The sequence below is a fragment of the Spea bombifrons genome, chromosome 9, assembly GCF_027358695.1.
Source record: "Spea bombifrons isolate aSpeBom1 chromosome 9, aSpeBom1.2.pri, whole genome shotgun sequence".
NCBI classification, from domain to species: Eukaryota; Metazoa; Chordata; class Amphibia; order Anura; family Pelobatidae; genus Spea; species Spea bombifrons.
In genome coordinates this window covers 27911726-28054599 of record NC_071095.1, presented here as the reverse complement: position 1 = coordinate 28054599, position 142874 = coordinate 27911726, and the positions used below count along the sequence as shown (strand labels likewise).

The following is a 142874-nucleotide window of genomic DNA, read 5'->3' as shown; positions in this document are numbered from 1 at the left end:
CAGGATCAAGCTTCTGACAGGACTGGCGTCCCAAACATCTTAGAAATTCAATTAGAGGGTTTCTCATTAACAGTCAAGGGGCTAAGCCGTCTACCCCTGAGAAAGAGCCAACCGGATCATTTTGGGCAGGCAACCATATCATTTCATCCAACAGCTTCTGAAGGAAAGGACTTCAGCGCCAAAAAGAAACAAAAAAGATTATTTTTAATACCTTAAAAAAAGGCATAGTACGAAATTTATTGGCTCATTAAACTTTAGAGGTTGCTAATAATAAAACCTTGCGAGAAAGTGGTATTAGGCATCCATAAAGAGGCTTTATTGTACAGATGAAAGCCAATAGCAGCTCAGATCAACCCCCCCTCGAGTAACAAGTAACCACAATAAATTAACATGTGACAAGACAAAAATGGAGATACTCAATCCACACACACACGTACACACACACACGCATACATTAGAGAATTGGTTCCCATAGTAAATTAGTTGGATGTAATTTGGAGGTTTAAAGGCAACAGCTATAAATTATTTTAGCCCCTGGGTGTCTTGGCATGTATGAGGGTGGTTCAGCGATCCAGGCGTGCCGGGACACCCTCTTAATCCGGATTAGGAAAAATGTATGTTGTTTAGAGATGTGATCATTTCTACGGCAAGAACGGCCATTTTGGGCTGTAACATTGTGAAGAAAGGTTTACTGTACCCCCTTGATATCCTAGCTGTGGCCATCCCACCCTAGGAAACATTATCTTTAAATGTATTAACCCTTGCATATCTGTATAACTTCCCAGCAAGCCCCTGGAGCTTCTCCCTGATTGGCTGATCGATTTCAAATTTAAGACAAGTTTTCACATTTTAGTTAAATCTAAAGGTTTATATAGTCATAGCGGGAAACATTCAGCTTGTTACTACAGACTAATAAGTCACAGAAACATAGAATCTGCAGGCAGATCAGCCTCGTTCGGCCCACCCGGTCTATCCACCCGGTCTATCCACTCGGTCTATCCACTTTTCCCACCCTCTCAGTAAAGTAAAAATTCCTTCCATTCCATCTCACTCTCTGACCCCCTAGATTTTGGCCCTTTGTTGTAACTTTTCTCCTTTTCTTTTCTCCATCCTGTCCTTTATTAAATCCCTTTATGTATTTAAATTTCTCTCCTCTCCCATCCCCTCTTTTCTCTTCTCTCCCATCCCCTCTTCTCGCTCTCTCCTCTCCCATCCCCTCTTCTCGCTCTCTCCTCTCCCATCCCCTCTTCTTGCTCTCTCCTCTCCCATCCCCTCTTCTTGCTCTCTCCTCTCCCATCCCCTCTTCTCGCTCTCTCCTCTCCCATCCCCTCTTCTCTCTCTCTCCTCTTCCCATCCCCTCTTCTCTCCGGTAGTCATTGTGTTATGAAGTGGTTTTGTCAGTAGCAGAATGCCTTTCCATCTATTTTTTCTGAGATGTATGCCCTTTAAGTTCATGCTGGGATGGAGGTCACCTTTAATAAACTGGAATCTGATGGATATTCTAAAAGATTAGGGCGAGGCTGCTTAACGAAGGATATCTTTTTTATTTTTTTCTGAATAATTCTTTGCAGTTGCTTTTTCCTGCTCTGGCGAGCCGTAGAGAGAGCCGAGGCCAGTATAAATAAACACCCGTTAAGTGTTTTGTTATTCGCCTTTACAATCCTGCCACGAATGCGGCTTTTATTTTTTAAGGGGGTCTGAAGAGGTTTAAAGAGCATTTCTGCTTTAAAAAAGCTTCAGCACTCTTTGTTGGCCAAAGAAGTTTATTGCAGAAATAAAGGTGTGGAAAAGGCATGAATAGGTTAAGGAAATGTTCAGAGAGCTGGATAATGGGACAATTAGAGGGTAGGGATAATGTCTTGAAGGAATTGAGAAATGTTTGGGGCGGGCGGGCGTGCTGCGCATACAATTAGAATATTTTTAATGGGTTACCTGGTTGTTGAGAGCCGACTGGCCCCTGAGTAACACTTAAACCCCCCAACGTGCCAAAGAGGGGCACTTATATGTCAAGGGGCTTGGTTAGATGCAGGGCATTTCACATCCCCATGTCTTTCTGTCCCATTGCTGGGTATTTGGGTAACTGAGTTGGGCATTTAGAAGAAGAATAATGGGTTTTATTTATAAATCTGTTTCCTGCTGTTTCTATACACATTATTGGGGCTTTTAGGGCTGTAGGACCCTGCGATACCCTCATACCCAGCAAACATTCTCAGCTCCTAGAAAAGAGGGGCATCGGGTTAGGAAAGAGGGGCTTTGGGATTCGTTCGCATCTTGTATGGTAACTCATGGTTTAGTGAATAAACACGTATGTCTCTGTACCGTGTCCTGTCCTTGGAGACAAATCTTGATTTGCAGAGAACAGAGCAGCCTGGGTGCCAGTTTCTTATCCGCCTGGACATTAGGTTGAGAAAATCCGTTTCTGGATTATTACTCGGGGCATCAGAGTCCTTGTAATAGTAACGTCGGTGAGTCTTTAGGACGTCTCTAGTATGTTAACTCAATATGTTGCGAATGTTTCCGTGTTAGACGTATAATAATGGATTGTGAATCGAATATGCAGCTGCTCCAAAAATAAACTTCAAATCTAATTTTAGTATGCATTGAAGACCCCTTGGAGGGGGAAATAGGTATAAATTCCAAGAAAGAGACCCCCTGCTGTCTGGCCTTATCCCCTTCCCTCTCACAATCCCACCCTTCTCCCCTCCTGTCCGCTCTATTGAATAATTTCCAAGGAGAAACCCATTCATTGCGTCTCAGTCTGAGGAGGGTGTTAAGCCAACAATCACATACAAAAAGCCTCATTGTGCCCCACAGAGGGAAACCCCCACACCTTATCTCAAAGTAAAACACTTTCTTTGCATCTTTAAACAGACCGGGAGGAGATTAACTCAAAACCCTACACAATGTATGGAAACGAGCCCGACACCGGTACATACAGGCATATATATATATATAATATATATATATATATATATATATTACGCATTCTAACCCAGGACGGATCCTACAGAATATGGCCCCATTTGCCAAAGCCCACGCACCTGCGCTCCCTCTGAGGTGGTGAGCGGCCAGCTCTGAAACTGTTAAGAATAGACTTGTGCGCTAACCGCACCCTGACGTTCACACAGAAACGGACAATACTCCACCAAACACAACACACCGGGCTGTATTAAGAAATACCCATTCCAGGGCAAGGTCCAAAATGCGCAGCAGTCACTGTGGAAACCAACGCAATGTTTCTGCTGATTCCCCGGCACTTAGATTGCCCCAGAACAACATAATGCAACATTTTATTCATACGCTTTATTCAAACTGTATTTAAATCCTGGAGAGCTTGGTTAAGACCAGCAGCGCAGACAAGCGCCAAGACGTTTGCAGATGGCGTCCAACACGTAAACACGTATGTGCTAATGTGGCCCTTCGACAGGACAAAGCCAGATGCGCGCATGCAAAGTATACGTAAGGCTAACGTCCTGTTTAATAATTATGTTCTGTATATTGACACGCGCTCTGGGACCGAGTCTCCATCAATAATTCACCTATTGGGAGAAAGCGAACGCCAAGGGCTCACGGGGCGGCCGCCATGATAATGCTTAGAGCTGCTAGATGGGGATAAATAAATTCCCTGACCCCATTCGGACGTTAGCCCTTTATTTACACATCACACAGACCCTATTGCACTGACGCGCTGGTGGCGGCAGCCAAATGCTTCTAATAAATGTGACTTGTCATGGATGCATCTGTGTTCAAGCAGGGCTTCCAGCCATGAGACAGCATCACGATTGGGATTCTCAGGCATTAATAATTAATCTAGGATACCAATCCCATTCAAAACCTCAATGACTTACTACATGGAACATTTTGACTTTTTTTCCAGAAAGGGAAAAAAAACCGTACTGGGTGGCTGAGGGTGTTCGGTGGTGTAGTAGCAGCCAGCCATTTTCTATGTAGGATGACTGGTGTGTCGTATGATATAAGGGTGGGATAAGGTGTAGCTTATTCTGGAGAAACCCTTTCCCTTTATAGTTTATATACTCAAAACACAGGGGGCAGCGGAACCAATCACCCTCTTAATGATAACAAAACCCCCCCTTTAGGTTTCCTTGGAAATGTAAAAGAGTCACGGTTGCCGTTTAATTTAGCATTGTCTCATTTTTAGTAATCCAACGTATGAATATTCCTGAACATCCCGCCCTATCCGCCATTGGCCTCTGTCCCAAAATCAGATGTGAGAATTGTTTGCCGTCTTAGCAGGGAGGCTGATAACTTGGCCGGGGGCCGGAGACAGCCTGACAACCGAGCAACAGTGCAGACGAAGACCCAGCTGGATCTAACCGTGTAAATCCTACTTTAATACAGACTGCCGGCCGTGTCTAACCACTGTATCAATGAACTTTTCCCTGTCGTATTCTGCCATAAAACCATCGTCTCAGTTGGTTCAAGGACACGTTATACAGTTCCACGAGCCTCGCCCTTATAGGTCCTTATAGCCTTCTGTAGCCCCCCCCCCCCCGCAGAGATTATTGGGTCAAAGCCTGATACGCAGGGAAGATTAGAAGGGAGCCTCACCAAACATGCAATCGCCGCCCGAAATATGGGGTTATATATCTGGGGTTATTACGCAACATGGCCATTGGCTCGTAATATAAGACAGATAAAGCATGCGTTCTATACAGAACCTTATCATAGTAACCGTTAGTGATCCTAAATTCTAACCCCTACTGGAAAAAAAAGAGAGATCCAAAAAATCTCTCTTTTCAGGATTAAGGGGGAGGAGATGGCTGTTGGCCACCATGTGTACGCACATTCCAAAAATACCTACGTAACGGCATGGGGGTGTTTCAGACCCTGATAAGACTGTGATAAACATCCCGCATACACCCGTCTCACAAAAGCATTCTCACTGTAATTACTACCTTCTATATACATAGCACCAACCGACTCACGAGAGCTTACAATCCAAGACCCCAATCCTTGCCAAAAAGCAGTATCTTTTCAATCATTCAATAGACCGAGGGATATACATAATGCCTGTATTCAGACATAGCACTGTGTAGAGTGTGCACAGTGCTGTACCCGGAACACCTCACCCTGCCCTGAAGGAAGTCTGCTAGCTACTTAACACTCTGTGAATTCAGGTGACTCTCCCCAGGTTATACCCAAGAATCGAACCTTCAGCCGAAGCATCACCCTGATGGGGTTAGGATCCCTGATCACCCTGACGGGGTTGGGATCCCTGATCACCCTGACGGGGTTGGGATCCCTGATCACCCTGACGGGGTTGGGATCCCTGATCACCCTGATGGGGTTAGGATCCCTGATCATCCTGACGGGGTTAGGATCCCTGATCACTCTGATGGGGTTAGGTTCCTGTACTGGAGAGCTTCTTAACCCGCAGCCAACAGAAGCCTTCAAAGGGTGAAGAAGAACTCCAGTACCTATTCAATATCAGAAGATTCTGGTGTCCTCTATATTAACCACGTCTCGTCGGAGGGCACGCAAGTCCTTGGCATTAGGGGTATTAGGGGTACATGCTGGAGAAACCTGCTACTGGAGCTGTTTGCTTAGTGAATACACCAGGGCTCACGGGTGAAAAGTAATCTCCCTCGTGTCTTTTCGTTGAGTAAATGCATAGGCCAGGCGTTTGCACAATCGTGGCTGGAAACATGAAAGTCATCTACGCTCACATTAACCAAGAGGACTTTGACTTACTTAGTGGAAGACGCCTTTAAGTTATTTAAACAGCTGGAATAATGGATGGAAACAAAGTAACCGAGCAGATTGTACGTTTCTGCTGTGACGGTGAAAGCTGTACAGAGTAAAATGTCAGAGCGGGATAAAGTCTTACCTTATTCAGTGCGGAGCTGCAGGAAGCAAGACTGGAGCGGCTCTCTCTCTCTGACTGTCTCTACTCTCTCAGTCCTGCCCCCAAAAGAAACATGAAGTAATGATGTCATTCTAATCAAAAGGGTGTGGGTGGACACACACACTCACACACACACACACACACGAGCGCGCACACAAAGGACAAGAATTCCTTCCTGTGATTCCACCTCTCTGACGTCTCCGTCTCTGCAGATGTTCATTTGTCAAGTCTCCTCTATTAGAATTTTTGTTAAAAAGAAAGTATTTTTAGCACGGTGTACATTCCGCCCAGGAATGAATGGAACACAATGTGTGTTTTGTATCATTTTGATTAACTTTTTTTTTTACATTTCACCCGCATTTGTCGGAGTGGTTTGTAACTGGATTTAAGAGAGAGGAGCACTGAACCTGGTTAAAACATTCCTGCCAGACACTTTATTTTTTTTTAGGTTGATGCCCAGGGATGGCTTACGTTCCAAGCCCCATAGGGGTATTTTCCTAGGACTTGATCCAGGGGGTAGAGATGTAGCCAGTTCTCCAGGGAATGCTTAATTGTCATGTGACACAAAGGCATGCACCTATAGGCTGTTGCCATAGACAATGAAACATTTGTGCCCAATTGCTGGGTATTTGTGTAACCGAGTGGGGCATTTAGAAGAAGATTAATGGGGTTTTATTTAGGGCTGAAACAACGAATCGATAAAATCGATAATAATCGATAACGGAAATCGTTGTCGACGATTTCCGTTATCGATTAATCGAGTGATCGATTCGTTGTTGGAGCACTCGGCTCCTTTTACTTACCTCCGCGAGCGTTCCCCGCTTCTGCTACACGCTCTGCAGTCTCCGCCTTCTTTTAACTACGTGACGGATGTGACGCGTTCCGGAGGTAAGTATTCTTCATGTCTATGTGCACAGATCGCACAGAGCCACTCGCACAGAGCGAATCGCTCTGTGCGAATGGAGCCACTCGCACAGAGCGATTCGCTCTGTGCGAATGGAGCCACTCGCACAGAGCGATTCGCTCTGTGCGAGTGGCTCCACTCGCACAGAGCGGTTCGCTCTGTGCGAGTGGCTCCATTCGCACAGAGCGGTTCGCTCTGTGCGAGTGGCTCCATTCGCACAGAGCGATTCGCGGGGGTGGGGGTCCACGGCGGGGTGGGGGTGGGGTTTCAGGGGATGCAGGGCAGGGTGTGAGTGGGGGTGCAGGGCAGGAGACTGGGTGCAGGGCAGAGTGGGGGTGGGGATGCAGGGTGTGAGTGTGGGTGCAGGGCAGAGTGGGAGACTGGGTGCAGGGCAGAGTGGGGGTGGGGATGCAGGGCAGGGTGTGAGTGTGGGTGCAGGGCAGAGTGGGTGCAGGGCAGAGTGTGGGGGCAGGGCTGGGTGCAGGGCAGAGTTGGAGACTGGGTGCAGGGGCAGAGTGGGGGTGGGGATGCAGGGCAGGGTGTGAGTGTGGGTGCAGGGCAGAGTGGGTGCAGGGCAGAGTGTGGGGGCAGGGCTGGGTGCAGGGCAGAGTTGGAGACTGGGTGCAGGGGCAGAGTGGGGGTGGGGATGCAGGGCAGGGTGTGAGTGTGGGTGCAGGGCAGAGTGGGTGCAGGGCAGAGTGTGGGGGCAGGGCTGGGTGCAGGGCAGAGTTGGAGACTGGGTGCAGGGGCACAGTGCAAAGTGCTGGGTGCAAAGTGCCAGTGCTGGGTGCAAAGTGCCAGGGCTGGCTGCAAAGTGCCAGGGCTGGGTGCAAAGTGCTGGGTGCAAAGTGCCAGGGCTGGGGCAAAGTGCTGGGTGCAAAGTGCTGAGTACAAAGTGCTGGGTGCAAAGTGCCAGGGCTGGGTGCAAAGTGCTGGTGCAAAGTGCTGAGTGCTGGGTGCAAAGTGCTGGATGCAAAGTGCCAGGGCTGGGGCAAAGTGCTGGGTGCAAAGTGCTGGGTGCAAAGTGCCAGGGCTGGGTGCAAAGTGCTGGGGGCAAAGTGCTGGGTGGAAAGTGCAAAGTGCTGGGGCAAAGTGCTGGGTGCAAAGTGCTGGGTGCAAAGTGCCAGGGCTGGGGCAAAGTTTCTTGAACAGTAATAGTCCACCTCTTTTCAGAATGTTTGGGGTTATTTTGTTTCATAAATATTGTGTTTGGGTTCTTGTACTTTGAAAATATTGTTTTTTATTACATCATAACAAAATAAGAATGTTAATGTAAATTTTAAGTTGTTTTTTAACATCCAGTTCATTAAATTATTTTAAATAAACGAAAAATTTGCATATTGTTTTTTTTTTATCCGATTAATCGATTAATCGAAAAAATAATCGGCCAACTAATCGATTATTAAAATAATCGTTAGTTGCAGCCCTAGTTTTATTAAGCCGTTTCCTGCCTTTTATATACATTATCGGGGTCTTTAGGGCCGTAGAACCCCGCGATACCCTCATACCCAGCAAACATTCTGACCTCCTAGAAAAGAGGGGCATTGGAGGAGGAATAAGGGGCATCAGGGGTTTGGGAGAGAGGGGCACTGGGATTTGGATTAAACAATAAATGACCATTTTTGCATTTTTATATGATTATCCTTTACCTTTTGCTAAAATCCACTCTTAAGAAGAGGCATCTGTTTTCTGGTTCGAGAAATGGCTGTAATTTCCTCTCCAGGAAATCATTAGACTCAGATTCCTAACGAGATGTCCATAATGTCATTATAAAGTCAGTACTGGACATAAAGTCATTATATTGCCTGCACGGGCGATTACTTGTGACATGCGATCCTGAAGGAGCAATAAATGAGAAATAATTCAGAATCGGAACTAGATGCTCAATGCTGCTTTTAGAAAGTAGGACTCGTACATTTGTGTAAGCGATGATCTCGCCATGACTGGCCCCTAAATTCTGGGAGCACAGGTTCTCTGCCCCGCTGTAACTTACGTCTGGACCTAGTGTATACCTACCAGGTTCTAGGAGGTCAGAATGTTTGCAGGGTATGAGGGTATCACAGGGCTCTGCAGCCCTAAAAGCCCCGATAATGTGTATAGAAACAGCAGGGAAAGAAACTATGTAAATAAGACTTGTAACTATCTCGGTAAAGCCCCATCCCTAGCCATGTCTGTAAGACAAGAGCACCCGTCATTAGCCATTTGGCATTTTGGTGGGCTGCTGTGGTCTGGTGGTGAGGCAGACTATCTTTTCCCTTGTGCAGTGTTATTGGGAACTCAAGGTTCCTAGGGCTGACATCATCATTTTGTCTCCCTGCCCCCCTCCCCCAATCTCCTGGGACAAGGCATCACTGGATCCCTCCGCCCTGTCATTTACAAGGCCTCAGGGGATTGGCAGGGGCAGAGACCCTAAGATTCTTTGGAAAATGACCTCATCGATGAAGTCCTTTCTTGGTGACATTAAGGGCAAGATGGCGTGACAGCCCAGGGAAAAGCAGCCATTGGCGGAGACTTGTCGTGCCGTTGAATCGTATTTTACAGTCCTTTCTAAACACATGTAGGCTCATGGGCTGATTATTAGCAGGGCTGCTCAGAGCAAGCGTTGGTTGAGGCTGCGGATGTCCGTACAGGAGTCCAAATAGCATTCAGGAAGTAGGAAGTTACATGTTTCATACAGATAACACATGGGCTTGGAGAAGAGCCGAGTCTCGAGGCGTCTGAAAACGCAGATTCTTAAACCCAACTGTTAGAGAGCCGCTGGGCCATGAAAGATCACCCGCTGAGACCACTCTGGGGTTTATCAGTAAAGGGGTCCCGTGTTTATAACAGGTACATGCTTCAAGTCACGCTTGCCGCATGATCTTATGTAGAAATGGAGTTGGCCGCCTTTGGAAAGATATATCTGGGGCGCTTACCACGCCAAGATCCTACAGATATGCATATATTAGATATGCATACATTAAATACATTCCTGCCTTGTAGTAGCATTAAGTGGAAGTTTTTATTTCTATTCCTTGTATTCACAATGTACCGTCTTCTTGTTGACCACCACCCCCACCCCGGAGCCATTTCCTCCTAGGGTTAGTCCTAAAACCTTCCGTAAAATTAGAAAGTCACAGGAGACAATAACTGAAATAGCAGGAAATAATGCCGTAAAACTCTTGGAGCAGTTGGAGTTTTTTGTGTCGAAGGTCACGCGGTTTTGACTTTTATATTCCGTCTCATATTGTTTAACTTTTGGTTCCGTCTCATGAATTTATGTTATTAAACTTTCACAACTTATACAACGAATATTTTATAAACCTATTGTTTAGTTTTTCCATTCCAAAGTAAATGGAACATGGCAGACGCAGGACTCCAGCATGTACCTGACGCTGCTCTCTGATTGGCTGCGTAGTCTTTACGCTTTAATTTTTTTGTAGAACTTGATCTTTAACTGGTGCGGGAAATGTCTTTTTTATATCTTTTATATCGGAGATATTTGCTCTCTGTGTCTCTAGTGTGAGGCTCTCTAAGCATTTTAGCTTGAGTTTTTTTTTTTTATTAATAAGAGCAATTAAGAATAAATTAATTCTGTTTATTCTTGCTGAATTACGTTGTTGTAGTTGGCATCAAAACCTAAAATATTTTATAAGCTTTTTTTTTTTTTTTTTTTTTTAAATGGCTTAAATGCTAGGGTTTTGGTCTGGTCCTTCTCCAGAATAAAAAAAGGTTTCAACCGTCTCCATGTCCCTAGTGCTCTCAAAACAAGTCTAAACAGTAACACAGCCTCTCCAAATCGTGTGAAAATCTCTCATTTTTTGGCCGGAGGGGGGTGGAAGCTCTTCAGAAAAAATATATTTTTTTTAGGAGCCAGAACAAGAACTTTCCGTATAGTTTAGCCAGGAACCGGTGTTTTTAAAGTGTGTTCTGAGCCGAACAGTTCTTGTTCATTAAGCGTTAGACCTGCCAGGGAGAAAATACATTGAATTTATCCCAACACTCCTTAAATATTCTCATTATGTAAAAAGTTATTTTATGGATTCCACATACTGCTTAATGGGAATGGGAAGAAATATTTAGGAATAACGAGTCCCTTTTAATATGATATATATTTATCGAGATCGTATTATATTCATCGAGAGTAACAATGCACAGAGAATGGTTCGTATTAAATATAGTTGCAGTCCCGATATTGTTGGATGTGAAGGCAAATAAGGAACTCGGGGAGAGGAAGTAGGAAATATTTTTGCCAACTTGACTGGGACATGGTGTTGATGAAGGATAATAAAGCCGACTCGATCGTTGTTGATCGGGGTCGGTAGAAGCTTTGTTCGTCCTATCTGCTAGCAGTTTGGCGTATATCTTTACATCTGTATTCAACAACTGGATAGTAACGATCTGTCGTGGGAAAGAGACTGTAGACACAGAATGAGAGAACGGGCTACAGAGGTGAGGGGTAATATATATATATATATATATATATATATATATATATATATATATATACACACACACACAAAGTTTCTTTTGGATTGTAGATTTTGCATCCACTCGGGGTTTGTAGATCGTGTGACACACTCTGCGCTGAAATTCATCTCGGTTTCTTAGCTAGGAGAGAATCTGCTCCGTTGCCCTTGGCGACGTGTGTCGGGTGGAGGTTACGTAGCATAACTGTAGGGTGTTCTACACAAATTCATACATTTCCAGCTTGATATCCCTCAGCTGTTAAGTGTGATCAGTCAAGGTAGCTTTGTTCTTCAGTCCCAGGGCTGTGAGATGGAATCATAGGCCGGGCTCTTTTCTTTTGTGAGGCTATTTGGATAAACTTCCCTCTAATGTCTGCTTTATGAGCGAGCCAAACAGTAATTGGGGTGATCTCTAGAGTATTTTTTATTTTAAATATTCTGTAATTGCTTCCGCGATACTTGGACTTATGTCCGCTCTGTTGGAGAAGGCTCTCATTGAGTCTCTATCTCGGGGCTGATGCAGGTTCTAATTAGGGGTTGGAGTTGGGTTAAAGTCTTCTCCCACACCAAGGTCCCCTACCCTAACTTTCTGTAACCTTTCAACCACCTGATCCAGAAAGGAAATGTGATTGGTGTTGGGTGGATAGAGTTAAGTAGCATAAGGGGATATCTGTTCAGGTTGCCCGGGAGGATCAGCTATCATGTAGAGTAGTTGAAATTGGACATCCCTGCTAAAGTCTTTTCTGAGAAGACATTGCACGACATTCTGCGTGGAAATGCTTGTGGTTGAGCTGTGTGGTTTTCCAAAGATGGGTGTCTTGCACCATAACAATCAGCGCTTTATGGGATTTGGCTTCTTGTATAAGCATTTTTCTTTTATGAGGCGTATTTAGGCCCTTAGTGTTAGTGGAGAGGAGACTAAATTTCATCTTGACCAAGATTAGGGTTAGTTCACGTCGTCTGATGAGGTGAGAGTCTGGTGGTTAATGGATAAGATCCAAAATGGCGGCCGCAATTTGAAGTGGGAAGAAAAAGTGTGGAAAAATAATACAAGAGAAGATGAAGAGAAATATTGTTTCCTTTTTGTCATACTGACCGTTGATTAAGTAAATTTAAATGTTGAGATGGCCTCTGATTTAGAAAGTGTACGTTTTTAATTCACTGATATTATTTTAATCATCTAATTTCTTTTATGTTGGAAAAAAACATGTTTTTATTACCCTTGGCTAGTAACTCTGGAGAGAGGCAGAATATTTATGTTCAGTAACTGTCCTTGTTAATTACATTGGTGCCATTTTATTTTATTTGTTTTATTTTTTATAAACAAAATCTACTGACTACCGCCAGCTTTGTTGCGTTTTTTGGGGGTTTTTTTGTATCATTGTGACTGAAACCACCAGTTTTACATTGTGATGAAATAAGTAAGACACAAAGACATCTGTAATGGAAGGAGACACGTTTATTCCATTACACACAGACTCTGGAGGACCGAGCGTTAAAGCTGTGACTTCATGCTATCAATAAACCAATTCATAAATTGTTCTGCTGTTTCTCCAGACTACCAGACCCTGCATGCTTACGTTTATTGGGACAACTCTATCCAGAAGTGACTTCTCATATGATTTAGCGTAGATTCACAGAGACTTGTCTGCTTAGGCCACGAGTCCTTGAAAATTCTCTATCCTATGTGTCCGAGTCCCCTATGCGGGATGTAGACACAAAATACCTTTTCGTTATTCTGTATTTATGTCTCTGGACTCCCATTTGATGCTGTAAATTATGTTTCCATGGCAACTTTCCAAATGTTTGAATTCTCAATCTAAAAACTAAAAAGCATTAGCGTCCCTAGAGTCAAATTACTTATCTTAACTCATTCTTAAAGAGAACTACGCAAAGTATTTATTGAGCGTTTTCAAACTATTTTTTTTAGTGTTTTCTTTAGTTGGTACAGTTCTTTTGATCTGTTTGTAAATTCATCTTTTTTTTTAGATTTCATCGTAAATAAAAAAGTGATTTTTTTTCCTGTATATCTTCAATAAACAGCATAATTCATTTCAGCAGAATCCGGGACTGCCTCCCACTAGTAAATTTGTACCACATGCCTATACGTTTCAGTAATTCCTAGCCAATACAAACAGTAATTCAAATAAATTGTGACATTCTTTAAAAGGTTTCCAAAAAAGGAAGCAGATGTATGTTATTGAGAAATAAAAATATATATCGGGGAGGTTATAGAGGCATGGGTTAAAACAAACCAATGAAGCAAAGACTTTTTGGGACTTCTAGGTTCAGCTCCTGGCTGGGGTGTCACTAAAATTCAGGCGGTCCTATTCCCCAAGCGTTGAGTTGCTATCTGAAAACCATCTCGACTGATTTGACGTGAAGTGTCTACAGCACTGATCGTACCCAACGTGAGCAGCCACTTGACTATTCCACTAAGAGTCTCTAAACTTTGTCAAGGTGCCATAGCCGTAATCTGCTGTTGAATTGGTCGTAATTTTATTATAAGATTGTTTGTCGTCTTGTTTATGTGAGCCAGTAGTCAAGTTTGTTGGCCAAGACTTCTGGTTGCATTAACTGTTGAATTGTTCATTAAAATCCTGTTGGGTGAAATGGATGAACTGTTCCCAAAGAAGTCGAGTTTGAAGACCTTTTTGACTACAACTTGGATCTTTGACATGCTGTCCATCTTTGAAAGCCCCCCACCCCTCATTTGACTGTGGTCACTTTAGAGACTAAACAAGATGATCCCAGTTCAGTCAACACAGTTGAGTTGGTCTTAGCACCTTGGCTGAAACCACAACGCATTATAGGGTGACCATTATCGACCTGATATGAAGGCCAGACTTCTTCAGAGTACTTTTAAAAGCTCAACACAAGTTACATTTCTATGTATAACTCTTTCTTGCTGAAAAAAACATTAATAAAATAAGACAAGTGAAGTTTTTGGACATTTTAACTAACACCATAGTTATTTATCACACTTAAATAAAAAGAATGATCTACTTCCCAACTCCAGTCGCTGTCTTCACAAGCAGCCATGAGTAATGCAAATGTTACGGAGTTCTGTCTTCTACATGAAATAGCCACGATCCTTCTTGGCTTGGCAGCCTCTTCACACAGGGAGGGATGTCTTCCCCAGAGACGTTTCACCTGCACGGAGTGAAATTTATATTGAAACACCAGCTTATGCATTGTTACATTTTTTATTTGTGCGTAATCTGTTCTCTATACAGGTGGACTTTTTTATTGTCCTGTCAACGAGCAGCATGCCTGCCAAGAATAAAGGCCCGTGATAGCACACGGCGGTCCGTAACGGCTGCAATGATTTGCGTAAAATAAGCAAACACGATGCCTGTGAGGGCAGCAGATGTTTAGGTTCTCTAATCAAGCCTTCCTTACCTAGTTGTTTTTAATTCAGCTAACTAAACCGTTGAGACTTTTGCAGTAGGATCCATTCCTTACAGTAACTTGCCATTTTACAATTAACTGCGGCGTTAAGAAAAAAAACACCATTTCTACTGGTGTCCAATGACCAAACCCGTCACAGAAATAGTTCCTTAACGGTAAAAAGATTGCCTCCTTCAGAAAGCTTTCTGCGTTGCTGCCTGCAAGTAAACCTTCGCAGGATTAAGCTGCAGATCTGCTGAGGTTTATTTACTTGGCGTATTAGAGAGGGCAGTTAACGTTTTGTCTAAGTGGATCCGCACCTCTCGCGTGGTAAGATGCATTCTTATAAGGGTGTGGAGCCGCTTGCAATTCAAACATTGGAGAAGGTTCCGGCAACGATGGTCCAAGCTCGATACAATCAGCTAACAAATGCTTGGGTGGAGGTGAAGGAGAAGTTTCCATGGAGCACTGATTAACGAAGACGTTTGTAATTTGATGGCAGATAAGAGCCGTTCGGTTCCTGGTCCGCCCAATCATTTAAGCTACTAAAAGAATAATATCTTATATTATATCTATTATTCAGCTCCCGATTCGTTAATCGGTTAATTCCAAGGGCGCTACAGAAATAGTAATTATTATATTACTATAAGCCCATAAACCCTCTTCACCCTTGCGCTCTTTTTTTTTTGTTTGGAGCATCTTTATTCACATTACGTTTGGCTCTAACCGAGAAAACTGGTGTTTTTTTAGCCATGCGCGGTAAATATAATGTAAACGGTACTGGTTGGGTTCAGAGTGAATTAGCAATGTTCTCGCTGGATTCATTGCAAGCGAAGCCAAGCAAGGGGGTACAGGGGGGCAGGAATAAACCACACAAAAATGTTCTAGAAGTTGTAAGAATTGTTTCAGCTAATCCAGATGTGGCTGGGAGCCTGGCTCAGCTGGGAAACATTGGGCCGACATGCCAGGGAATTCTGGGATAGTAATCAGGAGAGCTTGGCTTCGTCGCGGTAACCCTCTCTGTACCAGCCGGCCGAACCGCTAGTCTCAGAGACACCTGGCTGCGTTATCACACGTTATTAGCGTCTCTGTGACTGCTCGTCTATACAAATATTTAGATAATATTACCGTGTATCTGATTTCTTTGATCCATACATCATTTAAGGGAGCAGGCGCATAGACCAAATATATACACTTGTCACCGGTTGATAAAAGTTTAATTCTTCAGTATATTTTCTCCCCAACCAACGCGTCTGTGAAATTGCTCAAGCAGCTTAGTGCATACACGCTACTCATATGTAGCGTTGCACATTTGTTTTCCCGAACGACTGGATGGCTTCAGGCAGCCTATTCTTTTCTAAATGACTGTTGCATTTGGAATCCCCGGGCCGGCGCGTTTCCCTGCACGCCGACACGCTTATGTCATAGTGCCAGGAGGCAGCCTTATCGCGTCTTGCAGACGGCCCCACGGCAGGCTTTGGTCTAATGGATTCACTCGCTTGTTGGGTCCCAGTAAAAGCCGACGGCTTCCAGGTCAAAGATTTTTTTTTTATTATGGTTACGTGCCAAGTTCCTTAGCGACCGTCCCAAACAGTGAAACAAACATGGCTTTTGTGTGACCATACATCTTGGCCTCCACACTTCCTGTGTTTGTGCGACGGAGTCTGGGAATGAGATTTCCTCCTTAAATATCAATCCTTTTTTTCTGCTGATTTGTGATGACTATCGTCTTTTTTTCTTTCTTTCCTTTTTCATGCAACCAGGCTTGTAAAATTATTACCAGGTTTTCGCGCCCCTCTTCGCGGTAGCACTGATCCTCCCCAGAGCCCCGTACAGAACAGACTCCTTTTTTTGGTTACATTTCCCCTCGATAAGATTTATTTGTGCAATGTATAGAGCTTGGCAGCAGAGCAGGGTCAATTTGCTGGGAATTTTCACATACGTTAAAAGGATTTAGCAGAGTACAAGGGGACGCGTGTTTCATACACGGCGATTTCTGGTCGAGGACGCAGATGGTGGAAGGGCCTGGGCTTGGGAAGGAAGGAAGTGTTTTTACAGACGGCACTGGGTTTTTGTGGCGCTGCCTTTCAGCAGAGGTGGTAGATGTTAGAGGAGTTTAGAGAGAAGAGGGTAAAGCAGCAGAGCCATGTGGTCAGCTGTCTTCCGGCGGTTTAACACTTTCATGGGCAGGGCAGTTGCTCACACGTTTGGTCTAAGGGTTAACCGGAGGCAGAATCATACATTTTGGGCTAGAAGTGCTGAGTTATGACACCTAGGGGCAAACACGAGGCACCCCATTTCTGCATACGTTACAGATGTTCTCAATAAACGGCCAAGCAGCCATGTGACGGTGGGATATTGGAGTGAAGAAGTCGCCTCCAGACTGTGGGACACCACGGATCAGCCGCGTTAACAATATTTATTTAAAAATGTTTTGAAGAATAAATTGAGATTTGTCTGGTTTTCAAGCAATACAGTTACATGCGTAGAGTAAAAGAGTAACAATCAGAGCTGCTGCATTTGTGGCACAAAATGTCGTCTTACCTGTGGATTTAAGAAAAAAATTTCTGTTCTAGAGCCATATTTTGGGAACATGTTAAGCCTATATAGGGTCTGATGACACGCCAAGAAATGTATAAGAACTAACAGGGTCAGTTTATAATCTGACTTTGGTTTCATACCCAGCTGGAGATTGTTTAGTTTTCGTTATTTTTGTCTTGTTCCAAAAACCACTAAGACTTTTTTTTATCAGCCTTTCGGAATCTGTGGCATCCCCCCAAAGAATCCACCTCATTCACCCTCGTAATTTGCCCATTTACCATGAGAATCTGCCCTTTCACCTGCTAGTTACCCCCTCTGTCTCTGGCTCCTGTTGCCCCCCTCCTTCCCAGACCCCGTTACATTCCTGCTCCCCCTTCTGTGGCTTGTAGAGTGACGGCAGACAGCTGAATATGCCCAAATATGGAAAGTGAGGAAGTGAATGTCATTGTGATGAGGCACTGGGAGACGAAGCCTTCAGATGAGAGTGGGGTGGGGTGGGATTGGGGGGAGCGACCACGTCAGCCACCCCACCCTCTCTCCTCAGCTCCAGACAGACTGATCCCAGTCAAATACCAGTACTCTCACTTTCCACTGGATCTTTAACCCCTTCCTCACACAGCTGTCATTTATATGCTGCAAATTGAGCACCGGTTCTGCTAACCCCTTTTGCCCAAGTAGTTGTTTTAGGAGATAAGATTTGTTTAGTTTTTTTATACCCTACATAAAAAAATTCTAGGTCCACATTGTTACAGGGTCACCGTACCCAAGGCTGGATACCCCTGTTTAAGGGCTGAGGAATCAGCAGTCAGGACCCTCATACGGATAGCTCCTGCTACCCAAGGAACAGACAGACCACAATTTGTATGGTAAAATCAGAACAGCCTTTATTGGGATAGACATCGACTTATATAGTTCCCTAACTTCATTAACACAGCTAACAGAGGCATGTAGCAAATAGGTACACAACCCAAGCCCAAATCCTTTTAACTCTGGGAGAGGCAATAGTCCAGGAAAGGGGCTTTATCTTGCACAATAGAGTTCCTCACCTGTGTTATCTCCCTTTAGCTGCAAGCCTTTCTTGGATACCCAGTGGAGAGGACTCTGTTTTAGTAAATAGGTGGCACAGTGGGGTTCAGGGAAGGCTGCACTGGGCGACTCTTCAGTTCCAGACCTTACCAGAAATGTCAGGGGCTGGAAGGGTAGGCGGCTGATGTTAGTCCATGGGTGGATAAAAACTTGAAAGAAGTCCAAAAGCTAAACGGTGCATGGAGCCTGCCAATGGACACAAACGTGCTCCATGGCTTGGATAAACTGCACCAGATGGAGCCAACAAGTGTGCCGTAGTATTTTCAGATGAGAAGTTTATATACCGGTAAAAGTCACCAGGCTGCCCACATTGGCGTTCCGTATGAGGGATACCTTTTGGTGGTAGCTAGGTCCCAATGGTATTCCTGGCAGCCTGGCCATGTGGCACCCACATAATTCTGGGTGGAATGAATCCAAAGGAATGTAGAAATCCCAAATCCCTGGTGCATAATCCCCTCTGCAACCCACCATGTCATACATTTCTTATGTCCTCTTAAAAATAACCTCTATGTCTTCTATGGTACATATGACATAGATTGCTAGCTTGTGAGCCGGGCTCTCTCCACCTAATGTATCGGTTTGTCTTAGTCTGTCAATTTTCGTCTTGTCAGACCCCTTGAATTTATGTATTGTATTAAGCGCTGCGTAAACTGATGGCGCTATATAAATAAAAGAATATATAATTTACTTTATTAAAATAGTTTGCATGCCGAGTTGGATTGTATTTCTAAATAGGCTAAAGCATCTTTCAGTAATGACTGTATGATCCGTCATGGGAAGCGCTAGAGCCTTAGGGTTTTTTTTTTATCCCAGTCTCTGAGTGAATGGGCAGGTTGTGGGGGTCACACCGTTTGTATTGGAACGATTTGGCGACCATTACTGACCCCTATAGAATCCCAATGGTGGGTTAGAAGAGTCTCAGAACAATGAACCCCAATGTGCAACAAAGCAGAGGTAGACTGCTAGGACCCAGGGACTTAAGAGATAAAAGCCTTGTGCTATATCTACTCACTCCCAGCATTCCCTGCTCCAGGGGTTGGGGTCCCCGTTATTCACACTCGGATAAGATCTTTACTCTATCTGGACACTATTTTACCGCTGTGAAATTGTCGCTTGCTTTATTTTGAAAGCTAAGCACCTACTGTAATTGGCATCCCAGAAGAATTAGAACTATTTATGTTACACAGCAACACATTCTTACATCCCCTCTTACAAAAAAACCTACAATTTGTACATTAAAAATTCTACTCTATTTTTGGAGCCAATCAGTATGTCTAGAACAGAAGGAAAAAAAACATCGTGAGAAAATAGTTGGTGTGAATATTTGTGAAGAACAGCAGGACAGGAAATTCTAGCTCTCCATAGGGATAACATGAGAACTAAAGCAGCGAGAGAGCTTAAAAGTTATAAAACATTTTAAAATGTATAAATTATGTGTGGGATATTTGCCTATGCACACGGCCCAAGCTTTGTCGTGGAACGAACGGAAAGACATGACAGATCCCCCGGAAGGATTTTCTGAAGACGTCCTCGAGGTAGGAAACGCGCGTGCTGGACTCCTGGCTACCGTCTTCCAGCAAGAGTAAGATTTGAGAAGCTCCTTAGAGAGTGGATAAATATTCAGCCATCATGGCTCAGCCTCCTGCTCAGGTAAAAGAGGCCATGTGACATGGAACCATCAAGCTGGACCTCTGAGAAGCAGAAGACAGGAGGCCCGTTCCTTCACTGCACCTCTGTTCTCAGGATGGAAAAGCTCTCAGCAAGCACGTGAAATCAGAGCAGACAACCGGTATAAACTGAGAAATAAGGCTGTGTCTCCTCATCTGGGCAGCCTGCTGAAGATCCCACATCAGAAATCATGAGATTATAAACCCAAATATTCCTTCTGCAATCTGGAGCCAAAGTACTAAGCGTAAATAAAATCATGAACAAACATTACTGAAGACTTTTTTTTTTCTTTAATTTTCTTACAGAACCACAGAAATTTCCCAAAATAGCAAAAGTTTTGTCCTATAAAAATATTTTGAATTTTATTTCTATACATACATTGCATTTGTACAATACCACAAAATGTTCATTGGTATCAGAGAAATCCAAACGTCAGTTAAAAAAAAAAACATTGTCACAACTTTTTGTTTAACAGAAAATAATCAGCAACAGTTGAAATTAAAGTAGGATATGTCCTGACCCAAATTCTTTGGATTTTGTCTATTGATGCTTTTTTTTTTTATACATTTTTAACAAATAATTTGACATTGTTTGGAAAGATTATATTTTTAACGTTTATTATCAGCATCTCAAGTTGTTTATGGGTTGCATGTACATGTACACACGTGTTTAGCGGTTTTGTACAAACCCTGTGACAATCTAAACTTGGCGCACGCTCGGCGCTGTACGAATGTACGAAGGATATGCAACCCATAAACAAACTTTGTTAAAACAAAACTGTTGCTTTGCAAACGGTCTTTATATTAAGGGCACAGCGGCCAGATTTTTTTTTTTCAAGCTTCCACGAACAGGACAGGAAGTTCTTCTGAACGATTCGGGTTTATACAGCAAAAGGCCTCCGGCAGATTCCATCTTCCAAACAAAAAACTTCGGCTATAAAAATAAGTCAAACGTGTTCTAAAGGATCGGCTATCGTAAGCACGCTATAGGAAACATGTAACAAGCTGTAGAAAATACTCTTCCCTTCATCACGGATTTAAGGGAAGGGGAAATTAGGCTACATGAGCAACGTAATCTTTTTGGGCTTAAATGTGCTTCGGTACACAACATTGGGTGCCTGCTAGAGGCAAGCGTTCTTGGCCTGGACTGCATCGCAGACAACTACCAAGAATAACAGGATTTTTACAGTCAAGTTCTCAGCACGTCAGCCATGATTCCCCCCCCTTACATGAAGAAAGTACAGCACCGAGGTCTCCCAGAGGCAAGCATCCGGAAGTGGCAACGTACTCGGCCAGCCACCATCCGATGGCCAAGCATCAATGGGTATCCGTTACGGACAGCTACTTGCTGGATTCCTACCTAGTAAAAGCCACTAGTTACTACCCAGGAACAAAACTGGATTGACAGTACCTCCTGCCCCTAAAATACTCCATGGGGTACAAATACCAGATCTTACCACCAAGATGACAGATCTGTATACTATGTGGCCTTTTTAGCACTCCAAAAAAATCAAATGACTTTGCAGCTTGCTTTAAAAGCCACCTTTAGTGCAAACGGCAGTAGGATTGCGCATGGTTGACATCACCCAAGCACAAGTCTAGATTGGACACGCACAACATAATTGCTCTTCGGGGCGACGTATTGAGTGGAGACATAATGAAAGGCAGGGCACTCTGCAATTACAGCAAATCAAGCTGTCTGCTTAGACTATTGTACCAAAAAGCGTTTCGCGGGGTAAGTGAAACATGGCTAAGCTTGGGATAATTAGGTGGAATAAACACTGAAGGGGACAAAAGCATGTCCGTGGGGTTGGGTGTGGATGGAGTAGGTGTGCCGTGGCGTACACACCGGTAAAATGAATCCGAATGTAGGGATGTCGTAAGCAATGATTAGTAGTGGCAGAGATTGATTCAATCACAGAGCTGTATTCTAAACCTTTTAAAGGGGATATCTCGGCCAATGACATCACAATGTCAGTATATAGTTTATAACACTATTTGTGCTATTATAATGCAAGCAAATGTGCAGTTCAAAGAATAGCAGACTTGTTATCGCTCTGCAGCCCCATTTGCAAATTAGCTGATTTGCATATAAAGATGCAAGGCAAAACATTTTTTTATAGGTTTACAAGCAACACCTATGGATTCATATTCTTTATGGCTGCCCAGATACCCACGTTGACATTACAAAACTCAAAGGGTAACGGACCGGACGTGTTCAGATGTCCTAGGGGCTGAAAGATGATTTTCAGAGTTCTGGGGATGTCGGGCGCGCTGCGGATCATGGAACTTATGTGGCCTTCAAAGGGGCTCACATTAAAAATGCACCAACTCAAAATATTCGTTTTGATGGTGCACCAAGAAGGGAACTCAGTGTTTAATTGGCTGATATTAAAACCCTGATGTGTAATTGGCAGGTCTTTCATAAACCTGATGTTGGGGATAGTGGATAGGATCCACCCAATAATGCCCAGGCGGTTACAGTGTCCTTTCCGGTCTTGTGGTGCATGCCTCGTCCCCTCTTGCAGTGGGGTCATAAGAGCGTCGCTTGCTCGTAACACCCTGCGTAGTGTTTGTTCCTCGTGTGTCCTTTGAGCTCTGCCCGCCGGCGTCTCTGGTACTCCATGAACTCCTCTTTCAGAGCGGCGCAGCGTTCCTCAGGGCTAGACAGAGCCTGCAGGTGCCGGCAGTCCATGGGATCCGTTGACCCCGAACCAGCCGGGGAAAGTCCCGTCTCTAAAGGGAGCTTCATACCTATTAATATGAAATAAAAGGGATGAGCGAGCGTACTGCACACACGGAAAGAACATTTTAGATAAGCAACGAGATTCGTACTGCAACATTTCGAATGGCCAAAGTAGGATGCTTGTGTTTTAGGGTGGTCAGTGGTGGGGCTTTACATAGACTGACACCAATATCTACCAATAGGGCGTAAAAATTTATTTTTAAATGTAATCTCATCTGACCAGATGCTGGCTCTTGTATTGTGATTGCGGCTTTTTTTGTATATCATATATATATATTTTTCCATCGTTTTCTTTTAAGTAGATCCAGCCGTGTAACAGAAGCTTTAGAACTATTTTAGTCTCTCCAGGGAGAAAGATTCACTAAGTGCACCATTTTACCCAAGGGCTAATCACAGTAATTAGAGAAATCACAATAGATTGTTATTTTTTTTCCCCTCCCATCCCTGAGGAGGCTTTTCTGCTTTTACCCTCTTACCTGTGATAACACAGTACAACGCTTTCACGCCATGGGGCAAGCGAAACTGATCCGTCACCACGGGAAGCACCTTGACCACCCGCTAAGTTGTAAAATCAATGAATGTCTGCGCTTTTGCAGAAGGGAGTCGCAGGTCCCATGTGACCACCTCGTAATGTACTAAAGCTGAGAGCCACGATATTACATCGTATCCCAGGCTTCAGCTTCAATACATGTCAAATTAGGCCTAACCTAACCATATCCACTACGCCTAACCACCTCTTACTACATCCCACCCATCCTTGCTACATACTGCCATGCGAAAGGGCTGGCCCCATAAACAGTTGGGACCTATGCTACAGGGCAAGTAACCATCCCAGTCAAAACATGGACAGTGGAATATCCTTGGGAAGCTTTGTACTAGACCACAGAACAATCTGATGGCTCGTAAAAAGCAACTTCCCTGCCTTCTGGATTGTTACCCCATTGCTGACTCCTCTTGAGATAAGCATCTTGAGTAGAATACGAAGCAGATTGTCCCATGACTTAATTTTCTTGAAGTTCCAGGATAAGAGAGGGCCCCATACAGGATTTCCTTGAAGTCCCCTGTTTTTGTCTTCCAGGAATCCTTGGAGTGAGGGCTGTTATTCCCATCACTGGAGTCTGGGCCACTTCACACATTCCCTAGACCTTTCAAAAGGCTGAGGGACTGTGGGCATGACCCCTGTAAGAACTACGGGGAATTTTCCTATCCGTCTTTGTTCCTGTGTGAAAACTTCCCTTCCTGTCACACAAGACACGTGACAGATGGCTAAAAGGTCCTACTCATTAAATTTTCTTGTGTGAAATTGTGGACCAATTAAATGAACACAGATTTAGTATTTTTTAAGACAAACTTTAAATATGTCAAACATGGCTTTGGAATAGGGAAAAAAGCTTGTGTTGGCAAACATTTGAGGCTTAGGAATTAGGTGATACACAACTCACTCTGTCGTTCCACATCTCCAGTGGCAATGGTGGATATGGGTGGTCCGCTGTTACTGCCCCGGAAGACCTGCAGGGAGTCCATGAGATCTGCCTCCAGATTAAAGTCAGAGTCCCACTCATAATTCTCATCCACTGAGGTGTTTCTTCTAATTTAAGGACAACATCACATTAGTCGATACGTCAAAGAAAATTCTTTAATATGTGTATGGCCTTCATTTAGGGAAATTTAATTTTGCAAGAGTATTTTGAACATTTTGTGCATGTACAGAACCATAAGAATCGCCAATGCTTATCCTAAGCTCGACCCCCCCCCCCCCGAGTACAACAGAAAAATCAATTTCTCCAGAACATTATAATACTATGCAAAGTGTGCTATGGAGGACATGTTTTTAAAGGTGTATATATTTATATTATAACAGAACTGGACTATCATGTTTGCAAACCCTGAAAGACTCTTGCAGCAGTAGAGGGTTGTCTCCATGGACAGTGACCAGCATCAACTCACCTGTTGCTTATGGTGGCCAGTGGGGAATCCTTTCTGTGCCTGTAGTCTTCAGCACTAGAGCCCTGGGACCCCCCGCCGCTGTGCCAGCTGGAGGTTTCACCAAAAGGTGAATTGAGGTAGCTGCCTCCCACAGATTGTGCCAGAGACGGGGGCCTTAAGAACGAGACACTTCCTCTGCCACTGCTCTGGCTGGTGAGACTGCTCCTCATCACCTTCTCTGAGCCATGCAGAAAGAGAGATCTGTCCACTGGCGGTCTCTGCTTTTCTAGGACCTGGAAGTCCGTGAAAACTGAGAAAGGCTGGTCCTTCAAGGGGCATTTGCAGTGAGAGGATAGAGGCTGCTCAGCTCTGCTGTCCATTGGAACCTCACCCAGACCCCAGGGAGCTCTTTGACCTACTTTTAAACGTTCAGTGTTTTCTGGAGGGTGCATCCATAGCAGACTTCCTGGCAGAACTGCCTTTGTATGTCCCAGATTGGGCTCTGGAGGTTTCAGGAAAGACTTTACAGGCACAGACTGCTCTTTACTGTTCGTGTAGTCAAGAGAGAACAGTGTGTGGGGAACACAGGGGATCTCCTCCTTTCGAGCCCCACTCGTTCCATCCACATCCATCAACGTCCTGTCCTCCATGCTCAATGCATTTGTGGCTTCCTGCTCTGTACCCCCTGAAGATCCGCTCTCTGAGGTTCTAGCTTGTTCGTCCTCAGCTAGCCACTCGCCATCCACACTCATCTCCTTAAAGAAAGGAAGGCTGAGATATTGGAGAATGCCACTCTGAGTTGACAAGCTATGCCTCATTTGGCTTTCTTGGTCACTGACTCCCAGAGGTTTCTGCAGCAACGAGGATGGTGCTTCAGCCTCGCCACCCAATGCTGAATAAACGTCGTTTTCTGAACCCCTGAGTGTAGATATAGTCCTCTCCAACTCCCCTTTAGTGTGAGTGGGATCTCCGCACCGTGCCTCCTCCACCTTACTGTAAGGCAGAGTCACAGAGGAGGTTACTGGGCTGATGTCTGGGATTCTAAAAGGTTTGGCCTCATCCAGGGGGCTGCTACTGCAGCCAAAGTACTTTCCTTGGCGGTAGCCTGAATCCCGAGCCTCTTTGCGGGCCTGACCTGTGGCCTTCGGTCTCATCTTTACCTCCTCCCTCCATGGATCAGCAGCCCTCTCTGGTAGTTGGCTAACTTGCAGGTATGACTTGGCCTGTGAGCATAGGCTGAGGTCAGAAGAATCCCTTGCATTGAATTCTGGGTAGAGGTCTGTCTCCGTCACATAAGGGAAGCCTCTAATGCTCCCTCTGGAAGGCCTTGTCTCGGTTTCCACCACAAACCGTCCGTCGGGCCCACGGCTGATCCTCTCCAGGGGTAAAGACTCGCCAACGTTACTTTCATAAATGGTGTACCTGCCGCTCGTGCTGTTCCTGTGGCTTGTGCCCACGTTCCCAGACTTTTCTCCTAATTGTACACATCTTCGAAAACTCTCGTAAGGGGACACTTGAAGCTTGATCCTCATGAGGCTGTCAGGGCTGCCAGAGCCATTAGTATTTCTGAGGAACAAGAGAAAGGGTGCATCAATTGAGATTTTTGTAAAACAAAACTTCAAAATATAAACAATGGTGGACATGCGTTATCTTTAAGAAATAAGCCATATCATTGTGTTCAAACTGCTTTTGAGGTCAAGAACTCGTTTGGAGATCCTAGAGCTATGATTTTAGGTTATGAGCGGAAGCCATTTTATTTGTTTTTTGAAACCTTAAATTCTTCTGAAACATATAGACAAGAAAATCTACTAAATTTTGAACATATATCAGGATACAGCTGTAGGATACAACGTGGCAGTTTTGTTTCCCTTCTGCATATCTCTAGAAAAGTCAGCTTTTCACTGTCCCATAGCTCTGGTATTACATTTTTGTCATTTTATAGCATTGCTGCCCATTCAACTTTATCCTTAAGTTCTTCTCCATTTGATTTACAATGCCATGCTATTTAAGCGGTAACAGCCCCGCCTAACACCCCTGCTGATATGCTCCAATGGAAATTGGATCCAACTACCCATTGTCAGGTCAACTGGGCCTGCATTTGATTTATGTTAAAATCGAGGTGTGTTTGGCAGACAGGACAGACAATCATGGACCAGTGGATTCTGGAAATTTAAGTAATTGAAACCATACAAGGATGTGATACCTTGTGCATACAGAAAAGCCAATCAAATTACGATCTGGCAACTCTGTTGTGTGGTTGGATCCAAAGACATGAAGCCAAAAAGGTCATGATGTGAAGGTGCAGGGACACTCATGGAAAAAGCTACAGACACAGCATGATATGCGTGGACAGAAAGTGGCATCATGGGCATGGAGACACTTACTGTGAAGGAGAAGCGTTCTTGGGTTGTGAGAAGACCATTGGTGCATCTGGAAGGTTATGAGAACACAACAGGGATCAAATGACGGAAAAAAACTGGTGGCAATGTGACCTTTGTCTTCTAGCAACCAACATATGTATGCAACTACAGCCACCACCCCATGCAGAAGCCCACACTTCTCAAAAACAAACGCTGGATACTCCAGATCAGGGAAACACAAAGCAGCCACAGTAGCTACTGAGATGTCCACTGACTCCACTCGAGTTTTTTTCCCCCTAACTTTCTTGGTGATCTCGGCCTTTCTCCCTTGCCACACTACGGTACTGCCTTTATAATAACGCCTGTGGGTTTATAACAATTCAATCAAAACAAATATTCCCAACGCTTTCGGTAGACCAGAGTCAAGATGGACAAATTCTATTTATAGGGACAGGAACATTATAACAAATCCATGTAATTCTGATCGGTTTCACAGCTATTTTAACATAGTAAACAAGTTATGGAAACTGGCACAGACTTCAAACAAAACCAAACACATGTATAGCAGGCATTTTAATAAGACTAATGGGTAGGTGTGTGTCTAGATACAAAAATACTTATTTTGTATGGTGGGTCAAATGTTATTTTGTTTGAAAGCACCAATGTGATTGGGTACAGAGCAGACAGGATTGTTAAGCTGTTTAGTGCCTGCTGCCCTGTCTCCATTATACCCAGACAGCTTTCCAAAGACAAATGCCTGTTAAAGAACTAAAGTCATTGCTTGTTCTCAAAATATTACATCTAATGTTTAAATTGGAGTGGTCAACGTGCTGTAACAATGTATAAAGGTGGATAAATTACATTTATTCTTGTGTTTAGCGCATGCACCATGTTTTTCTAAATACTTGCTTTGTTACTAGTGCAGGACAGGAGATACTGACTTTTAAGGAAAAGTAAGCAGTTTCTGTAATTCCTCAAAATATACCATCAGAAATAAAATACGAGTGATTTTTTTTGTTATTTTTCAGATTGATCATATTTAAGATAAGCATGCCGAACTGCGTCCCCCGGTGCATTTGGGCAGCAAGACAGATTGCCATGTAAGATGCACACAGGCAGGATCAAAACGGAGACATCAGCAGGAAAATGGGGGCGAGAAGCAGCGGAGAAGTCAACAAAAGGGTTTGTACAAAATTCACGCTAATTTTAATGCTGATTTTTGGTGGGATGGGATTGCTACCTGTGACCATGTGTTATAGTAATGGCTATTATGGAACAGTTATATTTGATTGTGGAACTATTAAAAAAAAAAGGTCTGCACAATAATTAACAGACTCAAAAGACCAAACCAGATTTCATTGCACCGCTGCCTTCTGTCCCAGTGCGCAGGGTCTGTCGCCAACAGCCGCCAGAGTCCGTAACCCCGTCAGATACTGACTGCTGATAGGCTCTGGCTGTATGGACGCTGCTGGTAATCGCCTTACTCTTAGGAGTTAAAAAGTATCCTTGAGCTCTATATTCTACTGTTACCAGTAAGGTTCTTTACAGATTTGGGGAACTTACATTTTATTGGGCGCCTGCCCAGTTTGGTTTTCCTGGCAACAATGATAAAAAGAAAGCAATTTTTTGTGTATTCATTTTGACTTTGTGCAGGGAATGGTGGCTGTATGGCTACAGAGTTGGGTTTTTAGACAGAGGTTAATGCGATGAATTAGGAGGCAAATACTTTCACCAAAGCAAAAGTTTACAGGAGACTCAAATTCCTCCACTCTCAACTTCATTCTGCTTTATAGAGGGCTGACCCTGGGAAGCATCTCCCATAAGAAGCCTCCCAAGGTTGGTCCTCCATTACACAAAGTGAACATGGCAAATTCATGGTGACAAGTGATGTCCGATAGAGGACCAGGCAGCATTTTAGGCCTCATCACTGTCAGCGAAGGATGTGCCAAAAACATTTGTTAAACGGCAGTTATGTCTAGACAAACCCTGGAATTCTCCCCTGCCCCCATATCATTCATACATGCCAACCCCTAAGCCCACATCTTGAAGCCAGCCATACCTTGCTGTCTGCGCTTCTGGCGTCTCCTTGCACGCCGCCGGTTCATCATGCAGGCCGCTACAATGCCAAGGATAACTGCCAAACTCAGGAAGCAAGCGCCTCCCACCACACCAGCCAGAAGAGGCTTTTGCTGGACGTCTGGGTGCTCTGTGTGTGACGGGTATACCTTCATCCCTGTACAACAATCACAAAACCCTAGATCAGGAAGCCTGCCAGCAGTGCCCTCGCATTAACCAAGTGAAACTGCAGATTGCGACAGTTCCAAACACTTCTAAATTTCTGTACCTAAAAAATACACCCCATCCGCTTCCATTCCACATAAGTTCCTTTGATAGAATTTACAGGACCAACTACGTTAGTTCCATTCTAGTTGACCCGTTACTAGTCTTAGCCATCAAATCTTTGGCACTCCGCCTAAAGCATAATCATAGCGACCTCTAGGTTCAAGAACATGAGATCTAGTCATCGCACTTACCTGCCGTAGAGATGTTTACAGAGTTACTGGGGTTACTGATATAATCTCCGGCGAATGCCACAAGACGGAACTCATACAAAGCGTCCTGCAAAAGAACCTTATTAAAACTCAGCCGATTCATCTAAATGAGCTACCTGGTGCAACCGGCAAAGTTAAACCGGTACTCTCTGGTGTGTGAATGAGTCCTCAATGACACTATTATATTATATAGATATATATATATATTTAGGAGTTGTAATACATGGTACAAAATGCTACTTTTATTGACCTATAAATTGGTACCTGCCAAGTCTTTGAACGCACCGTTATTTGAGCAAGCAATTTTTCACTATTTCACAGCACCACCTAGTGGCTGACTGCCATATGTGCCATCAGGACCCTGAAAAAACTTCCTTACCTTGACCAGGCCAGGAACAAGTATCTGGGTTTGAGACGGAGGTATAGACTCATCCAGTAACTCCCATGCCCCTTCATCCCGTCTGCCTTCCAAGCCGTACCCGCGAAGGGGCAGGGAAGAGCGAAGAGGGGGAGCCCACTGTAGCAGTACCCCAAGGGCAGTTTCATTGGCAGATAGAGAACATGGCGCGGATAAGATATCTTGAGGGTCTGTGGTAGGGACAGGAGGGGGTAAGGTGGTTGGTGGGGTACCTGAGAGAGGTCAAAAGTACTGATTAGTCAGATTATAGCACAGAGGAAGAACACAATACGTACAGAATTAAAGGGACCATATCAGAAACAGGGCGTTTTGAATAATTTGCGTAGGCTTTCTGGTATATTATGTTGCTATGACCTGCGCCACTGCTTCATATCACCTTCAATAAAAGCAAAGTTTTTATAAATATAATAGGGATATGTTTTAAATAGTGTCAGTAAATTTCCATGATAGTGTCCCTTTAACCCCTTCGAGACAAAGGCTGATTTTACTTTTTGTACCCTTTGTGACAATGGCCTTTTTAACATTTCTGCGCTGCTTGTGTTTAGCTGTAATTTTCTTCTTTCCCGTTTACTGAACCCACACACATTAGATATTGTTTTTTTCAGGACAAGAAGGGCTTTCTTTAGATGACATTGTTTTGATTGTATCATATTATTTACTATTAAAAAAATTATAAAATATGGTGAAAAATTTAGAAAAAAATGACTGTTTCTAACTTTTAGTTGAAAAATCTTTTACTCATCTATAAAAGGTAATGAAAAAACCTGCTAAATAGATTCTACTATTTGTCCTGAGTTTAGAAATACCCAATGTTTTTATGTTTTTTTGCTTTTTTCTACCCATTATGGGGCAATAAGTACAGGTAGCGTTTTGCTATTTCAAAGCCATTTTTTCCAAATCTGGTAATTCTTCCCCCCTTGTGCCATTTCAGGTATCTTTGAACCCGGCCAATGCAATTTACCCCATCAAGTCATATATTTTTGAAAACTAGACAGCCCAGGGTATTCCAAATGCTAGTATTTTAACTCTTTCCATGCACCATATCTACCACCAGTCTTTGTCAAACTTTATGGTAGTCATTTTTTTGCATTTGTTTTGTCATACACATTTTACTTGAGGTATGAATTAAAATGTTCTCGTTTATGTCACTATCACAAAACACCCCAATATGTGTTCAGCAACATCTCCTGAGCGCAGCGATACCACACATGAATGATTTTGCCTGGCTGTTTGGGGGCAAAAGGGCCACATTTGGGGCATGCGCATTTTTCAATGTTGAACTTTGGCATTTGGGGATCCACTGCCCATGCCCTATTTGGTACATCTTTGAGCCGGGCCATTTCAGTGTGCCCAACAAAACCATATATTTTTGAAAACTAGACACCCCAGGGTATTTCAAATGCTAGTATTTTAACTCTTTCCATGCACCATATCTACCACCAGTCTTTGTCAATCTTTGTGGTAGTCATTTTTTTGCATTTGGTTTTCCACACACATTTTAATTCAGGTATGAATTAAAATGTTCTCGTATATGTCACTATCACAAAACACCCCAATATGTGTTCAGCAACATCTCCTGAGTACAGCGATACCTCACATGAATGATTTTGCCTGGCTGTTTTGGGGCAAAAGGGCCACATTTGGGGCATGCGCTTTTTTCAATGTTGAACTTTGGCATTTGGGATCCACTGCCCATGCCCTATTTGGTACATCTTTGAGCCAGGCCATTTCAGTGTGCCCAACAAAACCATATATTTTTCAAAACTAGACACCACAGGGTATTTTAAATGCTGGTATTTTAACTCTTTGCATGCACACATTTTACCACCAGCATTTTTTCAAAGTTTGCAGTAATATTTTTGTGTGTGTATTTTTCCCACACACACCTACTTTATGTATGAATTTACAGCTCCTGGTATATGCCGCTGTCACACGACACCCCATAATGTGTTCAGCAACATCTCCTGAGTGCAGTGATACCCCACATGCATGGGTGTGTCATTTTTTGGGGGAACTAAAAGGCCACATTTGGTACGTGTGCATTTTTCTAATTGGAAATTAGATGTGTGGCCATCCTTCCCCCCGTGTTAATTGGGACGTTGTTGAACCTGGCCCATTCAATTTACCCCATCAAATCATACATTTTTTAAAAGTAGACACCCCACGGGCATTTAATATGCCAGTATTTTAACTCTTTCCATGCGAGAATTGTTTTAAGCTAATATGCTTATTTTAGGACTTGCTCACAAAAATATATTTTTTATATATATATATTTATTTTTTTTATTATTTTTTTTAAAAAAATTTTTTACATTTTTTTTCAACTTGGAGGTTCCCCTGATAGTGACATCAGTGGGAAATGATTTTTACATTTTACTGTTTTTTTACTATTTTTTTCTAATTATTATTAATTTTATTTTATTTTTTAATTTATTTTTACTAATCACACTGTGATTAGAAAGCTGGGCTCCATTGACTTGCATGGTGAATGCAGTACCTGTATTCAACCTGCAAGTGGAGCCAAAGTTCTCTAGATGGTCTGGACCATCTAGCGAAGTTTTAAAATTTGTGGTTCCTGTTACAGGACGGCGGCCATCTTCCTTGATGGCGAAGATTGCCGGCAGCTGCGGCTGTGACCGCTCTCCGGAGCGGTCACAGCCCATCAAAAGGTTAGTGTTTGGTGTCGCTGGATGCCTCCTGATCGAGGCATTCCAGCGACACCATTTAAGTTTAGGAGGCGATCGTTGATCGCCTCCTAAACGCTTTTAAAACAGGCGTCCGCCGCCATACAAAGAATGGCGGATGTTGACGCCCCGTGGAGGGGCCAGAGATGGCCCCTTCGTGCCGATCGCGGCGTTGCTGAATGCCTCGAGGTCGAGGCATTCAGCAACGCTTTTTGGGTGCAGAAAGCGATAGTAGATCGCTTTCTGCACCCGTTTAAAGACGTGCCGGTCCTGGCACGTCAATTGTCGTAAAGCACATGCTTTTCCGTGCCGTGCCAGGACCGTCAATTGTCGTAAAGCACATGCTTTTCCGTGCCGTGCCAGGACCGGCAATTGTCATTAAGGGGTTAAAGAGCACGAGAATAAAGAGGTGTTAGTAAGAAAGTGACAGTGTGGAAAAACAAAACGAAGGGAAAAATGGAAGAATGGAAATAAGCCCTGGTTTAATCCGTCCTATGTACTCACTGAGTGGAGAGGAAGACACGATTTCGCTGAAAGGTCCGCTGCCCAGTTTGTTTTGGGACAGGACACTGAACTGATACACCGTGTCTGCCTGCAGATTCTGCACCAGCAGGTGGCTGGCATCCGCAGGGGCAGGGATGGAGAGCCACTCATGGTGACCACGTGTCGTACTCTTCATCCTTGGGGCAGAAATATTACAGTAAGACAGAAAGAACCGTGAAGGACACCAATAGCAGGTACAATCTGAAATAGAACTATTCGCACAGGAAAGCAAACCTGTTCACGTAAACCTGTCACCACCAAAACTACTGAGCCCTAAAGGGCTTTTTGTTTAAAAAAAAAAAAAAAAAAAAAAAAATGGTTCAGGTGTTCTAACCATAGTAGTTCAAACTGAATTTAGTTCACATGCTCTGGATGAGTTATACGGTAATACCTTAAAGTAATCAAACCTGTTTAATATGCAAGAAATTCATATTTTTGGGTGTGACAGGCCCACAGACGTCGTAAAAACAGCAGTGTGTGACTATGCTGGGTCTTGGGACAAACTGGAAGCAGGGTTGTTAGTATATTAGGTGGGACTTGCTCCCCTATCGCTTAAACAAATGGAAAGAAACCTCTTCTGGTGTGAGGAGGAAAAATCGGTCACTAGAGAGATCGAGAGGGTTCTATGGTCCAAGATTCAAATGTTGCAAATACTTAAGAGTTTGTTCAGTTGGGCAATGAGTTCAGATGTCCCGTACAGTATAAGGTTGTTTAAAAACATTCACAGACATACACACAAAATTACCTCTGGCTCATTATTACATTCTTTGGCAAAATCCATATGTGTGTCTAAGTGTTATTGTTTAGAAAGTACTTGTATTTTGAATATGTCTCCTGCGGTAGGTGCACCAATAATCTCCTCTGGTTAGATTTTTAATTAAGTCTATGTCTGCACCATCTAGGAGAAGCAGTATGTGGATCTTTGACCCCAACCCAGCTAATAGTTTACTCACTTTGAATCAAGATTTCTCAAAATCTCAGAGCGGGAGAAACAGTAGTTTTCCCAAAACGTTTACTTTGTAAGAGGGAGACCTAATATCTTCTCAACAGATCGCGTCCTCCGATGCCTAAAAAGATCTTGGCTCTCAGCAGGTTAGTAAGGGATTGTTAGCGGGAAGACTCACAGCGGAGCATACCAGACGCTGAACCTTTGGAAATATCCTCCATCGTATCCGGGTATCCAGGATACATTCACAGCCGACACCAACGGCTGGGCAGAGACTTTGCTTACAGTGTGGGGGCTTGTACCTGAAAAGACCAGAAAGTCATGTGGTCATGTTCCCGGGAGTTTAATTTCCTGCTTTACCTGGATAGGCCGAGAGCCTCTCCTACCGTGCTCCCGGAAGCGAGCTACAAAGTATGTTTATTATAAACCTACCATTACTTTATTAGTGGGCAATAGACATGCCAACTCCAGAGACAAAAACCTGAACCACTCATGGTTCCTACCAATTACAATAAAGTTAGTATCTAGACGGGATAATGTTCTGTTCATCCTGCAACAGGATGGGAGCTGTGACTTCAATGAGCCATTGCCTTTAATATCAAGAGTTTGTATGAGAAAGACAAATACACCTCTTTTTGAAAGTCCAGTGATTGTTTGACAAAGAGATTTCTCATTTGGAGCACTCTTCTCGGGAGAGACAATAATGAGGTTGCAACTTACAGGATTCTTGGTAATGAGCTGCCTTTAACAGCATAAATCTATCGTGACCGGAAAACGGAGCAGGGTATGAAATGCAGGCCTCCATCACCAGTAAACAGTGACAGTTTAGTCCTCACCCAACACATAGACAGCGGAGCGTGCGCTAATCCTGGCCACGTTATTAGCTGCAGTGCACTCCCAGGTACCATGCTCATCTTTCGTGAGTGGTCTGAAGACCAGGCTGCTGTTGGCATCCATCTGGGCAGCACTTCTCCCCGGAGCTCCCAGCTGTTGAATAAAACACTTGAATTTAGTTATTTCTCTAGCTCCCTATTGCTGCTAATATCTGTCTGCATGGAGGGGATGCAATGCCTTTTGATCTTGTGGTGGGAATTGAGCCATAGAAATTCCTACAGACTCTAGGAACAAGGTTATGATGTCATAACACCTGGCGTCTAACTTGATGATCTCTTGTGGAGCTGAATGGGTTTGTATTCTTATTCTAAATTGGTGGACTCTCATGTGATGTCCCTTTGGTATAACTCACCTTTGCCCAGCTGATGACAGGAGGTGGATCTCCAGAGGCTGCACAAGGAATAATGAGCTCTCTGCCAACATCTTGAAAATACTCCTCCTTGGGTATTATTGTGAAAGATGGAGGGTCCTAAGGATTACAAGGAAGTGTTAGATGAGTGATAGGAGACATCAAAGCTATACTACATCCTTTGTAAATCTTGACGTAATCGCCAAGCTTACCTTCAGTACGACCTGTGTCGGTGAGGACACTCCGGCTGTACCATAGCTGTTATAAGGTGTACATGTGTATGTTCCAAGAGCATCGTCATTTGCTGTGGTAACCACAAGTGAGCCTTCTTCTTCAAGATACCAACCAGGGAACTAACAAGAGACAATTAGATTTAATCATCTCTACATGCGAGACCCTCAGCTACTGGCTCATGGACTTCCGTGTAGCAAAGCCTTACAATGTGATTTGTAGGTTTTCAGACATCTTAAACATTTATGACATCTGCTTTGTGAGGTGTAACTCATTTTGAACAATTTGAGAAGTTCCTAATAGATTTCACAACATAAGGAACGGTCAATAGAAAGGACCTAGGGAAGATCAGATCCAATATCTTAACAGAGGGTGTACCTTTTCCAGTTCTAGTGGCACGCCATCCTTGGTCCAGTTGACAGAGAGTAAAGGCGGGTTGGCTCTGGCCGGGCACCTGATCATGCCCCGCATCCCAATAGGTAGGTAGGTCTCTGGAGGCATGTCTGTCACGTAGGCTGGATCTACAGAGGACATGGAACCAGAAACATGATTACTCCTGCAAAAGTAACCCATTATGACAGCAGATTGGGCGGGCCTTTAAGAGGCACTTAAAGGGACATCCTAAAAATATATATTTTTTAAAATATCAAAATACTAGCAGAATTGCAAATAAATTCATCCTAATATATGGATTTAAAAAAAAAATGCTGTATAAAAGTCTCTACAGCGCAAGCGACTTGTACGTACGCAACACAGTGAGGTAGGCGGAGGCCGAAGGGGACTTCCACATCCCGTTGCTGGGAATGCAGGTGTATTTCCCAGCATCCTCTGGGGTGGCCTGCTGGAGAAGAAAGCTCCCATCCACCAAAATTCGGACCCTGGACTGGAGATTACTAGTGGAACATGAAGGTTGGTTAATTTGAGCTTTACCCTGTAGATATGCCAAGAGACAATAAAAGGAACGCCTTGTGTCCATTTTACAATGAGGTGCCTTTGGCCAGTGGTTTTTATCACAAATGGCCAGTGAGATTTTATCTATACACCATAAATCTAAATGCCGGAACAACCATATGCTGCAAAGTCAGTTTTCATCGCTGCCGGGTGAAGGAGCATTCTGATCGGCCATTGGAGAACTTGTAGGTCATTGACAGTTAACCAAGAACTCACAATGAAACCGTTTCATCGGTTATATCAGAGTAATGTGGCTGTGCTGGGACGTCTCCCATTTACCTGAGGAGGTATACATTGGTGCTTCCCAGAAACCAGCTGTAGGTCAGGTTGGCCGGGTAGGCTTCAGCCTGGCAGGTCAGAAACACATCCTGTGACACGTTAACTGTTGTATTCTCAGGAGGAACCACAATGGTTGGAGGACCTGAGCAGGACAGACAAGGGTTCAGTCTCAAGGTTCCCACAAGGAGCATCAATCCTTAACATAATGTAGTGATTTTTAAACAAACCTCTGAGTTTCAGAGGTGGAGATTGAGAAACCAGGCTACTGGTATTTATGAGCGTCAGATGTTGGTTACCTTGGACTAATACCCGGCTGGTGTGCATGATTTCCCCTTCTTCACTGGAAGCGTGGCATGTATACATCCCAGCGTTGGAGCGCTCCACCCCCACGATGCGTAATGAACCATTGTTTATCTGAAGGGTATAAATTAAAGACTTTTCTTATGCATCAGCTGTTCTGGCATTACCTACTTTGAATGTGTCATAAATAAACTGGACATGCTAATGTGACTTGGTAATATAACTGGTTAATTCTAATGATGTTAGTGTGGTGCAGCGCAGCAGGCAGACACTAGGGGGCAGCAGATTCACACTAATTAAAGCTTCTGAATTCAGGCAGAATGGGAGAATGACAATCCCCCTTTGTTTAAAAGCCGATACTGTGCACCCATCTGTTTGTTTGGTGAAGCTATGCAGACACAATGGATGGCTTCACGATGGCCAGCTTGAGTAAACAGTCGCAAAGCCTTGCACAAAACACACAACAATCTGACTGGGTACAGATTTCAGTTTCTTTTGTGTTTAGTATGAAATATCCTCTACATTTAGAATTGCCCCGGAGTGGTTTTGCACTAGAGGCACGCAGGTGTCACTTGGGAGATGTACAGAGTCAGAGGCTGACGCTAACTAAATGAGGAGCTTCTCATGAAATGGTCTGTGAATCAAGCCATGTCTAATCCTCCTAAGTGTGACTCCCTTTAATCGCATGTTGGCACTCACCTGGATCCCGTCCCTGCTTTCCAGAATGACATCATCTCTTTTCCATAAGATAACAGGCTGAGGGTTCCCGTAAGCCACGCATGTGAGAGTCAAGGTGTCTCCAACGCGCACTTCCACATACATGGGCGGAGTCTCGCGGAAACTGGGAGGGGCTGAAGGGAAAAATAAAGGCATTTTAGATAATGAAGCATGCGTAACGTTAACCACAGATTCAGAGAGTGGCGGAGTGTGGGACCTCTTGAATGTCACTGGGGTCCTCATTGCAGCGGACATTACGTAGAGTTGCTAAATATGGAGCAGTTCCCATGGACAGCCATGTAATGTTTCTCATGATTGCATCAGGTTTAACCAAACAGAATCAGTTGCAGTTTTACCAAGAATAACCGGACATGAAAAGGGGACAGGAAACAGTGGAATTTTGCGGGTTCCCATGACTTTTTATTGAAGCACCTAGTACTAGCTTTAAACAACTGGACCCTGTTGGACTATACTATCTAATGTAAATTGGGTGATTTAATGTCCTTTGTAGCCTTTCACCCAATGGCATTTAAGTGCTCCATCAGCCCCCTACACAATGAACTGATACCAGATGATGCTAATCAAACGTTGTCTACTGTCCATACCATCATATGGGTATAATCTAGTTCTTTAGTGCAAAACAAAGGTTCTTCTACCCTAATGTAGCAAGAAAAATCACACTGGTTACATTGGAATCAGGTTAAGCACACGTACTCTGCGATGTACACGGTAATACCCCAGCTGTGTCATTCAGAGCCACATATCGCCTAGCTTGGAAGCCAGAAGCTGAGTGCTTTCAAACAAAGACTCCAGATGATCCAAGCTATGGTGGTCTAGACAGTTTGGGTTTACATCGGCACCGGCGAAGTTATATCAAAAATCTGGAGAGACGTACCTTAAACTTTCAAGGCATTATGAGGCCTCCTGGTCTTTTGTCTGCTCTCTTGCTTATAGTTCCTGGATTATGGGTTTCACAAAGGGAGGAAAAAGCCACATCAAGGCTTTACCACCCAAGGAATTTGATGCAGTCTTTGAGGGGTTCCAAGAGGGAACTTGGCAGCATCACACGCTCCCACCACAAATTAAACAAGCACAGAACACACTAATTACACCGCTGCTCTGCATTGTATTTCCAAACCAAACAATGAAACACGCAACGCGAGGACAGGAAAGCAGTATATGCGATCTTCCCTTCGCTACATCGTGAAACTCCAGACTCTAGAAGATCTGGGTGTCTACTGTGTGGTGGGGCGATCACCCCTTTAACTGGGAGAGAGCAACACACACAACATAGGTAAATACCATTAAGGCATGTGTTTAGATATAAGGCGACTTCTCCAATCACAGCTTATTATACGTGCATGGTCCAGTTACCATATGAAAATATCATTGTTAGTTTTTGGGAACAGAAATCTGGTTTCTCATCACATCCTGAAGCTGCGTTTCAGGATAAGTCTGGATTTGGGCAGGGGAGCCCTGCTGCAAATCATCAGTTTCTTATTGGTTGTAGTGATGTCATAGTAACCCAGCAGCCAATCGAAAATACCAGATCACTGAATTGAAAAAAAAAGAGCATTTTTCTTGGTTTAAGGTGACTGAACAGAGGCCACGCTAATCTCAGAGCTACGGTATTTTTTAATAAAAAGCCTTTTTTAAATCAAAGCGGCAAGTGTGCAAAATTGTTTTGGTAATGGTATCACGTTGCTGTTTTTATATAACAGGTTGGTTTGAGGAGGAGCAGTGTGTGGGTTAATAGGACAGATCTGCTGCTATAGCTTCTGATCACATTTGTGGGAAAACATTTTTACAGAACATGATAAACCATTAATTTCACGATAAAAAGTGTTATCAAAGCTCTTCTACGCCATTGGTCTTTCCAGACGTTCCAAAGAAGCCCTAATGTTAAGACACCAAAAGGCAACCGGAGATCTTTCTCTACACTCTATCGATTAACAAGCTGTACCTAGACCCCATGACAAGCTGCCACCCTCTGAACTTTGTCAGCAGGGCAGGAGCAGTGGACCAATAGACTTAGGCCAAAGGTTAAAGGTCGGAAGAAACTACTTTTGATCTAATTAGCATGGGCTGCCATGGGGTCTGGGAATTCATGGACCTGCCATGGGAAAATATCTTTCATCTGTTATCACAAGTCCAACCACAGGTCTCACTTTTTCTCATCAGCCTGTGAGCAGGGGGTGTGAGGACAAAGCAGATTACAGGCAGGCTAAATCAGGGGACAGGAAGAAAGGAGAGCCTCCTTCATGCTCTACAGAGAGGTCCTTCAGTCTCCAGTGTGGCCACTGTGGAGAAGGCATCCTCCAGTCTATAGGTCCCTCCATCAAGGGAGGTTTAGCCCATCCCTGCCTCTTTCTGCACAGTGGGGAGGATCACAACCACCAGGTAATCCCTATGATTCGCATGGTCGCTTCAAAAGAACGGCTTTGTTGACTTCTAACAATATGTATTCCAAACTCACAGCTCAGTAAAAAAAAATCAGTGACAGCAGAGCAAGCAGGGCTCTAAGACAGAATATTGGGGTGCACAGATACTGTACCACATATTCCACTGTATGATCATTAAAGCCTTTCCTCCACTCGTTTATTCACTGGCTATACTGGTAAGGGGCCGCGACATTGCATTTTGAGAAGTACACGAGTACCGAGGTCTGAAGGATTTTCCATCTATAAAGTCAGATGGGCGCAGTGAAACATGACAGCAGAAGACAGGTGGCACCAACACAACTTACAGTTCACAGTGAGGTGGACCCAGGTCCCGTTTTGGAAGTCCTCTTCGCTGTGGTGCCGATCCAGAAAAAGCACTCTACATTCATACCAGCCCTGGTCTTCAGAGCGCAGAGAGTCTATATGGAGAGAGGCACCTTCTTCAATGCGAGCTCGACCTTCCGGAGAGATTAAAAAAAAAAAAAAAAAGAAAGGCCAGCACTGTTAATATAAATGGTCCTATTCATGGAGAACATATTTACTAAAAAAATCCACAAGCCTTATGGATACAAAAAGAGGAATAAAGTACCAAAAATGTTTGTATGTCTGAGAATAAGCCAGAGCTGTGGAGGCTGGAACATGTCTTTTATAAGGAGAAATTCTAAGTGGGACGCTGTGCAGGGTCTACTGGGTTGACAGGAGAATGCATCTTAACCCCACTAAACATTGATAAGAGGACCATTTAAGGAAAGCAGAGTATTTCTAACAGAATTCCTTTGTATTGATCCTTGGAAGACTTGAAGAATCATTATGCCTTGGTATGCAAAGGGGGTTCACCGCTCTTAATGTGGGAAGAGAGGTCGAGGGGGCAAAGGTCAAATGTATTGTCTGCCTTGTAATAGGATGTCATCACAGATAAAGGTCATAAATAAACAAACAAAAAGGAAGGGCATGTATGAGAGAAGGGTGACAGTCAAGAGAAATGAGGGGTCAACTTACAAAAAGAATTAAAGCACTTGCATGGACTTTTACCTTTTGTCGAAACAGGGGCAACAAACAAAAGGCCTCCTAGGCAATAAATGGATTCAATGTAATAAACTATCTTGGGAAAGCCTTAATTGTCCCATCGGCTCAGCACCTTCTCAGTTGCCCTTCCATGGACTGTGAAAGTTTATTTGCAGACGCACAAACATATTTAATTCAGAAATGTTACAGAAATGGTGATTGGACCATGGATGATGGCTCTTTGGCGAACACAAATAAGTATATACAATTCATCACCTCATACAATCAACCGCTGAGTGTTGTGCCCAAGACCTGGAGTTTGAGATCCCTGCTTTAAAGCAGGTGTAGAAAGTCAATGTTGGTCAAACTATTATCCACAGTGACGTGTACAAATTCTGCTCACTCTCAAACCTCCGACCATGAAAAAAGCCAGCTTTCAGATATACAAGACCAACGTTTTGAAGGTAAAGAATAGGCTGATTTAGAAATGTAGCCACCCCAGGCTGCTCATGGTAGCCCTTGCTTGGCCACTGATCTAAAAGCTGACCCTGCTCCCGCCACCATTCATTTTCCTAGTCGGATTTGTGGTCCGCGCAGAAGGAGATTGGAGATAATACAAGAGGAGCAGACTCAATCTCCTTAATTGCCTGGTGCTATTATCGGTCGGCTGATCCGATCAGAACATTAGCCAAATTTCAATTGGCTAAAATCCGGTTGTCTTACTAGTGGATAAGCCCTGGACAGACTAATGTACAAACGAGAGGCATTGATCACCTCTAAAAACCCAGGGGCCACCGCACGATGGCTCATTAACTCCCATGCCTCTGATACACTGACATGCAACACCAACATCTGGACTACTTTTGGGGTGCTGTCCTGCCAACACCTTTTAACGGTGGCTACAAAGTCATATCGTTACAATAAATCAGCGACGTCAGCTTTTCTTGACATTTAGTTTATGTTGCTACATCACTGATAAAGGGCACCGGCTACGAATTAGTCCACGTGGGAATTACCGCACCGTTTCTGGGGCCATTGATACGCCGAGTGATCGCGTTACATTTCTGGTTTCAATTCATATCCAATTGTTACACGTTAACGGCCTCCTGCCTTGGCTCTGTCTCACACGGGTTAAGCTTGTGGTTTAAACCTGGAGTGCTGGAGGTTACTTGGGGTCTTTGGAAATCCTCTGTGTTCCTCTTATGGCTTCACGAGTCAGGGCAGCGACACATAAAAGCCACACGGGTCGAACATGCGTAGAGTGGCCGGAGCAGCCAGGACACTAAACTACATGTTGGAAAAAAAAGCTCAATATAGACAGATCTGTAAGCGTTTCAGCAACACGGATGGTGGTGTGACTTTACTGACCCCGGACACATACAATGTAGTGACCATGTGAGGGACGTGTTAATAAAGGGGATCACAGAAGAATTCTCATGGTGTGCAAACATATACGTGCAAAAGTCTTTCCGCTACGGAGAAGGGAGAGTTCCAAAACGTTACACAATTCTTCTGATTTCTGCAATTTGAAGTATCCTAGACAGCTTTTCTGTTCGGAAATAACGTACCTCATCGCGGGAACAATGGGTTTGATTCAATTGCACCGGGAAACCCGACAGAAAACGATACGGTTTGGGCTGGAGCGGGGAGGGGAAGGGGTATAATAGATGAAAGGGAGGGATCAAAGTCCCCAGCATTTTTCAAACTTTCAAAAGATGTTGCAGTGGGAAGCTCTGGTTTGCTTCTCAAATGCCATGTTCGTTAACACTTTAGCTCCCAAGGCTCTATTTAAAACACTAGGCCAGCAACAGATTGCTAGTGCCCCCCTTGCACAGTGTACCAGCCTTTTGCCAATCACCCAGCGCTTAGATTTAAGTACTTTGTGCCATTATGAAAATAAAAACACGGACAGAATACATATACTCAATATACTCAACACACAAATGAGCACATTAACAGAAACACCGAAAACTACAGACAGACAATAGGAATAAGATCTGCCATTATACCGCTAGACTGTAAGCTCCTTGGAACAGGGTCTGCCGTTATACCGCTAGACTGTAAGCTCCTTGGGACAGGATCTGCCATTATACCGCTAGACTGTAAGCTCCTTGGAACAGGGTCTGCCATTATACCGCTAGACTGTTAGCTCCTTGGGACAGGATCTGCCATTATACCGCTAGACTGTAAGCTCCTTGGGACAGGGTATGCCATTATACCGCTAGACTGTAAGCTCCTTGGGACAGGGTCTGCCATTATACCGCTAGACTGTAAGCTCCTTGGGACAGAGACAATTCTTCCCATTATAGAGCCTTCTCATTGGCTCCTTGTTGCTATTCCCAGCAGTTGGCAGGTACTTTGTCTTCACATTATGAGTGTTATTACTCATTACGTGGCCTTTGGACCAAGTTGTGTATTTAGGGGGGAGACCTAGAACAGGGCGTCCTGTGCCAGAACTTTATTACCCTGGCTACTCACAGAGCAACCTTTTTGGCTGCTTTACGGCGATCCAACAAAGAAGTTTTTATTGTTGGCAGTAAAAACCGAAGCCACTGTGTACACGGGAAGGGTTTTGGTGTCCCCAGGAACCTGTGAAAGTGCAAAGATTCCTTTATTGCTTGGCAGAGACAGCCCGGCACATCTCTCCTGTGGGGAGCTATATATTATACATACGAAAGGTCTATTTGCCCCTCTTTTCTAGGAGGTCAGAATGTTTGCTGGGTATGAGGGTATGGCAGGGCTCTACAGCCCTAAAAGCCCCGATAATGTATATAGAAACAGCTTTATAAATTAAATTCAAAAGGTTGGTAATTTTTTTAACCCTACATGCCTGTCCCCCCTTTTTTTTTATAGTTAAACCAAAAGGCATTTGGTAAAGTTACTCAAAAAATGTTGCAATTTCTTGGTTTTGAAACAAAGCAACGTTCATTCCCCCATAAAAACGTATTACACCTTTCATTTACTTTTATACAATATGCTTGTTATAAGATGTATACGTTTTACATATTGAGGTATGCCGCCAACATAAAATCACCCCAAGTATTTCAGCAGCGCCAATTACAAAGCAGATTAAACGAAATGGTCATAAATTAAATATATTCATAAACTTTTGAAGAGCTTGTTAATGATGGGGGCTCTTGTTTTTTGGTGACAGGGCAGAATGTCACTCAACGTACCCCCCAACCCCCTATAAACCCAAAGCCCGTCGCTGCAGCGCCAGGATCCCTCCCTCCCGACCACCTGGTAACTAGGCCAATGGAATTTAACTCCAGACGCCATAAACTCCCCGGCCGTTGTAACGGCTTGGAAGATGCAGCTTCTCAAAAGGACATGTGGCCCCTCGGCTGAAAATAAACAGCCCGTTGCCCTGGGAACTGCATTTTTATATGAAACGTGGAGGGGATAAAGGGATCTGTATGAGAGAATGACCCGGTATCCCTTCCTTATGGGGGCAGACGGACGAGCCAAAGGACGTTGGCTATAGTGGGCTTTATAGTAAGCGAGGTCTCGTTTGTGGCCAGTATAGATTGCACAACATTTTGTTATATCAAAGTAGAACCAAGCTCAAACCGCTTCCCACGGTAACATATAGCCAGGATATACGTTTACACCACACAATACACCTTCTGGGTGTCACATGAAGCAGGGACTGGTTTGCCGAAGTGCGCAGGCGGCTTTTGTGCTTCGGGAGAACATTAGAAAAAGGGTTAAGACATCACAAATCTCCAGCGCCCCTGGATGGCTTGGCCAGTCCCTCCTCTTTCCTAACTTAATCCACATTACATAAATTACTCATTCTCTGCGAAATTTACAACAAAAAATATTCTCAGTCTACAATTTTATACACAAGACACTTGGGATGTATTTCTGCTGCTATGGCAACAATTGACTTTAGCCTCACTGTCGCTACATAAACTAAGTATTTACCGAGAACCTAAATGAGGCAAGATGTGACCTCATTAAGTTATCTCTAGAAGTGGCTTCAAGTAACGTGGAAGGCATCGGTGGTCTGTTACTTTATAGCAGTAGGATGGATATCGTCACTAGCTCAATATCTCATTCTGCGCTGTGGCCGTTACTGGGAAGGCGTCTGATTGGTCTGTTCGTAAGACCACCATGCTTTGCAGAGAATTTGAGTTTTAAAATTCAGAGCTCTCCCACCCATAGCATCAGAGAATGAGTGAAAGGCTTTGGATGTAAATGCTCCCAGATACCTATGTCGTAACCTAGTTAATAAGTGACCGTTGGCTTCATCAATGACGGTCTGGGACCCTCCTCTGCCTGCCAAAGAAAGGCCTCCTTTGTGTTGGGAACCGATTCACAGCAGACATTGTTTGCCCTCCGAGAAGACAAAGCTCACCGCTGTGGTTTGTGTTCGTTGCATGGCTTTGGTGTGTCCTCAACCCTGCCGCGCACGCACATGGGACACAGATTACTCAAAGAACGTGACGGCAGATTCTGATGGAGAGAATCAGACCTTACACAGTCCTTATGCTCACCATCGTAATGTCTGTTTCTGTTGCTGTCCCAATAAGTGGTTCCACTAGTTTGAGGAACACCAGAAGTCACCATTTTCAGATACTTCAGGTAATTGGGGCTTTAGTGACTCCACAGCAACATCACGAAACAAACATTCATAAAGAGTGCGTCCCCAGATTAATTGCCCCCTTGAAACTGCCAACAGCCCTTATGATCCAAAGGCTGTCTTCTAGAATGTGCGTCTCTTCTATTCAGCACAGATACAATCTTTACAACCCTGGTTTAAGACTCAAACCTTATCTGTTGGTCTTGTCTTAGATTCAGGAGCCATATACCGATCCCATGCGTGTTTTATCCCCTCACTGTATTACCTTCTACCACCTCTACTGGGAGGCTGCCCACTTAGCCACCACACTTTCCCCACAAGCTTCAGAACATGCCACAGTCTGGCCATTTCTGCATGCGCAATTAGCTGTGCCTCCCCCTACTCAGTTTTAATACCCTCGCTCCATCTGCTATGGTGCGTGATTAATGCGGTGTGACACCCCTAACCTTGGAATGAGGCCCTGGCCAAACCAGGGGGCATCTTAAGATCCCGGGAGAATGGCTGCTGCTTAACCCTCCGGCTGCCAGAGTCCATCAAGGCACAGGCCTCCGATGACTGCAAACACTGAAACTCTCGTGATATTGGTCTCGTGCAAATTCCTCGTTCGTTTTGAAAACGACTGGAGATGCAGCGTCCAGCATCCCCTGATCCTGTAAATGACTCCCAGGCTCAGTTATGTCCGGGATATAACCAGAGGGACCCCCATGGGACCCCATCCTGTATCATTGGCATTACCCATTGTCCTATTGCTTAGGAGCTCATTTAGCACAGGTGGCCTTAAATCCTTTTACAACAATCTATACGGCGGAGACCTAAAAAGGTCAGAATTAAAAGCAAAGCCCTGAATAGACATGAAACATCCCAGAGTCACAAAACCAAACAAAAAACCTACAATTTGTCATTCACCAGCGAAGCGCGATGCTTCTCACTGAAGCGCTCAGTTTATCTAACAATGGCAACGACGGCTTCCGCATTCCTCCCGACCAGACTCCTCCTGCAAGACCTGCCCGTATACATTACAACAGGTAGCCAACAATGGGCTTGTGTCTCGCTGTAATCTCATCCACGGTCTCTGGTGACAGGCGTGGATCTCGCTTTGTCTCGGGGGATCGGGTCACAACGAGACACAGAAGGACCTCAGAGAGATCAGCAACTCCTTCAACTGGACCTTTGACCACCAAAGCTTTCTATTAACCAACAGAAGCCGCACAATGCCGTTTTATGATTACATTTTGTATACAAAACATAATAGAAATAGAATCTTTCTGATCTAGCCACCTGGAAAGTGGAGCATTTTGGGGTAGACATCCAAGTCTCGCGTCTACATGGATCACCACTTTAGTTTTCTTGCGGTCAGTAATGAAAGATTAGAAAGATCATTCCTAGCTGCGTACTCCTTCCCGGAAGACAGTTTAATCACGGCAAATTTGGCATCATTTATATTTTTTCAGGGAATATTCATTTGTCACGTGGCACAAAAGCAGGCGATGATAGGTTGTTACAGAAACTGAAAAAGCCTCTCAAAACTACGAAACTAAATGTAAAGTAAAGGCAGTTAGCCCAGCACTTACCTAGGTACTGGGGGTCCACACGGGGAGAATACAGACCAAATTTGATGAAGATCGGCAGCATAAAGCCAAAGCGGACCCACTCGATGACGTAGAGAGGAGGGCGCCCCACTTCCTGGTGGAGGAGGCTGCACCCCAGCACCGCACTCTCCCCTACGCGGCCAACCACGATCTGAGCGTCTGATCGGATAGTACCTAGATGGAGAGACGGCTGGCGTTAATGAACTTCACGGATATTTGGGCTAAATGTAGGGCATTATTTTACATCAGGGAAGCTATAATGCTTCTATAATGCTTTAAAATTAACTTAAATGTAGATGCAGGAGGGTTTCTGAAAATCTTCTCTTAATAGTAACCGCTGGTCTTCTAGTATAAAGGTACGGGGTGCTGTAAGTAGGAATACTCTGCTTCCGGGTGGGGGGTTTAGTGAAGCCATTGATACAGGTCTGTAATTTCAGAGAGAGGAGATAACACGTAACCGCACACACACTCGAGTCGGTTGGTGCTCTAATAAGAGGTGAATGATCAGGTTCTTCTACATGTTACTGGAGCCGCTCTGATAGAGTACAGGGTTCCTTAACATATGAAACAGAGGCAGCGGCCCGTGGCGGCCGCCCGCACACAGCATGTCACCACATTAATGTTTTAAAGGGCAGGTAAAAGTCAGACTCAGATACAATGTACACGATTCAGAGAAACAACCACCGGTTACCAGTAAACTTTAACGCGTCAAAAAAAAAAGAAATTTTTAATTACATTTTAAAGTGAAATTAATATACAACTATATGAGCTCTATTTATTCACTAAGCTTAAAAAAAAAAAAAAAAAACAGTATTTCAATATCTACAGGTGTCGCCAGGGCAGGCGCCGCTCCCAAAGGCGCAGGTTACCCTTTAATTAGTACCAGTGGGACAGGCACCGATTGATTCTCCTGTGCTGATCTAAGGAGATTCTGGGCTGATTTGTGGACATAGGGTCCGTTGCCTCAATAGTTACTGCTGGATGCAAAGATAGAAATATTTCTAATTAAATATGTGTCTTTTCCTGGCTATACAAAGAACCTTATCCCCAAATTTCTAAGCCGTGGAACTGATGCTCGACTTATAATCATAGCTATATGGTATAATGTACCACTATGGAGGTGCCATTAGTAATTATATATTGTAGGCACCAGCGTTTTGCAGACTGTCCGTGCGTCCTGGAGCTGTATTAGAAGTTTAAGACGCTGACCCATGGGTGTTTCGGGTTAGAGGTCGTGTAAATAAAGTGTTCTCCAACAGCCCTTTTCAGTAATTTCAACCAACGTGCCCGAGTTTGCAGACAGGCAGCAGTTTAAACAAGATGTAATGAAATGCACCAGGATTCCATGACAAATACCGTGGCATGTGTGATGTCATGAGCAGCGCTGATATGATGTCATGTTCCAATGCGTTTCTGTACACAAAACCTTGCCCCATTTCTGCAATCAGGGCTCAAGTTCCACGAGCACCCGACTGGTGAGCCTCAATTAAGAAATCTGACCCCTTTGAGGGGGAAAAAGAGCCAGCCACAGTAGCGTACAGAGCTCTAAGTAAATTGAACTATTTTATTACATCAGCTCAGGGAGTCTTAAACATTTTTACTGAACACAGAGCCGTTCATGTACCAGAGAAATACAAGTAATTTAAATACACTCTTGCTATTAGGGCTCTTGGCTTTTTGTGAGTGAGTAGCGGGACTGACCTTCACCGTAGCACGAGAACAGACACACACAATAAATCCAGAAGCACCAATGCATAGCACAGATCTGCCAACCAAGCGCAGGAACCCAGCGACCGCAAATTCAACTGGCAGCATCCGGAGATCGCCACGGAAATCTCCGCTTCGACCCTCCAAAAAAAAAAAAAAAAAAGGAAATGTCACAGTGCCCACGGCTGGCGTCCAATCAGGATCCTCTCATGGGCAGACAGGGTGGGTAAACGGCAGGGGGCATCACCCTGAGGCTGGAGGTGAACTTTCCAAGAGCAGGACCACAGTGAGAGTCCTTCCACCTGCAGATCCACCTCTACTGGTCTTCTAATAGCACCTGCTTCTCGGCATGTGGGGCATTTCTTCCCAAACCTGTTAAAAAAAAAAAAAAAAGAGGGGGATGGGTTAGAAGCACTCAGTGAGCAAGAACATAAAGCCTAATGTACCCTCACAACCCAGAGTCAATATTGACTTAGTCCACACCCTCCCACATAACTGTCCATTTGTACAATAAGCTGTGTGAGAGATGGCTCCCAGCAACGGCTGGGACTTCCAAGCCCTCGAGACACACCTGCCAAGTGTCCCTGTTTAGTCTGACCAGTCCTTTCTACCTCCAATGCATACGCCTGTTTTCTAGGAGCTTGGAAGGGTTGCTAGGTATGAGGGCATCGCGGGTTTCTAAAGCCCTAAACCCCCAATGTGTATCGAGACAGCAGGAAACGGCTTTATAAATTAAATTAAAACACATTCTACCCAACAATATGGCACATCCTAAAACAAACGCGTATCCATCAGCGGGTGAACCCCAAGCGTACGCGAAGCTGATCTTCTACACGGTCTGGCTCACCCAGACTGAAATATTTTTTTTGCGCAAGCCAACGCCACTCCAAGCCCACAATATTCTCCGTGCAAAACCAGAAGAATGTTTTAAATTAGAACGCGCCTCAATCCTGTATTCTGACTTTTTCCAACTGGAAAAAAAGATTTTCCGTCTAATTGTTTGCTGCCTGCCACGTATCTGACAACGTATCGGACGACAGCCAATTAACAAAATGGGTTTCCATGTAAATCTCCGCTAGCTTTCTTCTTTAAAAAGAAAAAATGGACAAAAAATGTAAGGTTTCAATGCTTAATACTTTGAAAATAATGTGAATATGGCCTAAATGTCAACATAGAAGAGCTTTCATGTTGTGAGATTTTATATATTTCCAGCCTTCTCATAATATTCCCCAAAGGGTACCATGGACTTTACCAACTTTCTGCAAATTTCAGTATCTAACTTTTTTAATCACACGTTGGAGCCAACGTAGGACTCAGGATGGTTGTGCAGCCCGATTTTATGTCGAACATTAAACTACCCGTTTGAAGTCAGTTTAGATCTCTGCGTTGCTCCTGACCGCTCACAATTTCTATATGTCAGCCGTTCACTAAACATAAAAAATTGGCCAAGTTTCCGACTTACCACGGAGCTGCTCGAGCTATTTTTTTATAGTTTACTAAAAAATAGAGTAACCCATCCAATCTCTCCTTCCGAGTCTTGCACCAGTTATTGCAATCTTAGGCTATAAATCTTAATATTCTGGAAACAGTAAGGTTCATATTGTGTTATACAGCAAAACACTTGGTTCCTGTTTAACCACAGCGTCCTTCAGGAAACTAGACAACAGCAAAGCTTCTCAGAGGTTGACATGGATTGAATAAGTTCCAGCTGCTTTTGGGTCAGATTAAAACCACATCCATGGAGAAGCTGCAGATCTCCGATCAAGGCAGACGACCAGCAAGCAAAAACTGGGCGACTGGAATACAAGCCTACTACGTGAATTCACATCCAGAGACCATACGGGCACCATCCTGAAACATGCAAGGCTTGGGAGACCCCCAAAAACTATGAACCATGAGCAGTCTACACTGCTGGAAAGGTTGGACGTATCCGGTGACTATGGACGCAGCCTGCATTCTGAGATGTGATTAGGAGCAACTAGTTAACAACTTTTTGCACCCCCCCACAATTTGCATTAATGTACTCAAGGCAGCAAAAATGACCATTATGTCCAATCAGACAGGGGAGCGATAGTACACTTAATACAGAAGAAAGTCTACCCGTTCCCTGTGTCCAAATGCCAAAGTCACTTCAAAACTTCCCAAAATCCCTTTTCTCCAGGGAGAATTATGGGTTCAACTACTGCCCTGCATGATGGATTTCCGCCTGTTAGCGATCTAATCCGGTATTCTCGTCTCAGACGCACACAAAACATTGTATTTCAGATAAGGTTTAATAAGACATTGTCTTTGTTGTAGCTACGTGGAGTAGCATCCCCACTGGCGAGGCAGGAGCGGCAGCGTATAATGGGTTTATGGGGTTGAGGTGGGGAAAACAGAATGGAGTAGCGTGAGGCAAATAAACAAAGCAGACAGGGTGGGCCGTGCCGTGCCCACCTGCCGCTGCGTTTCCCTGTTTCTATGCAAAACAGATATAAAAAAAATATCTAGAACTGTGTGCTCCAAATGTAGAAGCTCACCTGGGAAACGAGAGGTTAACAAATACGGCATACGGACCCATCATTGAGGGGGTATCTGAAGGGGCTTCCTAGTGTTTGTGATTTTCACCGAATCTCCCGAGTGCTGCACATGGTGGATTTAAAAGGCTTCCCCCAAAAGATGAGCGAGGCCTTCAGCTAACCCAACAGGCAGGTTCCACTGCAGACTTATTCTTCTATTGAATGTTTTTTTGCGGGCCTCGATATTTTTATCTGGGGGGGGGGGCAAAAGGCGCACCCTCCACTGTCTCCCCCAAGGCTACATAAAATCCCCACAGAGACATAATAAGGCTTTAGGATTAGCGAGAGGCAGGAGGTGGAACCCCCTCCTCTGTTTTAAGTAGCTTTATAGCCGCACAGAGCGGATAGGGCCTTCAGACCAACGCCGGGGGCTACCTTACGATATCTACCCGAAGTGGCAAACGAGTTGTCTTATGGTGACCCCCATAGCGTGACGTCACAGAGATGGCCTCATAATTGATACATTATAACTGGAATTTTATTCTCCTTCGAAACAAGCGTTCTGGTTGCATTCGCTGTATGAGGACAGACGATTGTCTGCAAACGTCCATAACAGCAGCCTGGCATTCTGCACTCCATGCGTAGAGTGATGGCCATTGTTCCTTTGTATATGTTCGAGGTCCTCTAAATCCTGATACCCTGGCTGTACCGTGACCTTGAGTGTCTTCCCTTCCTAGATTGCAAGCTCTTCTGCCCACTCCTACCCTTTCTTCCGACTTGGTTTGAGTAAATATTAAGCTGATACATGCCGTGTCAGAAATCCAGCATGGGCTGCAGACAGGCAGACCAGGCTGGGTTGGTATATAGGGTGTAGTAATAGAAGTCCCTAAGGTATCATATCAGAGCTTGGTGGGGCTTAAGACAACTCAGATGTATTGGATGAACTCAAAACAGGCCTACAAGCTTTACTCTGTAGGGACGGGGTTAAAAAGAAGCAAATTGAGGGCAACAAGGGCTGTACCTGCAAGGCACATCTGTTTTAAGAGAATGGTTTGACAGCTTAGCATTAATGCGTCTGCAGACCCCAAAAAGGTACCGCACTACAGGCGATAGAGCGATACGATATTGTTTATGAACGTTATCAAGCATATTTATAAACACCAAAAATAGACAATAACCAAATTGGGTCCATTTACATATTTTAAATTACACCTTCACCTTAAAAAAAATCCATTGTTATCCTCAGATCAACAAGTCGCACACAAGCTACATTTTCCCTCGCTGTCAGTGCCACCAGCAGCGCTCCGTCTCATTCATTTCACTGGAGACCAAGGGGTTAATTACAACTTATAAAAAATTCAATAGGTAAGCAATGTCTTACCCTACGGCATGCGGCCCATGGCTACTGGCGAGCGCCGGGTGTCTGCGCCTGGACTGGGGTAGGGAGGTCCAAGCCACTAATATGCCAACAGCAGCAATGATCCACGGTCATGAGGGTCTGCCAGATCAGTACCTATTGCCAGGGTGGGTGGTCCTGCAGAGGTTGCACACTGATCAATCCCCAAACTGCCCTGACCTCTTCAGATGCTATGCATGCCCCCCATCCTGGGTGCACCCAATACCAGTGCGTGGGTGGCAATGTGAGGCTGGCTTTTTAATTGCAGGTAGGTGCAGTTTGCCCCAGAGTAAGTGGCAGACAGTGCTGGCTCTCACCTCCTCTCCCACAACCTTCTTCTCCAGCTCTCTATCTCCCCTCCTCTCTCTATTCCTGCCTGAACTCCCTGCCAGGCTGCAACTTGCAAACATAACAATGGGAGTGCCAGTGATGTCCCTAAACCCCGCCCACTCTTTCAATCAAGCGCCCCTTGTTTCCATAGCAACAGCCAATGGCAGCCAGCCTGCCAGATCAGCCCTTATGGCTGATGCCCATTATAGGAGCAGCAGATAGAGCCAATTGGGGAGGCTGCGCACTGCATGCTGGTACATGCAGTCTTTGCTAGACCTAAGAAAATCGCTGCTGTGCCTTCGCCCTCTGGTGGGAAGAGCTGACATAACAGCCAACACAACACAAGCCATTAGTGTCCCTGCCACCTAAAAATCAAATGGGCTACTTACAAGAAATCTATACAAAATTATATATACATCATAAATATAAAGAGATCTTAAGGTACTGAATGTCTCCCCACACTTCCCCTCTCTTGTGCTTTAGACGTATTTAGCCTCCTTTTCCGGATTGGCTGCTCAGTTTTATACTGCGCCTGTAACCCTTGGAACCTCGGTTGTCCCTGAAGTGCCCTCAGCAAATTGGCTTTCCAGATTGAAATTGTTTTAATAGATTATTGGTTTTGTCATCTGGGGTTACACATACCCAAGTGTTATAAAACATTTTGAGATATTGAACAGGTGAAACTGTAAGGTGAGAGATGCATTTGTTGGATGCAGGTATTAAATAGTTGGCGAGGTTCTTTTCCACCCATCAATGTAGAATATGGTGTGACATCACACTAGCTGCCGAGCTAGGCTCCGTTGGCTACATCTTTCAACCAAAATCCAGAGGAACATTTTTATGCAGTTTTATAAAAGCAATATCTGCCCTTATTTAATCTGTCAAACCGGCAACTGGATTAAAAGTGAATTTTTCTTAACCCTGTGTTAATCCCCTGAAAACAAACACCTTGCTTAGCTTGGTTAGAGACCAAACCCAAGCGTACTGAAAGCTAGAATTGCTGTAGAATCAAAACTGTAAGAAGGTCCATCTTCTGGAGCTACCAGTTTCTCATGGACCATATAAAATATGGTCACAAGACTGTTGTAGCTTAAATTTAATGATCAGGGAGTAATGGCAGGACAGCCATTAGTCAGAGGCCTTCAGTGCCATCATAGCCACCGCAGTAAGCATATCTCTGGCTCCTGTCATGGTAATAAGTGGACATCATGGGTGCCTGTAAAGTATTTATTGAAATCTCTGCCACAGAGTTTATTGCGGCCTAAACATTGGTGTATTGACCAGGCCTACACCTAACCCAGGAAACTACAGCCTGCCACCACCTCAGTGCCACTGTCCTTCCTGGTGTAGAGATATGATGTCATATACCGTGCACCACATTTAGAGGAAGTGATGGAACATTTAAGGGAGAAACAGTGTGTGTGTATTTGCACAAATTATAAACACATTTAATGCAGTATTGGGACTATATAACAGGGCTTAGTCAGATGTTGTAAAACACAGGTTAGCAATTGTCTTATTTCTTCTCTTCTGTCAGGAACATTTATAATGGAGGGGAGTAGAATGAGCAACAGGTGAATAGAGGGGTTTCTATATTAATAGTGCTGCAAATACACAATACGGACAAAAGTATTGGAAGTCCGGTCATTGTGTTGCGCATTCATCCAGTAGATCATTTGTGAGGTCAGGCACTGATGTTGGATGAAACGCCCAGCTCGCAATCTCCGTTCCACACGTCATTCCATCCTGCACCATGAAGACCAAACCACCGTAGTCAGACGATCCTCTGGAAAGCCCAGCTTTTGTCCCGTCGTACGAACTGCAACTCTCCCACCGGCCCAGAAGATGTAAGAAGGTCCCAGGATCCATGCCACCAAACCTAAAAAAACAAAGCCAATAAATGACCCAAACCAGTAAATCATCAGTCATAACAAGCCTTCCGGGCGAATATACGACCGGAACCTCACCGACTCACAACGACCCAGTTTTTTAACCACATCATCACTGAAACCCAAAACGGGCTGCTTCTGTAGCAGCTCCAATCCTTAAAGAACGAGTCCCAAATTGACACGGATACAGCCCCAAACAAATATGAAAAATGTGTATAAATTGAAAACGAGACAACGCTGACCCGTCCTCGTGCAGCAAAAATTCCAAGCAACCCCGAACCGGACACAGCGCTGACCCCTGCCATGGATACAGCACATCACATCCTTCTCCAAGCGCATCCATTTTGGACCGCCGTAAACGATAGAAACTGTCTCCTCACTGACCACCACATCAGACCGCTGAAGTCCGCCAACACCTGAACGACTCCCACTAACCACAGCTCCCCAATCTGAAAAGCCCCAAAGAACACCAAAAGGAACGCCATAACCTGAGTAGCAACCACCAGGTAAAATGTTGAATACCTGCTTCAACACCTGAACCGATACTGGACGCCTAGCATCCCCTAGACCAACCTTCCTCCGAATTCCTTAGCGTGATCCTTCCAACCATTAAGTTTGAACAGAAACGCCAAAGACGACATATTACGCCCAAAACAACTCAAACAAGAACCATAGCAACACATCCAACTGATCCGCAGCAGTACTAACAGAACCAGCACATGAAACCAGCCTATCCCATTCCTCCCAGACCTTACCACATGCGGACCACTTTACCAGGTCCCTAATTTCCATATCTTGTCTGGACAAACAAAACTGAGTCCCGAGCCCCCGGGGCCACCTTGCGAAACCGCTCCCACTGAAAACGGGATAAGGAGTCCACTATAACGTTCAAGAAACCAGGAACATGCTCAACTCGGAACACCACGTTGAGACATACAGAGCAGCACAAATTTCCGTAACAACTGAATCACCTCCATAGACGAAGCCGACAAACGATTCATTGCGTGAACCACCGCCATGTTATCCGAGAAAGATACTTCCTTATCCCGAAAGAAATCCCACCCATAGTGACAAAGCTACAACCAAAGGAAAGAATTCCAAAAATGCTAAGTTGCGCATGAGCGGACTGCCCTTCCAAGAATCAGGCCAATATGCAGCGCACCAGTGGTCCTGAAAATACACCCCAAAGCCTATGCTCCCAGAAGCATCTGTATAATGTTCCAGCTCCTCAGTGGAAACTGAATCCCTACGAAAAAACACTTTCCTGTTGAGATGTTCCAAGAACACATCCCAAACTTCTAAATCAGCTTTCATAGCTGATGAAATCCATATGAAATGATGCGCAACCTTCACACCGGAAGTTGCCCTTGACAAACTAATAAAAATCCTGCCCATAGGTATTACCAGACACGCAAAATTCAAACCACCAAAGATTGTAACTGCTGCAGAATCACTTTACAGGTACATTCATGAACCACCTCCCACAGCACCACCAGCTTATCCTGCTGAAGCCTGCACTCACCCGCGACCAAATCGATCTCCATACCCAAGAAACTTAGCGGTAAGACCCTCAGTCTTATCGACGGCCAGTGGTACACCAAACAACCCCGTCACCCATTCCAGCATCCGCAGAGAAAGTCATCTAGGCAGTGCGCCAAAAACCGACTCCCTGCCTCCACCTTGACGACCCATTCAATAAACAAACTAATCTTCTCAAAATAAGAACAAGGAATGGAGCAACCCATAGGAAGACAAGTCGACAAAATGCTGGCCCTCAAAAGAACAACCTAGTAGGTGATGACAATCAGGGTGAATCTAACAAGCCGATTTAATATCCGCCTTAACCATTAGAACATTTGGGCCCGCTCTCCTAACCAACTCGACAGTCTGGTCAAATGATGCATAGCAGACAGAAGACAACACCCCATCATTATCGTCATTTACCGATAAACCCCTCACGTATGATAGGTGATGAATCAACCTATACTTCCCAACCTTCTCAGGTACAACGCCCAACGGTGACAACCATAAATTATCCAGAGGGGGCCGAAGGAAAGGTTCAGCCATCCTACCCAAAGAGACCTCCTTAGCTAACTTTTCCCTCACCACCTCTGGAAACTACAAAACCGATTTTAACCCCTTGGCTGCTAAGCCATTTCCCACCCTGGTGCTAAGCTGGTTTTTGGCATTTTGGTGCATCTCACGTTTAAACACGTTTAGAAGTAAATTTCTTGGGAATAAACTATACAAACCATATATTGTTTTTTTCAGCACACCCAGCAGATTCCAAATATACCATTTTTATATGTGTATGTCTCATTAGGTTTGCAAAATAAAGCCAAAAATGGGAAAAAAGTGTAATTTTTCACTTCCGACTCAATAAAAACTAGTTCGTAATGTTATTTTTCTAAACTCTAATATCAAAAGCTGTGTTGCTAAATATTTGTAGTAGGCAACCGGTCTAAAATAAACAGAAATTGAGAACAGTAGACTGTGTTTTTCTAATATTTTATAGCTAAAAGTTAAATTTATTAGACTATCACAAAAGACATCTTTAAATTTAATGCATTTTTTGCTAACTTTTCTGATCAGGAAATGCAGAATAGCGTTCTTTGAGAATGTGATGCATCCATTCGTAAAGGAAGGCATGCGTGACTGCGCAAGACTTTTGGCACTGGGAGGGTTAATGGTGGTCCCCTGGACCAGAAACTGACGTTCAGTAGAACCCGATATAAACATTCATACAGATAAAGCGAATACATGATTCTATCCCTTCATACTATGGCTGTGATGAAGTGCCGAGGTGGGTACAGGACAGGATTGCAGGAATAATATGGTCCATAACACCTTCAATGATGTCAGATTAGAAAAGGTCCTACATGGAAGTAAGAATCATGGTATTGAACTGCTTCAAATAATTAGAACTTGAATAAATGAGGCCAGAGGGTGACGTGGTTTTTAATTCTTCTCCTGATATATACCTACATATATACCTACATATACTTACATATATACCTACATATTCCCCTTTATGGGTTTTCAGACATCTTGTGGTTCTACCCACATACTGCAGTCCGCACCGGCGCTGCGGGAGGTAAATGGTCAGAAGATCCCTTATTTTATAACGCCATGCTGTCTGAAAGTCTTGTTATGTATGAATAGTTTGTCTATGAGCGAAGCAGCTGCCACACCTGAAGAAGCCCTGAATAGAAGCAGCCTTTATGTGAACGATCATTTGACGTGGGAGCGGTTGTTGTCAGATTACTACTAAATTCAGGGGCAACTCTAAACACCAATTTGGGTTGATCTGTGAGATTTGAACTTAACACAAGATCTCTTAAAAGGAGGTGCCAGTGCTTAGTGAATATATCACAGATTTCCCTATGTTTGGCATTGAAGTAAAAAATGGCCAGAACATTTGCCTCTTGTTGAGAATTAGGTTTTTCTGTATATTTTAATAAGTCCGACCTGTCAACTTTCCCCATAAAATCTATATTGGTGTCTAGCGTAGCTGCCGCGTAGCACGTCCATGAAAACCGCTGTTTAACAATGGCCGCTCGGGCGTTATAATCCTCTATGTCTGAGCAGTTACCCCTCAGCCTCTAGAACCGGCTCTTTGGGATATTACACCGCCATGTTGGAAAATGGCAACTCTGCAAAGACATGTAACCATTTACTTCCACCGGCTTTAAAAAAGTACATGTTTGGATGGTCCTAATAACGATGAATATTTCTAAATCACGGAAGTTTAGTTCTTCTCTGATGTATTCGCCCTTAAATGGGAGGCCCCGATTGTTGGAGTAGATATAGAGAAGAAACTCCTCTACATCCTCGACACGCCTCTTCTTATCATGAATATACCTGTAATACCCACGTAGACTAGCAGACCATTTGTGGTGTTGCGAGAAATACCCATTTTCCAAGTCAGCCATAATAAGCAAATAACACTAATACTGCCTGCAATGAACGCGGGAGGAATGTTGGTATAGGAAGTCTTTAGTTACCTGGAAACCCAAATTCTGTTTTATGGAGAGATTCTACGGCGCCAGTTACCAGAATACAATCCTCATCCCGCTGAAAGTCCTTTTAGTTTGTTCAGAACATCTATAGATCTTTGCTTTATAACATACGGTTGTAACGGTTAGCGGGAGTAGCGGGAGAGGTTGGTGGAAATAGGACCTATACCGGAGATAATCGGTCTACCGGGAGGTTTTACGGCATCTTTCTGGATGTTGGGTAGTTTACTGGTGTTAACATCATCAAGTTGGTGGGATATTCGGCATAGTAGTCCTCCTTGTTAAGGATAACCGATCTCCCTTTGTCTGCGGGTTTTATTTTGGTATGTATAAACCTGTAAAAGCTCAAGCTGTCCCCGCACAGGTGGCAACCACATTCATAATAAACACATACAGACATTTCATTCATAAAAACCCCTTTTATTGACACAGAGTTTAAACGGTGCGCAGTTCTCCATCGTGTTAATGGGCTGGTCGGGGAGATCAGTGAGGCTCCCCGTTATGCCCCCCCACGGACCTGTGCCTACTCCGCTGTGATCATCAATTTAGATCCTGATGAAGTTCACCTAAACCATAAACTTAACATCAACAAAAGTGACTGATCCCTGCAGCACAACACAAAGTCTACCAAATGCAGGACGTCCTGCTTCACACGCGCATGTCCAAGTTTACTCATTCCACACACACACACACATTTCCCCCCAGCACTCATATGTCCAGGACTTAGGGAGCCCCGTTACCCCAGTCAACAACTGCTAATTATTAATGAATGAAGCTATTTTGTTAAATCCCCATCACGCACCCAGTTCCAATATGACAGAGATATGACGTCCAAATTAATTTTGCAAAAAATGTTTGGTCCCCAAAAGTAAACCAAGATTCCTGGGGCTTTCGACCAAATATAAGACCACAATACGTTTACGACAGAATAATATAAAATGTATATTTTAATAAGTAAAAAAAACAGTATTTTCACATTATTGAGAGAGGCAGAATTTATTATTTTATGGCATCAGTTATATTCTGTGATTTAAACAAACCAACTGGAACCCACAAGCCATCAACTCTGTAAGCAAGAGGCTCTCATTGGCCACCCAAGATTCCGTTATTTGAATTAGCCAATCGGAAGCTGTAGAAGTTCAGGAGATAGCAAACCACTCTATGTACACTTTTCAAAAAAGCGAAGAAAGGAGGGAGGAGGATAGAGACTTCTTCTTCTCCCAGAAAAGTAATTAACAGTTTCCATTAACTTTAGTAATAATAGTTTGGCACTAAAGGAACATAAACAAAACTACCTCCTTGGTCTTTTAAACATTTTGCAGAGCTGATTTATCCAACTTCTTCTGCTCAGATAGATATATTCCCGGCTGGCTGGCGAACATCCAGAGACAAGTAATCTCAGACCAGCCGTGAACAAAGAAATCCCCGGCTAAGCAGTCAGGAGGGGGGATTTTCCAGAGTAACAAGCTGTATCTTATAAATCTAAGATTATACAGAGACAAACAGACTGATTCTCTAATACATTCTACACAAGAGCCTCTAATACTTTATAGTGGACCAAACAAAGGATCATAGGGGGGGATCAGTGGTAGAAGAAGGTTAGGACCCCCTGTCTTTATGGGTGAGGGAGCTATGGGCACCGAGGACAGGGGTGCATGGTGTAGGAAACAATTAACTTGGATTTGTACATTTTGAATCACATCGGGTTCTGAATGTCCTTTTCCATTCAGTCTTCATTTGATGTGGTGGTGAAACTGTATGACGGATTTCTCCTGCTCTGTGGTCTCTATGGACCCCCGTCGGAGCTTTCTGATCTCGTTTATGGCATCGACTCCGGTGATTCCACGGGCTTTTACTAGATAGCAAGCTAGCATGGTGCCGGTCCTCCCGAACCCGTGCAGGCAATGCACAGCAACTCCCTGGAAAGAGAGGCAGGCGGTTAACCACAATTTTGGGATTTTACCCATGGTACAGCGCTGTGGAATATGAGAGCGCTATGTAAATCAATAATAAAGACAACACATAAGTGTCGAGTACTATGCCCCCCACATACCTCTCCTTTAGCTTTCGCATCGTCCACAATCTTCAGGAAGCTCTTTATCTGCTCCAGGCTGGGCGGACAGAAGTCTACGATACGAATGCGATGGAGGTTGATGCCTGGGCAAGTGTCATGGTAGGGTGGTTTGTGCTCGGTCAGGGTTACCAGGTGCCGTATGCCAACCTCGTACAGATATTCATAGTGGGCAGGGAGCCGCGGCAACGCCATTCCCGCCAGTAACCCAGGTTCCACCCAGGAGAAGTTATGGGGTGGTGTAGAAGACATCTTTACCTACGATGTCAATAAACACATACATTAAGATAGATTAAAAGTAATGTAATGAAGCTTTGGTGGTAGGTAAGTGGAACAGTCTCCTAGCAGAAGTGGTAGAGGCTAATACAGTGATAGGCATATCACTGGGGCACATTGTTTGCTTTAAGGGGTTAAGGACAACCATGGCATTTATATAGTTAAACTCACCCAGTCCCTGTAGATCACAGGGAGGCTCCCTCAGTGCTGTGAGTGCTGCTCCCAGAATGCACTGCTCCTCCGCCTGTACAGAGTACAAATATAGCAAAGTAACCCTAAACCTATACATTGTGGACTCGCACGTGTCACGCCCAATCAGAGTACAGCGCTACGGAATATGATGGCTCTATATAAAGCAATAAATAATAATTATTAACCAAAATATATTATTTTCAGAGGTCAAACACAGTTTTCCTGCAAAATATAACTTTTCAGAGTATAATTCGTATATGAAATCCAAAAATGAAACTGTCAAAGCCTGCATTGAACTGCGTCAGCCCATCTAATATATGGAACAGCTAGAATGTTAACAGAATAGTGGTGGGAGCATGGAACTTGCGCCCAGCTGTAGTGGTACAGCATAGTGCATCATGAGATAGACAGCTGCTCTCTGTCTCATTTATCATAATTTATTATCCTGATGTGGGTTACACATAAAAAGCGACAAATTATATAGTGAACATTGTTATACAGTCGGTAGAATTAGAGGAAGTCACAACACCCCACCCCAAAAACAATCTACAATATCTTTATTGACAAACAATAAAGATATCGTACCTTGGACCAAAGCCCACTACTGAGCCCCCCATTGAATATTACAGGAGGTCTCGCCAACTCGTGCAGCTCCCCCTTATCTTTACAATGGTTTTTGCAATGCCTCGCACACCCCTCAGGCAGTGAAAGAGTTAGGGTCTTTGATACCAGTCATGTGACCTCTGGGGTCTGAACAGAGGGTATAACCCATACACCATACCCCCAACATGCCCTCAAGAGACAACTAACCTGAGACCAACAGCGCACACTCAGCAGAGACCCCTCCTATCGCTGCACAGCCCAGGGACCGTCTGCCAATAGCATGACTTCCAGCTTAAGGGACTGTCTGCCATTTTTAGTAATACATTATAGTAACAGAGATATGCGAAAGCCGCGTTCACCTCACTGGATGAAGAATACGAGATTTCCTGCGATGCAACTCGAATTTCTGAAACTCGACAAGCGAGCCAAATCCATCCAAAACCAGAACTGAGATCTAGTTTAACTTCATAAGAAAAATGGATGAAGCCGTAGAAGCCTCAAGAGAAAATCGAGTCTTTAACTAAACTTAATTCTTTTTATTGCGTCAGCATAGAAGAAGAAGTAAAGTTACATGAGCTTTCGGACCTCCGAGGTCCCTTCTTCCGATAGAATTGTTGTTTACCTTCCTAAATCTCAAATCCATCCCGTGTGTTGTCACAGATTGAGGTGCATCTAGAACCTACGGTGACACCATTTGACATGTCACTTGGGGACTGACTTTGCCAATATCACCAGGGCCGATCCCGCTTACAAACCCTGATGACTCCGGTCAGTTCCAGGTTTATCGGAACTTATCTAGAACAACCCTGCTGAATTTCAGGTTCAGTAAAGACAGCTGTCTGCCCTCCGATTTGGGGGGTTAAGCGTTTAAGCAGATGACGATCAATAGTCATACGGTTATTGTCATACCTGGGAACTATATGGCTGCGGCTACCCGGAGCCCCCTGGCAGAGAGCACCGCTATCAGTGGGCGTGCCAACTGATGTCGCGGGACAGGTCTCTGTTTAAGGGGACATAGGCAGGGAGTGGGGCATATCAGAACATCGACCCGGAGACCCAGAGGAGCTTATTGTGCGGAACTCCAGCTTTGTAGGGTTGTCTCACATTCAAGCTGACATTGATGATAGTACTGAGGGCCATTAGGACAGTCAAACACACTCGTAGATGGCTTCCTTTTAGCGATACAATAATCATCGTATTGGGATGTCTGGAATGTAAGCAAATATCATATGACATTATACACTACAGGATATGGGCATACCCCGATTTAAGGACCATCACTTTATGGACGCTCACGAGTAAGGACATAGCTGCAGCACCGCCATGCCCTTATTTACACGCACTTTGCCAGAACGGACACGTAACAACATCTTGTGTCTTTTGCACATCTTTTGAGCGTTTCGGGTTTTGGGGTGGAAATGAGCTGACGATTGCCGTGCGGGACATACATTGATAAGTGAAAAAAGGTGGTGCTTCTTTTTAAGTACATCTTACACACATGCTCTGGACCCCATTGTGTACGTGGGGTAAGCCTGTACAACGATTCACTTTTTCATCTGAATTCCCTTTAACTTGTGTAAATAAACCCCATTATTCTTCTAAATGCCCCACTCAGTTACACAAATACCCAGCAGTGGGGCACCAAGTCACATCAATAGTCTGGGGAAAGCCCGTGCCACCTTGTGGTCATATCCTATAACGTATTAATGCCATGAAAGAAATCTCTTAACCCAATTTTATGTTTGCTCTTGAAATGCAGAAGTTCTGTATCTTCTTAAGTCTTCACATTCCCTTGAAGATTGGACCCTGGCAGCACTGGGTTAAAACGTTGTTATGGACTTTTTTTTACCCTAAAAACACAGCAGATGCGGGACCGATCCAAGCCGGGACCTGGAACACTCACATGTCTTTATTTCTCTTCGTCACAAAACGTCCCCTGTCGTAAATTGGAAACCCGTTACTGAGCGTTTCCCTTAACTCGCCATGGATAAAGACTCTCAACAATAGGAGTTCAGGTGTCCCGTTGCCTGCGAGCTCCATACTTCTCTGCTCTCTGTAGCCCGAGACCAGTTGCTGACCCAGTTTGTTCCTCCGACCTGCTTTGGGTCCATTCCTGATTCTGTCGCTTTGAGATTTTATCCCTGGGGTCTCTTGTTTGCTTGAGTCTGGCCATCTGATCACCTGGTTTCACCTCACCTTGCTTCTAATCCAGATTTCTGCTGGCCGCATGCCATCCCCTCCTTAGATCTTGGCCCACCATTGACTACTCTCACAAACCTTGAGACCATGACTCTTAGTTTTCATAGAAAAAAGTGCGTGCGCTGGCCCGGTATATGTTAAGCATTACCAAGATTTTATTGGTTAGTTTCAGTTTGTTACGGACCCTTTCATCCATTTTCAAATGTCTAAATCCAATTAGCGTATGTGATGTTTTATAAGAGAGACCGGTAAAGACAATTCAAAGCCCAGAACCATATAGTGAAACTTTTTTTCCTCCCTATTTTTTTTTTTTTCATACATTTCAACAATTATGTCAGATTCTTTCAACCATATAATTTCACAAACTTTCTAAATGCCAAATAGATGGATGATTTACAGGGCTCGCTTTAGCTCTGAAAGGGTCAAAAATGATATATTTTTTATTTGGTCTGTTACAAAATATCCATTTAGTGCTAGTTTGCAATCCCCCCCACCCCTGCTTTTTACAGAAAAAAGTTAACAGATGGAGCAAATCTATCGTCCTAAACAGTTTGTGATAGATTAGCCAATGTAGACTACGCTTTATCATCAATTCATGTGCTTCCTTACAATTCCCATTTGTCAAATTTCATTTATTTAAAAAGGTATGAACTGTATTGGAAAAAAGGATGGGGTGCAAACGTAAGACAATAAATTCATGCTCCTTCTCCCTCTGAAAAGGGGAATTTTGTGAGTTTCAGTTTGTTTTATTGTGTAATCTGGCTCAGCAAGTTAGGACTGGCATCATTGATTGACTAGCTGTCCTGACCCCTCTATAAATGGTCCAGCCCACAGAGTTAAATCACCCTATGTGTTCCCTGATTAACATTGTGACACACAAAGCGCTGAGGAATGTACCACTTATAACACGGGGTGCTTGGATAACACTATATTCTTACAATCACATTGACTCTTTTTGGAACCTTGTTAAAGTCTGCTCATAATCGTATCTTTAAGGTGTTCAGTAAAGCCCTTATGGGAAAAAAGTACAGTGCATTACAGAGAGCAAGAGATGCGTCTTTGCTAGGAATTTTAGGTCATGTTGAGAAAAACATCGAAAAGAACAGTTAATTTCCTTGGGTGTTAAGAAAAGGGATAAAAGACACACATATAAGAGCTGCGGTCAGAATGGGAGCAGCCCGGACGACCTCTTCCTAGGGATGTAGCAAACTTCTGGGGCGAAGTGGTTTTCTCAGGGCCGCTTGTCGCAAACCTCTAGAAGTTTCCTTCTCTCGTCGCACGATTCAGGCTATAGCAAAGTGCAGTCGGACTCCTGCTTCTGTCGTGATCTGCGCTCTCCGGAGGCACGACCCGAGGCCTGTGCTCTGGGCTGGAAACAAAAACCAAGATGTATACATTGGATAAATTAAATATTCCAACTAAGCATGTAAGGGTCCCCAGTAAAGAAACAACTTTCCATCCTCTTCATACTGGAAGATCTCTAGAAAGGACCAAATTTTACATTTTTTTTTTAAAAAAAAGCTTTCCCGATAGTTCTTGCTTTAAAATCCTAACAGATAAACAATTTTTTGTTCTGCCGCCTCCTAGATCACGGAGGACTTTGGGTTTTGCGGTCTCTAAAAGTAAACACCATACAAAATCATAGAGATGCTCTGTTGGCCTCACTAAGACAATGAGACTTTGTTCAGCGTTTAAACCCTTTCTATGATCTTTTTCTGTTAAGAATCAGTTGAAGCCACCAGGAAGTAGCTACACAGAAGACCTTTTATCTGCTAAAACATAGCTTTGAATATGGTCAGAATACGTGCCTATAACACGATCATCTCTCTATAAAGCAGAAAAACATGCCTAAATCCGGTTTCCCACACCAGCAGGAAAACACTAAGGTGCGGCGATTGGTAAAAGAAGCCTTACAACGTCCCCCTGGATCATATAGTATTTCTCACATTTCAAGGCCATGCACTCGTTAACCTGAAGTTTCTCCTGTTTTCCTCTTACCAACGCAACCTACTCAGGGTCACGTCCGCATGGGAGGGAGATTAGAGACATTAATGAGAACAATTTTATGTAACTTGGTAAATGATTTGTAAGAAAAGCCAGATTAAGCACAGGGTTCTCGATCAGCGTTGGGTTTATCTGGGCTGTAGCTTTACGTTGACTTTTCCGATAACCCGTGTGTTTCTTACAGATGATGTCTGCATCTCTGGGATCACAAAACTTTCTCAGTACAATGTGAAGCTGCTCATCGTTAATGTACGGTGCTCTTATGGCAAGGTGGCGCTTAAACATATCACCCTGCTCAGGAGATACCACCCGAGTATGGGCTTATTGGCGAACCGACATGATGTCAGTTGATAAAGCTGTCGGCGTTACCTGCTGAGGCGGCTGGGGGTGCTCCTGCTGGGGTGGTAGGGGCTGCTGTTGCTGCTGCTGGTATTCCTCTTGCTGCAGCTGCTGAGCCAGCTCCAGATCACTCATGGCCAGTGGACCTTGCTGCTGTTGTTGCAAAGACAATGCAATCATGTAATCCTGGAACAGAAAAGGTCAGATTTGGACGACTACACCTCTTGTGCAAAGCTCAGGAGACTCAGAGTCCAACTAAACTCTGGTTGATTTAGAGACAGGGCCAACCAGAGTTTTCGTAACACGTTTCATTTGCTTATGACACTTTTTATAGCTAACCATGAGATCTGTTCCTCTCTGTCAAAGACCAATAGTTTTTCTCACCTCATGGCATTGCTTCTGAAGACCAAGGTCAATGGTTAGAAGGTATTTTTTGTCTGGATAATGTCTTTATCAATGAACCTTTAAACATCCTAAACTTGACCTTCTATATTTATGATGGCACTGGTCTGAAGCTGGATTCCTTGGGCATTCATCAATATTAACCCTTTACCTGATCGACCTGCCTCTGCTGCAGCTGCTGGGGGTTGCTGAAGGAAGCCTCTTTTTCCAAACGTGGGATCAGATGGAAATTGGAGTCACAAAAACAGCTGTCTCCTTCCACATTGTGCAGACTTTCCCAGATCACCCTCTCCTCTTGAAGAAACCCTTGGTCGGTGACCAGAAGATACAGATGGCCCTTCAAAGACAATGTTTCGTAATGCACAATTTCAAGAAGAACCGGATTAAATCTTCCAAAAAAACCATAGACAATTCATTAAATATTTAATACCTCTACAAGATTTAAAGCCAAGCTCCTTCTGATACAACTATTACTACAAGGCACACCCTGTGGGACCAGTTGATATTCTAGCTTTCCATCTTTGTCCATAAAATTGTCTTTTTACATGGCATATTATTATTGTTTTATTTATATTGTGCCAACAATTTAAGCAGAAACGGATACATTAGAGAAAAAGAGCCCTGCTCGCAAGCTTGCATGTGATGGCGTCAGGATCCTCTCTGACCTGGTCTACCAAGTCTGCCCTGTGGACCTCACCTTGTGCTTTATAAGTGTGCTGAAGTGGTTGTTTCGGAAAAAGACGCTGAGTTCTTCTTCTTTCACAGCGCCCATTAACTCACACAGTCCGTGGTAGGTCAGTTGCGCGGCAGTAGATTCCAGGTACTGTTCTGCGATGAGGCCTATGAAAGACAACCAGGAGGTTGTCCAAAGAATTCCATCAGTGCATCTTATTGTAATACAGCTATTAGAATCAGAATGTTAATTAGATCTATAGTTACTAATGGTCGCATGATCGCACCATGGGCGCTGGTATTTAAAAGAGCTTGTTGGAAGTCATAGCAAGTTCATCTTACCCTCCGTGACCAGGTTGGGGTCATTCGAATGCTTGCATGTAATGATTTTCTCCACCAGTTGGTTGTAACTCAGTTTTCCTATGGCCTTGACAGCCTCCTCGCTCTGCAATGCACCAGATCACAAAAGAGTTAAAAATAAAGAATCTACCTGCAAGGTCACGCTGACCACACACAGTTCTAGAACAAATGACCGAATGACGCCAAGTGAAGAATTATTCACTCTCCGTATTATGTGATTTGTTGAAGAGCTGCGTTTCAGGACACGTTGTTACAAAGTAAAAGTCAGTAGGGTATTCTGTAAGTCAAAGAAATAGAGACACCGAGCAAGGGTCTACATATTTCACAGGGACCACAGCAGCAAGTCTGCTCCTGAAGCCCGTGAGCTGCAGGATGTTCAACATTCTTAACATCTCTATTACTGTTCACAACTCTACTATCCTACCAACTGACAGAGTTTGGTGCTTTGGTGTCACCCTCGACTCTGCTCTCTCCTTCATCCCTCACATCCAGTCCCTCACCAAACCCTGCCGCCTCCACCTGAAAAACATCTCGCTAATCCAACCATTCCCCACACAAGAGACAACCTAAATACTAATCCACTGACCCCGACCTATCCAAATACACTCCCTTAAAAAAAATCTAACCCCCCCCCCAAAACAATAACTACCTGAGGATCCACCAGCCATCCGTGATACAAAGGAATATTTAGAAGGTCAAACACTATACACTCGGGAGTGTATTCAAAGTCCTGAACCCCGGTAAACCGCACGTTAACATCCAGCCCGGTGGAGAGTTTGGGAAGAACGGTCATTGCATCATTAACGTTCTGAGAGAGAGAAAACACGCATTAATAAACAAAAGTAGCACTTTCAGCGTGTCCAGAATCAATTTTCCTTTAAACAGCACAAAAGCTATTTTCTGTATATTTAATTTATTTTGAATCAAAGATTTTTTTTTAAAATCAGATTGTATTCCAAAAATAAATCTGTATTTAGACAAAAACACCCCCTGGCTGGGTTATGTGGTTCAGCAGGTCGGGTTCGCTCGGTTTGTGTTTTGGGTTGAGTTTTAGATGTTTATACTGTAAAGAGTGTTGGTAGCCATAGGCAGAACTATAACCCCATCAACGTCTGACCTGCTGGAAGTTCAGCTGCAGGGCTTCAGAATTTTCTTGTGGTTGAATAGATAAAATGCAATCTCCTGCATGAATAAAGGGGGAAAAAATATTCACAAATGTTATTAATAATACTTTATTTTATTTAACATATAGAGTTGCAGGAAAAACACAGTTTTACATTGAACTAACCTTGGAATGGTGTGGCTTTAGCTACTCTTATCAGTAGTAGAGACAACCTTATTGCCACTACAGCACTTGCTAAACCCATAGAAATGGAATGGAATTAAACAGCGAAAGACCCCATGTCAGGTTGGATCCCCCATTACGCTCAACGGAGGATGTCACAATTATTACGCCATTAATAAGCACCCTTTGTAACGGGGGAGGAGGGTTCCCTGTTACCCCTTTCTAGAGGCAAGTAAAACAAGACCAACCATCTAAAGCTCTTACCAAGATGGGCCATCAGCTCCTCCGAGGTGATCACCTCTTTCTGGGGGGCCAGCTTGACCTACAAGGATGAGACAATTGGTTTATTGATTGGACTCACAGACCAGGCTGATGGGGCAGTAAAGTACATTAACTGTAATGCGCACTTAGGAGTGCATTAATAATATATAGTATTGAACTGCACAATAATACGTTATGAGACAGAGTCATTTATCAGTGTGTGAGCAGCATTGTAAAAAACTGTTTGTAAAGCGTGTGTGTGCAGCATATGTTATGTCTGTAAACACAAAACCTGTTCTTCCGGGCCATTCTACGAGACTCAAATTGTATTATAAAGTCATCTGGATTTGGAACAGACCTGAAATCATGTTCGTAATGCATTAACCTCAAAGCTGGTATCTCTTCTAATGTCGGGGTATGTAGCATACGAACGGTTATAGAACTACAACAGCAGCTATGGAAATACCAGTGTGACTAGCCAATCATCATCAGAACATCATGGGAACTAAGTCTGTTGAGGACTACATGTTCCGACGATGATCATCCAATCACTTGTCCAAACCTATGACTAGACACAGTCCACAGTGTTCCAAAACCTTACTCTATGCTCAAAATAAAAAAAGAATGATGCTGTTTAAGCTGTAACACGATACCTTCCATCGCAAGAAGAGAATGTTCATGATGGCCAGAAGAGGACATGGTCCATTTTCACTCTGAGTAATAATTGGCGTCCTCTCCCCTTTCCAGTTTATCCACTTGACGAAGTAGTAATCGGATCCAGCCTCGTCCCCCGGGGGCTTGGATGCGGCAGCCTCCGACGCCTCCTCGCAGGGGCTAATACTGCTACTAGAGCACAGCAGGTTCTGTAAGGATGGGTTTTCCCCTTGAGGGCCATCTTCTGAAGGACGATTGCTCTCCGGCTGCTCCGTCTCGGCAGACACAGACTGCTCTGTAACTCTGCTGAAGTCTGGCGCAGACTCGGATGTACTCTCTTCTGCTCCTCTGTCTGGTTCAGAGGTACTTTGTGTGCTGCTAAGAGCAGAGGACTCGCTCTGATTAGAAATATCTTCATTAATACCTAAATCCGAGTCCCTTTCCTTCGTTTCCAAGCTTTCCATCTCTGCATCCTGGATCTCAGCACTTTCCCCGCTTTTGTTTTCGTGACTCGTCAATTCATGATTGTCCGCCACGGTGCCTTCAATAGTGGTTTCAACTCTTTGGTCCATTTTGGAATCATTAACAGTGGACTCCATCGAGCACAACGAAAAAGGGATTTCTTAGAGCGTTTAAAGGTTTCTGCTACACCGCCTCAATATAAAGTAATGCGTATAAAAGAAGAAAAAAATACTTATTTCTTCTAAAAGAGTCAAAAAGGTAGTTTTTTGTCGACCCAAAAATATATGCATTCAAATATTATTCCAAAAGTTTTCTAATAATATTTTAAAATATATAATTAAATAGAATATCTCAATAAATCAGCACTCTCCTTGGTCCAAAAAAACAGTTTTGCAGGGAAACAAACTGTATAAATCGATGGCTTTTATTTAAAAAAAAAAGGCCCTTATTATTTCTCTAAAGTTGGGTACAAAAAAAAATATTTCAAAAACTAATTGCAGGTTAAATAAATATTTAACCCCCAAGAAATTACATGAAAAAGAGCAGAACTCCAGGTATTATTTTATGGGGAAAAAAAAGCTAGAAAAAATAATGTGCTTTCCTAAAAGTTGTTTACTTGGCTTTAGTGTCTTCCGCGTTGAGCCATTAATTTTTAAAGATGTGCAATCAGAAAAGCTTTCACAAGAGGCTCTTCTTCGTCCTGAAATTAGCCAACTACCAGCGGTCTTCTAGAATACTTTTTAGTAGAATTCTTTTTTTTTTTTTTTTTTTTGAACCTAAAAAAAATAAAAAAAAAACAAATTGTATTTTTTGAAAAAATATTTTTTCACAAATGTGGGCACACAAATACATTTTTTTTTACTAATTTCGACACCTTTGTTTCAATTCTGACTATTGTTACTATAGCAACCTGTCATTTTCTATCAGATCCATCACTGAACACTTCATATTAGCCAACGTAGATTTTAAAAAATATTGTGTAGATTATATTATATTATATATATATATTTCCATTATTCTGGTGTAGACGTATCGGAGTCCCCGTCTAGCCTTGCTTGTGTCGTGCAGCACACTGGTACCGAGTATCACCATAAGCCTATCAGCACATAGGCTTCAAAGTAATATTATTATTGGATGAGTCACTGAGTTTGCTTGTTCCTGACCAGGAACAGCTGTGTATCGAGCTAGTCGTTCTCCACATATTAAGCAATAGACGTTCAAACATTTCACCCGCGTCGGGCGTGAGTCATACATGGCCCTATTTTTATCAAGAATAAAGCAGGCCTGTGATTGCCGCGTTAGATGCCACGCGAAATGCGCCAGGCGTATTTCCATTCCCCATTTTTTGTGCTGAGCCTCCCTGCTGCGCTGCCATTTGATGAAATTCTGATAACAAAATATATACACCAATTAAAATAGCTTTTAATCGGATGCCTACACAGAGACCTGCCTATTTCCTATGCATTGTTCATTGACCAAAAGATTCCACCGGTTTCTATGGCAACCGCCCCAGGTAGCGCATCAATTTGTCACTTATTTGCTTTGGTTTGTTGAATTTATATGATGGGCATCATATATATATGTGACACAACGTAAATAATAACAAGATTACCAGTGCTGCAAGAACAATTTAGTGATGAAACATTATGACATCATACCGCCGCTATGTAATACGGGTAGAGCGTGGTGTGACGTCATGGCAATATCTTGCCTGCACTAATAAACGCTGCGTTTGTAAAAGTATATAAAATGTTAATCTATTTAAACATCGGAGAGGTAACATTGTTTCTAACCCTAGAAGGGTGGAACTATGTTGCAGTGACACATTTGGAGACTTATGTTTCATACATGGTGTTACGAGTAGGGGCTCACGGCTCATGGGCTTTATTTCAAAGCCTAACAAAATAAAGGCCTCTCATCCCAAAATTATCTATACATCCCTAGCAAATGTATACATTTTACCGGACCATCTACCGCCGTCGAGAGGGGATTAATCTGGTCCCCCTCGTCCTGGGAGGTCGGAGGGCACAGACCGCACGTCTCCCAGCCACATCGTTGGCCGAATGGTTCTTATCTGCTGTCAAGTTCTATGTTTCTTTAAGCAAACCGGCGTATATAATATTTTTACTATGTTTACCTCGAGGATAGTAACGATTTGCATGTAACGGCGCCACGTTATTTCACCGTGTAAGCCGTGCCACGGGACGGACGCACGGCAACGACGCTTAAAGCGGAGACAATTTCAAAATCTGTCAGGACAGACCCGCCTGATGTGACAAAGCCCAGTTCTCTATCCGACGCGCTTCTTAAAATCACATGACAGCATCTTCAATATGTTTTAAAGGATCCCGTGTTATCGAGCCCACAGCCTGTTAACCCTTTCAAAGACAAACACCAGTTAAAAACCCACTCATCTGGGTAAAGCACCGGCACAGACGGCACAAAAGATCACGTTCCAAGCAGACGGTACCTGCGCTGGATTCCGAGGCCAGGGAGGGCTCCTTCTTCTCTATATTCCCGGGCTCCACAATCTCTTTTTGCAGGGGCCACCTTACAGCTGCATTCCCGTGGCCCTGGCTCGTGGCGAGCACCCAGATCTCCGCGCACCCACCGGCCCCTAGACCTGGAGCTTGTTTATATTTTCCACAAAGTTTTTTTTCTTCTTCTTTTTTTTCTAGGTTGCGTTCAACAAAGATCTGTGACGATCTGTTTTTTTAAGAGTGTACCTCTGATTAGATGCAGTCGCTGCTCTTTAAGCTTGTTGACCTCTACTGGGGTGGAGGTGTCATTGCATGGGCAGTTTATTAAAGTGGACACATCGCCCCTCTTTTCCCCCCCTGATGCCCCTCTTTTCTAGGAGGTCAGAACGTTTGCTGGGTATGAGGGTATCGCAGGATTCTACAGCCCTAAAAGCCCCGATAATGTGTATAGAAACAGCAGGAAATTGCTTTATAAATGAAACGGGGCAAATAACCCCCATTATTCTTCTTCTAAATCATATAAATTAATTTTTAAGGTAAAAAAAATTGAGCTGGAGGTGGACGCTACTGATTTCATGTTTAATCTTAACTTATATTATTTAGAAGAAGAATAATGTATTTTATTTTGTACAGCATGCTGAGAAAACAGGGGCATTATTATTATTATTATTATGCATCATTTTATATAGCGCCATCAAATTCCGTAACGCTGTACAATGGGTAGACAGGACATGTGTATGTAACATAACAAATTGACTTACAGAAACAACAGGTGAGGTGGGCCCTGCTCAAACCAGCTTACAATCTAGAGGCATCAGGGGTGGAGAGAGGGGCATCAGGGCAGGAGAGAGGGGCACAGGGAGGAGAGAGGGGGCATCAGAGGAGGAGAGGGGCACAGGGGAGGAGAGAGGGAGCATCAGGGGAGGAGAGGTGCATCAGGGGTTTGGGGCTCAGAGAGATGCTGGGTACGATGAACAGACACATGATGTTCACATGATGATATTTTGTAAACGTTTTTAGAAACGTTGCTGCTGAGCAGAATAATTAAAGCAATATTAGGCATCTTAGTATACCGGTATTTTTCCTCTTGCGTGCTCCTTCCCTCTGGCACAACAGGAGTTAAACCCATCCCCTCCCCACCCCGTGTTGTGCCTGAGTGCTGAAAGGAACTACAAGTCCCGGCATGCACTGGGGCTGCCTGCGCGTCAGCCCCGGAGTAGTGAAGGGGCACTGAGCTGCTGGTGTCAGAGGCTCAGGGAGCTGGCAGCATGGAGCACTTTCTGCAGGGCTGTAAGGCTGCCTTACAGGTAATGTGCCCCCTATGCATGCACACTGTATGAATTACCCCTCCATTACTTGTCTCAACGTCTTGTATGCTTCTGACCTGCAGAGCTGACACTCCACTCCTCCATTACTTGTCTGAACGTCTTGTATTTTTCTGACCTGCAGAGCTGACACTCCACTCCTCCATTACATGTCCCAACTTCTTGTATTCTTCTGACCTGCAGAGCTGACACTCTGCCCCTCCATTACTTGTCTGAATGTCTTGTATTCTTCTGACCTGCAGAGCTGACACTCTACCCTTCCATTTCTTGCCTGAACAATTTGTATTCTTCTGACCTGTAGAGCTGACACTCTGCCAAGCACATCTTAAAGGGTGCAGACCTTTAACTTGCTTGCTCTATTTTTTGACCCATTCTTTTGTAAACGGGGTACACGTATCCCCCCGGTGTGCCCAGGAGGGTGGGCGGTCATTGCATTCTCTGTATCTCCTGTGGTATTGTATTGTGGTTGTGTAGGGTGAGTGTCACTGTGTGTCCCGGAGGAAAGCAGCCGCTCCGGTGGGGGGGGGGTTACTTGGTAAAATGCATCCCCCCGCATTCCACAGCAGCTCCAATATAGAGGGAATGTCTGGTAGGAGTGGGTTGCGGTATTATTTGGGGATGAAATTATAATTTTGTGCATTCCCAAATTCCATGTTTTCCCCATGTTTAAAAGTTTAACCCGACCAGCCGTGTATAAAAATCAGAGGCAAAAATATCATCAGTCCAGAACAAGAAACTGTGCAAAAATAGCGGAATTTTTTTTAAATTCTGCATACAAAATATCAGCGAATAACGGGAAAACACTCTCATAACTGTACCGGCCACCCCTGCTGGAAGACCATTCCATTGTCACACTACTCTAATACTGTAAAACTGATTTACACAATCACTGAAAGGGGCTAAAACCAATACCACCGTGCCAGTATTTAAACGCCTCCGCCGGCAGGCAGATGAGAACACTGCCGTCTTTCTAATCACATTGCCAGTGAAATATTGCTGAAAACCCCAAAGTGTTAGTATCGTGTTTATACGCGGAGCGTGGCTGGGTGGACGGGCTTCTCCCCGGGGACAGTCTCCGTGGCATCAGGGGCCACATATTCTCAGTATCCCTCTCCTTAATAAGGCGTTTCAGCACAGCGGACGCGGCTCGGACGGCCAGTTTCCCCCGCAGCACGTGGCCCTTCACAATGGCTTCCTTATTCTGCCGCAGAGATTCTGTATGTGTGGGACGAGCATGCAGCATGCGCGGGTCACATTGTACTCGCCGCGGACCCTCTCATCGCTGGCTCTCGGCTTTTATTGGGCTCCGCGCTATTTTTAAATACGTAAATTCTTACGTCCGGAACCACGGGGCGTCTGGTAGTTTTACCTCGAATTGTGTCTTTATTTTGTGCGTCGGTCAGAACGCGGGCCATTGTGTAGCACTTATAGGGTTAAATCGCGAGTCGTGTTTTGCTTCCCCGGGGTCCTCGCCTCTAATCCCGAGCATTTGTTCCGGGTGGGACGTGCGGCCGCGGACGGCCCTGCTGACGGACACAGAGCTATATTTAATTTGTGCTGGAAAGGTTTTATCTAACGGACGACGCAGCCCGACACACACAGATAGACGTCGGCCTCCCACGGCCAGAAGCCAAGGCTCGCTAAACCAGAAACGCGGGCAACTAATTCGCTTCCCGGGCTCTCGGAATCCGCGCTGCATGCTGTGAATAAGCCCCTCCGCGCGGCGGCATGAATTAACGCTGCTTCCGGCAGCTCGCATCCTTCGGAAATATCGAAAACGTGATGCAGGGAGAAATGAGGTCGCTCGGCGAAAAAGTGGGACTGGCAAGAAGCCCCCAGACCCTGGGGGATCAGACCTGCTTAACCGTTCCATGGCCAAGTGCCACGGCTCTACCCTCGGCCCTTCAAACAGTCGGCAAGAGGCGTTTCCTTTTGCAACAGATGCTCCATCGTTCAAACTAGCAACGAGCCCGGGTTTGCTAGCGGCCTTTTGTATCAGAAGGGTGTGAGGGGATGACGATAAATCAAGTCACCAGGAACCCCCTGTGGTCCTCAAACCCCGTTAAGACGAGGGTCACGCGGCACCCTCCTTTTGGGGAGTTTCATTCAGCGCCCCACCGCGGAGGAGCCGTCATTGTGGGCAGCAGCGCTCTGTATAACGCAGGAGTCGCCCACATGTCGATGTGCTTTACTTCGTCTGGGGTGTCCGACCGATACGCAGCGTGAGGCTCACGTCCCCGGTGCTGGGGAGAGTAGGGGCAATGCGGCTTCATGGGTGCAGTTATATGTACCAACCAGAAACGTTACGGTTTTAACATATATATATATATATATATATATATATATATATATATATATATATATATATATATATAAATCAGACTCCGCAGCGCTCCCACGTGCCCGAGGTCTCCCGTGCGATCGTTATGTGCCATCATTGAGTTATTTCGGCTCTGTCCGAGGCGTTCAGCCTTTATTTATAGCCTGTTCACGTAGTAACTCGTCGGGGGTCTTCGTAACCAATCCCAGGGCCTGCCAAAAATACCATGCCCCCCGATTAGCCGGTAAAACCCGCGCCCCTCGGAATGTAATGCCCCGTTTCCACGGAACGCGATGTCTCTCGGCTGTGCGGGGAACGTGGCAGCATTCATCTCGTTACACAGGCCTTTGTTTCCAGAACAAATGTAATAACGTAGCACGTCTTCTGCTTTTAAGATTCCACGCAAATATTGTTTTTCCCTAAACAAATGACCCATGCGATTTATTAACTGCAAGCATATGGTGTTTTTGTACGTTCCCTCGGAAAGCACTTCGTCTCCGAGCCGCTTTCCATAAATGAGTTACTTTCCAGGGCAAATGTAAGCAAATTATGGCCAAACTTGCCTGCCGTTGGCCCAGCGCCTTCACGGTATCCGAGGAACGCAAGTGGGTTTTAACGATTCTCAAAAAACAGTCGTTTCCATTTTTCGCAACCTTTTTTTTTTTTGACGTTCTGGAGCTAAGTTTAAAAGCAGTCTTATCACCATAGCAACCAATGAAATACTCCCAACTAGTGGGAGCCTTCTATTGGTTGCTACGGACCACTCTTCACACTTTATCCCAGTATAATTTCTAGTGCTTGATATATATACAACGTATGTAATACGCAGAGGGGTTAATGTCACGTCTGGCCCCCGATGAGATATGTTATCGCAGTTTGCTTTATGGCATCTGTTTGTATAGGTAATGGAGCTGCTTTGATGGCTGCGGTAAGAGTTTTATTGAGGGGACCTATATCTAAGTGCTTCGTGTATTTGTCCCACAGCATATATAGCAGATAATATTTGGGTAATTACGTGTGGTTAAGCTGATAGCCCTGACATGGAGTAGAGGTAGATTGCTAACCTATACCTTTCTGCATCCGTGTAGTTGAGAAAGTGAGACTGGAACCTTGCCAAGAGTTACTTAGCCGCTCTTGGACGATATATTACCCCTTTCTTCCTTTTTTTTTTTTACTATCCGTCTCCTTACACAGATTTTCAAAAATGTTGCTTTCCGTCCAGCGAAAGGTAGACCCTTTACTGCGAAAACCCAATTAGTAAGTATGAGTAGGGATGGCATTTTTATTTGCAAGATTATTCGGATTGCTCACGGTCACAAAAGTAAACTTCGCAGCAAGCGGGCCGTGGTTGCAGACCTGCGAGTCTGATATGCTGGAAACCCGCGCACACGTACCGCTACTCTGTGTCTGACCAAATCCCCAACTGGTTTAAATCACGCGAGCGTCCCGAATACTCGTAGCCTGGCTCTTTTATTTCTCTGTGGGGACGCTTTCGTGCTTTTAGACTCTGTGATTATTTTTTTAGTTAGCAGATAGATGCCTATGGAAGACATATCGTCCCGTGTGACAGTAAGAGCTTGGTAAAAAATATTTTCTTTGTCTTTATTGCTTTACAGGAGAAGCATGAATCTCTGGACTTCCACATAGTTCTGGGCAATGAAGCCTGTGATTTGGACTCAATGGTGTCTGCGATGACCCTGGCTTACTTTCTAGCGAAGGTTTGTTCTGATAGTATGCTCCCCCCTGGGAAAGGCCACCAGCTGCTTTGTCTTGCCATCCGGGTGTCTTCCCTCCCGAGCCCGATGAACCCCAAACCATGCAAACATCTTGCCTTCCCGGCACGCGAATGGGAGGATTTACATTCTCACCCATTTCTGTTTTTTCCTTTTAGACCTCATCAAGCAAAAACCTGGTGCACATTCCGGTTCTCAATATCCCCCGGGAAGACTTCCCTCTGAGGACAGAGAGCACCTTCTTTCTGAAGGAGAACGGAATTTCACAGGAGATCCTGACCTTTAGGGATGAGATCGACATTCCGAGTCTGTATGAGTCCGGTCAGCTTATGCTCACCCTGGTGGATCACAATGTTTTACCCAGGTGAGTTGCCGTTGTAACCCTACACCTATTCCTAGCGTGATCCCATGGAGACACATATGTGCGGTATGAACTAATGCGTAAGCTCCTTAACTTCCCCCCTGCTGATAAAGGATGAGCAAGGGATATGGTGGTGATTTTTTTGTTGTAAGTTTTAATAGTTTTTCTCATTGCTTGTCATGAATTCTGACGTGTTCTTGCGTGTGATCCGGTAGTGCTGACTCTTTCATGGAGGATGTAGTGACAGAGGTTATCGATCACCGTGCTCTGGAGAGAAGAGCTTCAATGAATTGTGAGGTCACCTCTGAACTGGTGGGGTCCTGCACGACCCTGATAGCAGAAAAGATCATCCGGGCCGCCCCAAATATCTTGGACAGACAGCTGGCATCTTTGTTACGTGGTGAGAAGCACTCAAAGGCACTGTACATGGGTAAACCAGCGGCAGCCCATAGTAGATGGCATTTCTGCCCTATGTAACCCGCATTGGCTGCTCAGTATTTCAAATCAGAACCCTTAATTTTAATATTGAGATTGTTTTGAACACATAACATGAAATGCTTTCCTTTCTTATCGAGGAACGATTGTTCTTGATTGCGTTAACATGACACCTGCGGCTGGTAAAGTGACCCCAAAAGACAGTGAACTTGTCACAACGCTGGAATCCATGTTCCCCAGTCTTCCATTAAGGACTGAAGTGTTTGATTCACTACAGATAGCCAAGTTTGACGTGTCAGGTAAAAAAATTTTATAAGCATTTTAAATGCATGTGTAGGACACCAGCATGCAATGAGCATGAACATTTTGGTCCGTGTCTTCTGCTCAAGGAACAGCAGCATCCGTCTGAACAGTTATTTTTTCAGTTAGCTGGAGGAAGCCATTTTGTGTTTCAAAGCTTCCTGTTTTGGTACATGCCAACTTCCTGCTCACAATGACGCAGTGGATAAAACAAAAAAAAGCTTCCCCTAGCCCTTAATAAAATGACAACTCAACTGTGAATAATGCAACACAGGATAAAAAAATTGATATAAACAGTCCCAGACTAAGGTGGTAACAATAAATAGAAGATTTGGTGGGGCCTTCCTGTTTATTATTATTTTTTACTCACGATTCCTTGCTCAGGTCTGACCACAGAACAGATGCTGAGAAAAGACATGAAAGCCATAACGAGCCGTGACCTCCTCCTCGCCATCAGCTCCATCTACATTAGCCTGGAGGTAAGACACATTTTAAACTTCAGCCAGCCAAGGGATGTGGGCAGCTTGTCCTGAAATATTAAAATGATTTGGATAAACTACACATTTTGAGCTGTTATGCTCTTTAATAATTATTTTCTCCCCATTCGTATATTTTTCAGCTTAATGTTAAAGTCTGGAGTCATGTGACACAGAGAGTTGTAGCAAAGGCTTTCTGAAAATTCCAGATACGCGTTTCGTTCAGATGTATCTTCCTTTGACTTTATATTTTAGAAGCTGTAATCTGTGTGGCGTAAAACCCAGCCATGTAACCGGGTTCCTGTGCTTTTTTTCCTTCTATCCTCAGGATTTTGTGCACAGGGCCAACCTGGAGTCTGACCTACGAGCATTTTGCCAGAGGCACGGTTACAACGTTTTAATAGCCATGGCTATAACTTTCAATAGTGACAATGAACCCACAAGACAGATAGCCGTGTACAGTCAGCGGGAAGAGCTCCGAGCGTCGGTAGGTAGCCCAAATATTTGTAGTATTGCATTGTACCATTCTTCATGCGTGTTGGGAAATAATAAGGGTCCCCGATCACGTCTTTTCACCGCATATCAATGAGCTTCATTCATTTCATGTGATAATGTGGGATGGCTCTACACGGATAGGCGTACATACGGCAAGTGACCAAACCAGGGGTCAACCTTGATAAAAAAAAAAAATTAAAAAAAAAAAGATTCTTTTCATAACGACTTTGTGGTTGTTCTCAGTCTGTCCTGGAAATACTACTTCTACTACTACTTCTTCTACTATAACTGTGAATTGCATGTCCCACCAAACAATTCTTCTCTTAAGGGTGGGCATGTGTCTCATACGTGGACCCCTGTGAATTCTAGTTAATCTCTTCCACCTTGTTCTCATGAGTGGCATGTCGCTTATGGGACAGACATTTTACTACATAATTACTTTCCTGCAGAAGTAGTGATACTTTATTAGCCCTCCGCAGGAACCGGTGGGCATTGGAACTTAAGTTATTGAATCAAACAATATGCTGCCGCCTCCTGGAAGCATTTATCATCCATGGCTGGCTGTGAAGAGCATAGACGATCCACGGCCCAGGGGCTAAACGTTTCTACAAAGATTTGCATTTTCTTAAAAAAAATGAACGGCGTGACATCACACAGTTCCCAAAATCAAACCAACCGATGCCAGCCTAGAGTCTGGTTTACTTTTGGGTTTTTTTTCCCCCTTTTTTAAAGGAAAGAAAAAAGCATATGTAGCAGCATAGGAGTTAGTTTTCAGTGAGAATACTCGTTCAGAAGGAGGCGTTTCACATCCCTCGAGGCCTCCTGTGCCAGGTGATTCTGTCATTTATTAACTAGGTCAAGGGCTAAAGTTTTGCAGTTAGTTGTGAAATGTGATCCTTTGTGAGGCAGACCTCAGTCATTCCAGGGCAAAACTCGATAAACGTCCCACAGCTGCCTGCTGGAGAACTCGCTTGTCAACTGCCTCAAGTGAGTGATTCGGCGGAGTCCAGGTGAGGAGTCGATCCTTTTTTCAGTCCCGTCATTATAAAAACGCTTGTATTTCGGGACCCAATTTACCGTTGAAAATGGGAACCGCAATTTACTAATTGCACCATTTCTGGGTGTTCTGGCAGGCCGAGGTTTAGCCATTATGTAGATATACTGGCCCAGCCTCCTCCTTGAACCTTTGCCCGTGTTTATGCCTCATTACTAGAGGGAGGGCGCGTCTGGAGGCTGTGGTGATGATCGTGAGTGATTGTCTTCGGGGTTCTGCTGTGTAGTGCTGCAAACCCTTTGGCACAGAATAGTACGCAGGAACGATGGGCCGAATGGTCCTCACCTGCCAACAAATTCTGTTTCCATACCAGAGGTTCTCATACTTTTTTCCCAACCAAGTACTTTGACTACCTGATTTCTGTGGGGACAGGAGCGGCATGACCCGAGGCGGACTGAGCCAGACCCTGACCTCGGGAAGACCAAGAGGAAAGGTTTGAGTCCAGATAGCCACAGCTTGTACTCCTTCACTCTTAAAGAGCTAGGCTGAGCCATGTGTTTGGGTCACCCAAGTATAGATTTCACTATTTTACTGAGAGAAGGCTAAACTGTTCAAATAAGAAGAGGTCGCTCCCCAGCGGAGACATGTTCCAGGAAGGCTTGTTCTTTTGCAGCTTGTTTTGGTGCAGGACAGTTATAGTTCTCATTTTCTGTATTTATATTTTCAAACATTTTTGTTTATTAGGTATGTACAGCTTTGGAGGAAGCCGCAAACCCCTCTCTTAAACTATCCCTAATTCCATCTGATCCTTGTAAGACCATTGTCTCTTACCACCAAGGCAACGCCATCGCGTCTCGGAAAAAAGTCCTGCCGATTCTCAAAGATTTTCTCAGGAAGAGAGACTTCGGGAACAGAGCATCTCAACTCATGCAGTCGATTCAAGATACCGAAAAGCCAAAAGCCCGTTTTGGCTTTGGAGAACAAGCGACCGACGAAGGCTTGGATGACAATGACTTCACCGGGGAACCTGGAGACCGCTCGAACACTCCTGATGTTGACGTTGGAGAGGACTTCAGGGGCAAAGGATCGAATTCTGGCTTCAAGAAACAATCAGATGATGGAGCAGAAGAGGAGAACTCCTTCCCGCCAACACCCATGAACAGTCTTGTAGAAGGGTGCCCCTTGGACAGAGGACTTCCTAAATTTACAGCAGAAGCAATACTGGAAAGATTCAGCCGGATCACTGCGGTAGATTCTGAAGTCAAATCATCCGGAGGGTCCAAGTGACTTGGTGCCAACGATGCCTGGATATGAAGGAACTGAATATCATAATAAGAGGAGGGGGCTTTTTCAACAGTTTTCTGTAATACTTCAGGGTGCAATCTTTGGTAAAATTAACAGTATCGCTCCCAGCATGCGTTTCAGAATAGATACCCAAACGTTTGTTCTCCTTCTGCCATGGATTACAATGTTTAAATTGCTCATTTTAGAGGCTATGTGAGGATTATAGGAATTGTAGTCCTTGGCAAGTGGAACTTCCTTTTATCTATGGCAGCCGATGTAGGCTACTAATTACACCATGTATATCAAATAAATTAATACTCATGATGTTATTTATTATGCATGCAAGGGAGGAAACCCACGGAGTAATTAAACTAAGATGATCACATAGACAATTTAGCAAGAAAAAAAAATGTAAATTGTAAAAACAGAAATAATTATTTAGAATTTCTAATTATCAAAATTTTATACTACCGTGGTTTTCATGGGAAATTAGTACTTTTTTTACAAGTTTTTTTTTTTAATATAGAATGGCTTGAGTTATTTTAATTCACTCAAAACTAAGGCTTAATGTTGAGGTTATACTCACTGCAAGTGTCCGTGCCCTGTTAAAAATAAACTCTTATTTGCATTTTTTTTTTCTTTCATTAAAACTGGTTTATCGGTCCATAATTTCAGAATGGATCACATTTAACATACAAAGGTTCAAATGGGCTGTGAGAACGTCTTTAGTACGTTAACGTATTACACAACAGCTCGTTGAGTCACATTTTTTATATTTTAAATATTATTATATAAATACACTATATCCACGGTGCTGCAGGATGGGAAAAATGCTACTATGTCCCCATCGTGTGATGGCAAACTGAAAACCCCAGACCTGTAAGTCTGATACCAATAGTGCGTCAATTATTCAGAGGAATAATTCTGGATACAAATAGAATTAATTGATTTAATGGTTTTGTGAAGAGCAGAACTCTGTCACTACGATGCAGCAAGAAGGGGCTGTAGATATAATCTATTTAGACTTTACTAAGGGGGGGGGGTAAAAAAAGTTCTATTAGTCCAAGAGATTTTGGACCTTGATTGAAGTTGATAGTTTATTAAAGCTGGAGAAGAGACCTCCGAGGTCCTAGAAGGTTTTTCTATGATAACCCAATAAAATGAATCAACTTGAACTAAAAATCTATTAGACTATAGGGAGCAGAATGTTTTTGGGAAAGGTTTTGTTGTGGTTGAAGGCGCTGTAACACGGAGCTGGGTTCCATTTTGTTTCTATATTAACCACCTAGAAGTGGCTATCGATAGTAAAAGCTCATGGAGGATTATTTCTCCACCGGAGAAGTCTCAGCTGATTTTGAAACCGCATGGATACAGATGGCGGAGGTGGAAAAACCAGTTTGTGATAGGTGTGTATCTGCAATATTTTCCCAGCCAGGGAGGTAAGGAGACTTTGTTTAGATGCCACCTTGGTTAGACGTTCCTTCGTAAAACATCTTCCGATAAAGATGGGGACTTATCTCGAAGAAAATGAGGGCAAGAGGATGCAGCCGAGGTAAATGTTTTGGGTATTTACCTCTACAGATGGTTGTGGGACAGTTTCTTTTCAATATGGGTGTATTATAAACAGTCCGTGAACGTCTTAGAGGTACAGACGATGAGACCTGGTTGAAAAAATCTATATTAATAGTAATGGTATTACAGGGATTGGGATCTTGGATGCCCTCTGGGGGTTGTGAAGCTCCCTGCAGGTATTGTATGAAAAGCAATGCTTGATGCCCCGTCCAGAGCACTAAGAGTTAAAGCTACCCAGACATTGTACTAGACCACGAAGCGATGAATTCTGAGTATTGGTTACTTTGATGGATACATTTATAGGTAATTGGGGTGATGGGGGAATATTTGGATACCTGGGTGTAGATACACCCAATGCTTAACGACACAGGTAGGGTGGAGGTTTGCAGAATTCACCCGCTGATATAATTTGATTATACTTTCCTAAGGATTTTGCTTACTGTCCTTGTCGGCTATATATCTCATCTAGTGGCATTCATTGTGCAGTACAAAAGATACCTGGACCAAGTCACGGAAGCTTTCCATAGATTCATCGGGTTCGGGGTGGAAAAGAGCTTCTGGGGTGAAGTCACCATTTCATGCAGCTTAGTGAGGTCAGCCCTATAACTGACCTGTTAGGGTAATGGGTTGCTCTGTTAGTCCTACCGAAAACACATATAACACAGAAAAATCTTGTCTTTTCCTTATGACTTTAAAGCAAAATTCATATCGTAGTGGAATATACTAGTCTGAAGCCCAGTGAAGGTGGTACAGACACAGATGGCTCATGAGTCTGCTGTTTCAAAACTTATGAGCAATAAGCCGTCCCAGGCTGATGAACTTCAATCTGAAGACCACAGTAGAAGCGGCCATCAAGGTACAAACTACGACTTCACAGGGAGCCAGATTTACAACCCAGATGCCCCTAGCCACAAACGTTCCTGGAGATGCCAAAACCTACACTGGCTGGGCATGGAAGGAGTCTAGGGGGGTGCAGATCGCGCTGATTTAACACTTTCAGACCTAAATGAAGCATAACACGTGTCATTCCTACAACTGCTGAATAGCCAGTCCCTTCTCTTTGTTGCCTCATATTTTTGCTGGGAACACTTATCTATCATGTGACACAAAACCAAGCATTGATAGCTTGTTACCACAGAAACAGGTTTTGTGTTGATCTGATTAACCCTCTAGAGGAAAGATTTAAAAAAAAATATTACTAGTAGGTAAAAATATGTAGTGTGTGTAATAGTGTAGCATGTATCAAATGTTAGTTTATATGCAGACCACTAAGATATAAGGTGGTCCTAAATACGTGGATAAATAAAAATATTAAACATGCCTTCCAGCAACCAGGGGGAAGTAATTACCCAGCGCACATGTCTTTTGAGCACTTCCTAAACATGTGATTGCCTTTTTTTTCTGCCAAGGTATGGGGACTGTTACACACAACTATTAATTAACGTGATTAATATGTATCCATGTAAAAGTGATGCATAGAATCATTGCTTATAATAAGTTACAATTTGAGTTACTGTCACCATAAAACACCTTGTAAATGGTCGGCTTGAGTGCATTGCAGCGAGAGAGATTTGGGTGTTAGTGAGGAGCATATTTGGGAGTGCCTGAAATCGCCGGCCCTGCCTTACCTCCCAGCTACACCGCTGATGTCAGCCCCGATTATCACCCAGACGTACAGCTCCTAATACCTGCTCACATCGCACTTCACGGCTTTCTGTAAGTACATTGCTTCCTATTAAACTCCAGGGGTAGGTTACCAACAGGCAGGGCCCTGGGGCAGCATAATATGTCCGCGCGCATGCTAACATGTCAGGCTGTTGTGTCCTGTACAAACATGCTTGGCCCTTTGGGCTGTGTTTGGACTGCCTGTTAGCACTGAATGCCAGCTTCCAGATTTGTGTGCCATGCTAGCCACCCCAGCACACCTGGTGGCCCCAGGGCAATTACCCTTAATCAAAATCATTAGATGCCCCTTTGGTCAGGTTATCACTCGGGTATTACTCTTACCTAAGTTACTCTTTCCACGGTGGGATCTATATATTTCTATGATGTTTCCGAAAAGGTTAAAAAGTGAAAATTATCTTCAGCCAGAAATCTTGGTCTTTTTGGCTTTCTGGTAACTATGGGCACTCCGTGCAGTCATCGTATAACTCCTTTACTAGACATGTATTATACGCAGTTAACGGAAATTAGCTGCTATCGTGTTTGGATAGTATTAAAAATAATTGTTAATTGTTCACTGAAACATTAACCCCTACCATGCTGCAGACATGTCATGAGAGTTGCCCTTCTGGTGGTCAAAGAGTTACCTGGGTTTTTTTGTGTTTTTTTGCTTTGTTGTGAATAGTTGAGTGTATTCTCCGTAGGCGTTTAATGACCGTGTAATGTCATTTCATTATAGTTGCGTAGGTGTCCATCTTTTAATGACAAGAGATAAGAAGCCAGTGAGAAGCATGCGCCGATGGGGAACCCCGATCCAAAGTGATCCATTAACTTCTAGGTGGTGGAATTGGGGTTATAGGGCTAAATTTGGGGGAACATGTTCAGGGAGATTCTCTGGGTGGTAAATGGGGATCCTTGTATTGCAATTTGGCTCCCAGAAAGCCTATTTAAATCCCTAATTAACCAATTAAAACTCAATTAACCTTTTATTGTCAGATATATGAGAAGGGTATTCCTGCTGGGAACCCGAGAGGGTTATGCCTAAAAATGCTTACCCTTAAAGCGTGAAGCGTTTCCACAGTGCACCCCATCCGACAGCCCCTCAATAAGCTGTCAGACCCTTAAGAGTATGTGGGGACTACATGATCTGATGGTACCCATTAAAAATATTAACCATTTCAAACCAAATCATCAATAGTGACACCATGACGGCTAAGAAATCCTCATTCAAAAAATGAACGGGAAAACTGTGTCTGTTCATTAACAGAATGAAAGTCATTTTTTATTCTTAACGTTGCAGACATTGAAATGCCATTTCTGCTGGTCCAGGTTTTCTTTTCCTTTAATCGTTTTTCCGTTTTATTTTCTTAATAAAAATTATCATAGCTTTTCAACTACATCATCCATATCTCCTTTACTCAACGAGTTAAAACCAGGACTGGCCCTGCCATGTAAAGGTAAACTAAGTGCTTCCCTAGGGCTAAGGAGATAGGGGGCGCCACCATGGTGCTGTCTTCTTTGCTGGCAAGCAAGGCATGCCGGAGAGGGCACCAGAGACATTGCTCGCCAAGGTCAGAAGAAGTGCCATGCCCCGCTTTAGTTAGAACATCTATATGTGTTGCCCCCATGTCCACTTTATTGTAAATGTGATTGAAGGTGCTGCACCCCGACACACAATGATTACAGTACCTGACCCATGGTAGTGTTCCCTCTAAGGTGAGCAAGCCAGCATAGAAACCAGCAAGATCACACTAGGCACTCAAAACTAGGCACTTTGTACCCAGGAGGTGGTTTGGTGGATACATAGCATGTTAGCTGCTGGAGAGAGACACCGGATGAGGTCACATCTCTGTAATTAAGGAATTCTATATAAAGTTGTCTGATGTTTAGTGAATTGTTCATATCCTCTTTTGCCGTTTACTATATTCGTCATTTTACAGTTAAATGAAACACAGTAGGCAAATGATTACGATGACTGCAGGCCATACGTGTCAAACAAGTTAACCCTGTAGCCAGCAAAATGTTCTACATGTCCAATCAGAAGTTACAGTACCGTCAAATGACCTATCAACTCCTTTTGGGTAGAGTTATCTCTGCCAGGCGGGAGCTTGTTTGGGGATGATGGGAAATTTAGTCCAACAATGGCTTGTCGGTCACACTTTGCCCACATTTTGGCCTCAGAGAACAGCTTGATAATGTTTGCCCCAAGACACAAAATCAAACTGATCAAAGTATGATTTGTAGCATTAATGTTGGGCATCCTTTGTTTTTCTGCAGCTTTCCTAAAAGCATCGGGCACCAAGTCCCGGTTTTGGTGGGCAAAACACAGCCACGGATTGATGACATGGAACTAAAAGAAGAATGGCAGGATGAAGAGTTTCCCAGGTATTCACTCCGGGGTGTAAATCCATTGCGCACACGGGGTGTTATGATGGGATTAGTGACCAAGTCAGGTGGAAAGCTTGGTGGTTGGCATCGAAAGGTCCTTATGGTTCTGAAGCACCCGCGCTCCAGCCTTGGTTCTGTGATGGGGAACTCTGTGTGCCTGAAAACCCGCGTCCGTTTGGGGTTTTCTTTGAATTAATTCCTGTTTCCCCTTAAAATGTTCAATAGGCCCCTCCCAGAGGAAACCACGGAAGAAGCCATGGATTCCAAAGAAGGGAATGAATCCGTTGTAGACAGAGGTCAGAGCCAGACCACATTAATTTACATTTTGCTTTACTGGTTGTCAAATTCCGCCAACAGTGTGCATTTTATGGAGCCCCTGTGATGGGCACAGGTGGATCAGTCCATGTCTGTGTTGAAAAAGGTGCTGCCTGTGGTCGTCTGTGGAGATCATGACCAGCCTGGTGGACCATAAATGAGCAAATGGTGCAGTAAGGTGTCGTTGTAGATCTGTGTATCTTGGTAGTCAACACTGAGGGCTTAATACGTAAGAGGGTCGACAGTGTGAACAACTGAATAAGGGATATCTTGGTCCACCAAGAGAATGGCCAGTCTTGATGTTATATGTCTCGTTATATTAGGTTACATTCATTAATTTAGTCTCTTTCCTCATTTCTAGTCTGTCCTCCAAACACACTGGAATTATGCGGCAACCGTCACATGAAAAAGCGCCTCTCGGCCCCGTCTCTCAGTTTTAACTTGGAGAATAGTGAAGACTCCATTGTCTCTGGCCACATCCTTGATCAGACCACAGATGATGACTTTGACTTTGACATAGATGATCTGGAAACCCCAAACAGCAGTGAATTATTGGACTTTCCAGAAAACAGCAACGAGTTTGAGTGGGAAGGTATGTTATGTTTTCATCCCCATCTGATTCATGGAGTCCATATTGCATGATCAATCCCCCCTTGTGATTTGTATCTGCCCATAAAGACATCAAACTGGAATATACGTGGTTTTAAAAAATTGCTGGGGAGGAATAATTGTGCAATGTAAATGTTTCTTATTTCTTGAGAAGGTGACATTTAAATGGATTTACTTATACAGATGACCTGCCAAAGGTAAAGGCAGCAGAGGACATGGCGTATACTGAAAGCCGCATTAGCGACATCGAAGATAAAGAGGGCCGGAAATGGAGAATATTTCTGATTGGACAACACAAAGTAGATATGACAGCGATTGAGCCGTATAAGCGAGTGATCTCCCATGGAGGTAACAGGATATGGTTCAAACTGGCATCCTTGTTTTATTTATGTTAAAAATACACATTAACAGTAACTGCCAGCAATCAAAGGACAATGGAAGTTACCGCCTATCTCCACAACGTCTCAGTTTTTACCATTGCAAATAATTTTTCTACTTTGTTGTATTTTACAGCAATATAATGTACAGGAACTGCTCAGCAGAGCATGTGCGCAGGCAAACTGCTTCCCCCACTTATTCCATTGCTGATGGGGCTATAATAAATATCTTTAAATGTTCTTTTCCTCCAGGTTACTATGGAGATGGCTTAAACGCAATCATCACGTTTGCTTCTTGTTACTTACCAGAGAACAATACCCCAAACTACCAGTATGTGATGGACAATTTATTCAGGTAAACCCTCTTCTGTTTCAAAAAAACACACACCTCTCCCCAAACCCCATGTTCGTTGTGTACGCTTAACATTTTTTTTAATGCAGGTATATAATCGGAATGCTAGACCTAATGGTTGCTGAGGACTATGTGTTGGTTTATCTGAACGGTGCAACACCTCGCAGCAAAATCCCCACCATTGGATGGATTAAACGCTGTTACCAGGCCACAGGCAGGCGGTAAATTACACAAAAAAAACTAAAGTCTTTCCTTGGTATATTCATTAAACAGGATATGTAATTATTTTAACATTTACAGTTAGAAAAAAAGCTATTCATGGCAACAAATAATAATCTTGCATTGTAAACGAGTGAACAAACTGAAGTCACCAAATTAAAATAAAATAACCATTTTCAATCCCCATCATTCCAAAATTTCAAGCCTTTTAAAACCTAAGCAATGCTATTTATTTCTTCTCAAAAGATTATTACATTTGTTTTACATAATTTTTCCAAAGTATATCATAAGATTCCCAAATATTTTGACTTCCTTGTTTACTTGGTGAAATGGCCATTGACCGTTTCTCTGCTTAATTTGTTTTTTAGATTGAAGAAAAATCTGAAATCTGTGTTAATTGTTCACCCCACCTGGTATGTGAAAGCCCTGCTGGCCATTGTTCGTCCATTCGTCAGGTAAAAATCATACAATAATAAAAATGGCCAATTTTTTATTGCCAAAATTATAGACAAACAGGTGTTTTTTTTGTGGGGAACCATAGAGAGCAGAGTATGTGCAAGAATAAAAACATTTATTTTTTATCTTTATTTGTTTTATTTTTATTTCAGCTCCAAATTCAGCAAAAAAGTAAAATTTATCAATAGCCTGAACGACCTGTCTCAGATTATTTCACTGGATCAAATTCACATCCCTGTCTGTATAAAACAGTAAGTATCCTGTGGGTTAAGAGGAGAAAAAATAAAGTAATTTGTATTTATTTAAAACAATAATTCTGCCAATAAATATTTTATTTCCCCAGGCAGGCTTTTGGGATATTGAACTTTAAACTGATTATCTTCCAGGTTAGACCAAGAAACGAACCAATAAGAGAAACAGAAGCCGGATTGTGTATTTGTAAATATGGAGTGACCAGAACCTTACTGAAATTATGGAATTCTGTTTAGAAAAATATGTATTTCTGTGTTTGTGTTCTGAATAGCAGAAAACAACAGAAAAATAGTTTTTTGTTCTGACCCTCGTCGTCCTCAGGGGCGTTTATAGCTTTCTGTTAAAACGGTAATTTTATGTAAGTTGTCTGTATTTTGTAAAATCAGTCGGGTCATGTGACTGATAATGTCGGAGGGGGAGAAGTTTGCACCAAAATCCACATTATGTCGTCATCACAAACCATGTCCTATGCGTGTGACAGCCTGAGAGCTGAATATATGTAGTTTGTACAGTATTATTGTGTTTGTCGTACGTCGATGTACCCTGCCTTATGGAGTTTTTCTGGGGATCCCCTGCACAACGTTCTCACGCAGGAGCAATGCTGCCTCGCTAAAGACAGACGCGTTAGTGTGCTTGCGCACGGGTGAATAATTGTGCTGGAATATTTGTAGCCTGGAAAAGTTGTTTAAATTTAAAGAAATAGTATTTCATATAGTGAAAATGTGAAATAAAATCATATACTTTGTTAAAGTGGAGTTGGACATCTGTACACACAGGGCATCTGGGAAATGTTTGGTGGCCTAAAGCGTCTCTCGTTGGGTCTCCAAGTGAAGGCTTGCATTGGCCCCATTTGGAGACATAACAACAACCCGTTCCAGCTGTTGCTGATGAATTTGGAGAGTAAGAGTGGGTGTTAGAAGTGTTTTAATGACGGCTTCACGTTCACGTTCAAGTAGGGTAGTGTTTCTCACCCTCAGGAGCATTCACCCCGCAGGGTACACATCCGAGAGGGCCAAGCTATATGATTTCTGGAATGAATGGTGTACAGAAATACATAATCTATAATATAAACGTAGACAACCAAAGATATTGAAATAAACTAGACAGGGGTCAACTAACCTCTAAAGCATCACAATTATAGTGTCAGCACTCGGGTAAGCAGGTCGGGCAGGAGCCCTGAGGATACCAGGGGCTCTGTTTGTACCCCATGATGCATGGTGACCAGGAGTGAGCTGGCAAGGACAACTGAATAGGGCACAGACACAAAAGCAGATGCACGTGGCACAATAGCACACTAGCCAGGCAGCCAGCATATCGTAGCCTGATAGGCGGGGGCCCGCTCTCTCTGAAGCCGGACTGACAGGGGCCCGCTCTCAACAGGCAACATGGCTGGAAGGTCCTCGGACGAGGTGGTGGATACATGACTTGGATAAGGCACATGGCTGGAAGCCCACAGTCAGGAAACTGGACTCATGGCAGGGAGCCCCCATGCAGAGCAGATATGGTCAGGAAAGCCAGCTCAGAACTAGAAGACCACAGGAGCAAGCAGTATCAGGAGACTAAGAACTGGGACAGAGCAAGATGGGCCAATACTAGGAGATTACGAATGGGAGCCGAGAGCAAGGTCAGGATGAGGGGTAGAATCCAACCGAAAAAGAGAACACAGAGCAACAGAGCCTGTAGAGGCTGCAACAGACATGAAACCTGGACATATACAGAGTGCAGGATGACAGGGTGGAATCTGGACATACCGAGGGTCCTGTTTGGTCGGAGGCTAAAAAGTAATGTAGGGATGTATTATTTTACTGAGATGGTGGTGGCAAATTGGAACAGCTTCCCAGCAGAAGTGGTAGAGGGTAACACAGTGAAGGGATTTAAATGTGCATGGGATACGCAAATTGCTCCTGAATCTAAGACGAGACCAACGACTGTGGAGCGAGGTGGCCTGTGATGAGCTAATGATAGAGAGACCTAGATGCAACAAGAAGAGCATCAAAGATGACCTAGAATGCATTTATAAAAGAGGACTACCTACTACCACTGGTCTTGGCAACCTAAACCAAGAAGAACATCGTTCACAGATGCTAAAGAAAGCACACCACACCTTCTTTAAAAGTCTTTACTCATTTTTGTTCATTAACTAAGTGAAATTTGCATTTTTAGAACTTTTTTTAAAAATTTTTACATTAGAATTGCATTATCTCTTCCCACGGTGAGGATTCTTTACAGCAGAAATGATAAATATTTCACTTTACACGGACATCAATCAGTTTTGACTCTGTTCCTGTAGATCTGATTTACATAGCAAAGGAAGTCTAACTTATGCTAAAGCAGGTGGCACCTAAACTTTTAGAAAACGTATAGAAAATATTTCGAACAGACCAGCTATTCTATCAAACTGCATGTTTACAGACCCGCTGCAAAATCCACCAAAATCCAAAAGCTAGAAGTTTATATCACAAATTACCAGAAACACTGCTATTCAAAATGACATCATATAACAGGATTTTAATATTCCTTTCTCTAATTGGGGCAATTCTCCAAGAAATTCAATAACAAAATTTAATCATCTTACTGTTAATTAACTAAATTCTTAAGGATTTTTTTAACTTTGATTTTATTTACATTGTTATATTTAAGATGTTTTTAGAAGCCAAAACGTTTTATGATTTTTGTTTCTTCTTCAATTAATTTTACTCAATCGTGGTAATTTCCGACGTAAATTTCTAGCTTCATTATACAAATACTGAAATGAATTGTGAAAATGGCAGGCTTTTAAAATGAGATAAGACCACGTACAAAAGCAACCCCAAAACTAACATTTTCAGATACAAATTAGTACAGTGTTAAAAAAAAACAACAAAAAAAACAACAAAGTGATGAAAGCATTTACGCGGCACTCCTTCAGGACAGGATAAGGTTTTGCAGCCCTTCTTAATGTTCTCCTACTGCAATTAAAATCATGCAATCAAAAAAATAAAAAAATCTTATAGTTTTAGGAAATGGTAACGTCCTCAATGATTTTTTTTTATTTATTATAGGGCTCTTTAGAAAGGAATTACTAATTCTGCGATTTATACAGAATAGCAAATGTGTGATATTTTATCTATTATTTCAAATAATAAAAAAAAAATATTTAAAAATAAAGTTCTTTTTTTTAACCAAGTAAAGCTGATGTGGTTGTGCATAACTGCACATTTTTTTTTGTCTAAATGAATATATATTTTTAATAAAGTCACAATAATCTTAATAGCATAATTATTTTACGTTTTATTTTATTTGTATCTGACTGAATTTAATTTTGAAAAAAAAAAAAATAGATATTTTGTTACAGATTTCTAAATTAAAACTATAATTAGTTTAAAAATGGTCATTTTTTTTTGTTGCTCTGAAAATATTTATATATAATTGTAGATTTAGAATTCTAGTACATCTCAGGGTAGAGGATCTACTTTATTTTTTTGTTGCTTAATGATTATAATTCATTTTCTTTCGTTTTATTATATTCATTGTTGATAAGGACATAATAACCAATGTTTTCTTTAAAAGATTTTTTTTTTTTTGCATTGATTGTCTTGACCTTACTGCCATCATTGGAGTGTTCAGTGAAAAAAAGATTTTTTAATGCATAGCTTTTAGTATAGATTTAAAGATATATTTGTATTTATTTTGCTGTGTGGAACAAGATGTGCAATTTTAAATCTAGCACTTATTTTTCCACAAAAAAAGTAAAGTAAATTTTACCATTTATTTAATTCAGGGTGTTTGAGAGGGTTTTTATCTTTTAACAAATGGTGTACGCTCGTTGACTCCATTTTTGCTATTATAAAGTTTTTTTTGTAATTTTTATTGATTAGGATATCCTTCTTCTATATACATTGTAGGTGTTTTCTGTGATTTTTAGGGGGGAATAGGTGGAGTTTATTTTTATTTTTAAGCCACGAAATGAAACCATGTGAAATCAAAATTGTTAATGCACAAAACTTGAATTTTTTTTAAGATTTGTCCAAACTTCTTCTTAGTAAGTGCGGTGGAATATTCAATAGGCACATGCATTTAGTTTATAAAACGCAAAAACAGAACTTTCATAATTATTAATAATTATGATTTTACCTAGCCGAATTTGATGCTTTACTGCATGATTTTGGTTTCATTTCTTTCTTTTTTCTTAATGTTGGAATGTTGGCATACAATCCCTGTTTCCTAAAGTATTTATTATTGCGAAATGATTTATATATACTTATGGGAGCGGCCGATTGCATTTCGAAACACGGTATAACTATTTTGCTAGAAATATGTAATTTAAGAAAATAGCAGTTTACGAAGTGCTCCTCCAATGTCTGGCATGACTTATTACAGCAGATATTTAAACACGTAGATAAATAATCTCGATCATTTTTGCACCAAACATACAGTGGAAATCACTTTGGAAGAAGTCGTCACATATTCAAAATGTTACTACAAAAATATTGCACATTCACCGGATATATTTTTTTTTCTTAATTCCCAAAATTATTTCCAGAAAGAAAAAAATAATTCAGTTTGGAAGTTAGAATAATTTATCCAGTGACTTTAACCACTGTGCTTTATTCCTCTGTGTTCATGATGGCTCCTTTCACACAAGTTCTTTTTCTGAAAAAAAAAAAGGATATTAAATGTTATTTAAAAATAAAAGGATTAATTTATTTATTTTTAACATGATTCTAATGCTTGTGAGTAGACCATAGGAAAATTTCTATTTTTTCATATTTTTTTTGTATGTAATATTGAATAATCTGTAAATACATTTTGAGAAATATCAGTTTAGGGGGAAAAAATGTAATTACTGGAGAGTGGAATATTTTTTTCTGGAGCATTTAAATGGAGGGTTTGTATAATTGGTCTTTGTCGGCGGATCTCCTACTTCTCCAGTGTTTCCATAAAGCCCCAAGTTCAGGAGGTTTTATCCCATATCTCAAACTTTAAAAATTTTAAGTTTAAAAATGTTTGTGACACCTTTTAGTGGGCCGTCGGAATCTCAGAGTAACACCTGAAGAAGGGACCTCTAAGGACTCTACACCTTACTCCATAGGCTACCTGCCTTGGAACCAATACAGCCGTACCCAGTTTTGGAGTTCAGCTTTAGTGACTTACAGTCCAAATAGCTACAAAACCCTAGAGTTGCTCCATTGTCTGTCACGTCCACACTTGGATCTCATCTGTTCTTGGACGGCCCCGGCCTGTGAACACAAAGCCTCATTTTACTGCATAGACAAGGAAATGACACCGTTGAATGTACTTAAAGTTAGGCTGTACTTTCTGGGTTAAATCATTGTTTTTTACATTTCTTTCATTTCTTTTTTTTATTCAGGCATGAAATATATATACATTTCTCCGTGATTTCCTGAACATCTATTTTGGAGAGAAGAATATCCCCAGAAGCTCGAGGCTTTAAGCAGCATAAAGGTGGGTTTGCAGTAAATCAGTTATTCATTGTAGACAATGTTTTAGTTGAAGTACCGTATACTGACTGCTTTATACAAGTACCCTTGTACCTGCCAAGACTGCTCCGTAAATCCTTATTTTGGTAAAACTGTAAATATACATCAAGGTGGGAAAAACTACACATTTTTGATTGTAATTTTTTGTAGACATACTTTAACCCCTTAATGACAAAGCCCATACATGTACGGGCTCCAAATGCTTTGTTTTCAATGGGTTTAGGGAACGCCCATTGTCCTTAAGGGGTTAAATACTCTTGTTTTAAGACATCACATCTTGCTTTGTCCTGGCTTTATCTTATATTCAAGATATCTTTATGACTATCCAATACATGTTTCAATTCCCTAACTGTTTTTACCGCTTCTCCTGGAAGGCTGTTCCACTTTCTCATTGAAGAAGTATTTTCTAACACCACATTTTAAGCCTATAATTTTAGTCTATGTCCTCCGGCCCTGATGTTTCTCCACCCTTGAAATATTCTTTCCCCTGTACTTTGTCTATCCTGCCCCCCCTCTCTTATCTTTCCTCTATGGTATATTTATTTATATACTGAGCTCCTGCAGTCGTTATTTATGTTTTAATCCTGTAAGCATTACAGCACTTCAGTATATTGAATACCATGCGTCCATCGCTAGCCCCCATGTCTCCAGAACCGATGTGTGTCAAATGTACAAAGTTCATTGGCTCCCCTATCATGCTGCGATCGATCCTCCTTCGCCTTTTCTTCTGCATTAAAATAAAAAGATAGGGGATTAGTGAAATGTTTCCTTACGTTCGCCAAATTACAATCCTACAAATACAAACTTACAAGTCTTAAAATACAGATTTTTATTATTATAGAACTTTGTATCTGTATAAAACATTTTAACTTTTCCTTTATTTCTGATATATTTTTATTACATTTTATTTTCTCGATTTTTACAATTTTTCAGATTTGACCAATACCGATATGTAATGGGTGGACTGTGATTGCTGATCAAAACATCTGGGGAGAAAAAACCCTGGAAGAAGCAGGACTCGGTGAACACAACTGAAGGTTCTGCACAGTCAGCTGTGAGTACTGCCCAAAATACTTTCCCCCCAGCCTTGGCTGACATATTTGCCCACTGTGCTGATAATCATAAAGCTGTCCGCGGTGAGAGGTGTAACCCACCCAAGGTGCCTCATATCAGTTTATAACGTTAGGTTGATGAGTAACTCCTGGAGTGCCCTTCTCTGCCTACTTAGAGTCATAAAGCTCTATCTACCACCAGTGGGGGGGTACCCAGGACAGTGGCCCTTGGGACCTCCCCTGCCATGCGGAGGGGGCTCCTGTTCCTTGCCTTGTGCTACTCCTTTGTCCAGAGCGCCATGATATAATGTCATACCACAATACTCCACTTCAGAAGATCATGCATCGTAGAGACCTCCTGTGGCAGCCAAAGACCCCGTGGCGTAGATTGGCCTGTACTAAGGGGAAAACCCCCCCAACACCAACTGAACTGTGACCCAGCAATGATCTGGTAAAAGAACACATGGGCTGATGCCCTTTCCTTGGAAATGGATCTGGGCAGCTTGGTCCAAAAGGCTCCATTGACCACCGGCCGCTAGTTGACCCGTTCCCCTCATTTTTCCTGTCCGTCCCCCTCATTTTTCCTGTCCGTCCCCCTCATTTTTCCTGTCCATCCCCCTCATTTTTCCTGTCCGTCCCATGTAAACGTGTGGTATGGAACTTGACATTCAAGAAATATCTCATGTTAAATATGCATTGTACAGGGTCGCTCAGTTTTGCTTTGTGTTGAAGGTCAACGGGACACGGAGAACACACACTATTCATACACTTAAACGTACAGCACTCAGAAAAGATTTACAATCTGTCCTTTGAACTGCTATAAACAGACTGTTGAATAAAAATGTTATTCTGGGTGGCTGTTCCACGTTTCTACCACTGCCAGTATATATCTTGATTTTATAGTTTGAAGTCAGTTGCATGCGGAATTTATGACTTTTTGTGAATACAATGATCATGGTTTTTCCAAAGGGGCCCTTGGCCCACAGGCACCCGTTTTCCTGTAGCTATTAACTCTGTTAAAAATAACACATTTATTGCATAATATTGCAATTATTAGACATTTTCCACAATATTGTTTGAACTATTTATAAGTAATTGGGTTATGTATGTTCTATAAATTTTGCGTGAAAATATCTTGGAACATTCTAAATTATCTGACCCTCAGACTCTTTAAACATTAACCCTTTGTGGCCTGAAGGTGGTTAATCATTAAGGGCGGGTGTAGTTTAACCCTTCCATAGTTTGCTTGGCGAGGAACATATGCTGCGTACAGGAAAGGTTAACTGCGGGCAGAGGGGGCAGAAAAAAAAGAAAAAGAGTTTAAGGATCAGAATATTAATCAGATGATTCCAGAAACAGGGAAGTGTTAAAATGTCTCTTTTTCTTTAATATAACTTTATCTTATTTCTGAGACCTGGATACAGGGGAGCCCGTACAACAACCTGTGCCCCTCCTGTTGCTCTTAACACAAACTCTCATAATGCTCAGCCAATCTACATTCCGAGAAGGTTTCTTTTTCTCAGTAATCCTGGCACCGCCATGATGTACTCGCTGGTGCGGTTTGGAAAGTGGCCATTGAATTGTTTACAGTCTGCTCTTATTCATGAGAGAAACCTGAAATTCCAGTTGTGGCCACCAGGGGTCGTGTCATAGTCTCTGCACACTGCATGGTGGCCCCAGGTACATTGTAGAGTTTGGGAAAGGGACCAGCTGAGCTTGTATGGGGCTCACCCGGTCTGTAAATATGCTCCACGTATTTCATGGGCTCTTTTATTCCACCTCCTGTTTGTCCCCCTTAATGTTTAGTTGTAAACGTGTTACATTCAGGAGAGTAGGTGGAACAGCACCTTTAAAGGGCAAACAAGGGCACCCAGGGCCAACAGATGTTTCCGTGGTCATGCCTTGACTCGCACTTAATATTGGGTTATGATGTCACCCCAGGTGGAAATGCAAAACGTTTACCCCTAAATTCAGGCTACGTATCTGGGCAACCAGTCAAAGTGGCATATACACCGTGATCGGGACTGTCTCGGTGACAATCAGGACTGCTGGCCACAATGCAGGTTTAATGTAACAGCATAAAATACCGCATTATACCGCGGTGTAGCACACAGGTGGCCTGTGCTTAAAGTGTAATGTAATTATTTGTCTTCATGGGGGTGCTTATTAAAAGCCTCATTAAAGCCCTGAGAGGGTTAATCGCCGGTGCGCTTTGGAGAGCCAAGGAGGCAGCGAAAGTGAATGTGATGAGAAGGGGGCAGGCGGCAGCGCGTCGGGAATGCGGAAGACACAGACCTTCCCTTCAGTCCCAGCACAACCTCACAAGTGTCCCTGCACTTACCCTCCTCCACGGAAAAAACACACATCTCCCATTTATTTTGCTTAAGGAATTTTTAGAAATAATTATTCATGGTCCTGGGTAAATATTTGCAGTGCAAACTGCATCGGAATATTTATAATTCCTACGCGTTCCAAGCAAAAAGAGCTCTGAGAAATGCCTTTAGGTTTCATACTGGATGGGAAAGCAAAGGGGCACCAAGTCACATAAAAAGTCTGGGTAGCCGTAGCCCTAAATAAGTGGGTATAGGCTGATCTTAAAGAAAAAAGATATAAATATAATATATACATATATATATATATTCTCAAAACTTCTGAACAATTCCCCCTAAAATATGGATACATCTCACTTGTAAAGATGCAGGAGGTCTGCTTGAGAAGACTCCACCGATCTAACATCTGTTTGGACAGTAAGTGGCATTGGGGGTTAGTGGAGACCATAGACCATGTCCGTCAAAACATACGGTCATTGAGACAGAGGTTCTCCAAAACATAAGCAATCCCGAGCAAACTATTAAATCCAAAGCAACAAACAAATTGCCCAGATTGCTGAAAAACCGCAGAAGTTCCTGATCCTTCCAGACTCCTTGGCCACTAGTGGTGTCACTTACCGGTTGTGGCTTTTCCACCACGCAGCAGCCCAACTTGTGCCAGAAATCGCTCATATTGTCAGAGACTTCCAGTTTGGTTCGTTGCCTGAAGTCCCCTGTGTCTTCACAGCCTCTGAGAACCCTGTAAATCACGCTGACCACCTTGGTCACTTTCACTCCATGAGGTAGACAATAGTTTGCTTTCCTGGTCAATGATTTTTTTCAAGGTTTCTCAGCTCCTGAAGATGTTCCTGCAACAAAAAATAGATATTTTCTAAAACTAAATACATTAAATTATATACAATATTGGTCACAATCATTTGATTTTTTTAAATTATGGTACAAAAATTGCCCTTTTTGCCTCGTATTTATTGAAAACGGGGCTCCATAATCCAGAGTTCCTGCGCTTAGCAGTCTTGTTTCTCTATTGTTTCTAGATAGCCAAGGTTCCCACAAAGGATCGGAAGTCAAGGAATTGATCTTAGGAAAAATAAGAGACAATAAGTAAAGGAACTGCCCTAGAAGCAGCAGACATCACAGTCACCCAACGCTTCTGCCTGCCAGGCTTCAAGGAAATCGGGGAGGAAAAAGAAACCGTGAGTCCTCCTCCCTCCAGACAAATCCACACTACCGTTAAACCTGGCATGTGTCCCCAAGGTGCTATTTTTAGATTAAATCTTAAAAGAAGGACCTGTGGGTTCAATATAGTGAGTTCAGGAACTCAGCACACCCTTAGCAGCTCAAACCCTAGTGAGGTCCTATCTATTGAGCTTCTGGGGGCAGCTGAGGTGGCCCCACCGAAGTGGGCAGCGATTCCACAAATGCTATTATTATGATTAGAAAATTGGATTTTAAGCACAGAAGAGTGTTTGGAATGGATTTATAGAGAGACCTGGAAACTGAATGTTGTTTATTTACTGACCTCTGTGTGAAAGCTCTAAAGCAGCAAATCTCACATCACACCGTTAGCAGGCAGCTGTGATAAACATCAACATTTTGATTTCGGGGGGCAATTTCCAATACATTTTGGTATTATTAATAAAGCCATAAATGAAGAGACTTGGAATGATGTCAGTAAATTTGAAATGTACATTTATCTAAACATTGCATTATTTTACCTGCGGTGGGGGAGGGGGGGGCAGAGGGCATCTAGCAATTTCAGCTGCATGGCTGGTAATACCCTTGTTATCACAGGGTGATATTGCCTGGGGGGGTATTAACACTGTTATATCACATCTTGGCTATAATGCCATTGCCTGCCTCTTGTTGCCTTTTGTTTCCGGGACATTCCACTCATAATTTGGCTCTGCTGACGGTTTAAGGGTAGCTGTGGGGCAGCCGCACGCTGTGCCCGGACCGACACATGCCGCGCATGTTATATTATTATTATCATCTCTGCTAATATGCACTAGCGCAGCGGTTAAAGGAGCCGTAACAACGTAAACATCACGCCTGGGAGAAGTTCAAATATATACGTCAAATCATGAGACCAGTGCATGTGGGGCGGCACTCCATTGTAGGGAAAGCGGGTAACCTGTGATGTAGAGAGACCGTGCGGAATTCTCAGCCGGGTTCTGATTGGCTTCTCGAAGTTCGGATGCAGGCCTTCATGTTCTTCTCTCACGGCTGCCCTCATCCCCTGCCCTTCTCCTTCTGCCATCACAGCTTGTATCATAAAATACTGAAAAACTGCCGACAACGCCTGCTTTTTGGTTGTGAAACGCGGAATTATTTTGGAGATGTATTTTTTAAAGGTTGGGAGCTGTGATCAGGAATAATACGTTGGGGGAAAGGAGCAGACAAGACGGGCCAAAGGGTTCTTATCTGCCTTCAAATTCTACATTTTATGCTATCAGAGGCAGCCTGTGGCAGAGGCAGCATTATCTAATTATTATCCTTTATTTCTCCCCTCCCATCAGCAACTTAACAACAGGCTAGAGATATAGCTCATTGGGGAGGAATAATCTTGCAGATTGTTACGTTACTGATTGTTGTGGATTAGACCGGGAAGTTAAGGCGGCTACTCCTCGGATTAGACATAAACTGTTTGTTTAATACATATATATTGCTTATTTTAATCTGTAAAACCACATCATGGGTTTATTTAGTGTATAGAACTGTAAGCTGCTTCCTCTCTTGCTCCTGCCCTTATCACATATACATGATATAAAGCACATAAATCAATCCGAAAGCATCCTTTTCGGTACAAGATCTTTTGCCGATTTAAGAACAAAGCCCTATTTTATCTGCCCGTATTTCAGCTGATCCTCCCGCCGGGTCCGCTTCACATGCAGACGCTCGCTGGGAATAACCCGATACGTACAATTGTGTCTTTTGTGCATTCATGTTAGCCGATTACGAGCTGCTGTCTCCCGAACTGTCCGTTACTGTTCGGGCGACAATGGCGTCGTTTACGAGCGCGGCCGAGAGGACTTCTTCAAAGTCACACGGAAGACGGAGACAAGCTGTAGCTTTATCTCTTTATAGAGTCATATGATGGTAAAGGAAAGTGCATTAACCAGAAATAAAGGAACCTACGGGAAATTCATGAGCCCTTTTTGGGGATATATAGGACTTGATGACTCCGCCACCTCTGCTGGGGAAATATTCCATGTATTACACCGTACGTTTTCTGGCCACAGCTTAGATCCGATTACAGGATGGGAAAATTGTCGGACTTCTATGATCCCAGATCCCTTTAATAAAGAGGCTGGGTTTATACTGAAATAAATCTCTGCTACTGATGTCGAAAGACCGCAGGCCAAAACAGGTGTTTGGGATCTTAAACATATTTTCCGACCAGACTAAGAAAGCATAGGTTTTGTTGTGTTATATAATACTTGTAAAGGTATTCAGGAGCTCCTGTGATCCGCAATGGAATGCAACCCCCCCTGACATATATGTTTCGTACAAAGCAGGAAAACGCACGACTAGCCCGTCCCCGCATATGCAGACAGATGGCCGGCGTATCAGTGCGATGTCCTGTCTGGCACGGCTTTTATCTGGATATTGCGCAGTATGTGCTGAATTCTTTATTGAATGTAAGAGTTTATCTCCTGAGCTGCCTTGTCTCTTCCAAACGAGGCATATTATACGCCAATTACACTCTTTTTTGCCAAAAACTACTTCCTTTTGCCTCACCCCTTGTAACCGAGTGACAGCAACTGCCGTTGAAATTACGTAATTTCCATCTTTCATAACCACACAAGTGTTTTCATTTTCCTGCCTTCTGCTCGTAACACGTATGTGCCGGGTTATTGGCGCGTGTCCCCATTTTGTACAGCTTGATGCTGGATCTTGGTTGGACGCTAAAGGCAAGAAGAATGAATGGGGACGTTTCCAACCTCAAGGTTAAGATGAGTGGAGGAGCTCTGAGTGCTCGTTCATAATCCTCTGTGCACCTTCTAACAACGTTGCTTTGGACTCCTTGAGGACATGGACGGTGGCAATCATTGTCCATGAATCTTGGCCCTCAGTGAAGAGATCCCATGAAAAATGATGATGATGACGACATGTAACAATATCACTGCTTCCATATAACACCAGAACTTATTCCGAGGAAATATTTATTTATGTTGAGCTTTTACAGAACCTAAATATGGAGGTAAAAGATGTTTTTTTTTAGTCTACTTTTGACTACAAACATGCTGGCGTCACGTGACCCGTCTTGCGGGTTTAGCACAGAATTTTCCCCGTCACTTTGTCCTGTAGCATTTCTAAATATTTGTAACCTCGATTTTCAGAGCTGGTGGAGGAATCGAGAGAAGGGGAAGAGGATTCTTTGTGTGTTTGTATGCCTTTTGGTAAAACGTATCTAAAGGTCACTGGCGATAATCAGCGTATCACCCGGAACCGCCAGCTTCCAGGTCAGGGTTATCTCCGCCAAGGTATGTGTTTTGAAGGACACAGATTAGAGTAAGTTAACCGTGATGAAAACCCCAAGTGTTCTACATGGAAGATATGTTCTTAAAGGCACGCTGTGGTATTTTAAGAATGCTTAGATAGATATCTGCGTGATAATCCATGCAACGGATTAGAAATCATTTTCTCCTTTCTGTCACTCAATGCTTCAGTACAGTCTCAACCCGGACCTGTAATATAACATTAACGGAGGAGAGGACGCCGGGGGAGAAGTGTCCCTTTAAGAAATGTTACATTTCTCCCTTAATTTGAAATTCTTTTTGGTTTTGGAATCCTGCATGTTAACAGTTGGAAGCGTGTTTTACGGACCTGCAGGCCCATATGTGACCCGTGAGTGTTTCTAACTGACAGAAAGGAGCGATTTAACCATAAGAGGCCAAAAAAAGGCGAGTAACAACAAGGGACTTCCCTTTATAAACACAAAGTTGTCTGGGAAAGAACAAAAGACCCACAATGGCAAACCGATCTAAATATATCTAGGTCGTACTTTCCAGAACGAGAGGCCAGCACGGGATCATGAGCCGGCAATCATGGTTAGTGGGCATTGCATTTGATGAAGGGACCTCTGAGGTCCTGAAAGCTTATGTGACTTTACATATATAAACGCTGCTCTTCAAAAAGTGATCACAAACTTCTTTGTACGTATTTTAATGCAACGCTGTACGGCTTTAGGGTTTTATGGGATAAAAGTGCCTTTTAAAAATGCAACATTAGGGGTTTTTTTCAAATTCAACATTTGCAAGCAAATGAAGAAGGAGCTGTGTTACTGTAACCATCATTCCCACGCACTGGAGACTGAGAAGGTGTTAGATGACAAGGAGGAAGGAGCTTCTCTGGCATGTGGTTGTTCATAGAGGCTTCATAGGAACCCCCCCACTCAATCTTTAGAGGAAGAAGACGCACTTAGTTCAAGGATGTCGTGTCATGAGGCTGAGAGCAGCCTTAGTAATCAAACCGACGGAGCCCACGTGTGGCGTGTGATAGAACCGAGACTACATGTGACTGACGGCGAATAACCAGCTGACAGCTTGGTCATATCATGAAATCTCCCACCACCTTGATCACTCCACAAAATGTTGGTCCTCCTGCTTTAGTCAATAAAGCCCAAAATTTTTTACCTCCCAACATTTCAATCATTTTATTTTAGTGGTGCGGCAGGGGCTTTACCCAGACTTTTTATGTGGCGTTGTGTCCTATTGCTGCCTTTTTCTTAAGCCAATTCCTACAGTTTCTATCCACATTATCAGGGCTTTTAGGGCTGTAGAACCCTGCAATACCCTCATAACCAGCAAACATTCCGACTCCTAGAAAAGAGGGGCAACAGGGGGGTTTGAGGACCAAAGAGAGACTGGGCCGACTAAATAGGGACCCTTGGGACGCATAGATGAGCTGTGCATTAGGCAGATAGCTGTTTAAACAGAGGTATCTGTTAATCCAACCACTTCCGCTGTTACTTTGTGTCACAACATCCTATTATCCCTAAGAGGTCCATGTGCTTCCACTGGCCTCATGACTCAGCCTTTTGTGTGCATTTCATGGTATCTAAGAGCTCACAGCCTTGTCTGGTATATGCAGATTATGGTAAGGGTGGGACACCATTGTATTATAGAAAATGCAAACTGTGTGATACAGATGGATCGTAAGCTTACAGGCCCAGTCTGAGTCCTGCCCTTGGGCATTTTTGTTTTAGCGACGGACTAGCTTGGCCTGGACTTCAGTTACCTTGGAAGAAAAGTCACCAGCAGGTTTTTAGGGATGGGCATCTCCATCAGGTCAATGACGTTGGAAGGCTTCACTCTCTCTGTCTTCACACTATTCCTATGGTATCCTTGTGTGTGTGTCTCACTTAACATAACCCATCCCACACACGACGTAAAAGTCCAGTACGGGCCGACCCCAAACTTTTGCTTTTCCTTCAAGTCTGTGTCTTTAAGAAGCTGCTCCACACACCTTGTCTGTAAATAAGGTTTAAGACGCTGGCCTGGGCCTGTCTCGGAAGCACATTATGAGCCAACACCTTAAGGACGTGGAGATCTGAAAAGCACCTCGCTGACATCATCCCGTGCAATGCTCATCTCTGTCATGTCTCCTGCCTGAGCTTGCTCTGCTTCGCTAACCCCGATACATGTATCAACAGACTCCTGCTGTGTACCCAGATGACAGCTCATACTCGGCTCAGCATTTTTCCCAAGGCCAGAAAACGCACATCCACCTTGTTTTAACCCTTTTAAGTCCCAGAGGAGATTTACCACCCATTGGTCTGAGGCAAACAAGAACCTTCTCAAGAATGTCAAGCAAATGCACCTGAGCAGCTCCGTCATTCGTTCTTCCCTTTGAACGCTTAACCACATTTAACCAACACAAACTTTTGACATGCACTTGAGGCTTCTATGACACCAACCAATCAGTGCCTGGTTTTGTGTCACATGACACTTCAGCATTCCCTGAACAATTATGTACGAGGCAAAATTTTACATGATTTAAAAAAATATTTGTGGAAAAGGGATTGGATTTTCAACAGTACTGAGAACGGTATTTCTGACGCAGCAATGAATTTGTAAAGTTAACGAAGAACGTTTTCTTTTGACTTGGATGCATTGACTTTGCAGGTTTTAGATTGAGTGGGTGTGGGGGAGTCTGCCTGAACAGGACGGATCCTTCTCAGAAATTATTAAAATTCCACAACTTGTGGAGTAATGGATGGCGGCTTACTCTCTCCTCCCTACGGACATCAAACACTCGGCAATATATTTGCATCTAAGCACAGATTTAAAGGGCATTTGGGGTTTTTTTATTACATTTTTTGCCTTTGATCAATATTGACATCCGTATTGAGGAAAAAACCCGTAACCTTTCTGAAGTTTTTCCTTTTGTTTGGTGGGACAAAATCTTGTCGCACAAAAAACAATAAGGTTTTCAATGAAAAGAAGCCTAGGTCTATTAAGAAAATGGCCCATATATTGTATGTGAAGCTTCATCAGTCATGTCAAACCTCTCAGAAGAACCAAAGCCCGGAGGTTGGGCCTTAGTGTCTATATAATTAGCCAAGAAGGCTTAGGGTCTGTATCTGGGATTCTGGCTTCTAAAGTGGAACTCGGGGTAGCCAGCGGGAGATGCACAGGACAGAAAGCCCAGCGTTCTTTATCTGCGCACTGTTTGGGAATGACGGTTACAGACATTGTGAAATTAAACTGTTAGTTTGTAACACAAGTACAGATAATTATGGGTACAGCCACTGTTCTGGTAACAACCTATCAGTTCCTGCTTTTTTATCACATGACACTAAAGTGTTCCCAGAGAAAAGAAAATGATGAATGAGTCAACATTTTCCATGATTAAATAATTATTTCTGGGAAGGGTTTGGTCATTTAACAGTACTAGACATCTAATGCTGCATTTAGTTATAGAAGTGTAAACATGGAAAGGCACATTATATAATAATCATAAAAGGCAGGTATGTGAAACAGAAAGTTAAAATGTTTTATGGAAAAAGGAACTTATCATCTCATCGGGGATAGGGGATCCTAGGATTTGTAGTTCATCAACATGTTGGACTTCTGCTTGTTGGCTATAATGCAATAATAATTTTAGGATATCCCATTAACCCAATGCATTTGGGTCAAGAGTGCCTTGTAAAGGGTTAACGCCGTATCCAGCTGAAATCTTTACCTCGGACGTAAAGTCTTAGAACTTTCATCTCCTTTTTAATTATGACTATTTAATTTAGTTTCTTCCCACAATGCAAAAGGAAAACAATTCAAGGATGAGCTCACAGAGTGGAGAGTAAACAGAGGAAGGGTAGAATTCATTGGAACTTGTGCGTCTGGGGACCTATTCACTGGCTGGTCGGATGTGGGGGTTAACCTGGCAAACATAGTACTGTTAACGTGTTTCGTGCCGAAGGAGTCCAGTCCGGGGGACGTCGTCATAACTAGAATTATTAGGAAACCAACAGAACTCAGAATGTTACATACTATACTATATACCCTGTATGTGTATACCGTATATGTGTGTGTGCGTGAATGTAATCTCCACCCTTCCCATTACCCGGCTGTAGCTCCCGCGATAACGATGACTTTTTATTGGATGCGGAGGCACCTGTGAAATTTCTATTATTTCCCCACACTATTCATGTACCTTTTATTCAATATTTTTAATACTAAAGTATATTTTATTAGTTTTTAAAGCCCGTTTCTATCCCACCTGCCTTTAAGCAAGTAATGGTTAAGAAACATGTTGCTTATGGGTGGGTGGATAGAAATCTTTCCCCTTTCAGGTCAAAAAGTAAATTATTTTTTAAATGAAACCATTTTTTGCCATTAAAGGTATTTCCCACTGTCAATGGCGTTAAAAATTGATATAGCGCCGTACAAATCGGGTTTTGTGAATACTACCCTTAACATTATTTTTAATGATAATGAATGAGATAATATAAATATATATATGTTTCTTTAATTTTGTTTATTTCTGACGGATACGTTTGGTTTTTATCCCAGCTGATTCGTTGAGTCCATCCTGCTGCTTTGCCCCAACTTGTTGGAATTATAAAGAAAATAAAGCATTAGATATTGAGTAATTTCAGGCTAAGGTGCAGTTCTGGGTACCGCGAGGAAGGCCGAGGTGACCCTGTACGCAGACGATGGGGAAATAAGTCAGCATAAAGGAGAAGTGGCCGCGAGTTCATTGTTTGAACTGAGTCACCCACGTTCCTCCCACGGTAAATAAGAGAGCGCAGCACAGACAGCTCCAAACTGCTGCTAAACCACTACCTGCGTGAGGATTATTATTAATATAGCGCCGTCATATTACGCAGCGTGGTACAATGGGTAAACAAGACAACAAGTAATATATAACATAACAAACCGACCTACAGAAACAACAGGTAAGGAGGACCCCGCGCACAGGAGCTTACAATCTAGAGGGAATGATGTCACGGGAAGGACTTATGACCACTATCTGCTCCTTGGACACAGATGTAGTTGAGAGGGTTGTTATTTTTCACTGTATTGCAGGATTTGGCTGCTTGGGATCCGGGCTTACAGTCCTGGGAAGGCTGAAAGTTCAGCGCTGCGCATGCTAAGAAGCTTTAAACATGTGCGTGCATGTTATGGACTGCATGTCCGCAAACACACACCTTGCAGGGGTTTTGGCTTCAAAAGGGATTTACTGGGCTTTTTTTTTTTAGGAGGCTGTATTTACTAGTGAAACATGTCTTGAATTGCCCACCCATGAGATATCCAAACAGTACATTTTGGAATGAGTGTTATAAACAGTCAAAGTGAAACAAAAACCGTTTGGGGTTGTAGATACAAGGAACTAACTTCCAGAACAGATGGCAAGAGTTGTGGAAAGGTATAAGGCTTGATTTAGACTTGTCTTTTGGATTTTGGGTTTTGGAATTGATTCATGTCTTCTGTCAAAGTGTTTTGTAGTATAACTCACCCAAAAAGCCTAATCTTGATAAAATCAGAAGACATATCTATTGTGTGACCTAATGTCTTAGTCAGCAGGTCCATTTGGCCCCGTCTAGACTGCCCGTTTCGCCTGCTGTAAAGACTCCAACTGCTGGAAGGCTGTTCCACTTATCTACTTTCCTCTCAATAAAGTAAAACTCCCTTACATTACATCCAAGCCTCTGACCCTCCAGTTTTAGGCCAAGATCTCTCTCTCTCTCTCGGGATTGTCGTGTCGCGTTACCCAAGAATTATGAATCCCAGCTGCTTGTAAAGGGGATGCTGGGTGTCGTTTCTACGCGTAGAACCCCTCATTCACTTTCCTAAGAGAAAGTTTCCATGTCATCCAGCGGTTAAGAACTTTTCCCACCAGCCTCTGGGTATGTTGGCAACCTCAAGGATCCCATCCTCCTCCCGCATGGATCCTGCCCAAGCTTTGCTCACTTGTTTAACCGGCTCCCTGTTCCCCACACAAGAAATGTTTCCATTTCGGAATGAAAATGCATCGAGAAGCCTCCTTCTTCTTACCAAACCAGGGTGTGTTTTGCTGCAGAAGGGTGATGACGGGAGGGCGTTAAGTAGAATAAAGCAGAGCTTCAGCTGGGCTTCCTGCTCTTTGAACAAAACAAGTGGCTTATTTGAGAATGTATAGAGAGCTTTTTCTTTCGTATTTCGGTTTTGTTGGCAGTTCTGCTAGAACGCAGTGGATACCAGCCAGCCATGCAGAATACATTAAGAAAACATCTGCTTGGCTTTTGAGTGCACATCTAGAACAGGAAGCGGAATCCTATATATAACCTTAAACACAGTCTGTCTCTTTGTCTGACTACTGCAACAGGCTCAGTGTCTACTGTAATTTCCGTTGTTGTACTGCACTCCAGAATATGCTGGCGCTATGTGAAAGGAGGAAAATGTGCGCCATTGTGGGCTAGCAAAACCTCGTTGAGCTAAGTTGCTTGGAGCAGGAAGGTCGACAAGGGGTCAAACCCAGCTGCTGGGGTCTGCACTTCCCATAATGATGAATTATCCCGAAGGCTATGAAGCCTATAAGATATCGGTGTGTGTGTATGTTTGGCCAGCAAGGACCTGTTTGGGCACTGGCTCCACCCACTCCCCACCTTTTATGCTACCTACAGGTAGCCATGCCCACAGCGCACCTAGCTTTATTTAGAGCTTTACAACATGACACAGCCCCCCATACATAAAAGGAGGCTCTCAGGTTTACCACTACGGAACCGCATGGGCCGGCTGGGGTTATATAAGAAATGAGGAAGGAAACAATCACATCTCGGGTCTAAATGTTTTAGCGATGTTATATAGAGATACATTTGTATCATTTGTGAAGGTCTCTGACCATGTGGCTGCTTATATATGACGGCGGCACAGGGGTCAGGCACTTCCTAGAGACACGGCTTTATGGTAGCTCCACCAGTACTACATTTACCCTGCCTATAAAGTCTTTTTTTGGTTTTGGGGGCATCAAAGCGTGTGTTTTTTTTTTGTTTGAAGCTGTGTCTAGAATGTAATCCAGTCCTAGGGCCACCATTAACCTTGACATGCCCCCAGGGGCTTTAGCACCCTTGACATGCAATTATGTGCAGAACAAAAAATGTTCGCAGCAGCCAATCCTCTTGTATATTGAGGGCTGTCCACCAAGATGCAGACTGGGCATGGTGGCCAATATATCATAATGGAAATGACTGCGTAATGGCGGTGATCTGAAGAAAATACAGGAATGTCTTAAGTCTGGAAGTGCCAGGGGGAGAGTTCAAAATTACTTCAAAACTGGAAACCTTGCAGCTACAAAGTCATGGTATGAGCGTGATGGTACAACGTATCCTTAAACTTGTCCTGAACGATACATTTTTTCAACTAATTTATTCTGGAGAAGGACCTGCAGCGTTTTACATGTAGCAAAAAAAAAAGGCTGCTCAACACCACCCTCCTCACTCTTACAATCCCTTGGTGAGGAGCGTCAATCCGAAACCCCCCCGGGACGCGTGCCCGGGACCCACGGTGGTTCTCCAAAGAGCACAAGAGCAGCGCAAAGAAAAATACAGGTCCCTCACTCCGAATGTAGATAATATCAATTATTATTTATTATTAAGCAAAGAATCCAGACGGACTAGCTTACATAAACTGACATGGTTTATATGATGTGTTATACAGCCACATACATACTGCCTTTACCTTTTACTGAACAATCCTGCCCGACTCTTAAATGCCTTCTGTAGAACACTCCTAGTATTCTATTAGCTTCCTGCGGTTCTATTAGGCTGGCATCCAGCTAGCCGAGGATATCGCTTCCCACCGGACTTTGCACTTTAAAGACTTTACTTTTTGTGACAATGTTTGTTTGTATATATTGGTACCGTACAGCAGATTATTGAACATACATGCATACATGCTCTATTGTGACATGCAGGGATTTCCTCGCCCCTCGCGGTATATCACAGAGGTGCACATGGTGGCTTAGAGCTTATTTTAATACAAGACACTGGGCTCTTGGGGCAGGGCCACACAAAACTTCCTGTGGGCCACATCAGGTCCACTGATTGGACAGATTTGCTCCAGACCTGTGATTCCGGTGGTTGCCAACCTTTAAATGTACTGCTTGCGACAGGATACCTGCAAATAAGACCGGCAGGGATGGTAGCCACATGTGATCCAGATGGTGGCCACCGTGGCTTTACTTAAGATGCACCTTTCGATATGATACGTTTACAGGCAGGGCCCTCACCAGCTGCTGTATTTGTCATTTGCGATACTCTTCAGATACAGTAATGATATTCAGCGCCATGTGTATTATATAACGCACAATGATTAGATTGCAAGCTGTTTGTCACAGTGTTACAGGATTCTCTTGTTACATTTTTATCTTGGTGGATGCATCCCAAGATCTGTAACCTGACTCATAATGTTTGTTAAACAACATACATTATGCCATAGTACCTAATCACTACCGTGCTAAATGTTTATATATATAATTAGCGTTACTGTTTATTTATTAAGCACAAGCCCTGGCCCACGGAGCTCACAATCTACGGATTTCTGTATTGCTGCAGAAAAGTTCAGTTCCTTGTACATTTTAGATGAAGAGGCTGACATACCAGCCTTTTTCCAAGAAGTAAAATCAGGTTTCATGGGATTATAGATCTACTGGCTGGCTTCATAGAAATATATTTTATTTAACCCATAAACCGATCGCTATAGAGAACTGGCTCATCCTCTGTATTCTGCGCCTTATAGTGTTCAAGCCTTCTCAAGTTAAATCCTTTCAGTTCCAAAGGGGGGGAGCAACACATTGCAGAGCACAGAAGGGGTTAAAACACAAATCTCCGAACTATATTAATCTATCAGCAAAGTAAAGAAATGTGTGCCAGAAAAAGACGATTATTAAGTTGCCAACCGATCTCCATTTAGGGGAAAATCAGACCAACATTCTACTTTTCAAGGGGCTGAAAATTTTCCCTCCCTTCATATATTACGATTTTCATCAAAAGGAAACAATTGAGAATGTGAAAGTATTCGAAAGGTTTTCTTACCTTGGGTAGACTCAGGTCTGGGGAGAATTCAGAGTTTTCAGGGTTTTTTGTGATTCTTTCCGTGCGCCGGAGCTGAGTTGAGAGTTGCTGTGAAAGTTGAAATCCCCCAGCGAGGTGTGGCTCCACTAAGGATAAGGAAATGACTTGTTTCAACAGCGTTCTGAAAAAAAAAAAAAAAAAAAAAGACAAGAAGCCTCCAATCCATACAGTGCCCCCAGTGGACAACATGGGTATTACACGTTTGGCCACAGTCATCTACAATTTTTTTTTTTCAGTTTATTAAAAATATTTTGCCCAGAAAGAACAATATTTAGAATTCTTCTGTTTTTACATGCAATCTGGAGTCTTTCATAGTCGGTTCCGACTGAACGAACCGTTACATATTTTTACTTAAAAAAAAAAAAGGGATTAGTAAATCTTAAACGCTTATGTCACTCCATCTTACTCTGTGAGTAGTCCACTAAAAGGTATCACAGAATTATTTGGACTATCTTCTCCAACAGCCAATAAAGAAATATCCATTTTGCTGATTCAATTCTGTGTTTCGGCATTTATCATACAAGAAAGTCATATATACAAAGGAGACCCCCCCAATTTTTTATGATTATTATTATTACTACTACTGTTATTATAATTATTATTATTGTGAAAATTTGCTTTAACCTACAAAGAAAAATGGGGCTGCTCTGGTTTCCATATGCAACCGGTAAATATTTTTTTTCTCATTTACACAAAGCAAAGATGACGTAAATGTAACGCTTTGTGTCGCAATTCATCAGCTTTCCATACTATTTTCAACAACCCAAATGTAGAAATCCCAACTGCAAAACCATGGGAAAAAACCCTGCCGTGTTCAGCTACTTATAAGGTCAGCGGGACTTGGCAGGAGAACTTCAGACTTCTTGGTTAATAGCAAAGCAAGGAAGTAACTTCCCATGTTACCTGTCGTGTTAGGAGGTCAGATCTATTCTCCTTAGGATAACTCCCTATCAGAATTGTATTACGGATTTCATGAACTCACTTGAGTTTTTAAGATGTTGAATTGAAAGCAAATGAAAATAAATCCTGCTTGGAAGCATTGTTGACAATTTTCTTTTTTTTACTGTTTTTGTTCTTAATAATTCTACTGTAAAAAAACCGTAAACCAGATATTGGGAGAACGTGCCTCTTAAATAAAGATGTCTTCTATTGAGATCCTAAGACACAGATCACACCATGAAATCGAGAAGAAGTACGAGTATGCGGCTGATGGCGTGGAATTCTGTGGCATATCCGCCCTACTTTGAAGACAGATCTGCCTAATATAGAAATATAAAAGAGAGGCAAAAAGGAAACAATGTTGCCCTCCCCTCCATGCACCAGTAGGACCTGGTAGATATTCTGTGGGGTCACTTGGCACTTGAGTAATCTGATTACATGCTAGCGACACCATCAGGTGCAGAATCTCTCATCGTGGGTATATATGGCTGGGTTACTGGTAATCTGGGACCCCATTATTGTCCGTGTCGATTGTTACCCGGCCTTAAGTACTTCCATAGAAAAGGAAGAGAGAGCATTGTTCTGCTCCGAGGTCTCTTTCGGGATATGGAGAATAACAAGTGCATTTATTTCCTTGTCTTTGGCCTGTTTTGTCTCTGCCTTGTTGCGCGCATGGTTGGAAAGACCCAAATGCCGAGAGGCGAGTAGCAAAAGCACAGCAAGCAAATTCCGGTTAAAAGTTTATTGTTCCTTTTACATTTATTGGTGTGAAACCGCTGCCAAGTGAGACTTTCTAGGTATCCTCCCCTTAGTGTGATAGGACCTGGAGGACGTCGAATAACTGACTATAAGATCTTCAGACTAGTCCATAGCACCCAGAGGACAGTTCATAGTGCATCAGATTTTGTAAAACGGACCATTTTAGAAGGATGTGTTGCGTAACTGCATGTTGATAACATTACAGCATGTGTGAGAAACTGCCTTTTGAAATTCTGACACACAGCAGTAAACTAACAGAGCAAACTTAAAAAAGCAATGAGCTCTCCTCTGACAGAACCGAAGAATCCAAGGGAGAGAAGGCACGATCACAGAGCAAAGGGCTAACAAACATTCAAAGGCAAACTTGGAATACACTTACACATAATAACTGAAACCCATCAAAAGGCAAGACAGATCTGCAACTAAGTGTATCAGAATTCTGATGTCAGTAGGAGCTTTTTTCCCTATGAAGTGCCGTCTCAGACGGGATAGAATGCCTCACTACCTTCAAGCCACTTTGCTTTCAATAATGAAGCTTGCAGAGATGATATGAAATCAAATACACAAAGAGAAAAAACATTCAGGCCCCCTCCTTATCGAAGACGTGATATCCTGCAAGTTCCACCTGTTAATAACAATGTCTTTCTGTGCATTGAAGATGCCAAGGGACAGGTGGCCGCTGTTTGCCCAAAATCTACTTTTATGTGTCATTTTTTGGAACCAGCCATTTTTGGGGGGCCTTACCAAACAAACACACACTTCATGTACCAAGTTTCACATTGAAAATGTGCATTTGAATTACAAACTGCAAATTTTAAGCAAGCGAAACAATACGGCAACAAAGCGAGCAAAGTAACCGGCTTAGAATAACGTGGGACGGGGCTGGCTGGCAAATAATACATAATATTATTTAAAGCACAACACCGCTATTCGTTCTAACCCCAGCTCTTTTGTTACGCTGCAATGGATCTCGCTCCACGGGGAGTTGGCTTTTTATGGCAATCTGCGTCTCTTAGAATGTGGCTGATTCATTGTCCCAGAATCCTCAGCTGTGGGAGAGTCAGCATAAATGTGTGAGCCTAGGAGGGGTAGCTTCACAGAGGCAGACAAAGCCAAGCGCGATACTGTATCACCGCAGCCTCACGATAGCATCTCTTCTTACCTCTGAGGCATCAGCACTTACACAGTAAGTATCCTCACCCTGCACCTGCACAACCTCAGCTATAACATATATGTACATATTTCTGCAGACGTATGGACACATACATCACTTTAAGGTGCCGGCGTATTCTGCAATTCCATTCTAGAATTATAGCACATGGAATTTGTGTATGAAAGAAATCTGTAGGCGAGACTCAATACGATAGAGATTTTAAGTAGTTTTTCGGACAATTATGCAAATTTAATTTTATTTCTTTTTCAGACCCAAAGGGGGAAAACATATGTCAGATTTTAGAAGCTATTATACGTTAGGGAAATAGGAGGAGGGGTGGGGGTGAGTTCTGTTGTTTCTTGATCACCCATCTCTACCTCTCGCAATTGGATTTATCTTAAAAAATATATATATTTTCCAAATGTGTAAAGATAACATCACAAAATAGTTACTCTCTATTTAACATTTTGTTCCAAATGCTTGCTTTACCTTAAAATAAAAATACCTACCCACATCCCTTTTTATATATATACATATATATATATATATGTATATATGTATATATATATATATATATATATATATATATATGTATATATATATATATATATATAGTTGGATATATACATATATATATATATATATATATATATAAATATATTTATATATATTTGTATATATATAAAAAAAAATATTTTAAGTAATTATTTTATGTTTTAAATATCTTCTAGAAGAGAAGCTATATAAAGGTATGCTTGGCTCTCCAAGCTAGGATATATTTTAGGCGTCTTTTTCTGATCCAGGCTGTGTAATTCTATTGGAATACGCCGGGAATTATAAATAGGGACCGTAGCCTCTGATGGGAGTGGTGCACTGCAGAGAAGAAGTAGGCATTGCTGTCATGAGGACGGAGCGATTAAAATGCAGTATTGGCTGCGGGTTTGTCTCACTGCAGCAATGAACGTCTGCTCGGAACCCAGCTAGAAATGTATTAATTATTGATGTCTATATGTAATCACCAAATTATCACGCGATCTTGCCAATATGCGATGCATATTTTTGGCATTTTCGTTATTTGTGATTTTTTCCCCCCGCTTGATTTAGAAATTTACTTACAAAAATTCTAGATCACCTCAATTTGTTTTTCAAAATTGTCCTTACCCTTATTATTGTTGTGACATTTTGTTGTGATAGGAGAAGGGTAAGGTATCCTTACTAACCCCTTTCTCCCAGGATAGTCTTAATAACTAGAGGCGCAGCTAAGACAGGGTTTCTTAATAGTCCCCCCCCGCGCTCACCCTCATGCACATGTCTAATGATGCATTCATGCCCTCCCTCCCATGTTCAGTTACTCTTTTCACTTGGCCCTGTCTCAGTTTAATAAGATGTTCTCTGGGAAGGAGTAAGAGACACGTCTTTCTCACAGCCTGGAGAACATTAGAGAAGACATTTGAACAGAACGACTGTCAATATTGTCTAATGCCTTCCCAGTATCGGTGGCAGACATTCCCCTACAATAATCCAAATGCTCAAAAATAATGATCAAGAAGGGAGTTATAAGGGGTGTTCTCAGCTTCATTAGTAAAGTCTAACAGGGAATATTGGAACACTTTAAGTCAGAAGACACCATTGAGGTCTGAGATTCTGTCAGATTCCACTATAAACTTAAAATGGAATTCTTAACCAAGGTACCTTCATACAGTGATGTTTATTGTGGTCCAATTACAGTTTTGTGTTTTGATACCACACCTACAGGATCCCCACAAAATACAGCCTGTGAACATTGTCAAGCATAGGTCCAAGTGCAGACCAGTGAATTACCCAGGTGATGGGGAAAATATCTCCTCTGTGGTGTGGTTGGGCTACAGAAAAGACTCATCTGAGGCTGGATCTCTGGAGAGCCTTGGATCATTTGTTTTCACCCATACCTTTGTTTTTAGGTGATAATGCTGGACACTGCGAGCAGCCAGTACAACTCCTTTATGTTTTGGAAACTTCCAATCCCAGAGTTGGACCTGTCTGAGCTGGAATGCCTGGGCTTTGAAGACCCTAAAAAGAAACAGTCTTCTTTCGACAAGAAATCTGGAGACGAAGAAGACATCCTGTCACAGTACACCGCCTTCAATTACTGGAGGGCCCCTATTGCCAGTATTGACAGCTTGGACTTTGACCTAATTTGAGGGATTTTCCGTAATCACATCTGCCGCCTTAACTCTCCCGGCAAAATTTTATTGTTAATTTATTAATTTATTTATGTTTTGTAAGACACTGAAGGTTTTTTAAAAACAAAAGGTTTAAAGCTGATATTTTATGTTTTAAATGCCGATTTAGCACTTGATTTGCATAATGTTGCAGAACATCCAAAAATCGAACATTTCACTAAAAAAGGTAAAATGTACCCATGATCGCGGTAAGCTAGAGATGTTACACTGGAGAACACATTGTCTGTATTGTTTGGCCTGGAATTAAGAAAAACAAGAAAAAAAAATATGACGTGGCAATTGTTGGTCTGTTTTTTAATGTTTGTACACATAAAGGTTCGACGGCTATTTGTGATGGCACAAAATTCGAGCAAACATGTTGCATTGTGGGTGCATAGGGGAGTTTTCTGTGGTCCATGATTTTAAGTGTAGATCTCCTCACTCCTTCATAATGTATTGCAGATTTTACATATTGATTTCTACATTTATTGGCAATTTCAATAAGGAAAACAGACTAATTAGCTTCATTATTTCCTAAGAAAACATTTATACCAGCAGGATGGTATATTGGTCTTCTTACAGTTGGTTAAGGGTTAACAAGATTAGCCCCAGGGCATGGAAGGGGAAATTTGATTACAAATAAATGGAAATTCCCTATGTGGCTATCTTCAGAACTTCCCAGGGCTTTGTAAAAAATAAAAGGACTATTCCCAGACAGTCTTTTAGTGGGTGAGGAATGGGAAGGAAATGGGTGGGTGGACAACCCATAGCTAAACACTGCCCCCTGCCTGGAGAAAGAAGAAACTGACCCGGAGACCCAGGGAAGCAGGGCTTTACCCAGAATCTCCGCGTCAAACCCGAAGAGTTCCCAGGTGTGGCTATTTTAGAAAGGGGAAATGTCACATCTTATATATATATATAAAAAACTTTATTGACACTGAATGGCATCTGCCACTTGAGTTATGACTTGTGCATGTGGACCAAAAATTATTTAGATACATTTTTCATTTTTGGGCAATGAATTTGGTGTCTTGACCTTTCAGTTCGGACAAAAATGGGAGGGCTTTTTCATTCGGAAACAAAATTCGGTGTTACTCTCACTCATTTTGAATTTCTCCCTACTGTCTCTAAGGACCGCTTCTCTTTCTCCTGCGCGCTGATCCATCTACACTATTCTTTCCCAAGTACTTTTGCAACTCGGCACACTCCAAAGGAACAACCTCTACCTAATTCCTCCAAATAGTTTTAGAAGTACACAGAAGAGGCGAGAACAATGCAGGTGGATTAATGAAATAGCAGTACATCGGAGAAGGAGGCAGAGACGCTGAGACACAGAATCAGTGGTCAGAGAAGGCAGGGAGAGATTGAAATTTGTGCGAATCCGAATGCAGAAGCCTTTTGCCAAGCCATTGACAAATCTTTGAAGGGTTTGCTACAGGGGGTGTGTTCATGGTGTAGTTTTATAAATGAGAACATACATGTTTTTGCAGTTGGTTCATTAAATGAAAGACTAGTGAGAGGAGTGAGGGAGACAAGATAAAAGAAGAGATGAAAAAAGAGACAGTAAAGGATATGAAAGAGATGGAAGAGAAGAGAAAATGGAGTGAGACAAGAGAAAAGAGGAACGAGAGGAGATAAAAGACAGACAAGAGAGGAAAAAGGAAGAGGAAAGGAAAGAAGGGAAGAGAAAAAAGAGCAGAGGGGTGGGGCAAGAAAAGAAGAGACACACATTCACCCACACACTCCCTCACACCCAGACACACATTCACCCACACACTCCCCCACACCCAGACACACATTCACCCACACCCTCCCCCACACCCAGACACACATTCACCCACACCCTCCCCCACACCCAGACACACATTCACCCACACAATCCCTCACACCCAGACACACATTCACCCACACAATCCCTCACACCCAGACACACATTCACCCACACACTCTCTCACACCCAGACACACATTCACCCACACACTCCCTCACACGCAGACACACATTCACCCACACACTCCCTCACATGCAGACACACATTCCCCCACACACTCTCTCACACCCAGACACACATTCACCCACACACTCCCTCACACCCAGACACACATTCACCCACACACTCCCTCACATGCAGACACACATTCCCCCACACACTCTAATGGACAGAATACCAGAGAGCAAGTGGGAGACTTCCAATGATGAGGTCTATCATCATGATAATACCCCTTGGTGAGGCTGAATGTGCCATCTAGTGTCAAATGCAGCAAATTGGGTTGCCATAAGACTTTGGCTCTTAAAATGGCCTATGGCCATAAGGGAAGGTAAAGAGGGGCATCAGGGGAGAGAAAGGGATCTGGGTCACAAAGATGGGCAGGCCAGACTAAACAGGGACAAATGGTATTCATGGTGGATATACAGTATGGCACATTTAACAGAAATTTACAAACATGTATTTTTGTACTTCCATTTAAACAAAAATAACTGCTATGTTTTGTTCAGTCTTTCTTTAAAAAAAAAAAAAACACTTTTTCCAGCATTGTCTTTTTAAGAATCACGTGGCTTCTGTCTACTCAGATTCAGAAGCCTGTTACTAGGGGATCTTGCAGCCTGCTGTCAGACAGGCACTGCGCAAGCGCAGATAGCTCGGCGGTGAGTCTGTGCTGTTCAGGCCAGTGATTATCTCTCCGGCGGGACGCGGCAGCAGTCTGTAGCCATACGGGAACGTTTGGTAAATAAATAATCATTTAAATCCGCCTCCCTGTAGCGTGATGTGAATCTCACGGCAATAGAAACCGGCGCAAAACCCGACAGGGAATGAGTATGAATGCGCTGCTTAGGAAATGTCCCCCTGTCTCTTGCAACTCCATACAAACGGAAGTTTGGAATATTGGATGGTATATAACCTCACTTTGACTGGAATAACTTGGGGTATCTACCCTCACCTTAACTGGTAACTAGCATCACCCTGACTGGAATAATTGGGGGGTATGTAGCCCCACTTTTACCGGAATAATTGGGGTAACTAGCCTTACCCTGACTGGAATAATTGGGGGTATCTAGCCCCACTTTGACTGGAATAATTGTGGGCCCCTAGCCTCACCCTTACTGGAATAATTGGGGTAACTAGCCTCAACCTGACTGGAATAATTGAGGGTATGTAGCCTCACCCTGACTGGAATAATTGGGGGTATCTAGCCTCACCCTGACTGGAATAATTGGAGTAACTAGCCTCACCCTGACTGGAATAATTGGAGGTAGCTAGCCTCACCCTGACTGGAATAATTGGAGGTATCTAGCCTCACCCTGACTGGAATAATTGGGGGTATCTAACACCTGACTGGAATAATGGGGGTAAATAGCCTCACCCTGACTGGAATAATTTGGGGTATCTAGACCCAATTTCACTGGAATAATTGGGGGTAACTAGCCTCATCCTGACTGGAATAATTGGGTTAACTAGTATAACCCTGACTGGAATAATTGGGGGTATCTAGCCTCACCCTGACAGGAATAATTGGGGGTATCTAGCCTCACCCTGACTGGAATAATTGGGACTAACTAGCCTCACCCTCACTGGAATAATTGGGACTAACTAGCCTCACCCTGACTGGAATAATTGGGGTAACTAGCCTCACCCTGACTGGAATAATTTGGCGTATCTAGCCCCAATTTCACTGGAATAATTTGGGGTATCTAGCCTCACCCTGACTGAAATAATTGGGGAAAATAGCCTCACCCTGACTGGAATAATTGGGGTAACTAGTTTAACCCTGACTGGAATAATTGGGGGTAACTAGCCTCACACTGACTGGAATAATTGGGGGTATCTAGCCCCACTTTGACTGGAATAGTTGGGGTAACTAGCCTCACCCTGACTGGAATAATTGGGGTAACTAGCCTCACCCTGACTGGAATAATTGGGGGCAATAAAACCGTTTGAACTGGTGTCCGTTTTATACATTATCCACACTGTGCCATCATCACACCGCTACAAGTCATATATCCCAAAAAAACACTAAATGTGGAGCAATCTCCATGGAAGCCGATGCAAAGTTCCTTCTGCTCCGTGTTTAGCTCCTGAAAAGCATTGTAAGAAGAAATTAGTCATTTATTAAGGTTGTATTAATCACGTGTAGATTTTATGTAATAAACGCAGTTTATTTAGTAACCACTTTTAGCAATAGGGTTATCGTCTGGAACGTTCCTTATTAATCATAATGTTTTCTGCGCAGGCAGATGGAGCTGGACCTCGGGAAGAGACTGCTAGAAGCTGCCTGCAATGGAGAGGATGAAGAAGTTAGGCTATTAATTCACAAGAGGGCTCCTTTTACTACTGACTGGGTACGTAGTGGGAACGCTTAGACCGCGTAGACCAACTTGACATGTGTAAATTACGCATATATTGCATATATGCAGAATCATGTGTGTTAATCTATAGCACAGACCTACAGCTCACAGTATTTTATGGGCCAATTTATACAGGATTTCGTGCCCCATAAAAAGACCTTTGAGGTCCCTTTTTCAGAGGACATTGGACTGGTGATAGACCTTTAGAAAGGTTTATAGAGACTGAATTCCAGCAACCCCTGGTTTGGCATCTCTATAGGTACTTGTAATAAGGATGGGAGTGTTTTTTAAATTGCGATAGACTGTATATGCAGAAGCCATGCATGCGCGCTGCGGGTTCTCCATATCCAGAACCTGTTCTTATCACCAGGAGCTGCTGTTAGGCCCAGAGGAACAGTCACCTCACCAGCATATACATCTATAACCTGTGATTATGATCCTTGATTATGAGACCAACACTGAGGACTTGAAATGTATATTGGGAATTGTTTCCTTCTAACTGCTGGTGTCTTTATCTGTAGCTCGGAACATCTCCGCTTCATATGGCTGCTCAGAATGGTCACTACGCCACAGTGAAAGTGCTTCTGGAAGCAGGTATCAGCCGAGATGCCCGAACCAAGGTAGACAAGACGCCTCTGCATATGGCAGCCACAGTCGGGCATCTGGATATTGTGGACCTGCTTGTTCAGGTAAAATGTTGTTGAGGGGAGATATCTTTACTGTAGGAAGGAAAGAGGAGATAGAGAAGGGCATCTTCTACAGTAATGCCCTTAAAGCTCTTGCGTGGGCTACCAATGAAGCAGTTGAAGGTTTTTAAGAATGAAATGAATTCCCTTTTTTCACCAAGGAAGGGTATATTGGGTACACATTTCAAGTTAAAATTTGATTGACCAGGTATAATTCCAAGATTATTATTTCCTCATTTTGGTGAAAAGTGGCTTGTGCCAAAGGATTTGGGGTTTGTTTGCCTTCTCCTACATTAATGCAATTACGGATATCGTAGAAATGTTTAACTTGGTGGACTTTATTTTTTTTAACCCTAATGTAGCTTGAGAAATCTTATTTTTTTTATCTTTATTTTAAAACAGAATGGTGCAAATGTGAACGCCAGAGATATGCTTAAGATGACGGCTTTGCACTGGGCAGCAGAAAATAATCACACGGACGTGGCAAACCTTTTAATAAAAGGAGGCTCTGACGTCAATGCACTCAGCAAATTTGATAAAAGCGCCTTCGATATCGCCCTGGATAAAAATAACCACGAGCTGATGATTATTATACAGGTATTTAAATTAAATAGATTATAATTAATTTGGCCTTCTTTTGTTAAAGGGGATAGTTTAATGTCTTTGACACCCCTACTATAGAAGAACACATAATAGTAAATTACTCTGGGGAACCCTAACCCTCAGTAAGTAGTTTAATATTCATTCTTCAAAAATAAAATATATGTATATATATATATATAACTCTTAGAAATTATAGCTGTGCTGCAGAATCATCCTTGTTTCTCTATGCTCTGAAATCTCTTGCATCTGATTGGCTGCCTAAGTATGGGAGTATGCTCCGTCACTAATAGACAGCCTAGGCGGTCGGCGGCAGGAAAGTGCTTCAGTTAAAATAAGTAGGAATACTTTACACAAGCGCACTGGGTTCTAGACTGTTCTCTGCATGCAGATTCAGCACAGGTGATGGAAAATTCATTTGACCGAATGTATCTGCTGGTGGATGGGGAAAGGGGCAGATACCTTTGGGGGGACCACATATGGAGGTCTAATAGCACAGTGAACCGTGCATCCCGAATCAGCTGTTCCCAGCTTGTGACACTTCTGGAATCTACCCCAAATACCCGGATGACTCTCTAACTAGTTGGATCTATCAGCCATGCTAATATGTAGCCATAATAATGTTCTGTTTCTGTATGTGTTTGTGTCCGATTCTGTGGTTCCTATAATATGAACTGCAGGAGACATTAAATATATGTTCTGTCTCCTTTTTATCCAAAAAAGAAAAAGCAAAATCAATAGGACTTTTCGGGGGAGCTTTGTAATTATTCAAGGTTTATCCAACAGCTAATTTGGGGGCGGAAATTACATTAAAAAGTAAAATGGCATCTAGATTTACACTGCAAATATATCACAGTTGCCTTTTTTCCTTTTCCTCACTAGGAAGCAATGCAGGGCGATATCCAGGGAGAGTCATTCGACTCAAACGCAGCCTCTGTGTCATCACCCGAATATGTTTTGGCATCTAGCGATCTCACGAGTGTATCTGACTTTGTGACTGCGCCACGTGTGGAAACATCAGCAGGTACAACTTCTGAAATCATCCACTGACTATAATGGGCTGTGAACCGTGCCATGCGAACATGCTGTCATGGGCTCTGCTGAGACACGACAGCCCCTAACTTCATTGTGTATTACCCTATACAGATCGGCGCATGTGTGCGATTAGCAAACGAGTGTGTGAGTTGAGTTGACATGCGCCACAGTGCCCGTGAAAGCTGTGTAATTAAGTACACTGCCTGTTTCAGTAGAAGCAGCAAAGGAGGGGAAAACAGGAGAAAGAAACCTCGTTTTCCAGCTCATGCATTTGAAGGCATGGCACCGTAGATATTTGTCTGGCTTTATACACTGACCTAGACTTTCTCTAGACTTTTCCTCCTGCAGTTCTCTGCAGAAGCACTAGATGGGTCCCTTTATCGTCTTGTGATAAAGGGACCCATCTAGTGCTTTTTGTTGCTGTACAGAGCCGATGAGATAGAGAGAGAATAGAGGGAAATATCCCCCCCCCACACCTTTTCAGTCTTTGTAGCTTTATTCTTTGCAGTGTCTTCAACCAAGCCTGATGGTTAGATGCCATGAAATTGTAGAATAGTTAAGAATATTCATAGATACAGGGCTGAATGAGTATGCAAATATCTAATTAGTCCCTTATACACTTGAGTTAGTTAATGTGTATTTTATCTTTGTTTGGAACCATGATGTTTGTATCCACCTGTTTCTTTCTCTAGGAATCAGCAGTGGTCGTGATACGCATTTCACAAACTCAGATTCAGTCCTTGCCACGTTTGCAGCAATAGCAGAAGCCGCCTCTCCTGTCTCGGCCTCTAACAATGCCCCACGTGAGTAACGCAGATTAACTTTCTCTGTTGGAGCGGAAGCCTTAATTTCTCTGGTTTCATGATGGACGTGTTTACTGAATAACTAGTAAATGAAAGTGTGTGGTTTAACATGGATTCTGGCTTTTCTTGCTTTGATGCCAATCCATTGCCTAGAAGGGCTGTACGATGTCACTTTTGCCCATAGTGAAGAAGTGAAAAGTTCAATTAGGACCGTGTGGTTTTGATAAAAATAAGGTACATGCATTTTAGAAAACCCATCATGTTCTAATTATAGAGCGTTAAGCACAGTGCGATGACATGCAGGGAAATGGAAGTGAGCTAATTATACTCAACCCACATCGCCACTATAGACTTTTTATCACCGCAGCATTATTTTGCATGCAGCCGATATCCGCGTGCCCTCATTCTCTCTATTTCCCTTCCTCCTGGAATGTTAACGAAGTTAAAAGGCAGCTGCCTTTACCCTTTAATTATTTTAGCTTTCAATGATATCTATAGTTTAAGAACAGCATTTCTATAGAATTACGAGATGGACTGGACATTTTCGATTTGCCTTATGATATTTAGGATTAAGTCGTAAGATGCAGCTGGGTGGTCCTCTTTTTTCACATCCTGTATTAACTTAGCCTATGTGCATAACTAATGTATGAGGATGTTACATTGCTTCCAGAGATAATGCACAATGTGTACGAGAATCTCAGGGCTTTATGATGACTGTGATGACGGAGATCAGTATGGAATAAGATGGCGGCGAGTCAGTGTGTGTTGAGCGGTGAGACCGCATAGTGCATGAGCTGATACCAACATGGGGGAACTGGTGGATGTGAAGGTTGCAAATGCCTGCTGATGAACTCTTATGACTGTTTAGCCAGTGCCAAGTAGTAAATGTGAACGATGCATAATGTAGAACAGTGAGATGGCTTCCAACAATGGAGACAAATTGTAATGATGAGCATACAAAGGCCTTGTGTAACATTCAGTATTCTTTCAGATTGTGCCGATCAGGATAGTTTGGCCGCTTCAGCTTTGGCGTCCATCCAGGAACATGTGGAGAATGGAGATGAAAGAGTTATAACAATCATAGCAGATGCCATTCCAATAGACGGCCTCCAAGGAGGTCTTACCACCAGCCACATCAACCATCCACTGCTGATGGCCATTCAGAATGGGCACCAAGGTATGGGGTCATATGGCTCTCCTACTCTGCAAGTCCTCGCTTTTCTGTGTTGTTTGTCCGCAGTTCATTTGAGATGTTTAATGGTGATTTGAGGATTTTCTAATGAACAGAAAAAACCCAAAATGTACCAATAACTTCAATTCATTTGTAAAGATCATTCCTTGTGCTGCGTCCAAAGAAAACCAATATTCTTGCTTTGAAATGGAAAGAAAGTGAACGTATATATAAAAGTAAACTAATTCACAGAAAGATTTACGGAAATCTGACAAATCTGCTCTGTAAAGTTTTTTTTTTAATTTGCTTCAGGTTTCACTCTGTTTTGTTTGCTTCCTCTTGTAGTTATAGCCGTGCCCGAGGATCATGTCATAGAAGAAACTGTGGCTGCCGAACAGATGCCTCCTGCCAAAAAGTATCGTCTTGAGTCCATTAGTGACGAAACAGCAGAGCCTCAGGTAAAGAGCCTGCTCAGGCAGTGTAATACTAAGCAGGGGTGGGGGGCACTGAATAACATGGAGGCAGGGGTCAATAACACAGTAACGTATACTGCTTACACATATTGCTTACCTACGCTATGGTGTCATCCACAAATCTACACTCTGCTTGCTTCGGATTTTATAATAAGTTTTCACACAGTGCCCCGCAACAATTGTATAAATGAGTATCAGTATTCCGCTCTGAGCACATGAGTTTCTTTCATGTATATTGAGAATTTCTTTGGTTTGAGGCACAAGCCAGCTGGCAAACTCATACTTAACAGACTTGTGCACACGGATGAATTTTTATTTTCCTTTCTTGACAAATTTTTGACAACAAACGTTATTTCCTTCCCGTTTGGTTGGATGAAATTCAGAGGGGTTTTTTTTCCATTCGGAAATGGAATTGATTGTCACTCACGCTCTCTCTCACTCTCACGCTCTCAATGTCTCCCGCCTACCTGACAACCGCATCTCCTGCATTTTCGTCTCTTCTTCTCCACTGTTCTGTCTGCATTGTCCTCGCCTCTACCGACTACTTTGGCAACAGGACGGAGCCTTTGTGCTCACGCTGGGGACAGCTTCTTCCCCAATCCTTCAATCAGAGGAATGTTGCAGAAGCACTGGGACGAGGCCGGGATAATGGAGATAGATCAGTGGAGAAGTAGTAGAAGAAGAGCATTGGAGAAGCGGGCCTACAGCAAAGAAGACTGAGACTTGGAAGCGGTTTTCAGAGACGATAGAAAGTTAGTGAGAGTATGAGAGAGAGAAAAAAAAAATTCAACCCAAAATTTAGAGCTTACGCCTTTGTCTTTGTTTTGTTGGATCCCATCTTTGTTTTCAGACTTTCATACAAATGAGCAAATTTAACAAAATTAAAATATGCACCAATCAGAATGCACAAGTCTGTTATTTAATAGGAATCATTTTCTGCCTGGACAGCCTGGGGTTACTCTGCAGCGATTTCAGTTAACATTAGAAGGCTTTTGTGTAAGGTTTATTTCTAAGGTAGTAATGCTATGTAATGGGTCTGTCAAAAGCAGCCTTAATATTTTTGTTGCTTACAGGTGTGCTTAACATGTGGAAATTGCTTTGGTGCGGGTATGCATCCATGTTTTCATGTTTGTCATGGAGTTTAGTTGTAGTGGTGAAGAATATTGTGAAGGTTAGTTGTTGGAAATCTGACCGCGTCGTCCGGGAGACCTGCTTCACATGCAATATTTTTGTAGCTTTGGCCGTTTGTGTCCTCTAATACCAAGCAGTGGCCAAGGACTCTTACCCTACAGTCTGGCTGTATCTCCGTTTATCCCACCCTATAGGACAGCAATGGTGACCAAGCCATAAAGGCACTGCAGCAGAAGCTTCATGAAGCCAACTGCAGAGCCCAAGAGTACCGGCAGCAGCTTATGGACAAGGAACAAGAGGCTGAGGGTTATCGGGTCAGACTTGAGAGCTTAGCAGTGCAACATGTGAATTGGAGCACTTTAATGATGATGGAGGAGGGTGGCGTGGTAATCGTCTCCAGCGAGCAATTGGAGACGACAGAAGTCACCGAGGTTGAAACTGTGGAATATCACTGTGACGTTCCCATGGAGAGTGTTAGCAGTGTGACCAGTTGGTGACATCCTAAAGGGGGCCACTACCCAGTGATCTATTCCCTGGCGGATGATTAGTCTCGGGGTATGATGACTGCGTGTAACAATGCTTTGGATATAGCATATTACAGCAGGCAGCAAACGGTGGGAGCTTTGTATTAGAGTACATGGGCAGCAGCACTTTGGATGTTAAGGGATTAACCCGTTTACTTTGTTGGAATTGTGGTTTTTTGTGTGCAATCACTAAAAACCAAAGATGTGCCTGAAAGGATGAATGGTTGCAAATTCAATAAGTTGCTGATAATGTTGAACTTTACACGAGTGCCTGTCCTGTTGGCCTTCACTTCTAAAGTGTGCAAAGACCGCAGAGATAATCACTAAACAAAGGAGATATAATTGGGAGAGATACCACCCTGATACCACCTTTAATGTGCGCTCTTATTTTTTGATAAGTAATTCCTGTGGTTTGCCGTTTTCAGTATTCCAGTAAGTTTGATGTTAGTGCAGACGTTAGCAAAATTGGAAGACTTCTGGCGTATTTGTACGTTTAAAGTTGTGCAATCTTTTAACTCTTCAATGGGTTGCCGCAGCACCACATGTTAATACTAGACTGCGGTGAATTATACAACAATCTGCAAGGCCTACATTTGTTTCTCAGAAAAACGTTACGCAAAATCCATCACAGAGGAGATAAAAGTAACGTTTCTGGCATTTTCTGTAATTTAAAAGACCCGACTTTGGCTCCATCGAGTGCCAAGTCTTTTGAGCATATCGCATTTCAAGTAAATTTATAAACTTCTTTTTGTTTTAATAATTTTTTTAACATATTTTTGTGATCTGTGATTTATTTTATTGTTTTTTTTATATGGTAGACAGACTTTTGATAACAATATAGGTTGCACAGCGATTCAAATATAACCTGCAAAAAAAAAAAAGCCCTAAATTGCATATCATTCTATGTGATGTGCTAGCTTAGTTGAGATTTAATTTTTCCAAACTCATTGTTTGATGGCACAGCTAGCGTACGCGCTAATTAACCCCCCTCTGATTTTTCATCCTCTTTTGTACATTGAAAAAACGTTATTTTATTTTTTTACAAAGAGGAGTCAAGCCTTTTATTTCCTTCTCACCCAGAAGCCTGTATTATGCTTTATTTTCTTGCTGTTGGTTACTTGTTTGTCTGATGATCTCCAATTATAGATATTTGAAAGGGAGAGGGAAGCAGTGGTAAAGGAACATATATGTATTTTAACATATATGTTCCTTTAACAGTTCCTTACCTTACTGCGCAGAGTGCTTCTGAGTAAAACTGTTAATCCTCCCCTTATGTTTCCGAGGGAAAGGGCACGATTAGGCAGATCTGGGCATTTCTAAGAGTTATGGAGCAGGACCAAGATAGGTAAATGCTTTATTTAAATGAAAGCATGTGGTTTTTGCTGATTTCAGTTGTTTGTTGGCGTCGCGTGCAGCTGTTTGAATGTGATTTTTATATTTTTTAGTATGCCTGTTGTCTGTATGGATTATAATGGAGGGAGTTGGCCAAAGAGTTCACTAAAGTGCTTTCTGCCCTGATAGGTATCTTTGGGCACAGAAAAACTATTCCCGTTTTCCTGAATGCACTCTTGTTGTTACGTTCTGTGACAAATTGTTAAAATGAAAACATTCTGAAGTATTTTTGTAAAACCTGTTTTAATAACTGTTTTTTAATGTGGTTATATTTCATATTTTGCATTTTGCAAGTTGAAATTTTGTATTTCAATAAAGGTGTTTGCTATTTTGCCCTTGGATGTAGTCTTTCGGAATGAAGGTTTTTAATGTTACTGAAACGAATCATTGCAGTGAAACACAGTTAGTGCAGCGTTTAGAAGCTGTGGGCCAGTGAAGGGATGGAGTTTTCGGATAGCGCTCGGCGGGGTAAAGTTCATGGATCACGTCCAGGGTTTGGGTGCAGAACTCCGGTGTGTTGGATTTTTCCAGTAGAGAAATGCCTCCTCTGCGCTTTCTCTTTTTAAAAAAACGTGAATTTTTATTCCTCCTTCACGGTAAAATGTGCTGAGGTGGAAAAAACCATCAGCCGAAAACCAGCAACTTGCTTTATTATTAATGCATTTAATGCGAGTAACTTCATTGTGTCACATCTGCCCACCACCTCATATTCTTTTAATGTTTATTGATTTCTGTGCTTTTTTTTTCCTCTTGTTTGTAAATCCTTTATTGTAATAAATAATTTGCACATTTTATATCAGAATCAATATTTCAAAGCTTACAATGTGTGCAGATTGCTGTTGTTGCCTCGTTGCGCAAGACAGTGGTCACGTTGGTGGTTATTTTACTTCAGATAGGCAAAAGTTAAGGAACCGGAGTAACCAAGAGCGTCACCCTGATTATTAAGTGAGATATAGAGTGATTGTTTTCGGTCTACAGTCGGATGTCCAGGGAGGTTTTGTTGAGACTTGATGTCAACATGAAAGTTAGCTAAGAAATTAAAATGAAGCCTGGAAATGAACCATTTTACTAGGGAGGAAGACTAAGTAGAAGACAACAAGGAGTTTCGGTACCTCGTCAGAATCAGGCCAGAATGTTAAGGTTGATTTAGAAGAATGACTACAGATAATAATAATAATAATAATGGAAAGTGGGCCGATTTGTGGATCATCCTAAGTGAAGGTGCTGGAATAGCAGAAGGCATGAAGACCCTCTACAGATGTCGATTTGCATTTGAGGGATGTGGCGTCTCGTGAAATGACCCAAGAAGTATCGTCTTACCTGCGCAGTCAAAACCCAAACAACTGAAACCAAAGAAAACCAAAGACTAATGAAATATGGACTTCCTGCATGGTCAAAAGCCAGGCCACTGAAACCAAAGGGCAGAAAGGTGTTATGTCTTGACAGTGCATGCTGAGGTTCTTTTATTCAATTTTTCTGGGGGGAGATCTCTTAAAATATGATATAAAGACTTGAAAAGGCAGGCATGTGGTATATCTGCACTTGCATTGCCCATATATCACTTCTGTATTGTGTTTTATTCTGGTGAATGGACAAAAATAGGAGAAATTGTGCTTTCAGCTTCAGATCGTTTATCTGATTCCAGATTGTTTGCAAATTAATAAAGAAGAAAGAATAAGATTTTTTTCATAAATACAATTTTTTATTCTCCAAATCCAAACACCTGATGCACTTGTCATGCAGTCTTTTCATTCCTTTACAAAATCCAGTTCTGAACGCGGTATTCTCTGTGTTTGTTGTAAAACCCCAATCCTGCGTACGGATGTCATTATGCCGGCGATATGATGGATGTTCCATGACTGTGCTGGGAAAAGCTGTAATGACATTAAGCCTTTCTCGTAATACAGTTTATTGAGCAGAGATAATAAAATCCACATTCCGATGCTGGGGCAAACAACTTATTCTAGGTGCTCTTTTTGTTTGTATCAGATCTTTGATAATTATTCAGGTATACTCTATAATAAAAGGTTGCATATCACCATAAAAAATACGTTCAACAGTGCAAAAACAGTGAATATTATTGTTATTTTTTTCCAAACATTTTTCCCGCTAACACAAGTCTCTTGTGCTTAGAACTCATATTTCAGCATGCGCTTGTGCTGTTCTTCCTGATTGGCTGCTTATACTGTTACTTTTTACTAGGGCTGCAACAACTAATCGATAAAATCGATAATAATCGATAATGAAATTCGTTGGCAACGAATTTCATTATCGATTAGTTGAATCGATTATTATCGATTATAAAATGAGGGTTTTTTCAGAGCAAACGCTCTGAAAAATCCCCCTCATTATATAATCCGTTTAGTCTGACTCACCGTCTCACAGCAGCAGCTCCTACTTACTCCCCCTCCCTGTAATCACTGTGACAACTGGCCCCGCCCCTTCCTTCTCCAGGCCAGAACCACATGGCTGTGACACTCATCTAACTGTAAGTATATGTATATATATATATATATATATAATGTGTATGTGTGTGTATATTAGAGCTGCAACAACTAATCGATAAAATCGATAATAATCGATTATGAAATTCGTTGGCAACGAATTTCATTATCGATTAGTTGAATCGATTATTATCGATTATAAAATGAGGGTTTTTTCAGAGCAAACGCTCTGAAAAATCCTCCTCATTATATAATCCGTTTAGTCTGACTCACCGTCTCACAGCAGCAGCTCCTACTTACTCCCCCTCCCTGTAATCACTGTGACAACTGGCCCCGCCCCTTCCTTCTCCAGGCCAGAACCACATGGCTGTGACACTCATCTAACTGTAAGTATATGTGTATATATATATATATTTGGGCTACTGAAAGTTAGGGGAGGTGGGGGTTAATTTAGGGGCAGTTATGGTTAGTGGGGTGTTTAGGGTTAATTTAGGGGTGTTTAGGGTTAATTGGGTGTTTAGGGTTAATTTAGGGGCAGTTATGTTAATAGGGTGTTTAGGGTTAATTTAGGAGCAGCTGTGGTTAATGGGGTGTTTGGGGTTAATTTGAGGCAGTTGTGGTTAATGGTGTGTTTAGGGTTAATTTAGGGGATGCTGTGGTTGATGGGGTCTTTAGGGTTAATTTAGGGGATGCTGTGGTTAAGGGGTGTTAAGGGTTAATTTAGGGGCAGTTATGGTTAATGAGGAGTTTAGGGTTAATTTAGGGGAATCTATATCCTGGGGGCAGTGAAGTGATATATATACTGTATATGCCTTATACCCCCAGATAAGGCATATGTGGGGAGGGCAGTGTGGCATGTCTGGGGAGGACGGAGTGGTGTATCAGGGTGTATAAGGCATATCTGGGGGTAGAGTGGCATATCTGGGGGTAGAGAAGTGGCATGTCTGGGAGGCAGGGTGGCATGTCTGGGGAGGATGAAGTGGGGATATAAGGCGTATCAGGCACAGTGGCATATGTGGGAGGCAGCGTGGCATATGTGGGAGGCATTGTGGAGTGGCAGATGTGGGAGGCAGCATGGCGTGGCATATGTGGGGAGGGCAGGGTGGCATGTCTGGGGAGGATGGAGTGGTGTTTCAGGGGGTATAAGGCGTATCAGGCACAGTGGCATGTGGGGGGTAGAGTGGAGTGGCAGATGTGGGAGGCAGCGTGGAGTGGCAGATGTGGGAGGCAGCGTGGCGTGGCAGATGTGGGAGGCAGCGTGGAGTGGCAGATGTGGGAGGCAGCGTGGAGTGGTATATGTGGGAGGCAGCGTGGAGTGGCAGATGTGGGAGGCAGCGTGGAGTGGTATATGTGGGAGGCAGCGTGGAGTGGCAGATGTGGGAGGCAGCGTGGAGTGCTGTGGTAGGCAGCGTGGCATATGTGGGGGGGCAGCATGGCATGTCTGGGAGGCAGCGTAGCAAGCCTGGGCTCAAATGTGCATATATTGGGGGGCTGGTTGGGAAATAAAGACAAGAAATGTATTATCAAAGTTTTTTTATTCTGCTGTTTGTATTTAACATCATTTGTTTAGTAAATTATTTTAAATAAATGAAAAATTTACATTCATTTTTTTTATCCGATTAATCGATTAATCGAAAAAATAATCGGCCAACTAATCGATTATTAAAATAATCGTTAGTTGCAGCCCTAGTGTATATATATATATGTAATATGTAATATATATATATATATATATATATATATTTGGGCTACTGAAAGTTAGGGGAGGTGGGGGTTAATTTAGGGGCAGTTATGGTTAGTGGGGTGTTTAGGGTTAATTTAGGGGTGTTTAGGGTTAATTGGGTGTTTAGGGTTAATTTAGGGGCAGTTATGTTAATAGGGTGTTTAGGGTTAATTTAGGAGCAGCTGTGGTTAATGGGGTGTTTGGGGTTAATTTGAGGCAGTTGTGGTTAATGGTGTGTTTAGGGTTAATTTAGGGGATGCTGTGGTTGATGGGGTCTTTAGGGTTAATTTAGGGGATGCTGTGGTTAAGGGGGTGTTAAGGGTTGATTTAGGGGCAGTTATGGTTAATGGGGAGTTTAGGGTTAATTTAGGGGAATCTAAATCCTGGGGGCAGTGAAGTGACATATCTGGGGGTATAAGGCATATACGGTATATAAGGCATATGTGGGGAGGGCAGTGTGGCATGTCTGGGGAGGACGGAGTGGTGTATCAGGGTGTATAAGGCATATCTGGGGGTAGAGTGGCATATCTGGGGGTAGAGAAGTGGCATGTCTGGGAGGCAGGGTGGCATGTCTGGGGAGGATGGAGTGGGGATATAAGGCGTATCAGGCACAGTGGCAGATGTGGGAGGCAGCGTGGAGTGGCAGATGTGGGAGGCATTGTGGAGTGACAGATGTGGGAGGCAGCATGGCGTGGCATATGTGGGGAGGGCAGGGTGGCATGTCTGGGGAGGATGGAGTGGTGTTTCAGGGGGTATAAGGCGTATCAGCACAGTGGCATGTGGGGGGTAGAGTGGAGTGGCAGATGTGGGAGGCAGCGTGGCGTGGCAGATGTGGGAGGCAGCGTGGAGTGGCATATGTGGGAGGCAGCGTGGAGTGGCAGATGTGGGAGGCAGCGTGGAGTGGCAGATGTGGGAGGGAGCGTGGAGTGGCAGATGTGGGAGGCAGCGTGGAGTGGCAGATGTGGGAGGCAGCGTGGAGTGCTGTGGTAGGCAGCGTGGCATATGTGGGGGGGCAGCATGGCATGTCTGGGAGGCAGCGTAGCAAGCCTGGGCTCAAATGTGCATATATTGGGGGGCTGGTTGGGAAATAAAGACAAGAAATGTATTATCAAAGTTTTTTTATTCTGCTGTTTGTATTTAACATCATTTGTTTAGTAAATTATTTTAAATAAATGAAAAATTTACATTCATTTTTTTTATCCGATTAATCGATTAATCGAAAAAATAATCGGCCAACTAATCGATTATTAAAATAATCGTTAGTTGCAGCCCTAGTGTATATATATATATATGTAATATGTAATATATATATATATATATATATATATATATATATTTGGGCTACTGAAAGTTAGGGGAGGTGGGGGTTAATTTAGGGGCAGTTATGGTTAGTGGGGTGTTTAGGGTTAATTTAGGGGTGTTTAGGGTTAATTGGGTGTTTAGGGTTAATTTAGGGGCAGTTATGTTAATAGGGTGTTTAGGGTTAATTTAGGAGCAGCTGTGGTTAATGGGGTGTTTGGGGTTAATTTGAGGCAGTTGTGGTTAATGGTGTGTTTAGGGTTAATTTAGGGGATGCTGTGGTTGATGGGGTCTTTAGGGTTAATTTAGGGGATGCTGTGGTTAAGGGGGTGTTAAGGGTTGATTTAGGGGCAGTTATGGTTAATGGGGAGTTTAGGGTTAATTTAGGGGAATCTAAATCCTGGGGGCAGTGAAGTGACATATCTGGGGGTATACAGCATATACAGTATATAAGGCATATGTGGGGAGGGCAGTGTGGCGTGTCTGGGGAGGACGGAGTGGTGTATCAGGGTGTATAAGGCATATCTGGGGGTAGAGTGGCATATCTGGGGGTAGAGAAGTGGCATGTCTGGGAGGCAGGGTGGCATGTCTGGGGAGGATGGTGTGGGGTATCAGGGGATATAAGGCGTATCAGGCACAGTGGCATATGTGGGAGGCATTGTGGAGTGGCAGATGTGGGAGGCAGCATGGCGTGGCATATGTGGGGAGGGCAGGGTGGCATGTCTGGGGAGGATGGAGTGGTGTTTCAGGGGGTATAAGGCGTATCAGGCAGAGTGGCATGTGGGGGGTAGAGTGGAGTGGCAGATGTGGGAGGCAGCGTGGAGTGGCAGATGGGGGAGGCAGCGTGGAGTGGCATATGTGGGAGGCAGCATGGAGTGCTGTGGTAGGCAGCATGGCATATGTGGGGGGGCAGCATGGCATGTCTGGGAGGCAGCGTAGCAAGCCTGGGCTCAAATGTGCATATATTGGGGGGCTGGTTGGGAAATAAAGACAAGAAATGTATTATCAAAGTTTTTTTATTCTGCTGTTTGTATTTAACATCATTTGTTTAGTAAATTATTTTAAATAAATGAAAAATTTACATTTTTTTTATCCGATTAATCGATCAATCGAAAAAATAATCGGCCAACTAATCGATTATTAAAATAATCGTTAGTTGCAGCCCTACTTTTTACATTTTACTAACTTGCCTTACAACACGTTGAGAAATTAGGAGAGGGAACTTAGATGGTTTCTCGATATATCCCTTTACATAATACTCTGCATTGCATTTTTAAAGAATGCAATACTAAAAGTATCTTTAAAAAATGCAAAAGATTACTTACAAAAATTACTTTATATATGAAAAGAATATATAAGTAGACTTGTTTTTTATATATATATATTTTTCTTCCTACTTTCTTTAATGTATTTTTTGTTTGGCAAAGAATTTAGCATCAGTTGTCTGAAACTTCTTGTTATGCTATATAAAAAATAGCTATTTTTTATTTATATTCGCAAATAAATGTAGGGGGAAGGTTTGGAGGGTTAAGTTTTGAATATATGGCTTGTGGCTGTCAGAATCGGTGGCATGTTGGCCGGGGCTTAAAGTAGTACACTTAATGGGATGGGGGTGGCGGGACGGTAGAAGAGATGGTAACATATATAAAGTGTGTATATATATATATTTTTATAATATATATATGTATATGTGTGTTTATATGTATGTATATAGTTGGATGTTATCTGCCTGTTCCATGTGCTTATGGATAAAATTATAAGTTACATATAATTGCCATAATTTACATTTTTTAAATGGATTTGTGCAGACAATATATTTAAATTTTAACAGAGACAATAAAAATACCGTCCAAACCCATAAACTGGCCTTTTCACAATCAGCTGCAGTTATCTGCAGAAAACACGAGAAAGCGCTCAGTTTATGATGCAGAGCCTTGGGAGGTTTTCACGGCAGTCTTTCTGTTTGGAGGAGGCTTTGATTTGCTGTTTACAGCAAATGTTTGTAGTGATTGAAACAGTGAATGGATTTTCCTGGAGGAGTAAAATTGAATTCTAGACACAAGCAAATCAATCGCACAAAAAAAATGATTCTGTACATAGCTGCTTGGAAACATAAGACCTGTCTACAGATCAGACCACGTCAGTCCTTCTAGTCGTCCGTCTATCCTGCTGTAAAGATTCAAACCTTAATCAGTCGTTGGTCTCGTCTTAGATTCAGAAGCCACATTCCTATCCCATCCGTGTTTAATCCCCTCACTGTATTAGTCTCATACGTACTGGGAAGCTGTTCCACTTATCTACCACCCTCCAAGACGTACATATAGGGGTCTCAAAACTACAGAGCAAAATGCTCTGCTTGTGTGGATCTTCTTCATGGAGCTGAAGAAGTTTGAATGAAGATCTACCAGCTTTGTCATGTTCAGGAACAGTCTAATGAGACATTAAGCAAATAAATACCCCTTATTCTTGTTCATGCAGATGCATTTCAAACCGCCCATTAGCATTTATTTTTGTTAATGTTTCCTGCTTTTTTTCAGGGGCAATCATGGTTTTGTGCTAGCTCCCTGGGGATACATGTTTAACCCTGACAAGCCCTTACAGTCCTGTGCTTGCGCAAGATAGAGTGAGCGGCTGTAACAAGAAGCTCAGTTTCCATGGGAACAAAAATTCACTCTTTTTAAATGCGTCTCCCCGCTCTTTGGATGCGCTGGCGCTTCTCGCGCTTAATGGAAATCGGGGAATTCGCATTGGCAGTAATTGATTGTCCCTGTCCTTTCTTACAAGTAGCCTGAAGTCTGTAGACGTAACCTCTAACCAAGCTACCTGCTGTTGAAATACAGGTCCCATAATGCTTTTCCTAAATGCATGTGCTACAGAACCCCGCACATATTTTCATACAGGTCGACGCTATACTTTATTATGTCCATATTCTTGCGTGACCCAACATCTCCTTTGAGGTATTTTAGGATTCTGAAAAGGATGGTGAAAGTTTCACTGTATAATAAAATCCTGGCGTATTCCGAAGATGTCACGACAAAAGCCTTCCAGACCGGTCACCGCACAGAGACTGATGTAGCGACAGCATTTTTTGTTTTTACAATTTGATGTAAGCTTTGTCTTGTATGGACCATGCTGTTGTATGAGGCTTGTCTTCTGTATTGGTAAAATTTCATAAAATTAAGGAAAATCAAGGTAGAGTGTTCTAATCCCTGTACACATGTTAGCTGGGGTTCCAAAGCATTACCACCCATGTAAACAACCAACAGAGAGAGCAAGAGAGGCTTTAAAGAGTAGAAAAATACACCAAAAGTAAACCTCAAGGCTGATTTCTTGAAGGCCACCAGTGAAAGCGTGAAACTCCCTCAAGTCATTGTGAAGCAGCAGGGGTCAGGCCCAGCGGTAGTCAAAGGTGTCTTTCTCCATGTAATCTGTCCATGTGGAAGACGGCATGCTGCGGTACGGATCGAGGAGTATCCGAAAACAACGTATAATAAGAAGCCCAAGAAATATAAAAAGAAAGAAGACGAGAACAAAGGCTGCCTTTTGTTCTAAGGTCAGGGAGGTCACCGAGTGAGCGCTTCCAGAAGCCGAAAGGGTGCTGCTGAGAATCTCCCCGGTCATTGTTAGAAGCATTCTGCTGGTGGCAACAGTCCAGCCCTCTTCAGCCTGAAATTACAAAACACACTATAGATTTACGTAAAGGAGGAAGAGCGTTTTACCATTAAGTGTTGCACATCCGTGCTTTATTGTTCCTGATGCCCGTTTCATCGACAAAGAATTATACAAGAACGTATAGCTATGCGGAGCAGTCACCTTACGCTTTTCTGAGAAGACCCTGTTATTGTAGCTCAGCTCAGACAAAGCATCTTACTGCAAACTAGAATCCAACAGACGTCAGTTAAGCATCATTGTGTCCTTTTCAATACAAGGCCATCTACAAACATTTAAAAATGGTTCTTACAGTAAGAGCAGCGAAGATGTGGAATCCACCACTAGAAGTGATTCTATCAAATACAGAAGGTACCTTGACAGATTCTCTCTCATATTTAGTCTGATTCTTAATCAAAACATTTTAACACTCAGTTGCTGTACCAGCTGAGCTTCTTACCAGATGCGAAGCCTAACGTAGCAGTGGTTATGGAGCTGTGTTTGTTTCTACATTCGTCGACCCATTAAGTCAGTAGGAAGCACAACCATTCACATGTCCTTTCATAGCACAACTTACCTAACTCAACGCAGGTGGAATCAACGCAAACCAAGAGCTTTAATCTCTGTGAAGGTTAAGGCACCAGCAAGAGCATATGTTCCATGTATAGGCCATTCATTTTATTTCCCCAGAAGCAGGCGAAATTTGAAAGTTTACTTTTTTGCCTCTATGGCCAGTTCATCAAATTATTGCCTGCAGGAAGATTACAAGCCGTTCAGTTTAACAGTCCTGTCTGATTACATCTTTACCAATAGTTTTTTCTTCTTCACGCTTACCTTTCGGTATATATAATTCAATCTGACTCATCCTTCAAGATGTCTGTAATCGTTATTGTTTTGTTCTTAAAGACCTCATACTTGTTTTAAGATTGTCATACTGCAACCCTTAAAAATCAACAAACATAAACACACAATTCAATTACCGGCCTTGTGTCATTCCATTAAACTTATCACGTCCTGTTCGTAATCCAAGAGATTTTCACCCACGATCTTGGCACATTGATGCCCGGTAGGTGACACTACTGACCCGAATGCACCATTTCAGACCCGCTGCCCTAAAGTTTCTTGTCCACCATAGTGATTGGATCTGGCACTGTGTCGCCAATTTAACACCATCTATCCCTGGGGCAGACAGAATCAGTGGGGATATTAACGTAACCAAAGAACAATTATCGAGAGACTAGAAATAGGAACACAGCTGAAAACCCCCAGGCATATGGGCCCCTAAGGTTTGTCCCAGATCTCCAGGTTCCCTATGTACTTTATAGACTCTTTTATTTTACATAGAAACATAGAAAGTGACGGCAGATAAGAACCATTAGGCCCATCCAGTCTGCCCAACCTCTGAGTACTTTCCTTAGCACCTGCCCTTATCCTATGGCTAGCTTGGCCTTATGCTTGTCCCATGCTTGCTTAAAGGCCTTTACTGTATTTACTTCTACCACTTCTGCTGGAAGGCTATTCCATGCGTCCACTACCCTTTCCGTAAAGTAATATTTTCTGATGACTATGTCCTCCTGTTGTGGTAGTATTTCTCCTTTTAAATAAACTATCTTCCTTTACCTTGTTGATTCCCTTTCAGTATTTAAATGTTTCTATCATATCCTCATCTGTCACGTCTTTCTTCCAGGCTATATAGGTTAAGATCCTTTAACCTGTCATGATAGCTAAAATAGGTGCAGCCACCCCCCACTACTGGGGTAATCATCTAGAGATTATTAGGCAGATGGTGACGGTATAGACAGTATAGACTAGATTTAGTAATGTAGAGCTGCAGTATGAGACTGCCCAAAGAGCTTACAATCTAGAAATGTAAGTGGAGACTTAGTTACTTTGCAGTCTAGTAAAGTCAGGCCACTCACTCACTGTTAGATACCAATATTTCACATAGTGGCATTGGAAGAAAATTTGGCATTCTTTGTTGAAAGTAGGTAGAAGTTAATCGTCTAGTTTGCCAACAATCTTCCCCAAGGTCAGCCATACGGAGATTTAATGAACGACGAGAATGATGGCGGCTTTTGTTGGAAACAATAATAACAATAATAGATTAATAGGTAACATGCAATATATTGAACACGGTTTCTTCCTTGGTCATATGGTGAGCTTTACAATTCAATAATTGATTAGATTTCACGCACAAAACATAAACACGCATTGAATTATCTCACTTTATGTTAGTGTAACAGCGCTCAGGTTTGCCTGGAACAGCTGCTGAGTAGGAATTGGAAATGATTGCTTTTTGTTGTTAACAGAGACCGGCTTGTCCAGATAACAGCCGTAGTGGATACACTATGACAACGGCATGACATATCTATGTTATAAGAACAGCAGAGGGGGTTCATTGAATGCTTAATGTATAGACATATATCCTCAGTCTTGGTCGAATGCACTTTTGATCCCCTCGGTGAATGTACATTATATAAACCCCCCTGTATTTCTCCTGACTGATCTACAAGTGCTCCCTGCAGCTTGTTACCCGTGACTGTGGTTTAGTTCGGCCTAAAGAGCAGTCAATTTCTGTACTTGAAGAATAACGGGTTTGGAGTTGGTGCACCTCTAATAACTTGAGACGTAGCATAACTTGATTATGTTGCAACATTGTTTTCTTCAGAAATAATCCTATGTATACCCGATTA

The 142874-nt window shown here is 42.9% G+C and overlaps 10 protein-coding genes across 13 annotated transcripts in view; 4 read left to right on the top strand and 6 right to left on the bottom strand.

Annotated features, from left to right (window-relative positions):
- TAGLN2 (transgelin 2) overlaps positions 1-5977 on the bottom strand; it is an 18627-nt gene extending 12650 nt beyond the window's left edge. Inside the window, exon 1 of the mRNA XM_053474760.1 lies at positions 5849-5977. The gene's annotated coding sequence lies outside the window, so the exon portion shown is untranslated. The remainder of the gene's footprint in view (positions 1-5848) is intronic.
- Positions 5978-21826: 15849 nt separating this feature from the next.
- IGSF9 (immunoglobulin superfamily member 9) lies at positions 21827-49269 on the bottom strand. 3 transcript variants are annotated; one of them, XM_053474749.1, is made up of 20 exons: positions 49120-49269; positions 47401-47592; positions 40545-40697; positions 37781-37932; positions 37078-37195; positions 36782-36923; positions 36299-36444; positions 35930-36072; positions 35533-35673; positions 35324-35440; positions 34914-35064; positions 34256-34379; positions 33093-33268; positions 29866-30116; positions 29469-29553; positions 28994-29167; positions 26959-27004; positions 24596-26140; positions 24091-24236; positions 21827-22656 (listed from the first exon to the last, which is right to left on the bottom strand). In XM_053474749.1, exons 1-20 carry the CDS (start codon positions 49172-49174, stop codon positions 22436-22438), a joined length of 4278 nt encoding a protein of 1425 aa, XP_053330724.1. In that variant the 5' UTR covers positions 49175-49269; the 3' UTR covers positions 21827-22435. The 3 variants fall into 3 exon arrangements, with proteins under 3 accessions (XP_053330724.1, XP_053330727.1, XP_053330726.1); XM_053474752.1 differs by having other exon boundaries at positions 29866-30074; XM_053474751.1 differs by having other exon boundaries at positions 34268-34379.
- An 11670-nt stretch (positions 49270-60939) lies between these two features.
- Positions 60940-62657, bottom strand: DUSP23 (dual specificity phosphatase 23). Its single transcript, XM_053474761.1, has 4 exons — positions 62604-62657; positions 61773-61845; positions 61308-61583; positions 60940-61173 (listed from the first exon to the last, which is right to left on the bottom strand). Exons 3-4 carry the CDS (start codon positions 61575-61577, stop codon positions 60988-60990), a joined length of 456 nt encoding a protein of 151 aa, XP_053330736.1. The 5' UTR covers positions 61578-61583; positions 61773-61845; positions 62604-62657; the 3' UTR covers positions 60940-60987.
- Positions 62658-65012: 2355 nt separating this feature from the next.
- On the bottom strand, positions 65013-71286 carry MINDY1 (MINDY lysine 48 deubiquitinase 1). Its single transcript, XM_053474755.1, has 9 exons — positions 70572-71286; positions 69922-69979; positions 69490-69554; positions 69022-69180; positions 68355-68457; positions 68038-68180; positions 67492-67677; positions 66969-67124; positions 65013-65964 (listed from the first exon to the last, which is right to left on the bottom strand). Exons 1-9 carry the CDS (start codon positions 71169-71171, stop codon positions 65884-65886), a joined length of 1551 nt encoding a protein of 516 aa, XP_053330730.1. The 5' UTR covers positions 71172-71286; the 3' UTR covers positions 65013-65883.
- Positions 71287-74729: 3443 nt separating this feature from the next.
- Positions 74730-83906, top strand: PRUNE1 (prune exopolyphosphatase 1). The gene is made up of 8 exons (XM_053474756.1): positions 74730-74821; positions 78776-78877; positions 79051-79256; positions 79469-79653; positions 79829-79987; positions 80373-80467; positions 80793-80951; positions 82698-83906. Exons 1-8 carry the CDS (start codon positions 74783-74785, stop codon positions 83238-83240), a joined length of 1488 nt encoding a protein of 495 aa, XP_053330731.1. The 5' UTR covers positions 74730-74782; the 3' UTR covers positions 83241-83906.
- A 714-nt stretch (positions 83907-84620) lies between these two features.
- On the top strand, positions 84621-91699 carry BNIPL (BCL2 interacting protein like). Of its 2 annotated transcripts, none has more exons than XM_053474758.1 (10): positions 84621-84789; positions 88749-88856; positions 89085-89155; positions 89536-89766; positions 89967-90131; positions 90413-90515; positions 90602-90733; positions 91100-91186; positions 91340-91438; positions 91574-91699. In XM_053474758.1, the coding sequence occupies exons 1-10, from the start codon at positions 84743-84745 to the stop codon at positions 91596-91598; spliced, it is 1068 nt and encodes a 355-aa protein (XP_053330733.1). In that variant the 5' UTR covers positions 84621-84742; the 3' UTR covers positions 91599-91699. The 2 variants fall into 2 exon arrangements, with proteins under 2 accessions (XP_053330733.1, XP_053330734.1); XM_053474759.1 differs by lacking the exon at positions 84621-84789 and adding an exon at positions 86473-86525.
- A 3554-nt stretch (positions 91700-95253) lies between these two features.
- On the bottom strand, positions 95254-113969 carry CDC42SE1 (CDC42 small effector 1). Its single transcript, XM_053474764.1, has 5 exons — positions 113818-113969; positions 100920-101149; positions 97539-97646; positions 96573-96658; positions 95254-96071 (listed from the first exon to the last, which is right to left on the bottom strand). The coding sequence occupies exons 2-4, from the start codon at positions 100971-100973 to the stop codon at positions 96584-96586; spliced, it is 237 nt and encodes a 78-aa protein (XP_053330739.1). The 5' UTR covers positions 100974-101149; positions 113818-113969; the 3' UTR covers positions 95254-96071; positions 96573-96583.
- A 2620-nt stretch (positions 113970-116589) lies between these two features.
- MLLT11 (MLLT11 transcription factor 7 cofactor) lies at positions 116590-119101 on the top strand. Its single transcript, XM_053474765.1, has 2 exons — positions 116590-116740; positions 118648-119101. Exon 2 carries the CDS (start codon positions 118654-118656, stop codon positions 118885-118887), a length of 234 nt encoding a protein of 77 aa, XP_053330740.1. The 5' UTR covers positions 116590-116740; positions 118648-118653; the 3' UTR covers positions 118888-119101.
- Positions 119102-123141: 4040 nt separating this feature from the next.
- GABPB2 (GA binding protein transcription factor subunit beta 2) lies at positions 123142-130172 on the top strand. The gene is made up of 9 exons (XM_053474439.1): positions 123142-123246; positions 123774-123941; positions 124341-124535; positions 125421-125539; positions 126273-126376; positions 127368-127553; positions 127893-128005; positions 129346-129624; positions 130101-130172. Exons 1-9 carry the CDS (start codon positions 123142-123144, stop codon positions 130170-130172), a joined length of 1341 nt encoding a protein of 446 aa, XP_053330414.1.
- Positions 130173-139648: 9476 nt separating this feature from the next.
- LOC128504635 (cortexin-3-like) overlaps positions 139649-142874 on the bottom strand; it is an 8010-nt gene continuing 4784 nt past the window's right edge. The window contains exon 2 of the mRNA XM_053474763.1: positions 139649-140199. Within this exon, the coding sequence (XP_053330738.1) occupies positions 139921-140166 (246 nt within the window). The 5' untranslated portion in view covers positions 140167-140199 and the 3' untranslated portion in view covers positions 139649-139920. The remainder of the gene's footprint in view (positions 140200-142874) is intronic.

Bases quoted from the DNA above. Each gene is read 5' to 3' on its own strand.
- IGSF9 (XM_053474749.1), bottom strand. From the start codon at position 49,174: ATGCATTGGTGCTTCTGGATTTATTGTGTGTGTCTGTTCTCGTGCTAC. The intron at 37,933-40,544 runs GTAAGTTGTGTT...TTTTCCCTTCAG, and splicing joins GGTCCACCTCACTGTGAACT to CCCCTCCCAGTTTCCGCGAG. The intron at 35,441-35,532 runs GTAAGCTTGGCG...TGTAATCCTTAG, and splicing joins CGACACAGGTCGTACTGAAG to GACCCTCCATCTTTCACAAT.
- DUSP23 (XM_053474761.1), bottom strand. From the start codon at position 61,577: ATGTCTTCTACACCACCCCATAACTTCTCCTGGGTGGAACCTGGGTTA. The intron at 61,174-61,307 runs GTATGTGGGGGG...CTCTCTTTCCAG, and splicing joins ATGCGAAAGCTAAAGGAGAG to GGAGTTGCTGTGCATTGCCT.
- MINDY1 (XM_053474755.1), bottom strand. From the start codon at position 71,171: ATGGAGTCCACTGTTAATGATTCCAAAATGGACCAAAGAGTTGAAACC. The intron at 69,181-69,489 runs GTCAGACGTTGA...TCTCTCTCTCAG, and splicing joins TGCAGCTGAACTTCCAGCAG to AACGTTAATGATGCAATGAC. The intron at 68,458-69,021 runs GTAGTTATTGTT...GGTGCATTGCAG, and splicing joins GATGGCTGGTGGATCCTCAG to AGCGAGGAGGCTGTCAAGGC.
- PRUNE1 (XM_053474756.1), top strand. From the start codon at position 74,783: ATGGAGCACTTTCTGCAGGGCTGTAAGGCTGCCTTACAG. The intron at 79,988-80,372 runs GTAAAAAAATTT...TTCCTTGCTCAG, and splicing joins AGCCAAGTTTGACGTGTCAG to GTCTGACCACAGAACAGATG. The intron at 80,468-80,792 runs GTAAGACACATT...TTCTATCCTCAG, and splicing joins CCATCTACATTAGCCTGGAG to GATTTTGTGCACAGGGCCAA.
- BNIPL (XM_053474758.1), top strand. From the start codon at position 84,743: ATGGGGACTTATCTCGAAGAAAATGAGGGCAAGAGGATGCAGCCGAG. The intron at 89,156-89,535 runs GTCAGAGCCAGA...CCTCATTTCTAG, and splicing joins TGAATCCGTTGTAGACAGAG to TCTGTCCTCCAAACACACTG. The intron at 90,132-90,412 runs GTAACAGGATAT...CTTTTCCTCCAG, and splicing joins GCGAGTGATCTCCCATGGAG to GTTACTATGGAGATGGCTTA.
- CDC42SE1 (XM_053474764.1), bottom strand. From the start codon at position 100,973: ATGAGCGATTTCTGGCACAAGTTGGGCTGCTGCGTGGTGGAAAAGCCA. The intron at 97,647-100,919 runs GTAAGTGACACC...ATTTTAATGCAG, and splicing joins TGGTGGAAAAGCCACAACCG to AAGAAAAGGCGAAGGAGGAT. The intron at 96,659-97,538 runs GTATTCAATATA...TTGTGTTCACAG, and splicing joins GGGCTAGCGATGGACGCATG to GCCGGGGCCGTCCAAGAACA.
- MLLT11 (XM_053474765.1), top strand. From the start codon at position 118,654: ATGCTGGACACTGCGAGCAGCCAGTACAACTCCTTTATGTTTTGGAAA.
- GABPB2 (XM_053474439.1), top strand. From the start codon at position 123,142: ATGGAGCTGGACCTCGGGAAGAGACTGCTAGAAGCTGCCTGCAATGGA. The intron at 123,942-124,340 runs GTAAAATGTTGT...ATTTTAAAACAG, and splicing joins TTGTGGACCTGCTTGTTCAG to AATGGTGCAAATGTGAACGC. The intron at 125,540-126,272 runs GCCACGTGTGGA...TCTAGGAATCAG, and splicing joins GTATCTGACTTTGTGACTGC to CAGTGGTCGTGATACGCATT.